Here is a 139,946-nt window from a genome sequence, read left to right as displayed (position 1 = left end):
CGAAACCACAGAGAAGTGGGCGGGACGCCAGAAACCAGTTTCCTAAAGTCTCTCTCTCTGGCGGTGTGCTCCCAGGCTGCATCGCAAATTTCCCCGTGGTGGGAGAAGGAACTACAGGCCCCGCGTAAATGTGGAAAGTCTAGCACCTGTCGTCAAGGAGATCACATTCCAGTGGGGGAGAAGACAGACGGGTGGGTGGATGGATGCCAAGAGAGATGGGCTGGACTGATGGGTAGAGAGAGAGACAGATGGACAGACAGAAAAGTAGGTAGACAGATTGATGGACAGATAAAAAGATAGGCAGGAAGATAAGTAGATGGATAGCTAGTTAGATACAGAGATAGACAGATAGGTAAAGAGACATACAGACAGACAGACAGATAGATGGATGGATGGAGAGATAAGTGGATAGATAAAGAAGCAGATGGATGGATAGATAAGTAGAAAAAATAGATACAGAGACAGATAAGTGGATAGAAAGATAGATAAGTAGATGGATGGATATATAAGAAGAAAAATAAGTAGATACATAGAGACAGACAGATAGATAGATAGATAGATAGATGGACGGATGGACGGACAGACAGACAGATAGATAGATAGATAGATAGATAGATAGATAGATAGATAGATAGATAGATAGATAGATAGATATATGGATGGATGGATGGATGGATAGATAGATGGATGGATGGATAGATGGACGGACGGACGGACAGACAGACAGACAGATAGATAGATAGATAGATAGATGGATGGATGGATGGATGGATAGATAGATAGATAAGTAGATGGATGGATAGATAGATAGATAGATAAGTAGATGGATGGATAGATAGGCAGAAAAATAAGTAGAGACAGACACAGATAAGTGGATGGATAGATAGGTAGAAAATAAGTAGATATAGAAACAGATGGGTGGATGGATAGAAAGATAAGTAAATGATGGATAAATGGGCAGACAGGCAGGTAGAAAGGAATGGAGAGGGAGAGAGAGAGAGACAGAGAGAGAGCACATTCATTTAGGACTTCTGAGTTGCCAGGTACTGTGCTAAGCCCTGGAGATAGAAATACGCATAGATAAATTCCTGTTCCTGGGGAGCTTATACTCTGATAAGTGAAGCCCACACATACTGTGAAACTGAAAACAGGGGAAGGGTTCTCAGTGACTTGGCAGAGAGACTGCAGGAAGAGGTGGGGAACCCTGATTCCCATAACAGTAAGGGGAAAGGCTCATTTCTCAGATACCCACAAACACTATAACTTGAGGCAGGATGTGATAAGTGCCTATCAGGAAGGTACAGACAAAGTTCAGGTGAGAAGAGGTTCTTTACAGCTTGGTGGGGGTCAGAGAGAAGACTTTACAGAGGAAATGGCACCTGAACTGAGCCTTAATAGATGGGACAGATTTCAACAGGTGGAAGTGCGGGGGAGAACCCCGGGAAAGCTGTGAGCAGGGATAAAGAGATGGGAAAACCCCAGGGTGTGTTATAAAAACAGATGTTCCCTCCCTCCTCTGCTCATAAACTGTTATTACTAGGGGCCTTTGGCTATTTATTACAAGGGTCTATGGACTGATTGCAACATTTTCCTTGGGTATTGAGAGGGAGCTAGGCCAAGGGTTGGGCCATCCTTACGTTGTTATATAAGCATAATTTATTACCCTCCCTGCCTTGCTTCTTGCTCTGGACACAGAATGGAATACATAAAGACAGGGGACCGATCAGGTGTTTCTGCTGTGTTAGGGGACAGCAATATACTCTTTTTTCTCATTTATTTAATATTTTACCTTTTCCCAATTTCATGTAAAAACAATTTTTAAACATTCATTTCTTTAAAATTTGAGCTCCACATTCACTCCCTTTCCCCCCGCCCCTCATTAGAAGGCAGGTAATTTGATATAGGTTATACATCTGCAGTCATGCAAAACATATTTCCATATAAAGTGAAAGAAAATATAGATAAAAAACAAACAAGAAAAATGAAGGAAGCTTTAAGAAGTTTACTTCAATCTGCATTTAGACTCCATAAGTTCTTTCTCTGGAGGTGGAAAGCATTTTTCTTCCTAAGTCTTTTGAAGGTGTCTTGGTTAATGGTATTGCTGAGGCTAGCTAAGTCATTCACAGGTGATCGCCATACAGTATTGCAATTACTCTGCACACTGTTCTTTTCGTTTGACTCACTTCACTTTGAATCAGCTCATGTAAGTCTTTCCAGGTGTTTCTGAAAGCATCCTGCTCATCACTTCTAGCACAATAATATTCCATCACACTCATATACCACAACTGGTTCAGCCATTCCCTAATTGATGAACATCCCCTCATTCTTTGCCACCACAAAAGAGCTGCTCTAAGTATTTTGTACACATGGGTCCTTTTCCTTTTTTTGTCTCTTTGGGATACTGACCTTATAGTGATATTTCTGGGTCAAAGGCTACTCACAATTTTATAACTCTTTGGGCATAGTTCCAAATTCTTTCCAGAGTAGCTGAATTGGTTCACAACTCCACCAATATTGCTTTAGTGTCCCAATTTTCCCAAATCTCCTAAAACATTTGTCATTTTCTCTTTCATATTATTCAATCGGATAGTTTTGGAGTGGTATCTCAAAGCTATTTTGTTATTATTTATTACAAATTACATGTAATAATTTCAACATAAGTTTTCTGAAGTCAAAGCTGTTTTAATTTGTCTTTATCTAATCAATAATGACTTACAGTATTTCTTCATATGATTATAGATAGCTTTGATTTCTTCATCTGAAAACTGCCTGTTCATATTTTTTGACCATTCATCAATTAGCAGAATGACTTGTATCTTATAAATTTGAGTCAGTTTGCTATATATTTGAGAAATAAAGCCTTTATCAGTGAAACTTTCTACAAAATTTTTTAGGACTTATGATTATTGTGTATTTCCCTTCATTTTTCCTGTTTATCCTTGTCTCTCTCTCTCTCCTTTCCTGTCCATCCTAAAAAGGGTTTTGCTTCTGACTTCCACCTCCCCCAACCCACCCTCTATTCTTGGCCCCACTCCTCTTCTTGTCCCTTTCTTGTTCTACTTTCCTGTAGGGTAAGATAAATATCTATACTCAGATAAATGTGCATGTTAATTCCTCAGAGCCATTTCTGATGAAGGTAAGGTTCAAATGTTCCCCATCTTCCCTTCCATAGTAAAAGCTCTTTTATGTGAGATAATTTACCCCTTTCTAATTCTCCCTTCCCACCTTTCTCAAGGAATTCCTCTTTTTTGACTCTTATATTTTATTATTTTAGATATCATCCCATCATACTCAACTAACAGCCATGCTCTCTGTTCCCAAGGTGTTGGTGCTCTATTCTCTGAGTCACCTCACTGCCTCACATAACTTCTTTGAAAATGATATTTAGGTTCTTTTTTTATCATGGTTTTCAAGTAGTTTGATAGTTTTTAAATTATATCTCTATCTATTTTCAGATCAGTTTTTTCCCTCAATGAGATATTTCACATTTTCTTTTAGTTTCTCATTCTTTTGATTTTGTGATATTGTGATATTGTTTCTTGGTGTTCCATTGGAGTCATTAGCTTCCATTTGCTCAGCTCTAATTTTAAGGAATTATTTTCTGCAGTGAGCTTTTGTATCTCTTTTTCTTTTGGGCCAATTTAACTTTTTTAGGAGTTCTTTTTCTTTAGTGAATTTTTGTACATATTTTTGCATCGGCCAATTCTGCTTTTTAAGTTTTTAATTCTTAAGTGAATTTTTGTATATCTTCCTCCATCTGTCCAATTCTGTTCTTTTTTTTTTTAAACAAGCCTTATCTTCCGTCTTAGAGTCAATACTGTGTATTGGTTCCAAGGCAGAAGAGTAGTAAGGGCTAGGCAATGGGGGTTAAGTGACTTGCCCCAGCTCATATAGTTAGGAAGTGTCTGAGGCCAGATTTGAAGCCAGGACTTCCTATCACTTGGCCTGGCCCTCAATCCACTGAGCTACCTATGACACCCCCCCCCACCCACACACACATACACTCAATTATGCTTTTAAGGTATTATTTTCTTCATTTTTGTATGTGCCTCCTTTACCAAACTGTGGACTCGTTTTCCATTATTTTCTTGTATCACTCTCATTTCTTTTCCCAATATTCCCTCTACCCCTCTTATTGAACTTTTAAAATCTGCCTTGGAAGCAATACTTAATATTGATTCCCAGACAAAGGTTAGGGTTTAAAAATGATTGCTTGGGGCAGGTGGAAAGGTGTAGAAATATCTGGGAAATGTTTGCCTTTTGAGGCAACCTTCCCACTTATGGATAGCTTATTTGTTGGGAAATTGGTCCAAATAATCCTCAATTTCCCCCTTGGCAACTTCCATCCCATGATTTGTAGTTCTTTTCTTTGGAACCAAATGGAACATGATGTCCTTCAAATTCTTGAAGACACCTATCATGCCCCCCTCGGTCTTCTCTCCTCCATGCCTGACTTCTCCAGTTCGTTCATTCAACACTCAGTAAGCAATATTGAGTGTCCACCATGTATACAAAGTATAGGGCTAGGTTCTTTCAATCATTCCTCACTGGGGATCCTGTTTGACAGGCACCAGCTACAGGCTAGGAGCCTCCAATAGAAACGTTCTAAATGAAAGACCATCTTTCTTTCCAATTGTGACTTTATTTTTGTGGAAACAGAAATACAAAGTCTAGGGATAACAATAATTTAAATAAATTACACTATTCTCCTCTATTCCATACCTCACCCCCCCATTCCCTGTCTTTAGCTTTCCATCCAAAATATGACATAATCGTGCCCAAGAGGAAGCCAATGAAAGACAAACAAAATTCACAGTATAACCTTCTTAATTTACCACAATGTATAGAGTGCTTGGCCTGGAGTCAGGAAGACCCGAGTTCAGATCCATCCTCCAGATACTTACTAGCTGTGTGACCTTGGAGAAGTCATCGAATCTGTTTGCTAATACACTAGAGATAGAAACAGCAAACCACTCTAGTATTGTTGTCAAGAAACTTCAGAGGAAATTTAAAAACAAAACAAAACAAGAAAAAGAAAACCCCACAGGGGTCATGAAGGCTGAGACACCACTGCACTACAATAGCTTAATAAATGCTTATTTTAAAAAATAATAACTTAACCTGTTAAGCTGAGGGCTGAGTTCCAACCATCTGAGGCTCAGTGCTGACAGGTGACCCTTTGGGCTTTCCCCCAGATGCCCAGTTTAACCTGATACATGAATGGCTAAGAAGCATCCTACAACTTTGGTTGAATTTCTGATTGGACCCTATTGGCTTCTCGACCCAGAAACCCAGGTTCTAAAGATTTCCAGAGTTTAGAATATTCCTGGGATTCCAATTGGATAAACATGTCCTTATTGACTAGACCCCAAGACAAGCTTTGTTTTTGTCTTGTAAAGCTCAGATGTGGCCAATGAAGACAGATGTGGCTGTGGGACCATCACTGAGAAAAGAGGAAGGAGGACAGAGGACTGAATGGGGGAGAAGAGAGCATGTGGTAGGAAGGGAGAATATATCCTGGGACTTTGAAGATGAAAAAAATATATATATAAATATATAAAAACACAGCAAGGCATGATGAAGTTGTAGAGAAGTGAAAGATAGTCTTTGAGGACAAAGTCATTTCTAGAACATATTTAGAGATCAGTGACTTCCTGTATGTCCTAAAATACACACATACCCTCCCCCCAAATCCCAGGTGGTCCTTGCCACAGATAATTACAGTTAGGGGGTGAGGGGGAATAAAAAATGAAACTCAGAGGGAAATGTAAAGCCTCACAGAAGCCCTGGTATTCTTTCCCCCTCATAACAGAGTTGCTGGATCTCTTCAAAATCTGAAACCTCATCAGTAGCTGGGCCAGATCTCCTGGCACCCAGTCTAAGGCTCTTTTAGGGAAATGTCTCTCAAAGGGCACAATAGACCCAGTGAAAGCACACGTTCCTTAGCTCTGGGGTTTAATTGTGGCAGGCGGCTTTGCCTGCCCCACCTAGACTTCTCTCTCCAACCAAACCTCTGTGGCTTCATCAGAGAAGGTGAAGTTGGAGAGAACTCTTTCCTAGAGTGAGTTCCACTCATCAACCTGGGACTTTTCAAATAATGACAACTGAAAAGTCAAAGCCCCATATCTGGTCCACATCTGAAAATATAAATAGGAAAAACTGACTCAGTTTCCCTAGGACAGACCAACTGCGAAGAGATAATTCAACCACAAGACCATTTGACATAAATAATTAATAAATACATAGATACACAACATAGGCACATAGCTGCAATACCTCTATAAATACAATTTGTAGTTCAGTAGGTTCTCAGAGTAGAATTACAGCCTTCCAGAGTTGACCATCAAAGTGGGCTGTTATGGGCCATAAAATCTCCATCTCTTTCCTCTCTGCCTTGGCTTGCTGAACCCTTAGGCTTCTGTTCTTTGGGGAAGTCTGAGGATCTGCCTAAGGAAAGGGGTCTAGCACCATAGACAAGCAGCCTTGGAAGAGAAGGAAGAAAAAAAAAGAAGATGGCACCTGGAAGGCTGTGTTCCAAGAAGGAACTCACTGAAAGGAAGCCCATTGGGCTTAAAAAGAATAATTATTATAAAATAACTTATAAACTTTGGGGGTTACAAAGGCCTTTCCTCACTGGGAAGGATTATTGTCCCCAATTTACGGATGGGAAATTTGAGAATCAGAGAGTTTAAGTGACTTTTCCAGGGGAGGCACATAAGTACTAATTATAATTACTATATTATTACATATTATATATAATATACTTAATTGTATATATTACATACAATATATAATTAATATATTACTGTGTACTAATTATATTCATTTAACTCCATGACTATGTCATTAAAAATGTAACTTCCCTGGCCCCAACCCCAGCCCTGTCCTCAGCATCCATCCCGCCAGGCAAGAGAATGAAGGACAGCATAGAAAGTGAGCCAGTAGCTATGAAGAACAAGCCTGTGTTCTCCACTCATCCTTGGGAAGGGCCAACACTGGACTAGCAGGTGCCCAGAGAATGGAGGCTCTTGGGGGACCTCAGATTCAAAGGCCAGGAGAAAGTCCACAATGGACCCAAAGCTGACAGTAGCATCAATAATCAAAAATTGTGGGTCAGGCATATCCCTCTGTCCAGCATTCCAGAGACATCGAGGAGATCCACAGGGAAGAGGGAGAGCTTTCTTGTCTTCGATGGGGTAAAAAAATAAACTGTTTGGGACTCCCTTGGATACCGTCCTTCATCTAGGTTCAGAGGCTCACGGGGTTCAGAACCAGATGAGACCTTGGGGGTCATCTAATTCAATTTTCTTATTTTACAGTTAAGAAAACTGAGGCTTGAAGAATTGACTTGCCCAAGGTCCCACTGGTAGTAGCAGAGCCAAGCTTTCAGTTCAGGTCTCTTGATTCCAAACACAAGGCTCTTTTCACCACTCCAGGCTCCTTCAGGGGTTAAGTGAGCCTGCCAGCTCCAGCTGATCCTTCCTTCTTAGCCAGAGCGGGGCAGGGCACAGGTGCAGCCCACAGGAACATCGATGTACTCTTTTTGGAAAGTGAAGGCCCCTGGAGTTACTTGAGCATCTCCATTCAGAGAGCAGGGCTTGCGGTGGAGGACCATTAATTTCTGATGAAGGAGGACCGAGTTGAATGAAGATGTCTCCTGACCTGATTTCATGTGAATACAACCTTTGCACAGGCATTCTGCAAAGGCCAACTTTTGGGGGTACCGGTTTTCATCCATGTCAATTCTGTAAGTTAAGGAAGTGAATAAGAATTTACTGAGTGCCTACTGTGTGCCAGGGACTCTGTTCATGCTGGGAATACTAAAAGGGTAAAAGACAGTCCCTGCCCTCAAGGAGCTTAGAATCCAATAAACAATGATACCATGTCATGAAGAAAGTACTTAAAGCATTATAGAAATATAAGTGATGGGGGGGGGGGCAACTGGGTGACTCAGTGGATAAAGTGCCAGGCCCAGAGATGGGAGGTCCCTGGTTCAAATCTGACCTCAGACACTTCCTAGCTGTGTGACCCTGGGCAAGTCATTCACCCCCATTTCCTGGCCTTTACTGCTCTTCTGCCTTAGAACCAATAACGAGTATTGATTCTAAGATGAAAGGGAAGGGTTTAAAAAAATAATAAGTGATCATCAAAAAACAAAGTTGGAACATCCCTTAAGTCCATGTCTGTCCTTCATAGCTAAGGTAGTAAAGGGTAGATTGAGGGCAAACAGGAGGAAGGAAAGGGAGGTGGTGAGGATCTCAAAGAGATATTTCATCTACTCCACAATGGTGCCTGGAAGACCCATTTCTCTTCCCCTCTCTGCTGCAGGGATAGCCACAAAGAATACCCCAACAGCTGTTGTGATCATTAATTTTGTCCTCTTCTTTCTCCCTACCCCAATTTAAATGATTCATTATTGGTTACTGAGGGGACTGGAAGAGGCTCAGGAAGAGGACAGGCAGGAGAAAAGCAGGCCATTCCAAGAGGTACTAAAAGCAAATAAGTTACCAAGGCAAAATGGGAGTGGACCTGCCTCTCTCCTTCCACATCTCTTAAATTCCCCCCCTTGGGAGAATTCTTTCCCCTTTCAGGATTACTCTGGATATTCATCTTAATCTGAAATGCAGTGTGTGGTTTTGTGTAAAGAACCCTAGAGGGGGGCAGCTAGGATAGAGAGCCAGCCCAGAGATGGGAGGTGCTGGGTTCAAATTTGGCCTCAGACCCTTCCCAGCTGTGTGACCTTGGGCAAGTCACTTAATCCCCACTGCCTAGCCCTTACTGCTCTTCTGTCTTGGAACCAATACACAGTATTGATTCTAAGACAGAAGGTGAGGTTTTAAAAGAAAAAGAAAAAAAACCACGGTGATGGAGACCTCTGGATTTGAGCCCTGCTCTGTGGTCAGTGAGGCAGCGGATCCCTTCTCTCTGGGTCCCAGGAAACTGAGAGGAGGGGCTTAAATGGCGTCTCCTGTCCTCTGTGCTCCATGCGCTAACAAGCGTGCCTTAGTCCCAAGGCTCCTCGGGCTCTCACGCTTCCAGCTCAAAGGTCACTCTTGCACTCTTGTCTGGGAGTCGGATTTCTCCTATGCAAATGTGGAGAGCAAGGGGCAGCCTGCTTCGAGCCCCCAGCCTAGAGACCTCCGAGGTTCCTTCCCGCCGTGGGGCCGGGACTTACCGGTATCTCCAAGGAGACAGGGATCGCTGTTGGACTTCCTCGTGAGTGTCTTCGAACTGGAGAATTGGGCACTGGGGCTCTTGATGTCTCTGTCCCCCAGCTGGCCTCCCGGCTTCCAGGCTGGGGACTAGGGTAGCGGGCAGGGAACGGGCCGACCGGGCACCTTTGCCTACCAGGTGGAAGGGAAGCTGGCCTTGGGACAGCTCCTCGGGAGCGTAGCAGCGATGGTGAGGGTGCAAAGCCGCTCGGGGAACGTGGAGTTTTGAAGGCAGCCCAGGAGCGTGTCGGGAGAGGCAGGCAGGCAAGAAAAGGAGGAGTATGCAGCTGGCAATCTGCTGGAGACAGGTTTGGGAGAAGGGGAGGGTGAGTGGGACACCCTCTGTGGGACTGAGGACTTGGCTGAGCTTCTGGCAGTCCCTGGGAAGAACTGCCAACTTAGCCAGCGGGGATGTGGAAGCCGTGGGAGCCAGGGTACCGTCAGCCACCGGGAGCCAAGTTCATGCCCCCTTCTCCTAGGACCTGAGAGACTCCCTAGTTTCAGAGTCATATGACCCCCTGGGCCAGGGCTTCTCAGCCTCTTTCCTATGGTGGCCCCCTTTGGCAGTCTGCTTCGCAGAATAAAGTTTTTTAATGCATAGAATAAAACACAGAGGACCAGAAAGGAGCCAATGATATTGAAATAGAGTTCATATTTTTCCCCCTCCAAGTTCTTAGACCCCTCAAATTCTATCCACAGGGTCCCATGGACCAGAATTCCTGCTTGGACCCTTATATGGTGAACTCAGCCAGAGAAATGAACAAGTTTATCCCCGCATCCTTTCCCATATCCGTTTCCCGGTACCCATCTCTCCTTCCCTCAACTCTCTTCCCCAGGTTCAAATTCCCTCAATTTCCTGTCTCCCCAGACATATCTGAACCACCAAGGAGAGCTGAGAAGTGGCAAAACGGAGGCCCCCAAATCCAAGAACAGAACCCGATCCGTTTCAGAGCTGGGAGCAGAGAGGAAGGAGGACTCTTCATTGCAGACTCCAGATCATGTTGTTGCTCCCAGGAAGCCCGGCTTCCACTGCCCCTACCTCTCTCCCTCCCTCCCATCAGTGAGGGCTGGCCCAGCTAGCAGAACATCTCCTCCAGCTTGTGAGTGGCCAAGGTACTACCCACAAGAGCTAGGCACTGATGCTCTTACCATGTTTGGGGACTCCACTGACTAGAGGAGGAAGAGATGGAGGCTTCTTCGTGGTCCTCTCTGGCTTTCCAGCAGGCACCTGTCAAGGGGGCTATTTGGTCCTTTCTGATCTCACCTTTGGCTCTGCTAGCCTCCTTATACTCTGCCACAGAGGGCGGAACTCACCTGCGGAAACTCCAGGGGAAAACACTCCTTTGCTAATTCCCTTCTCTTCCTCCTTTGGGAGGAAGTGCTCTGGGTTCTCTCCTCCCAAGGACAGAGAGCCTTCCCGGAGCGATCAGATTTCAAGTGGCTCTTTAACCTAGAAGGTTTGCAAAGGGCACTAACCTGAGGCTTCTTCTGCAGGCTATTTCCCCCAACTGAACTGCTGCCTACTTTGCCCTCCCCAAATCGATTTCATGCAGTCCTCTCCACAATCCCGTATTCCCCAGTCTCCAATCTAGCCCATCATTCTCCCTCCCCCAATTCATCCTATCTCTCTCTCCTCCACCACCGTCTCCCCCTCCTCTACCCTGTCTCAATCTCCCCATCTCCACTCCAGATCATCTTCCCCTTCTTCACCCCATCTCATCTCCCCCTCCTCCACCTCCATCTCCCCTTCCTCTACCCTATCTCAATCTCCCCCTCCTCCACTCCAGATCATCTCCCCTCCTCTATCCCATCTCCTCCTCCATCTCCATCTCCCCCTCCTCACCCCATCTCATCTCCCTCTCTTTCACCTCCATATCCCTTTAGTTACTCCCTATAAACCCACCATCCCTGACCCTTGGTCTAATATCTCATTCTCCAAATCCCAAATTTATGTCCCACCAGCTGCCCCTTTTAGAAACCCATTCCTCTCCGCCCCCCACCAGCCCCTAAGCTCAGACCCATTTCCCCAATCACCTTTTCCATGGCTCCTTTTTCTCATTCTCATCTTCACAAGCACATCCTCCTTCCCCTTTCCCAAACTTGTGCCTCTCCCTCCCCTAAACTCATCCACTTCTCACAAAGGAGACTTATTGGCAGGCTTGTTGTTATTATTATCGTGTCTGACTCTTCATGTGACCCTATTTGGGGTTTTCTTGGCAGAGATCCTGGAGTGATTTGCCATTTCCTTGTCCAACTCATTTGACAGATGCAGAAATGGAAGCAATTGGGGTGAAGTGACTTGCCCAGGGTCACATAGCTAGTGTCGCAGGGATATTTAACTTCCATCTTCCTTTCTACAGGAAGACTCCAAGGATCCACTGGGCAGGAAAACCAGGAGTTCAGGGCTCACCCTTGGCCTGAGATGCACATCCTAGTGCATCTCATCTACTCCAAGAAGCCCATAAAGCCTTTGAGGGCAGGGCTTACTTTGGGACTCCCACAAAATGGGGTGCTCAGTAAAATACAAATCCATTCCTAGAACCGTCACATATTGAGAGTTGGAAGGGACCTTAGAGACCGTGTCACTATCCAACTCCTTCATTTTATGGAGGAATGGTCCCAGAGCTCAGCTGTCCCAGGTTGGTGGATGCCTGAAATTCTTTCCCTCTTTGTCTCTGCCTCTGGACTTTCCTGTCTTCCTTTGAGTCTCCCTCAGCCTGTCTAGTCCTCCTTAATCTTAATGCCTTTCCTCTGAGATGATCGACACTCTGTCCTGGCTGAATCTTGTTTGCCCATAGCTGTATACATATTGTTTCCTCCATTAGACACTCTAAGTCCTTGAGATCAGAGACTGTATTTTCATTCCTCTTTATGCTCCCAGTGCTCAGCACAGGGCCTGGAATGTAATAGGAGCTTACTAAGCCTTCATTGACTTGACTTGACTGTCCCTTCTTGGATTGAAAGCTTTAATTCCCATCACTGTGGGACAAAGAGCTGAAAGAGTGCTGAGTTTGGAATTAGAGGACCTCAGTTCATACTTCAGCTCTTCTACTTGTGCCCTTGGACAAGTCACTTAATTCCTTATCTGTAAAGGGAGAGGGCTAGACCACAGGATTTCTGAAGACCCCTCTACCTCTGAATCCTCTGATCCTCCATTCCATTGTGTTCCCCTAAGAGTGAGCCACCAAACCCTGTTTGTACCTCCAGGTGAATGAGGGCTCCCATGGTGGGATTTGATAGAGGTAAGAGGGGAGAAAGAAGCAGGTCCCTGAAAGATGGAAGGAAGAGAAATGGGTCTGTGGTGATGAGTAAAGGATAAAAAAGGTGAAATAGGTGGTTATCTGGGGACTTAAGAGGCACAGAGAGGTCATGGAATACTATTGTGCTATGAGGAATAATGAACTGGAGGAATTCCATGTGAACTGGAACGACCTCCAGGAATTGATGCAGAGTGAAAGGAGCAGAAGCAAGAGAACAATGTACACAGAGGCTGATATATTGTGGCACAATCAAATGTAATAGACTTCTCTACTAGCAGCAATGCAATGACCCAGGACAATTCTGAGGGACTTAGGAGAAAGAACACTATCAGCACCCAGAGAAAGAACTATGGGAGCAGAAACACAGAAGAAAAACAACTGCTTAACTACATGGTTCCATGGGGATATGATTGGGGATGTAGACTCTAAATGATCACCCTAGTGCAAATACTAATAATATGGAAATGGGTCTTGATCAATGATACATGTAAAACCCAGTGGAATTGTGTATTGGCTATGGGAGGGGGAGTGGGAGGTGGGGAGGGAAAGAATATGAATCTTGTAAACATGGAAAAATCTTCTAAATTAATTAAATAAAAAAAAGGAAAGAGAAGAGCTTCCCTCACAAAACAGACCTTCCCTCAGCCCCATGGCACAGTGCCTGGATCATTAAGGTACTGCCAGCTCCAATCTTCCTCTTTAAAATTGCAACTGGATTCAACTGTTGCCAATCCATCACCTGCATCATAGCAGTCAGGGATTTCAAGGCTCAGAAGAACAGCATCATGGGAAGAATGTAGAGTCAGAGGACCTGGGTTCAAATTGTGTTTTTTTAAATTACAACCATTGGGCTCTTGGGAAAGTCATAGATTAATAATCTTACCGAGGGATTGAATTGCTTGTCAATTCCAGGAGCAGTAAGGGAAGAAGGGAAGGAGACAACATGAATCATATAATTTTAGAAAACTTATGTGGAAATTTGTTATTAAAATAAAATAAAGAAAAATAAATTAATAATCTGGAGGGGAGGGCAGCTAAATAGCCCAATGGATAGAGTGTCAGGTCTGGAATGGGGAGAACTAGGGTTCAAATATGACCTTAGACACTTCCTAAATGTGTGACCCTGGGCAAGTCATTTAACCTCAGTCACTTAGCCCTTCCCACTCTTCTATCTTTAAACTGATACTAAGACAGAAGGTGAGGGTTTAAAAAAATCTTACTAGGTCTTGTTTATTCACCTGTAAAATGAAGGCAAAGATGGAGATTTGAGATCAAGAGGACAGTGAATGGCAAATAGGGAAAGAATAAAGAGGGAGAGAAAAAAGAGGGAGAAAAGAAAACAAACATTAAAAAAAGACTTTTCTTTGTTATTATCCTCAAAACTTACTCAGTTCTTTTGGTGCCTGGAAACAAGGCCAGTAGTCGGCTCAAAGAACCAGAGGAAACAATTTAGGCTATTTTTGGAAACTAAACACTCTCCCTCCCATGATCTGCAGTCACTAATTATCCATTGTTCAAATGAGCTTGGACTCAAAGGCTATGAACAAACAGTTCTCAAAAGGAGAACTGCAAATAAAATCCTATTAAAGATCATTCCAAAACACTAATAAGAGGAGATGCAAATCAAAACATCTCTACAGTCTTACTTCATACTCAGAAAATTACAAAGGATGACAAACAATGGAACAAACAATGTTCATTCATATCCAGTGTTGGAGGTGCTTCCCAAAGACAGGTCTATTGATTACACTGTTGGCAACACTGGGAATTGGTCCAATCATTCTAGAATAAGGTTGTTTTTTAAAAAGTGACAAGATATCGTCACCTTGGACCCTGAGATCTCACTTCTGGCCACTTGCCCCAAGGAAATCAATGACAGAAACATGTGCCCAAATAGGTAGGGCAGTGCTTTTGGTATTAGCCAAGGGCTGGAAACAAAGGAGGTGCCCATCCATTGGGGAATGGCCTAAAACATGGTGGCACATGAACAGAAAGAGATATTACCATGTTAGACAAAACAATCAATTGGAAGAATTTAGAAAAGTTTAGGAAGACATCTGAATCAATCACTCAAGAATCAATAAGCATTTATCATACTCCTACTGTTTACCAAGCAATATGCCAAATGCTAGGAATATGTTGAAACCCCCCCCCAAAAAAACAAAGAAAAACCTCCTTAAGGAGCTTACATTTTTTAATTGAGGAGGGGGACACAGAAATTTAAATAGCTAGATGTTATTCAGTCATGTCTGACTCTCTCTTTGTGACCTCATTTGGGATTTTCTTGATGAAGAGACTGGAGTGGTTTGCCATTTCCTTCTCCAGGTCATTTGACATATAAAAAAACTGAGGCAAACAGGGTTAAGTGACTTGCCCAAGATCACACAGCTAGAAGAGGCGTCTGAGGTCACATCTGAACCCAGGACCTCCTGACTCCAGGTCTGGCACACTATCCACAGAACTACCTATCTGCCCCTTTGTTATTACTCATTATTTCATCTTTCCTGACTTTATGATTTTCAAATTCTCCTAGAATAGATGCATAGAGCATAACCCAAGCTCCCTCCAGCCCAGAGTTCTGGCTTTGTAGGCTGGGGACCACAGAAGGAAGACAAGACTGTCCAAATTATGGCCAACCTCTACTTCTCATAATGTCATTCATGATTTCAATCATTCATGGTAATTGAAGAATTATTCATGATAAACAGGCAGGAAAGAAATACTAAATAAACAACAGAAATATTTAAATATCCCATAATAAACCATCAATTTCTAGCTACTTTGTTTTTTTGGGGAGAAAGGGTTTACTTTATATATATATATATATATATATATATATATATATATATATATATATATATATATAATTGTCTTGAGAGAAAGGGTACAAATAGTTTAGGCATTTCTTTCCATCTTGTTTTCTAGAATTGCTGTTCTCAAATGGCTGCTTGGATTTTTTTCTTCTTAGCTTCATATAAATATCTTCACATTTCTTCCTATTCCTCATAGTTGTCATTTCTTGTCTGCCAGTTTCTCATTTGTTGCACTTGCCATTTTATGATCTGCTGGTTTGTGACTTTGGCTAAGTCATCTCACTTTTTTTTATTAGATTGGAACTAACAGCTAACTTTAAATAGTGCTTTTAAAAATTGTTAATTAAAAAAAAAAACCTACCTGCTATCTTGGAATCAGTGCTGTGTATTGGTTCCAAGGCAGAAAAATGGTAAGGGCTAGGCATTGTGGATTAAGTGATTTGCCCAGAGTCACACAGTAAGGAAGTATCTGAGATCACATTTGAACCCAGGACTTCCCATTATTTAGCCCTGACTCTCAATCCATTGAGCCACCCAACTGTCCTATATAGTGTTTTAAGGTTTGTGAAGCACTTTGATCTGCACAACAACCCTGAGAGGTAGAAGCTTACTATTCCCATTTTACAGATGAGTTAGAATAGAAGTTAAATTATTTGCCCTAGATCACATAGTTAGTAAGTGTCCAAGGTCAGATATGAGCTCAGTTCTTCTTAATGCCAATTGCTACATTCTATCCACGGCACCATTTAGCTGTTTCATTGATGATTATGCTGGAAAGATTTTGAGCTAGAAGATTTCAAAAGTTCCTTATAGCTCTGAAAGTCTAGGAGCTATTAATAGTTTCAGTTAATAACAAGTTCTGCAAGGCTATAACTCATGGGATGACGTATGACCTTTTCTTCTCCCCATAATAGAATGTTGGGTCAGATCTAGAAAGATGAAAGGATGGTGATAAATGCAAAATCTTAACATGGGCTCAAAAAGTCAACTTCACAAATATAAAACAAGGGTTGGGAGTGGCCAAATTATGGTTTGTGTGAAAATGATCTGTTTGGGGTGGGGGGATGGGGATGGGGGGGTGGTTTGCAGCTAGGTCAGTGGATAGAGAGCCAGGCTTGGAGATGGGAAGTCTTGGATTCAAATGTGACCTCAGACATTTCCTAGTTGTGTGACCTTGGGCAAGTCACGTAACCCCCATAGCCTAGCCCTTACCGTTTTTCTGCTTTAGAAAGTAGTACTGATTAGTTAGTACTGATTCTAAGACAGAATTCTGGTGAGGGTTTTATTAAAAAAGAAAGAAAGAAAGAAGTGATCTGGGTCTTTTTGATTGACTTGAACAAGAAGACAGAAGAAAGAATTGTGAGTTCAGGCTGCTTTAAGAAAAGAAGCACCTGAAGAAGGAAATGTGACAACCCCACTATCCTCCTCTGCCCTGATCAGCCAGTTGAATCTTTTGTTTTTATTTTTAAATTTTATTTATTTATCGATTTAGAAGATTTTTCCATGGTTGCGTGTGGATCTTTTATTTTGGAGAGGGTCCAGAGAAGGTTGGCCAGCCAGAATGGTGGCAGTTCTTGAAATAACGCTACAGAAGGCTATTTGGAAGGACCTGAGGATGGTTAGCTTAAAGAGAAGACACAGGGGGAACTTGACAACTAGCTTTCTGATATTGGAAGGGCTCTCCTCTGGAAGAAGGCTTCCCTTTGAGCAATGGGTGGGAGGTGTCATGGAGGCAGATTTATTCTGGGTGTAAGAAAAAACAATTAGGCTTCCTCCTCAGAGCTGGGTTCTACTGGGTTTTCCATCGCTAGCAAATACTGTGTAGGATCCTTGGTCACGTACAGGTTGGACGAGACGGATGGGCTCGCAGATCCCCTCCAGCTCGGAAGCGCTGATGATTTCAGACTCGAAGGGGAAGTGGAGTGCTCGCTGATTCCAGGATTTGTTGGCCCAGTCACCTCTTCTCCTTCATCTTCCTGCTTAATCATTTCCTTTTAAATGACCTCTTTGTAGAAGAGCTTTCCAGTGAGAGCTGGGAGGTGGTTAAGTGCACTTAGGGCTGTGGAGGAGCTACGCTCACCCAGCTCGATCTCTTTCCCTCTTATAAGCCAATGTTAATCTTCTGAGCACCCTTCTACTGCACAAAATGTTTTTTTTAAAACCTTATCGTCCATCTTGGAACCAATACTCTGTATTGGTTCTAAGGCAGAAGAGTGGTCAGGGCTGGGCAATGGGGGTCAAGTGACTTGCCCAGGGTCACACAGCAGATATTATGATTTTACTTTGAAATGAAAAAAAAAATCATTCTACTGTCTCCATTTTCTTACCTTCCATTTTAGAATCAATTGATTCTAAGGCAGAAGAGCAGCAAGGGCTAGGCAGTGGGGGTTAAGTGACTTGCCTAGGGTTACTCAGCTAGGAAGTGTCTAAAGCCACATTTGAACCCATGACTTCTCATCAGTGGGCCTAGCGCTCAGTCCACTGAGCCACTCTGCTGCCCCCTGCTGCACTCATTTGGATTCCACTCAATCTTGGTATCTCACTAAGAACAAGGCTTTCTTTCATAGCGTCAGGAGAAATCTGCCAAAGATGGATACCAGCAAGGCAAAGAAAGCCACACTCTGAGTTTCTCCTAGACACCAAGTTTAGAGTCTGAGGTGACTTGGTCTATTTCCCATCTCCTAATTTACAGATGAAGAAACTGAGGGGAAGAGAGGACTTTCCTAAAGTCACAGAGGTAGTAAGTAGCAGGATCAGAGTTCAAATTCAGATACTCAACACAGACCTGGAACATTTCCTACCTCTTAGAGAATGTTCATGTTGGAAGGGTCTATGTTAGAATATAGGGTGCTAGAGGACAGCCAGGTGGCTCAGTCAGGTGTAGAGATCCAAAGTCTTAGGTTACTTCCTTGCTGTGTAACCCTGTGCAAATCATTGAACTCTCACCACCTAGCCCTGCCACTCTTCTGCCTTGGAACCAATATGCAGAATTGCTTCTGAGATGGAAAGGAAGGTTAAAAAAAAAAAGGGAACCTAGGTAGTTAGCACTTTAGAGATCCAGACCCCTCCTTTCATAGTTGAGTCAGAAGGGGGAAATGACTTCCCCAAGGCCACATAGGCAGCACGCAATAGAGATGACACGCCAATGAGTCCTTTTCCAGACTCCCTTAAAATCAGCAGACCGCAAGAACTTTAATCAAGAAGGGAAACGAGGCGTGTCTGTTTGAGACTGTGGCTCTAACTTAGCAACACTGACTGGTGTTGGGAACACCACTGGATTCCTAGGAGGGGCTGCCCATAGCCAGAGTCTGGGCTTCCCCTCTTTCCCTCCACCCCCATGATCCTCCCCGGCCCCCGCCTCGTACCCGGGTCACCGGCAGGCACACAGATATTTGGAAATTGGGGAAAGAGCTTCCCATGCCTTTGGCCTGCCGACGTGGCAGAAGAGAGTTTGGGCTCGCCGGGTCTTTGGCTTTCTTTTCTTGGGGGGGGGGGGGTGTTCTTCCGGGTTTTTCGCCCACAGACTGCACCAATACGTCCGAATCATAAAAAGTTCGGGCTGGATCGGCTCTTCGAGATCCAATCCCGTCATTTTATAAAGGAAGAGAGCAAACGCGCCTTTTGCCCAGACACTCGGATTCCCGATTCCCTGTTCTTTTCTCTGCTCGGGGACATGGAACAGCGGGATGGTGCCCCCTTGCATGGGAGGAGGAAGGAGCTCTGGGTACGAAGTGGACCCCAACCCACCAGACACGTCATTTAGCTTCCTCAGCCGCCTTTCCTAATGCTCTGCGTGGTTTTTTAAACCCCTACTTTACGTCTCAGAATCAGTACTGTGGATTGGTTCTAAGGCAGAAGAGGGGTAAGGACTGGGCAATGGGGGTTAAGCGACTTGCCCAGGGTCACACACCTAGAAGCGTCGGAGGCCACATTTGGTTTCCTCAGGTCTTGTAAAGGGAGACCACCATCCTTGGGACCCCTCCGCCGCCGCTCTGTGAGGCTCCCGCGAGATTGCAGTCTAAAGTGAAGAGCAAGAGCGCGCTCCCCTTTAGAGACCCTTTTGCGCTCAGCTCCCTCCGCGGGACTAGCACTTCCTCCCAACTGCGGAGGAGGAGGGATGTGGATGCCCCCAGGCTCATCTCAGCTAGCCTTCCCGGATCGCAGCCCTCTCGGAAAAGATCCCATTACCTCCCGTCGGCCCACGGAGGTCCGGACCCCAAGAGGCAAGGCCGAGAAGACTGTTGGCGGCGGGAAGTGGAAAGGTCGGGGCTAGGCCCGCCTGGACTCCTTGTGGGCAGCAAAAGGGGCAGGCCGGGGAAACTTGGCTCCCAGAAGCCTGCGATGGCTCGCTTGGGAAAATGGGACTCCCCTTGGGCATAAAGGGGCGAGAGCGGGAAGAGAAGGACGGAGAAGAGGGGAGGGAAATTTAAGGGCCGGTGAGGTGTGGTTGTGGGCGCCCAATTTGCAATCGCCATTTTGATTTTATTTATTTATTTAGCTTTAGTTTTATCTTTATTTTAATAACAAATTTCCACATAAGTTTTTCCAAATGTTCGTGATTGGTGTTGTCTCCCTCCCTTCTCCCCCCCTCCAGAGTCCACAAGCAATGGAATTGCCATTTTTAGAGCGTTTTAAGTTTAAAAAGAGCTTTCCATTCCCTGGGGCAGGTGGGGCACATAGGAACTCCATTCTACAGATGGGGAAACTGAGGATCGAAGAGACGAACATTTGAGCGGGACCGGAATTCAGGTCTGGGGCCTCTAAGTTGAGCGGAGGTTGGGGTAGGTATGAGTATGGGTGGAGATGCCCCGTAAACCGGGTGCGGGGCGGGGAGACCAGGGGGTGTGGGACTCCAGGGCCGGGCGAGAGTCACCTGTGGGGCAGCCCCAGGCTGGGGCAAGCGGCAGAAGTCCCAAGTTGGGCAAGACTGGAAAGAGCCTGCGAGCAAAGAGTCGAACCGGCCCGAAGGGCGACCTCGCGGCCCGAAGGGCGGGAAATGAGTGCGGCCCCGGACCCTGGGCAGCCCCAGCCTTCGGAAAACCGAAGCGACTTCCTCCGACGCCCCAGATAGCCAGGGCACGGAGCCAGGGGCCCCGCCTAGAGCGCGCACTGCCCTGCCGGCTCCTCTAGGCGCGAGGCCAGCGCTCCTGTTCCGGGACTGGCACCGGGTGGGTGGAGAGATGATTGGGTGGGGATACCCAGAGAGAGGCGAAGAAAGAGGGAGACAGAGGAAGGGGAGACACAAAGATAATACGAAATGGCCTCAGTAGGGCACCTAGCACTCTGCCCACTCTCTCTGTCACTGAATCTCTCCATCTCCTTTTTTTCCTCCCCTCTCCTCTTCTGTCTCTTTTTCTCAGTCCCCTTCTCTCCTCTCTCTGTCTCTGTCTCCTTCCTTCTCTCCCTCCCTCCCTCTCTCCCCACTTCTCTTCTGTCTGTTTCTTTCTCAGTCCCCTCCTCTCCTCTCTGTCTCCTTCCTTCCTTCCCTCCCTCCCTCTCTCCCCATTTTTCTTCTGTTTCTTTGTCTCAGTCCCCTCCTCTCCTCTCTGTCTCCTTCCTTCCTTCCCTCCCTCCCTCTCTCCCCATTTTTCTTCTGTCTGTTTCTTTGTCTCAGTCCCCTCCTCTCCTCTCTCTGTCTCCTTCCTTCCTTCCCTCCCTCCCTCTCTCCCCACTTTTCTTCTGTCTGTTTCTTTGTCTCAGTCCCCTCCTCTTCTCTCTGTCTCCTTCCCTCCCTCCTTCTCTCCCTCTCTCCCCACTTCTCTTCTGTTTCTTTCTCAGTCCTCTCCTCTCCTCTCTGTCTCCTTCCTTCCCTCCCTCCCTCCCTTCCTCCCCACTTCTCTTCTGTCTCTGTCTCTTTTTCTCCATCACCTCCTCTCTTCTCTCTGTCTCTGTCTGTTTCTCTCCCTCCTCCCCTCCCCCAGGTCCAGGCCTGGCTCTCTATCCACTATGCTACCTAGTCCAGGAAAGTTGATATCCATCATCATTTCTCTTTGATGGAGGAGGAAACTGCAGCTCAGGTCAGTGCTTTGTCCCTGGTCACACAGCTAGAGACAGAGCTGGGGTTTTGAACCCAAGTCTTCTGGATTCCATGGGTAGCATCTATAATTTATCTATAATGCTGAGATGCCTCTCCACAGAGACAAGAGTAGAGCTAAGTGGAAGAGTGGAAGGAGTTGACTTTGGATTCAGAAGATTTGGGTTAGAATTAGGGCTCCGCCATTTACTCCATCTGTGGCCTTGGACAAGCCATCTTCTCCCTTCTTGGGGACTCAGTTTGACTTATTTGCAAAATAAAGGGCTTGGATTAGATCTGTGTTGGGGTATCTAGGGCAAGTGTGCTGGAGGGGGCTGCTCCCTTCCCCCTCTTGCACGGGAGGCTACAAAGACCAAAAACCAAAACAAAACCACCTCAGTTTCTGCCCGAGGTGCTTACAGTCTAAGGGTGGGAGGGAAGTCACAACATATAAATAAGAAAGGAATAGCTACCAAGTAACATACAAGGAGTAAATGGTGATGGTTGGAGGATTCCCGAGGTAGGAGTGGGTCCCCAAGCCAGGCTTTGAAAGAAGCTGGGAGATCTTCTTAGCAGAGGTAAGGAAGGTGCACATTCTGGATGAGGGTGCTGGAGGGTAGGGGGGTAGCCTGCAGATGCAATGTTGGTGGCTGGAGCCCACTACAAGCAGAAGAGAGAGCATGGAAGAAGATTAACACACACTGTCTAGACACATAAATGGGAGCCAGATTGGAAGGTCAGGTCTTAACTCCGGCTGCCTCGCTTGGAAATTATGAGGATGAAATGGAAAATGTAAAGATTTAAGCCTACGATTGTGCCAGTGATGATCTGGCAGAAAACATGGAATGACTCCAAGTCCCAATTGGCCCTCAACCCCCAATGTTGGAACAAGGAATTGGAAACGACAGGCACCCCCTGATTGGGGAATGGCTGAATAAACTGTAGCTCATGTCCTGGGAGAGTAACTGTTTCAAGAGAAGCGATGACAAGGAAGAGTTTGGGAAATGTGGACACACTTATATGAAATGATACAGAATGAGTTTCTAGTGGACCAAGAGCACAATTTATGCGATTTGACTCCAATCATTTAGGAAAATACTGAAATTGGATCAATGCAATAGCTAATCTTGACCTCCATGCCATTTTTCACTCACATCTTCTCTCTAATCACACAACCCAAGCACTGTACTTTTATGGACTCTTTTGTTCTAATGAGATATGGAATATTCCCATTATGAGTGATAAAATGAGGGCAATAATGAGGTTCTCTTTACTCTCACCTCTTCACAGCTTCACTTTCCCATGGCATCCCATCCATGATTCGAATCTTTGACTGGTGTCCCAAAGAAAGCCCAGAACTCCTAAGAGAGTACATGTTTCTCAATCTCGTTCTTTCCTGGGCAATCCTTGAAAGATTTGTCGTCTTCCATTGTTACTATTCTTAATGCATCTCCTTCAAAACTTTTATGCTAGGGGGGCAGTTAATGGCTTTGTTATCATTAAGTATTACGTAAATGTCTGTTTTATTATTAATAATTATAGTAATTATTAATAATGTATTTTTGTTGATCAGACATAATGGGAGGAGAGGCAGCTGGGTGACTCAGTGGATAGACAGCCAGGTTTGGAGGTGGGAGGTCTTAGGTTCAAATCTGGCCTCAAACACTGTAAAATGGTAATTAACCCTTAAACAAGGTTTGTAGAGTAGTAGTTTGCAATAACTGTTTCTCCTTGGCCTAAGGGCAAGATGGTACTGTCAGTCTTGCCTCATCCCCCCAATGCAATATGACTTTCTTTCTTTAAACACAGTATATTTAAGTTTGAGAACTAGGATGGTGCACTGGGAATTTCCCTACTCTTGCACCCTCTATCTGTCCCAGAGCCCTCTGACTTTGCAAAAGGTCTCTTCTCTGTCTTCAGCAAGGCTGAAGTTACACTCACTACCTCTGTGCCTAATTTTGCTCCTATCTGCCTGGCGACCAGTCTAATTCCATCAACAAAAGTCTTTGATGGAATATAGATCTTGTAGCTTGGCAGGATCTAGTAACCGTCTGACTGATCAGATCCCCAAAACGTTCCGGGTGAAGGTTGCAGAGATGTTGTAGCAGGTCAGATTGGGAAAGAGTAAATGTAGTCTATGGGATTCAAAGATGTCTCTAAGAGGCAGGTTTGTTGATTGGGAGTCCAGCAAGAACAGCAGGAACAACAGGATCAATTTGGAGAGCAGAAAGCCCGACTAGAGGGAGAGCTCAGGTTCACACCCCTGCTCTCTCTCCCCTCCTGGCAGTTCATTGTTCCAGCATTCCAAATTCTCCTTCAGCCCACTCTGCCTCTTGTCTTCCATGCAAACCTGTTTTCCTCACTCTGGCATACATCCTTTCTGCATTTCATTATTTTATTCCTTCAACACTTCCTAGCTAGTGTGACCCTGGGCAAGTCACTCAACCTCTACTGCCTAGTCCTTACTGCTCTTTTGCCTCAGAACCAATACTCGGTATTGATCTGTTAAAAATAAAAATTAATCTTGAGGTTTATTACTCGATTTTTGAGCATTTATTAGTAAGGAGAAAGAGGGCTAAAAGGGTTTATAGCCTTTCTACCTTCAGTCAAGGGAGAGGGAAAGTCCATATATGTGGAAAGGACTACTATTATCGGGGACAAACTGGCATAGCACCTGGCACATAGTAGGTACTTCATAAATGTTTATCGACATCTAGTCCAGTCCACTTCCCCAACCGCATTTTATGGAAGAGGTCATTAGTCACTTGGGCAAAGTCCCACAAGTAGCGTGTCCACAGGGGGTTCCCCAAGTCAGAGCCCATGTTCCTTTCACCAGTGTGCCTCTAAGCTCCTCAATCACCCACCAAGTCTTCTCTCCAGACTGCCTCTGGGATCCTAAAACCAAGTTGGAGCTCCAGTTTCTTCATCAATAATCCTTAGAGCCCTCTTCATTATTCTGTGATCCTTTCTAACCCAGGGTACAAGCAGCTCCTGAAATCCCATCTCCCCACCAAGTGGGGGAGGCGTGATGGGCCCCCTCTTTCTTCACCCCCAAATTGCACTTGCCTGTCACACATGTGCTTTTATTATTTCCTTAGGCACACGCTCCGGTCCCTTCTGTATTTTGTTTCTGGCATGCGGCTATATGGATAACTTACATTTACACACTTGTTTATCATCACTTTCTGATCCGTTGGGTCCCTTTGTGCAATGATGGGAGGCAGTGTTGGGCATTCCGATTGACCCCCATTTTACAAAGGAAGCTTCTAAAGCCCAGAGAAGTTTTGCCCAGAGTTAGATCGTAAGTCAAGACACAGAAACAAAACCAGAACTTGGGTCTTTCCCATCTCCATCCTTTGGTTCTTTCCGGTGTACGATGGCAAATAGCAGGGAGCAGGTTTATAGGCCAGGGTGGGTGCTGAATGCTGCCAATAGATTTCTTCTGAGTGCCGTCCGTCCAAAGAGCCACCACCCCCCACGGGGCACGAGCCTCGGCGAGTGGTGGATGGCGGTGGGCGGCACTGTGACGCCTAAGCTCCCGAGGGGTGGGATGGAGGCAGAGCCCCAGCCTCCGCCTTACCATCGCCCATTTGGGAAGTGGATTCCCCTCCTCTCTAGGACGAGGGTGCTGGGCTAAGGGAGCTCTAAGGTTCTGATTCCGAGGATCAAGAAGGGTCTTTGTTCTGGCTCACAGGCTGGCGTTCTGTTGGTCTACAATTACACCAGGACAGCTTCTTTTCCCAAAGCAGAGCAGCTGCAGTTGGAAGAGGAGACCCAGGGACCCCCCTCACAGGCGCTGTGGGGATCCGACGAGAGGCTGAAGCGCTCTTATTCAGTCGATAGCATGTGATTTGAGGCCGTCGCGGCCAACATCTACCTGGACCGTCTTCTACCATGAATTCAATGAGACTGCCGGCTGTGGAAGCCCCCCAGGGACAAAGCCCCTCCTCCTTTTGGACAGTTCCATTTTGATCAAGGCTAAATTTCTCTCTGCAACTTCCACAGAACAAACATTCGGTTTGGCTCCAGAGAACTCAGCCAGCCTTCCGCAAGTTGTGTCTGCGTTGAACGGCCTCAGTTTACCGAGGTGGACAGGAGGGAGCCGTGCACTGGCGTGTCAAGCCTCTTTCATCTGGAGGGAAAAGGTTCTTTGTTCGTCAGGGAGCTCTTGATGGCCTCAGCAGGTGGCGTCCACAGCAAAAGCCATTTAAAAGAGGCCACGCCGAGCTATTGACACGAGAGTACGAGGGCGTCCCGGGGAGATTCGGCGGAGCGAGAGCGGGGGCCGCACCCCACGGCAGTCTGCAAACACGGCCAAGCTGTCTCGGCGTGCTGGTCTTGGCTCTCGGGAAGGATGCCGTGCAAGCAGGCGTACGAGTGGGTCTCAGACAGACTTTTAAGGCATTTCATTCCTATCCCACCCCTTGGGAAACAATCGATCACCTCCTTTCCCCTCTCCATCACTCAAACGCTTACTTGGGCAGTGGGGGACGGCCCTGGCCCTTCTATCAACTCCCGGGGAACGTCGCTGCCTTCTCTGGCGCCTGACTTTCCGTCTAAGGAAAACAGCCCTCGCTAAGTTGATGGTCTGGTTGCTGATGAAAAAGAACCTTCAGATCCATCTAAGGACATGGAGGTACCCCCGAACGTGTAGACGGTTCCGCTTCTTGAGCGCCGACGTTTCTCACCTCTCGTATGAAGCCCATTATTTAGGGGTGTCGATCCCAAGTGGAACCGAAGGGGAGGCTCTGGCTGCAGTGGGGCCACGCTGGGCTGAGCCTCTAGACCACCCGTGACCTGTGACACACTCACACTCGGCCAGTAAACCGAATAAGCCTTCGAGTATCCACACACGCTTTGGGCTTGACTTACAAAACCTGCTCTAGAGCGTAGAGTGTCACTCCTGGACTTGAATTAGGAAAGCAGGGTTCAAACCCCAGCGCAGAGACGTATTAGGCGTGTGACCATAAAGCAAATAAGTTAACCTGAGATGATTTCCTTATCTGGTAAAATGATGAACATAAGGCTGGTACTCCCTACCTCAAGGACTACATAAAATGTGAGTCATCCGATTGGATGAGGAGGTCAAAAATTTAAGAATCCAATCAAGGTGACACACCCATATAAATACAGGAAAAGCAAACCAATTCCCAACTTTCATGTTTAATATTCAAATGATCTTGTCTTGGCCTGTGGGCTGTGCCAAGAGAAATCAGAAAGGGAAAAACGGAAGGCGTGAGCCCGAGCCTGTCCATGTCCCTCTGAATGGGGGCACTGGGCAAATGGGACAGAGCCACAACCAGAGCCAGGAGAGGGCTTCTTGGTGGAAGGCACTTTCCCACAGATGGCCCACCGGGCTCCAGCAGAGGGATGTCCTTGCCTACCCCTGAGCCATCTTCTCTCCTGATGCACAGCCAGGCGTCTGTGGGAAAGGGGCCATTCAGCCCGAAGGGGCATCAGCCACATGCCTACGTATCACAGCGATTCTCGAGACAAGACATCCTCCACCGGCTCTCTTTCCAGGTTGGCAGGGAAAGGCCAAGAGCAGGTTCCTCCTGCAGAAGTCAGTCAGTTTTAACACGAATCACCAAGGGGACAGACGGGTCAGGGAATAAGGGAAGAGGCACCACTCTCAAGGGAACCTATAGGGACCGGGTTTTACTTTTCAATCTGTACAGTGAGGCTTTGATGTAACTGTCTACACCCTCACTGCACCCCATTTGTATTTTCATCGAGAGGACAGGTCCGGAAGGCAAGTGCCATGCAAGTTTAAGCTATGGTTAGAAAAAAAAATCCTTATCTTATGCCTTAGAATCAATAGTATCAGTTCCAAGGCAGAAGAGGGGAAAGGGCTAGGCAATAGGGGTCAAGTGACTTTCCCAGGGTCACCCAGCTAGGAAGTGTCAGAGGCCACATTTGAGCCCAGGACCTCTGGTCTCTGGGCCTGGCTCTCTATCCACTGAGTCACCCAGCTCAAGCTGTTGTTAAACTAGAGCCAACAGAACCTACAACTTCTTTTCCTTAAATCATAAATTTGCTGGTTGCGTGGATGGAGATCCCATCAGTGGTGAGAATGGGAAATGGGAGAAGAGTCACACATGACTGAAAGTGCAGGAAGAACTGTTTATCAAAATATTTTATTTTAGGAGACCCCCTCAAAAAAAAGACCCTCCTCATTAGACAGATGCCCCAACAATACCCTTGCTTTTTTTCTTTCTTTCTTTTTTTTTAATCAACTAAAACAATCTGATGCTTAAAATAAAAGACAGGAAATATTTCCCAATCAGACTTTAGTCAAGAATATATATATATCTATGTCTATATATATATTTTTGATCCCGGGGATGGGGCAAGGGAGGGGAAGATGTTGCCAGTAGTTCACAGAAGTATTCGGTTTTCTTGTTACACAGGAAATAGAAAGGCATTGCTGAAGACACAACACACAGCAAGGCTAACTAGAATACGACTCGTGGCTAGCAAGGAGGGGTGAGGGGAGGAGAAAAGAAAAGGGGGTTTGGGGGAGGCGGAAGAGACAAAGTATCCAATGGGGCTAGATGAGGAGTCCAGGATTTATAATTTACATTGAAAATGTTGCTGCGTGTGCCTCTGCCTGCCTTGGTGCTGGCTTGGTCTGCCTCAGGGGATTCTGCTCTGGGAAGAAAGGGACTGATCCTCAATCTCGCTGGGAAGCAGCTGGGAATCAGAGTCATCTTCATTATATGGGCGGCTTCTTTTCCAGCTGAGAAACTTTTTTTTTCCTTTTTATTTTTAATTTTAAAAAAGAACCGCAGCCAAAATAAGACATTAACTGCACAATCCAAAATGGCTGCGCTTACACTATTTATAAAAACACGTAAGAGTCTATTCGGGCTGGTCCAGGAGCTATACTTTCCCCGGGATTTTGGCCCGCTTCCGAGCAATGGCGTCTTCTACGGCCTTCAGCTGCTTCAAGAGCTCTTCCCGTCTTGACAACGTGCTTGACTTCCCAGACTTGGCCCCAGCTGCGGCTGGGCCCCCATCAGAGGCTTTGCCGGGCACGCTGGTAACTTTGCTTGAACTCTTGGACTGCGGCGATAATTGGCGTTTCCTGGGAAGGAGAGAAAAATAAGAGCAGCTGAGGAGGGCCCAAAGGTGGACACCACCTAAGTGGGCAAACCCCATTGGCCTGGGAAGCTCTACTCTGGACCCCGATTCCTACAGGATGTAAAAGGAAAGAAGAGAATGGGGTCTGGGTGGCTCCTTGAGAGGAGCTGCCTAAAAAGAAGAACCACAGCCAATCTCTGAAGAATTAAAGGGCCAGAAGTGCCTGGGATGCCCAGAGTGATAGAGGTTGGGGCAGGTCTCCTGCCTATGTAGTTGCTGCTCTTCTGACGAGGTGCATTTGGAAACGGACTTCTGAGATCCTCTGTGTGGTGCCCCAATGGCCCGGATCAACTAACTTCCTCACCAGCCCTTACCCTTAGGCAATAGCTGGCCTGCAAAGCTAGGAGAGAAGGGGCCTCCTGCTCTGACTCCCGACAGTACTACAGGCCTCAATGATCTTGGCTCAATGGTGATTGCAACACCATTCAATCAGTCTCTGTTGAAGTCCAATCGAAACTCTTTATTCACTACTTTCTGCACTGAAATCACTTGATTCCAAAATGTTAACTGACATTATTTCCACTGAAAACTAAGTTGAGAATGTGCCCCTATTCAGAACTTCACTCTCAGGCAACAGCTTCTGGCTTCTTCAAGTAGGATGGGAGAGGATCAAGTTTGGAGAAAAAAAGGGTGGAAAAGTATTGAGTTACATTAACAAGGTCAGAAGGTTCTGGGTCGGCGCTCCCTCCGAGTGGGTCTCATCTCTCTAGGTCTCTCCTTCCATGGAGTCCTCAAAGGACTCCAGAATGACAGTTTGATAAACAGTTAACTTTTCTGGCAATAACACTGTATTGGAGGTCCTAGAACCTAAAAGCTTCAAGGGAGACTGATTTTCTGAAAGGAAATCAGTTGACCCAGTATGTTCACTTGCTCGCCTCCACTGAAATGGAGACAGCGTAAAAAGATCCACACTGAACTTAATTGTCCAAAGCACCCAAAGCTCCAACTGGATTTGCCAGGCTGGGCACTTCCCTTCTTATCCCCCTTTTGTTCCCTTTTCTAAGTGCTTTGGGCACATAGTAGGTACTCAAAAATGTTCTGACCATTTGCCAGGCTATTTGTCTATTGATTGCTTATCAGTACCTTTACTAGGAGAGGAAATGGAACTCAAATCAGTTAATCTGACTCTTTGCTACCAGGATTAAGGAAATATGTGGTAGAACGAAGTGTGAAAACAGCTAACATTAGATTTTCAGATTGTCAGTGGATATTATTCATCCTCCTTTCTCTTTGCCTTTGAATACAGATAATAAAGAGCAAATTCCTCTGATGCCTCACTGTTAGCTCCATGCTGGAGAAGGGGAACCCTGGGATATGCTTTCAAGGCTGGCAAGGTATTGGGGGTGAGTCCAGGGATCGACTAGCTACTGACTGAGGATGAAGCTAAGAGATGTGGATCTCCACTTTGGTCATGAAATAACTATATTAAAATACTAAAATTAAATTGAATTTGGGAACTGTTAAGGCACAAAGGTATTGTGCTGTGCCAGCGGGAACAGTGTCTCTGATGAACTGAAGCATTCCCAAGCCAGGACTCTTCTGTGTAGCCAAGGCTCCTTTTCTGCTTTTACAAACCCACAACAGGTGAGGATCTGGCTTCCCTTACAGGAATGGGACCACCACAGATCTTGACTGAGAAAGACAGAAGAGAGCACTCACCTATCTGGTTGAGTCAAAGGCGGTTTAGGATTCTGTCCTCTCTGGCGCTCCTGTTTGGGAGAAGAGATTCTCCCGCCTGGTTTCCTATCCCGAGAACCTGAGATGCAAAGGGAAAAGGACTTTTTGTTTATATTTTTATTCCATGACTTGCCAGGATCCCCTCAGTTAGAATATGACGATTTAGATTGTTATTAACTTCAGAGGCTCTCAGGAGAGGTTTATTACTTCTTTTTCTTTCTTTTCTTTTCAAGAGTGGTAAGGGCTCAACAATTAGGATTAAATAACTTGCCCAGTGACACACAGCTAGGAAGTGCATGAGACTAAATCTGAACCAGGGTCCTCCTGACTCCAGGCCTGATGCTCTATTTGCTGAGCGAAGTCTTAACTCTACCTCAGATCTTAGACTGCTTTCTTCTTCCAGATCTTCAAAGGGGTCTCCCCCCCACCCAGTCATCACATTCTATCTAATGTTCCACTGCTGGGAGCAGCAAGAAGCTGTACAAGGAACAGTTGCTGCCAGAATCACAGACGCTTCCAGTTCCTCCCTCTGCCAGCATTGTTTAGCCATCTCCCTCATTCCATCATTTAAAATTTTTGAGTTTTTTTCACCAATTACATGTAAAAACAATTTCTAATATTTTAAAATGAAATTTGTCCTCAAATCCCATCCTACACCTCCACTCCTGAGATAGTAAGCAATCTCATAAAGATTTCACATATGCAATCATGTTAAACATTAATCCTTCCGTAAAAGGAAATTCAAACAAAAAAATGAAGAAAGTGAAAGAAGCTTGCTTTGGTCTGGATTCAATGACTCCCATCAGTTTTCTCCAGAAGCAGGTGGCATTTTTTATCATGAATCCTTTGGGACTAAATTGGTGAGAACAACTAAGTTATTCAGTTATTCACTGTACAATGTTCTCCTAGTTCTGCTTATTTCACTATGCTTCAGCTCATATAAGTCTTTCCAGGTTTTTCTGAGCTTTTCCTCCTTGTCATTTCTTACAGCATAATAGTATTCCATTACCATCATTTACTATAATTTTACTTTATTATAATTTTCTCAGACATTCTCCAATTGATAGATATCCCCTCCACTTTCCAATTTCTTTGCTGCCACAAAAGGAGCTGCTTCACATTTTTTTGTATTTATAGAACTCACCTCCCATTTTTTATCTCTTTGGGATACAAAGCTAGTAAAGGGATTACTGGATTAACTGGTATGCATTGTTTTATAGACCTTTGAGCATAGGTCCAAATTCTCTCTAGAATGGTCGAATCATATCATAATTCCTCCACAGTTCCTTAATGTATCAATTTTCCCACATTCCGTCCAAAATTTATCATTTTCCTTTTCTGTCATAATAGTCAATTTGATAGGTGTGGGGTGGTACCTCAAGGTGGTTTTCATTTGCATTTCTCTAATTAATAGTGAGTTAGAGCATTAATTACTTTGTCTGAGAACTATCTTTTTTTTTTCTTTGACCATTTATCAATTGGGGAATAACTTATGTATTTGATAAATGAGGCCTTTATTAGAGACACAAATTTCTGCACATTAGGATTACTGTGTATTACTTACTATTCTATTTCTCCCCCCATTTAGTTTTTGACCTTTACCTCCCTCAATTTGTCCTTTTTTCTATCAGTCCTACCTCTCCCTTCCCTCCTACTTTCCGGTACAGTAAGATTATGTATATTCTTCCCTTACCGAGCCAGGTTCACACACTCCCCATCTTACCTCCTCCATTTCCCCCTCTATCATAAAAGCTCTTTCATGTTTTTTTTATGTGCAGTAATTTACTCCATTCTATTTTTCCTTTCCCCTCCTCCCAATGCATTCTTCTTTCTTGTGCATTAATTTTATTTTTTATATCATATCATCATATTCAACTTATACCCTTGGCCTCAATGTATACTCTTTCTAACTACCCTAATAATGACAAAGTTCTTAGGAGTTACAAGAATCACCCCATATAGGTATGTAACTATTTAACCTTACTGAATGTCTTTTGATTTCTCTTTCCTGTTTACCTTTTTATGTTTTTCTTGAGTTTTGTATTTGAGAGCCAAATTTTCCACGTAGCTCTGGTCTTTTCACCAGGAATATTTGAAATTTCTATTTTTCACTGAATATCTATTTTTCCCCCTTAAAGGATTATGATCCACTTTGCTGGGTAAATGATTCTTGGTTGAAGTCCTAGCATCTTTGCCCTCTGGAATATCATGTTCTAAGTCCTCTGAACCTTTAAAGTAGAAGCTGCTAAATCTTGGGTTCCTCTGACTGTGTCTCCATAGTATTTGAATTGGTTTTTTTTTTTTTGGCTACTCTAAATACATTCTCCTTGACCTGTGAATTCTGGAATTAGACCAACATTTCTGGCATTTAACTTTTTGGGATTTTTTTCAGGAGGTGATTGGTTCTAGAACATTAGGGCAGTTTTCCTTGATAATTTCTTGAAAGATGTCACAGTTTTTTTTTTTTAAATCATGGCTTTCAGGTAGTCCAATAATTCTCAGATTACCTCTCCTATATTTATTTTCCAGTTCAATTGTTTTTTCTAGTGAGATATTTCACATTTTTTCTTTTTTATTCTTTTGATTTTGACTGTTTCTTCTTGTCTCCTGGAATCATCAGTTTCCACTTGCTTAATTTTAATTTGTGAGGCATGATTTTCTTAAGTGAGCTATTGTACTTTCTTATCCATTTGGCCAATTTTGCCTTTTTAAAGTTCTCTTTGGTGGATTTTTGTGGCTTTTTTTCAAATCAGCCTATTCTGTTTTTTTAAGATATTGACCCTTGTTAGTATTTTTTGGTGACTCTTTTACAAAGCAGTTGCCTCTTTTTTCATGCTTTTCCTATATCATTCTTTTCCCCCCCAATTTTGTCTTCTACTTCTCTTATTTGATTTTTAAAATTCTTTTTGACCTCCTCCGTTTATTCTTTTTGGACTTGAGAGCAATTCTTACTTTTCTTGGAGGCTTTGGATGCAACAGTACTGACTTTGCTGTCTTCTTCTGAGTTTGTGTTTTGCTTTTCCCTGTCACCAAAATAAACCTTTGAAATCTACTCTATATATTCCATGCATATTCTGATTGTAATCATTTTTACTGGTTGCTAAACATTTTCCTTTCTTTCTTTTGGTCCCTATTTCATATTTTCCTCTTCATCCCAATCCCCAACACACTTTAGACTTCAAAATGTAAACATGTGTCTGTTTTTTTTTTTAAACCCTTACCACCTTCTATCTGAGAATCAATACTGCATATTGGTTTTAAGGCAGAAGAATGATAAAGGGTTAGACAATAGGGGTTAAGTGACTTGCCTACAGCTAGGAAGAGGCTGAGACTTGATTTGAACCCAGGACTTTCGGTCTTTCGGCCTGGCACTCTATCCACTGAACTACCTATCTGACCCACTGTCTTTCATATTTAAACATTTCCCTTAGTTTCTGAAGATCTGGGAGGCTAGAATGTTTCAGTAGACATCAGCTTTCTCTCTCATGAACTACAACTTCCTTTTATCTCAGCCAGAAACAGGGATGGATATTTATAATCTTACCATTAAGTAGTCTACCTTTTTTTTTTAACCTTTACCTTCTGTCTTGTTAGAAGAATGGTAATGGCTAGGCAATGGGGGGTTAAGTGACTTGCCCAGGGTCACAAAACTGGGAAGTATCTGAGGCCACATTTGAATCTAGGACCTCCCATCTCTAGGCCTGGTTCTCAACCCACTGAGCTACCCAGCTGCCCCCAGTATTCTACTTTTTAAACTCTTGAATTGGAACTCTTTCCTTCAAGTAACCTTTTCCCTTCTTGCTGTCCCATTCTTCCCAAACCTATTTTTCCCCTTCACTCTGTCTTCAAGTCAATCAACTCCTCCCTCCCCTTTTCATCTGCCATTCTTGTTCTAGGTCTTACTTTTTAACTCTTACAATCTCAATTTTATAATTAATCAGTCTAACTTGACCCTCTATACTTTGAGGAAGGAGTGTTTGAATCTCTTACCCCTTGTCCTAATGCTACTGTTCATGTCTTGTCAAACTTTGAAAGTATAGATGAAGGAAAAACAAGACATCAACATTATTCTAAAAGACCAAATCCTAGATCAACATCACAAATTTGTTAACCAATCTCAACTGGGGAATCAATGCAGTAAAAAAAAATAATCTTCCTCTTCCCTAATTAATTTTCTCTCATCCCACTCATCACAGTGGCTGTTTCAAATCTCCTTTCTCTCCTCAAAATTTCCTATTGCACCTCTACTTCTTCCTCTCAACTGAGAACCTTGTTTCATACTTACAAAAGAGATGCTTGGAAAAAAAAGTTGTTTTTCTCCCCCTCATCTCACAATCCAGTGACACCATGCCCCACCATTTTCTCTAGGCTCTGATGGTAAAGAAGGGCCTATGTGTTCACTCTCTGTACCAAGGTAAACAAATCTACATAGATATCTGATGCCATTTCATTCTATCTCCTCCAGTAAACTGTCCTCACTATCATTTCTTTGATTTCTTCCTATTTATAGCTTCCTTCACAATTACCTACAAAGATACAAAGTTTTCACCATGCTTAAAAGTTTTCTTAGATCTTTCCTCCCCTTTTCAAACTTCTTGAATAAGTTGTCTACTGTTGGTGCTTCTACTTCCTCTTATCTCACTCCCAAACTCCCTTTTTGGTTTCTGACTTTATCATCCAACTGAAACTGCTCTTTCCTCAATCCTGATCTTCCTTGATCTTTCTGCAGTCTGATCAGCCCTTTCCCCCTATATATTCTTTCCTCTCTGGTAGGGTTTTTGAGACACTGCTCTCTCCTGGTTCTCCTTTCTGCTACTTCTCAATATGCTCTGATGGATCATTATTATTCATGTCATATCCACTAACTCTTTGTGTCTTTCAAGGTCTTTCCAGGACCATCTTCTCTTTCCCTTTTATATTCTCATTTCTCAATTATCATCTATGCAGAAGGTTTCTAAACCTATTTATTAAAGTCAAGTCTCTCTTCTATATTACTAATTGCTTCCTGGAAGTTTTGAACTGAATATTCCATTAGGCATCTTGAATTCAACATGTCCAAATCAGAACTCATTTATCTTTCCCCAAATCCATACCTCTTTTGCTTTTCCCTATAGATACTGAGGATACCACACCGTTGAATCAATTGGGTGTTATTTTTTATCTTCATATTAGCTTTTGTATCTACAATTAGTTGCCAAATCCTGTCTTTTCTATGTCCTCAGAATCTCTTGCCCAGGTCCATTCTCTCCATTCACATGGCCACCACTCTAGTTAGATCATCATCATCTCTTGCCCAGACTACAGCAATAGCCTCTTAATTTGATTAGGGGGCAGTTTCTTTGCTTCAAATTCTTCCCTTCCCCCAATTGTTCTCCATTCAGTGGCCAGTGATTTTCCTAAAGCACAGGTGTGACACCTGCCCCCTCTCCCCCTAATTCTGGGGGTTTCCTATTGCCTCTAGGATAAAATAGACACTTAAAAAAAAAGGCATTTAAAGCTGATTCCAACTTGTTTTTTTCTCTTTCCAATTTTCTTACAAATCACTTCCCTCCACATATTCTATGCCAGTGTATTTGCTGCTCCTTGCATATACATGTTGTTCATCTTCCATTTATCTGCTTTGGCACTATCTTCCATGTCAGGAGGGCACTCTCCCTCCACCTCCACTTCCTTTAAGATGCAACTGAAGCAAAGCCTTCTAAAAGAAGTCTCTTCTGACTTCCTTAACTGCTGGTGTTCTCTTTTCCAAAACTACCTAGTAATAATTTTGCATATATTCTACATAGACTTCAATATAGACACACGGTCTTCCCCATTTGAATGTAAATTCCTTGAAGGCAGGGACTGCTTCACTTTTGTCTTTATACCATAGCTGTTTAACAGTGTTTGACCTCAACTTTCTTTGGACAAACACCCTAACTCCTCCTCCTTCATAATTCTTACTTCCTCTTAGTAGATAGAGGCCTCTGGGCTATCAGTATCTTCTTTTACCTTCTGACTACCTTTTCCACTAGACTCTCCTTCACCACACATACCTAGTTCTTTCTCTTAAAAATAACTCAGGGCCCACCTGAGATCATGTAACAGTTTGTAGTAAATTCAGTTGGCAAGATTGTGTGACTTTCCAGTGGTGCCTGGTAGCACCTACATAAGATTAAAGAAACAAATGAGGGAGGTAATGGCTGAAATTTGGTAGTCTGAATGGCAACAGACAAAAGATTTTAGAAGGGATAGAGAGGAAAGGGAGGAGGAAGAGAAAACAGGTATTTATTAAAAGCCTACAATGTTAGAATCCCACGAGTAGTCACCAACATAAGAATTTCACAGCTCTCTATTTGATCCTCCCAGCAGCACTGTGAGGTAGGTGCTATTATCTTCATTTTATAACTGAAGAGACTGAAACAAAGATTAAATAACTTGTTTAGGGTGACAATTAGTATATTTAAACTCAGTCTTCCTGACACCAGGCCCCACTGTTCTATCCCATCTGCCACATGGATCTAGATAGGACAATTTAGCTAGATGAAATGGACCTCAAAGGAGAAAAGGTCACTGACAGCATCTAAAGGAAGATTAAGAAGGGCCAGTAAAGAACAAAGAATATGCTATACTTCCGCTGGTCCAGAGTGTTAGGAAACATGGGAGGATATATCTAGTATTGAAGAGGATGGTCAGGTATGTAGTCTTGGGGGGGGGAGGGGGGAAGTAGGGAGTCACATTTGCATGAGTACTAGGAGTGTGAGAAGAGATAGAGGATGAAACAAAATGTGTTAATGACAGCATGGGGCAGCCAGAGGCCACCATGGAAGGGAAAGATAAGGAGGTTTAGAATTCATCTGAGGTAGATAAAAGATGAGAAATGAAGGAATGGTTACAGGGGAAGGAGTTGTTTGCCAAGGTAGCCTGGGACTCTTGATCATAGGAAACTGGTAAGCAAATATAGACCGTTTCACTTTTTAATTTGCATCTCTGGTGTCTAACACATACTTTGAAATGCTTATTATTTAACTGAAGAAAGAAGGGAAGAGCTCTAGGATAGGGACTTTCATGCCACCTTCATGGCTTTGCCCAGGTGTTCCTTATAGGTTTCTCCCTGTACCTCTTCTGGCCTCATTCATTTTATCCTTTAGGAAGTTTGTCTTGCTTCCCAAGTTGTTAGTGCTTTTTCGCCCTATAATCATATATATTATTGTTTTTATTTGTAGTTACCTAGCTCCCCCAATTTCTTCCTTCTGTTTCAGTATGTGTGTCCAATGGTGAGGAGAGCCTAAGCAATATTGTTAGATATCTCATAGGGAGGGGGCAGTGCCTCGAGGGAGCAGTAGCAAAGAAAGACCTGTTCTTTAGTCCTTCTTGATGTTTCTCTCTATCTTCAACTGCTACCACACCTTCATTAGCTTCATTCTGGCCTACTATCATTGTAGGATAACTAGGCAATTTGTTGCTGGCTTTTGGTAGAGGGAAGGGCAAAGACTTTCAGCATTTCCTTAAAAAATCAAGACTGGAGACAGATGGGTGGCTCAGTAGATTGAGAACCAGGCCTAGAGAGGGGAGGTCCTAGGTTCAAACCCGACCTCAGGCACTTCCTAACTGTATGACCCTGGGCAAGTCACTTAACCACCATTACCTAGCCCTTATTACTCTTCTGCCTTAGAACCCAATACACAGTATTGATTCTAAGATGGAAGGGTTTAAAAAAAAGACTGAAAGAAATTACACAAAGTTTTTGGGAATGCAAGCTGATGGGTGTAACTTACTATAATAGCTGTTCCAGTCATTATATTCACAAGTAACTTGCCTATAAGACTGGGAGGAAACATATTTTGGAGCTTCATTATAATTCTGGCCCTTACATTTTTGCAGAGTGATAGTGAAAAAGTCAAGTTTGTGCCAAGAACCGACAGTCAGGGCCAGAAAAGAAATTCTCTCCTTGATACTCAAATGACAAAGTAGGAATTTCTTACCTCTATCAGGAGAGAGGTTAGCTCGTTTTGCTGGAGGAGAAGTTTGTCTATCCTTGTCTGATGGTTCATATCTCTTCCGGCTTCCTTTATCAGTTGCCTAAAATGAGAAAGGAAATAAAACCAAAGACTAGAGGAAATCTGAGTAGGGTTAAATTAAAAAAAGAAAAAAAAAGCAGAAAGTTGTCTTACATTCAGGGCAATACTACCTGGCACAACCATTGCCTCCCCAATGGGCTCAAGTCAATTACTGATATTCTGTGGGTCTCTGTTCCCCTATCTTTAAATACACAGGAAAGACTCATAAAACATTCCCCATTTCAAGAAGATATTATATAGAGGACCATATTCTTTTAGTACAAGGACACAAAGCGATTCACTTGATCTAATGAGTACATTGATATGACAGCTATGACTAGCTTTCCAAGTGTGGTCCAGAGCTTCTGGTTTTGGCTTGGGTTTGTGATTTCACTGATGGTGGGAGCTCAAAATGAGGAAAGTTGCTCTACCAGGAGATCAGTAATTGCTCAGCAGTTCAGACAGTGGTGTACAAATGAATTAAATTTACTGACATACAGTAAAGCCTATAGATTTTACATCTTTAAAAATCTCTTAATATGTATTATGTCCTCCTTTTGCAGCAATTCCTTATTTCAAGTATGTGGCATTGAATTCACAAGACCTTGATGTATATACTTTAATTTTGTACCCAAAAAATCCTTTGCTTTTATCACATTGGATATTAAGCATACTTTTAATTAAAAGTTCATTTTTCCAAGCCTCGCTTTAATCACAAGTTTAAGTCACAAGTTTTCAATGGGATTTAAGTAAGGTGAGTTTCTAGAGCACTGACACATGTTTATTTCCTTTTCTTGGACTTATATATTAACTTTTTGTGAACTAGGAGATGGTGGGAGGTCATGTTTTATGGGTTCCATCTCCATTTAGGGATTTCTGCAATTCTGGAACAATTTTGCTCTCCAAAGATCCTAACTTCTAATGGGGAAAAGCCTTCCAGGTCCACTGGAAATAAAAACAACAAAGATATGCCCCCCCAAACATGTTTTTTAGACTGATGAAGATATTCCAACCTTACCTTGTTATCTGAATTTTTTTTTAAATACTTTTGGTATAGCTTTGAATGGAAGAGTGAATTTTATCAGCAAAATCTACATTTCTCAATCTTAAGTACTCCAGCTTTTGTGTTTTGCCCATGACAAGAGGTTTTTCTTCATGGGATGTGTTAAGAGGCTATTTATTTCTAAAATGGTCTTCATGTGTGTTCCTCCAACTTCAAGAGGCCTATACTAGACAAGAAAGGAATCACAACAACCCTTCTAGCTGTCAGATCCCTCTGAAGGTCTTTACCTGTTTTCAGAGTATTAATTAGGCTTTTGTGCATCAATAGTGTCAGTTCTTGGTGGTGTTTTTCATTTCCAGCTTCACTTGGCTTTGAGCTTTAGTTGTAGGCTCGGAAGATCAATGAAAGGTCTGACTTCTTCATATCAATAGTTATTATAAGTTACTGAAGTGTGTGCTTTGATTAAAAGATGAAACTTCTACACATTTCCATTGTTAAAAACCAGACTTACAAACACAACCAAAAAGAGAAATGTGTAAGGTATGACATGAAAAAAAAAAAAACTAAGTAAAAGTGGAGAAAAATAGCTTCATCTAGTCCAGGAAGGGCATTCTGTCAGAGCAGTGTCAGCAGAAGCATACATCTATCACCCTGTTTTTACAAAACGAAAATTTATCCAATCATTCCTAGTCTCAAGTAAACCACACACCACTGTTGTATGAGAAAGTAGCCTTGTTCAGTGACTTGCTGAGGGACATAAAGTCTAGGTCAGAGGGAGAGTCAAAGTCAGATACCAGATCTGAGGAATTGTGCCTAGGAGAGGCAGGAGGGCTCCAAGAGCATTCTTAAGTTTTTGTAGAAGATGCCACCCTTGAGAAGAAGTCTTTAGTATGTATCTCAAATTTCTTTAGTATGTATCTCAATGACTTTTAGGGAGCTTAAGTCTCTCTAATAGTTAATGTGGTAGTATATCCTGTAAACCTCAAAATTTCTCAGACTTATGAATGTTAGGGGTTTCCCCCATTGGGGAATCTTCTACTTAAAAAAATTCCCTAGCAGATGGTGAGAACTCTACTTGAGTGTGGGGGCTCCTAGCTATGGGAGTATCCCTGCTCCACCCTACTAAAGACTGCTTTAGGACAGAAAATGGCTTGCTAAACAATGAAAGTACTTTGATCCATGCTTATGGAAGGGACAGGAAGTTCTTTGAGTCATGACTGTTTTAGAATTGATACAATGGGATACTAAGTACCTATAAAGGTGGGGCAACTTGTAAACTACTTAAACCTAAAAGGGTGATAACTTATTCAGAGGTTTTTTCTTAATGAAATTTGTCGACACAGCAGCATTTTTTCCTGACTTACTAAAGAGATTAAAACTACTCAGCTGTGAATTCAAAATGGGCGGTCCTTTAGAAACATCTACAGTGATTGGTAGATGTAAGGACTTAGGGGAGGTGACAGAGGAGATTTTGCCCTTAAAAATAAGAGCTTGGATCTCATTCAGAAAAAAAATCTCAATTTCTGACTCTCATTCTGAAGGAGAGCTCCTTGAGGAGCTCCTCTGAGGGGCTCTGTCCCTCTGGGGTAGGAGCTCTGGAGGCTCTTGAGAGAGGCCCTTTGAAACAATCTCTGGCTGGAAGACTCTTTGAGGAAGGACGCTGGCCTGGTGTTACTAGAATCCTTGTTTAGTCAGACCTTGTGGTGAGTGTTAAAAAACTGACTGATTTCTCTTTTAAGACTCAGGTCTAGGCCATATTGGCTTGAGGCCCTTCATACTTATTCCTTTCTTACTCTCTCTCTCTTTCTTTGATTACTCATTGTATTGTTAATTAAAATCTCTATAAAACCCAACTGACTTGGGTATTTGAATAATTGGGAATATTTCCCTGGCGACCACCTTATATTTGATTTTAAAACCCAAGACACTGTAGTGAAACATATTTCTGTGGTCAAATTTACTCACCCTCTCTTATATCTATCACAATTTATATCTTCCACTCTTTTAATCACTACAGTTTAAGACCTCAACCATTTTAAATCTCACAATCCACAAGCTACAAAAAGAATTCATGGCCTTGTTTTCATGGACTATTTATTTATTTGATTTCTCACACTTCCCTTGCAGGCAGTATACTTTTCTGGGGAGTCACTGGCCAAATCTACAAATAATTCTCTGGGAATTTCCAAGTCTCACTACCAACATAAAGTCATCCTCTAGGTACAGTCTCCAATTTCCAAAAATGCCAGGAAACAAACCTGTAGCTTGTCTTGGCAAATGGCAGTACCAAAACCAGCACTGACTCTCAATCATCCGCATGAATTTTAAGAGGCCAAGTTAATGGGACCGGAAGCCATTTCCAGCCACCCTGATGGAGCTCCATTTTCCAAACAAAGGAGGATCCATTCCCAGCGAGTAGAACTGTGGTTCTAATTCAGATGGGCTTACTAGGTGAAGTTTCCTGTTGCTGATATTTGTTGAACCAATGTCCTTATAGGTCTTACCTTATTTAATAATGTCAGTTTGATCTCTTTGTGAGCACTGAACCCTCCTTGCTGAGGTTGTGGTGGGAGCACTTGTTGGGGTGGTGGAGGCTGCTGAGATGATTTACTACTGGCTGTAGGTTTTGTGGATTTGGGGGGCTGTGTGGGCGCTTCCCTTTTCCGCTTCTCTTCTTTAACACTATCTTCTTTTTTTGATTTTCCTGTTAAATGACAAATTTTCATAGTCAATCACCTTAGAAATCTCTTATTTTGGGTTATTTTTGGATATAATTAATGGCAGGAAACATACACAATATGCATATGCAAATTAACTGTGAATAGGCAAACAGAAATCTTTCTCTATGTGCTGAATGGTTTCTGAAAGGTAGCAGAAATAATAAATATAGTTTGACTATATAATGGCTACTATGGGTAAACTCTAGCCTAGGCACTGGAGGTGGGTTGAAACTACAAAGATGAATGTTTCATCTCTATTTTGTTATAACTGAAAGGCAACTTGGCATAATAGATTTAGACTCAAAGGTTTGGTTTCAAGTCCTGTCTCTGTCACATCCTGGCAGTGTGATCTTGGATCAGTCACTTAACAGTTCTCATCTTGAGACTATAAGCTTCTAAATAGGTTTGATGTGCACTTGTAGTGGAAGTTTCTACATCAGGTATTTCCCATGATCTCTGAAATGACAGGTCTGGTCCAACCCCTTCCCCTGCCCCTAAACAAACCTTATGAACACATTTATCTTTCTTACAGCCAGAGCAGTGGATTATTCTAAGAGAGGAAGGTCCCTGTCCTCTAGGGGCTTTACTGTCTAGTAGCTGGGTTAAAAAAAAGATGACAGATGCATAATGTGTGAAAGTGGATGTGAGATATATACATAGTACTAGGAGTTCACAGAAAGAAAGATTTAATTCTGGACAAAAGAAGATTGTCTTTCCTTTATCTTTTCACCCACCCAACTACAGTAGCTTATATTTATATTTTTGCCAAAAATAGGCAACAGATATTCTGTAGATATTCTATAATAGATGGATCTAAAAGGCTAAAAAATTATTAAGAAAAAAGGTGATAATAATAAATCAAGATTTACCTTGAAGGTTTTTCCTTCTATTACTGAGAATGAATGACATACAGATCCCAAAATTATTCCGTATTACCCACCTTATGTGAGTGAATTAAACAATGCTCATAAAATGGGAAAGGAGACCCTCACTTAAGGATAGGATGAGATGTCCATGTGGTCTTTCATTTTTGTAGCCAAAGGTAATTAGAAATGTAAACTATGCAAAAATTCATTGTTTTGGAGGAACCATTAGGCATTTACTACCTAAATTTTTGTGACATGATCTTTTTATGAGCTCAAATCACCACTATATTGTTCTAAGTATCTTGTTTTTCTCTCTTCTTTTTTTAAAGTTTTACTGAAGCCTTTTGTTTCTGTATTACAGTTAGGTCCTTGCTAAATACTCCTTCCTCAACTTTGTACCTTTGACTGAGCCTGAGTCACACTCATATTCCTGAATACCTGTAAAGTGTGGCACCTTCTACGGATGTACAATTCTCTCATAAGATGAATCGGTACAGCATAAAAAAACCAGATGTGTTACCTTTCTCTTTCTTCGGCTGGGCAGGGGTGGGAGACCGGGAACTGGCCGAGGAAACGGGACTGGCCAGATCAGCATACATGTCTTCTGAATCAGCACTTCGAACAGAACTGCTACTTGAGGTGGCACTGGAGACAGAGGAGACGCTGCTCACACTCAGGGACCTGCAACATACAAAGAAATCAATGCAACACCAAAGGGACACTGGATTGCAGGACAGTGGGGTAGAAGGGGAAAAGCAGAGGGGAGTGGGTGGGTGAGGTGTAACATAGATGGAGATTGGTTGCTTCCCAATTGACCAACATGGCCAGGACTCCTCCATTCTCAACCCTCCTTGGTTTTACTCACCCCTGCTAGTTGTGCTATACTCTCCCTTTTGTGGCTGAAGCCCTTGAAAGGCCATCTTTAACAGGGGCCTCTATTCCCTCTCTCTTCACTCTCTGCAGCCAGGCTTACTGATCTCTTCATTCCACTGGAACTGTTCTCCCCAAAGTTACTAGCAATCTCATAATTGAACTCCAATAGCCTTTTCTCAATCCTCATTCTTTTCAAGTTCTCTGCAACCTATGATGCTGTGTATCACTCTCACTTCACTGATATTCTCTTCTCTCTAGGTTTTTAGGACACTTCTCTCCTAGTTCTCTCCCTACCTCTCTAACTGCTTTTTTCTGTCTCTTTTGCTGGATCCTCCTCCAGAACATGTCCCCCATTGATGTTCCACAGGGTTCTGTTTGGGATCTTGCGTTTTCTTATCTATGGTGTTCTCAACAGTTCCCATGGATTTAATTATTAACTATATCTGAAGATTCTCAAATCTGTCGGCCTATATTGGCCATTTCAAATTGGACATCTTCACCTATCGAGTGTTTCAAATTGGATTACTCATAGATATCTTAAACTCAACATGCCCCAAAATGGATTCATCAGCTTTCCCCAACCCTCTTCCTAACTTCATATTGGTAGTGAGGGCACCACTATCTCCTCAGTCACCTGGACTCTAGGTGCCACTCCTGACTCCTTTCACTCCCTGCCTCCCCAGTCCAATCTGTTGCCAAGCCCTGTTCATGTCAAATCTGAAAAACCTCTAGTTTTTTTTACCACCATCTTGCTCTTATCACTTCATGCTAGACTACTGTCAGAGCTGGTGTCCCTGCCTAGAACTTTCTCCCTCTACTCCATTCTGCACCCAGCTACCCAAATTCCCTTCCTCAACACATGCTTGACCAAGTCACCTCCCTGTGATTATATTCCAGTGGTTTCCCATCATCTCTTCAATCAAATCCATACTCTTCTGTTTGGCACGAATCTCATACTCTTCCATGCAAAGCTCCTGCTCTCCATTTCTAATGACTCATGGCTCCTTGTTATTCCTTGAATAAGAACTTCTGTCTCTGGACTCTGGGTACTTTCATTAGCTATTCCTCTCTTTTTATCTCATCTTCTGATGACCCTAGCTTCAGGTCCCAGCCTGAATCCTGTCTTGGAGAAGAAGTCTTTGCTCTCTCCCTTATTGCTACTGTCTGCTCTCTGCTAATGGTCTCCATTTTTCTTGTCTGAGGCTATTTCCTATTGTCTCTCTCACTAGAGACAGGGAGCTCCTCCTGGAGAACAAGATCTGTCTTTTGCTTTTCTTTGTATCTCTAGCACTTTAGCATTATGCTGGTTCTAATAAATGTTTATTTTGTGTATAAACTCCAAACATTTATTAGGTGCCTACTAGTTCAATGACATCTCAACAGCATTCCTATTTCCCACTGTTGTTTTCAAAAGGATGTGTGTGCTCAGACTTGTAGGATTCAGAGATAATGGAACGTTCTTTAACTTAAGTAAAAGGATTCCCTGTCCAGTTAACAGAAGGAAATGAGAAAAATCTGTTGTGTTTGCACATGATGTCTACCAATATTTGAATAAAAGAGGCCTTGCTCTGTTAAAATGGAAAGAAATAAAATGAGGAAAGAGAATGGAAAAGCTAGATTAGGGACAGTTCATTTCAAAACATAGTCAATCTGAAGTCAGAATTCTGAATCTCTCTCAACTTTGGAAAAGTTTATTTTGGATATTCCTTATAGATTCCTTAGTGTCTAGACAAAAATAGTTTACAAGTCAAGTTACTTCCCTTTCTCCTGTCCCACTTTCCTTGTCTCTGAAATGATTTGGATTAGATAACCTTTAAAGTCCTTCTCAGCTCTAAATTTTGATGAGAATCAAACCCAATAAACATGGACTTGAAAGGCACAAAAAGGTATTTAAAGGAAATATTAAGCTCTTACAACAGACACAGAAGTTTCCTTTAAAATGGCAGTGGTGGTGTTAAATATTATGTTTTATATTTTTTTCCAGAGAAAATACCTACCTGAATTTCCTAAAGACAGTCAGTAAGTGATATGGGAAAAGGGAAAGAACCAGATTTTAAAAAAAAGAAAGAAAAAAGAAAAAGGAAAAAACTATATGGGTAGGCCAATAAAGAAAAGTTTAGATGAGAAAGCAAGACCTGCCTCACTGTCTGGCACACTGATAATCATTTTTATTTTACAGGTGGTCAAGTCACACATTTCCACTGTGGTTTGATCTTTCCCACCCTATACTCCTTTCAAGATTTTAAAATGCTTTGCAGAACTCCTTTCTATTATATTTCTTCTCTTTCAAGTGTCTCTTCAATGTTCAATTGAGAGTTTCCTTAAAGGACCTAACTAATTCTCAAGGTCTCACATTGCAAGCTATCAACTTTCCACCTGGTAAGACTTTAATAAGAAACTTTCTGGAACTCAACAACATCGTTTCTGATGCCTGCTTCCACCCATCTTTTTACTGGCATTTTCTGGGTTTAGAAAAGATACCAACTCTCCTAGTTCTCTCTTAGATTGGAAGTAATAGATCTGGTGATTTAATCCAAATGTTTCAAGGAGTACAGGACATCAACTCTAGTCTAAATTTTCTAGTTTTACTTCATAAATACAAAAGTATATCCTTCCTGTGCTTGATATATTATATTCACTTGGAATATTACTCATCTCCAGAATGAAGGGAATTATGCCTGTGAAAGTTATTTTTAAAAATCAAGACAATTTCAGAGCTGTTCTTTAACAGTGTAGTAGCCTTTTTCAAACTTACAGGATTTACTAGTAATTGGTCCCAGAATACCTCAAGGAGAAGGAAGCTAACACTTGGCTTAACTTCTTACCGGGACTTCCTGGACCCTGATGGGGAGGGAGAAATAGAGGCAGAAGTTGATCGGGAATGGGACCTAGAGAGAGATCTTGACAATGACCTGGATCGGGAACTAGATCCGCTATAGCTACTGGCACTGCCGCTGATGCTGCCGCTGATGGTCCGCCTGCAACACAATCGGAAATCCTGTTAGAATCAACAACAATGAATCTAGGGCAAAGCAAATTTCCCCTTCATTGTAATGGGGCTACTAACTTAACAATGTCAAACCTTGGTTTAGACAAATAAAGTCTTTCTACATATTAAGTTCAGGGTCCATTAAAACTCCATTTTATGTTCTTTTTTTCTCTTTAAAAACCCTTACTTCCTATCAGTATCAATTCTAAGACAGAAGAGTGGTATGGGCTAGATAATGGGGGTTAAGTGACTTGCCCAGGGTCACACATCTAGGAAGTGTCTGAGGCCAGATCTGAAACCAGGTCCTCTTGATTCCAGGCCTGGTGCTCTATCCACTGTGTTACCTAGCTGCCCCACTCCATTTTCCTTATGGAAAAAAAAAAGAAAAGAAAAAAAGAAAATCTCAGTGATAGCTCATGCCATTTCTGAAGAGATACTGACCATTATCACATGGTCTATCACCACATTAAACTTGTTTCCAAGGAATGAGACAGAAGTTATTAGATGGAAAGAGACCCTATCGGTCCCTACTTTGCTACATGTTCAATTCCACATGTTGAACCTGTGAACATAGAACACTATTTTTAGTTGTAAAAAGCAAGATGACATGGCCTGTCTGGAGACTAAACCTTTAAACCTGGTAATATTAGCACCATGCTCTAAGTAATAATAATAATGATGGATAATGGTGATAAGCTGTATATTCCTTTAAATTTTAGTTTTTAAAGCACTTTTACATACATTATTTAATTTATTCTTCATATCTACTCTGTGATATGGGCAAAGTAGTTATCATCATTTTACAGAAAGACACTGAGGTTGAGTTAAAAAAGCTGACCAAGGTTACAAAACTAGTATGTGGTAAAGTAGACAAATCCAGGGGTCACTTGACTAGAGAGGATTACCAATTTTTCAAAGTACTTTCATTCCTGGGGTGACTAGATAAGACTTATTCAGGAACTTAATTTCCTCTCTATAAACTTGGCTCTGGATTCCTGAATTTACCATCTCTTGGTTTATGTCAGTTTACTTTGGGACTGCTCACCTATACCATTCAGAAATTTCAGTGACCACAAAGAGAGCACAAATGATCTCACCTCCTGGGTGGGGTTCTTGTTTGGCGGTCCTTCCTTCTTGCTTCTCTGTTATCGCCTGGCTTGGTGGGCTCTGGTGCAGGTGTAATGGTTTTGGTGGACTGTGGGGGGGCTGGAGGTGGAGCTGGCTTTTTCAGAGACTTCTCTCTAAGAGGTAAGAGTCCAAATATATCAGCATCAAGGAGATCTTACTATCTGAACAAAATGTCTAAATGTCACAACCAGAGTATTACCAAAAAAAGCACAATTCAAAGTTTCACTTAAATGGCCACATTATATTCTAGTGACACAATGTGTCAATGAACTTTGAAGATATTTCATTCATCACCATTTAAACCCCTTATTTGAGGAGGGAAGAACAGAAGGATTCTAGCATCTCTAGGCTCTAAAAAGTAATATTCCCTAGGATTCAAAAGTCAAATAACACTGATAGTTTCTTGAAGACATGAATGAGAAAGATTTGTTAAAATAATTCCACAAGAGCATGCTGCAATAGATTAGGCTCACAGAATGCTGGGCACCTAGCTGCCATTTTATAGTTGACTTTAAGTATAGGAAAGAGGTCCATGACTTGCCAAAGGCTGTAAAGACAGCCGATGGGTTATCAGAGTTGGTACTAGACTCTCAGACCCAGGTCTTTTCTATTCCACCATGCTGTCTTACAAAAATCAAGGTAGTGTTTACTAATATATGGGTGGTAGAATATGAATTCCAACCATTTGGGAAAAATGAAAGAATTACTTTTAAAAAGGGTCCAAGTTGTCTTAAAACTCTTGACAATACAATCCCACATCTGGGTACAAATTCCCAGGAAATAAAAGACTGACAAACAAAGTGTCAATATATACTAAATCAGGAGATAGTGTTGCCTAATGGACAGACAGAGCTGGCCTCAGAATTGGGTTCATAAAAGGTCTGGGCCTAGGTGAATCACATGCCCTCTCAGGATCCCATGCAGCTACCTAAGAAACAGTTTAGTATGATGTTCTGCATTTGGAACTTACTATAGCTGGTAGCTGTGCTTCAATTATTGGCCTGTAAAATAAGGAGTTGGACTCTGAGGATCCATCTGGCTCTAGTTTGATGACCCTAAGATAAGAGTGCTGACCTGAACTGGGGGAGGGGATTTCCGAAGTCCCTATCGCCAGGAAATCACAGATTAAGTTTAAAATAGAAATGACAGTTCTAAGTAATTCAGAGAATCATGGGAATTATTTGTATGAACAGATGCAAAGTGAAATAAAGAGAATCAAAACACACAATGATTCTAATATGAATGAAAAGAACATGAAAGTCAGGATTTGAGTCACTCACTCAAAAAACCATCATGGTACTGGAGAAGAAATGATCCCAGGAGAGGATTTGTGGGATTGCTAGGCACAGGGACAGGTGCTTCCACCTAATTGCTTTACTTTGTGACAAGGGAAGGCTCAATTCTGCAGGCAAAAGTATCTCTAGAATTGAAAGCAGTAATGGAAAGAAAAGATATCCAATAAAAGTTTTAAAGATTAAAGGTTTACCTGGGGACTGAACCGATAGCCATTTGATAAGGGCATGGTTCTGAAGGCAATATGCTAGAGCAAGAAGTGTATGATCACATGATCCAGAGTACAAACAGAGGGGCTGACATTGGTGAGAAGGGAAATTTTTTCAGAGACAGGAATAAAGGAGAGAAAAGGAGATGATGCCAAAGGTTTCTGAGATGCAGAGAAGATGAGAGGAGGGAGTTCATAGCAAGTGGCCTCTATTTTCTCAGTAAAACATGAGCTGAGAGTATGAGAACAAAGGATGATTGATATTGGAAGCTTGGGGAGGGAAGAGGTTAGAGAGGAGTAAAAAGATTGCTTTGCTACAGTAAGGGTCCTGTTAAGGTTAGATAACAAAACTGTAATGCACCCACAGGCCAGTTGAAAAACTTTCTTTTGCCCTATTTAGCAGCTGGTGAAGAAAAGTAGAGGTGACACATGGAAGGAGTAATCTAAGGTTGGGGCATGGGAAGGCATGAATATATATATGAGACAAAGGTAACAGGGAACTTGAGCAGAAGCCAGTGTGATATTGTATTAATGTAACTATAGGATCAAAATTGTGATGGGTAAAAAGTTAGAGGGATGATGGCCTGGGAAAGAATTAAAGGAGGGAAAGTCTAGAGGTTTCAAGGACAAAGAACAGATTTAGGAAGAATGAGTTATAAGAAAAAGTGAAATTATAGGTCATGATAAAATTTAAAAGAAAAGGGAATTTTGAAATTATTGATCATGATATGTGTGACTACACCATCAATAATCTGTGGCAGAGATAAGTGGTAAAAGGGTTATGAGAGCTCAGGAGATTAAGGAATTGGGAGGTCAAGGCATTTGACAGAAATTCCCTATTATATAGGAAAGAGGTAGAATGGAGAAGATACTGTGAACCAGGCATTGAACACTTTGAGAAGGAGGGAGAATGATTTTGAGCTGGTATATATCACATATTGTGAGACAGGTACTAAACTTCTTGAGAAAGGAGGGATAACAATTGTGGGCCACCAAGACCTGGAGTGGGAGATATATTTAAATAGAATGAACTTAATTGGAGGAGAGATTACTGAATGATAATGGCAGAGGAAGGTTCGGCACATGGTAATAGGGAATAGGTGTATTCCAACACCCTGTTTAAAACCAACGGAAAGGATATGAGCAGCACCAAAGAGAAAGGCTTCTAAAGAGAGGTGGCACCTGAATTAAGTCTTGAAGATAATAATGAAAAAGGAGTAGTTTGGTGGTTTAGATGGAAGATAAAGGAATATTAGGCTATCTGCCTAGCAAGACATACTGTAGTCACAAGGCTTTGAATGCCTAGATCAGAAGTTTACCCCCCCCCCCCCAGAGTGATAGTTACTAATAATATCTAAGAATAATGCATCTGCAAGCTAAATTAGGAAGATTAACATGAAGAATGCATTAGAAAAAGGACAGTCCAGGGGCATAAGAACCATTTAGAAGCCTGTTAAAATAGACTAGGCAAGAAGAAATGAGGGCCCATACCAGAGTGAAAAAATGAGAAAGAGAGGAGAGATGGACAACATATCTAAAGACATGAATAAGGAAGTAATAAAGGAGTCATAAATAAATACTGTGGGATAGGAGGAAAATAAGAATAGAGTGTCATAGAAACCAAGCACTCAGGATACAAAAAGAGAAGTTAGTAATCTAATGGGGGAGCCAATAAGTAAAAAGTTATGTGCAGAAAGCTATAAACAGGATAAAAATGGCTCCCAAAGTTCAGGTCTGATCATGTCACCCCTCTATTCATTAAATTCTAGTGGCTCAAAGCTTACAAGCTACACAGAATGTGCCTGAGGCAATGGAGGCAGGCAATGTGGGCACCTTTGGCCTAGTTTGCAGACATGGAGTAGGGATGCTTAATGTCTTTTTGTGTCACAGATCCCTCTGGCTGTGCAGTGAAATCTACTGACACACTTCTCATATTTTCAATACATAAAACAAAACACATAAGATTATAAAAGAAATGAACTCTACTTAAACACAGTTATCAGCATATTAAAAATAAACCCATGGCTCCTAGTCTAAGAATCTTTGGCTTAGAGAGTTACTAAGAATATTGAGAGGTTAAATAAATTGCTCACGAACATGCAGAAGGTATGACTTGAGCTGAAGTCTTTCTGGTTTCAAGGCTCTCTAACAACTAAGCTGTACTACTTTTCTAATGATTAGTAATTAACTAATTCATAGTTGATATATCAGTCTGATCATTTTCATTTCACAGGTAATTTCTCTGAGTTTTAGCTTTGTTCAAGTAATTTGCTTAAAGTAAATAAAACATAGCTGGGAATTGCCAAGATCTAGTTATAGTAAAAACAATCTAAACTTGGTATAAAATAAAACATGACAAATTTATGGTCCTAAATATGTTAGTCTACAGGCAAGAATGCCTTCCCTGGATAACTGAACTTGCCTCCTGACACTTGCAGCAAAAATGAAAAAAATATGATGTATAATGGCTCAAACCTTTCAGATGGCTTTAAACACTGAGTGCCTTTATCTTAAATGTACAAATCCACATTTCTATAAAAAATAAGAAGCCAAAATATTTTATTTCATTTAGGAGAAACTAGAAAAAAGTAAGATTCTTTCCAATGCTTGCTTTGACTTTTTTTTTTTTAAACCCTCACCTTCCGTCTTGGAGTCAATACTGTGTATTGGCTCCAAGGCAGAAGAGTGGTAAGGGCTAAGCAATGGGGGTCAAGTGACTTGCCCAGGGTCACACAGCTGGGAAGTGTCTGAGGTCAAATTTGAACCTAGGACCTCCCGTCTCTAGGCCTAGCTCTCAATCCACTGAGCCACCCAGCTGCCCCCTTCCTTTGACTTTTTATAGCAGCAGCAGCAACTAATATTTCTATATCACTTTAGACTAGACAAAGTATTTGAGAGCTATATAGGAGTAGGGAATTCATTACTAACTAATCTTTTGAAGCAACTGAAATGGGAGATTAGAGAAATTCTCTTAAGAAAAGCCTATTGGAGGGAGGTGGTAGATGAGTAGTTCAGTGGATTGAGAGCCAGGTCCAGAGAGGGGAGATCCTAGTTTCTAATATGGCCTCAGAAACTTTCTAGCTGTGGGCAAGCCACTTAACCCCCATTGACTAGCTCTGATTTACAAATACTCTGCCTTGGAACCAATACACAGTACCAATACATTGGCACAGGTTTTAAAAAAAGAAAAAGAAAAAAATCTATTTGCCAACTTAGAGGGTACAAAATTATTTAAACTGTTAGAAAAACAAAAGATTTACTTTCTTATTTTCAAGAAACTGGTCATTTGACATTTATTTTCTTGTTTATTCTGTCACCTGATGTTCTGCCATCAGTCACAAATATTTAACAGAACTCTAACAGAACTCTATTTTATAAGATTTTCATTCTTAATTTTTCTCCATAATCTGACACATTAAAAAAAAGACAAATTATTGGGAAAATGAGAAGAAAACTGCTAAGAGCTTTCTCAAATAAGGACACATTTAAATTCCTCCAAACTCACCCTTTTCCAGCAGGTGGGGCAGGCTCTCCTTTAGTTTTTATAGAAGGTTTATGTGGGGACGGTGTTGGTGATGGAGAAGGGGAAGATGAAAAAGACCGAGACCTGGGAAGTAAACAATATTGGAATGGCTGTCAGGAGCAAATATGGCATAAGTAAATACAATGCAAAAGCACAATTGTTAAAAAGTTACCATGCTTGAGAAAGTTACCATCTTGAAGAATATAAGACCATATGAGGAGTTAACATTTTGCTGAAGTATTTAGGCTAGACTTAGAGAGGCACACTAATTATTATTAGTAGTTAGAAATTTCATGAGTCATCTCCCACACTGTAATTTACTTTTGTTTTCAGCTTTTTTTCTTTAATATCCCCTAAAATTGTGGTGGAAAAACTGCAAGGAATATATAAAAGATAAAAATTGGTTAATAATATTTGATGGAATGCAAATACTTAGCTTTATGGTAGTAGTTATAACACAAACATCTACAAGCACTTAACATCAATAAATACAATAAAAACAGATGAAAATGGAAGAAGCAAGGAGATACAAAGTAGAAGAGTGAAGAATTAGGTACTTAAAAATGGAAGTCCTTTTTGACTAAATTTTCCTTTACTTTTCCCATTTAAGATCTGTTTTGAGTTTAAATCTCTTGCATCTTTCCCTTCCTCTGACTTCCCACAACAAATGCATTTGTTTGGGCCCTTATCTCTTCTGGACTAATTTACTATTCTATGCCTCCATTCCATTCCTTACAACACTGAAACAAGTAATCTTAATGTATTATTCTGATCACATCTCTCCTCAAAAACATTCAATGGCACCACAGAGTTTACTGAATAAACTACTGCTTTTAAGGCCTGGCTCAATTTAGCTCCCAGCCTTTCCCCATAATCCCCATATTTATGTACTCTATATTCTAGACAAATTAGATTCCTTTGAATCCTGGCTTCTATACATAAATGGTAATCAACTTGGATCTTGAAATCAACTAGTTCAAGGTTCTCATTTCACAGATAAAGTCATGGAAGCCTAGAGAAGGAAGTAATTTACCCATGGTCACAAAGGTATTAAGTGACTGAACAGGGATTTGAACTTAGCTCATCTGACACTTAAATCTAGTGTTTTTCTTCCACAGCACTACATTGCCTGCCTCTTGTTTCCTTCCGAACTCTCCTTATCCTCTGGCTAGTTAGTCTAATTTATTTTTTTCTTCAAGGTTCAAGTCTGATTCCTACCTTTTTAAACCCTTACCTTCTGTCTTAGATCAGTTCTAAGGCAAAAGAGTAGTAAGGGCTAGGCAATGGGAGTTGAATGACTTGCCATTGGTCACATAGCTAGGAAGTATTTTGAAGCCAAATTTGAACCCAGGGTCTCCAGTTTCCAGGCTAGCACTCTATCAACACTGTACTACCTAGCTGCCCCTGGTTCCTACCTTTTTCATTGAAGCCTCCCTTGACTGGCCACTCTCTGAGACAAAGTGACCTCTCTTTCATACTCATCTCGCTCTCCCAAGCACCATGTGGCTGTGACTTTTCCCTAAGGCAGAGACAGTTATATGTAGCACAGTGGGAAAAACTCCTTTTGGAGACCAAGAGCTTGGGGTCAAACCCCACAGTTGCCATTTGTTCCTTCTGTGATAGGGAGAAGTAATTTCTTATCCTTAGTCCACAGTTTCCTTCCCTATAATCCTTATGTCTATGCTGTATCTGTGTATCTAGTACTTATGCATCCCTACAGAACTATTTCTTGAATGAATGGATACAAATTTGGTATCAGGTTTGGAGGGATACACATGGCTGAAAAGAGATGCAATTGAGGCTGGGAGAACAATTTATCTCATAGGACAGCCATGGGAATGAAGTGGTTTCTGTGAGAGATCATCTGACTGGAGTGAAAATCCTAGACTGGTGAAGGGGTTAGGGGAGTTCTGGAAGTGTGAGAAAGCCTTGAAAACTAAGATGAAGTATTTAGAATTGTTGAGTCAGAGAACAGGGAAGAGGATCATAGGCAGAGCTGAAAGGAGCTTTAAGAGTCATTCACAATCCATTGCCCACTACTGGGACATCTCTAAAGAAGGGGTCACAGAGGCAGTAAGGGGCAAAGATGGAATTTGAATGTAAATCTTATGCCTCTAAATTCATCACCTTTCCCACCATGCCATGCCTTCAGTAAAGAAGGGACATAAGAAAAACAGTGTTAGAAGATTATTTTAGCTTGTGGAGAGAGTAGAAACAGGGAAAGGATTTGGAAAATGAGTAGTTTCAGAAAAATGACAAACTTTTTTGACAAGATAAGTTTCATATATTAGTGGATTTTTCATCTAGAAATATCCTATAGGCAAAGGGAGAAATCAGAATAAAGAAAGGGTGAAATGGGTAGTTAAACTGAAGATGTACTATAGGTCTCAGAGTCACTCAAAAGTCACTTCCTAAACTGGGGACAATACAAATGAGGGATTACTAAAGATACTAAATATTCTAAAGGTATTAATTAAAACAAAACAATCATAGCAAATAAATGATTCAGGGGACATGTTGTCAATGAAACAAATGACTTGTGTGTTTATATTGTTTTTTTTCCTATTTAAAACTGTCATGCAAAGATTTAAATATTTTCTGTTATTTTCAGAAGCTGAACATTAAGGAACATTATATGCCAATTATTACTATCCATCCATCTAAACCAATAAATATAATTTTTTAAAAAGGAAGTCGTCAAGAAACTTAATGATTCAATTCCATAACATTCTATTCATTGGACACTTTCATTTATTTATTTGCTCACCAATTAATTAATTAATTAATTTTTCTGTCCATCCATCCATCCATCCATCCATCCATCCATCCATCCATCCATCCATTTAATTGTTAATAAAAACCCTTACCTTCTGTCTTAGAATCAATACTGTGTATTGGTTCCAAGGCAGAAGAGTGGTAAGGGCTAGGCAATGGGGGTCAAGTGACTTGCCCAGGATCACAGAGCTGGGAAGTGTCTGAGACCAGATTTGAACCCAGGACCTCCTGTCTCTAGGCCTGGATCTCAATCCACTGAGACACCCAGCTGCCCCCTCATTGGACACTTTTATATAGTGAAAAATACTTATAAAAAATGATTCAATAGGGTAAAGACTCAATATTTCTCATACAGAGTAGGAAGGGCCAAATGAGTGAATTACAAGATGTTATCACATTTCAATATAAAATTATTACTTCTGTCTTTTGCTAACAATTTAATGTCTAAATCATAGGACTTATTTAGTTTACAAATAAGATTAGTTCTGGCATAGAAGTTTGAGTAGTTATATTTGAAATTGATTAAAACCGAATTCAGAAGCTAGGCTAAAAGCTTCCAAATTATGTACTTCCAATTTTGTCATCCTACAAAATGTAATCTGGCTGAAGGAAAAGGGAAGCTCAACTATTCTTCTGCTTTAAACTATCATCTGCATATGATTACTTTAATGTATTTTTCTAGCTTTACCTCTCATTAACAACAGAATTAAATCCTTCCATTTCTTCTATCAGGTCTTCAAGGCCACCTATTAAATCTAATTTCTTAAAGAAATCATCCTCAGCATAAAGTGTGTTTGTTTTTATCACTGTCTTTGCATGTGTCAATAAGCCAACTCATTATCAATCCGTCACAGATTTTCCTATTATTCTTGAGGAAAATTTCCTGGCTTAAAGTATTTCCTGTGTTAACTATAACCTCATTATACATTCTTTATGCACTGTGTCTATGCTCATCAGTAATATTCATTTGTACTTTTTAGTACATTTCAACATTTTTAGTAAATGTTTGAGGTTCAGGAGTGGGTAAGCCACTCAGAATATATAGGGTTCTCTTGGCTCCATCAACTATTAGTGGGGTGATCTTAGAACTAGCCACTTTTCTGAGCCTGAGGTTTTTCCTTTTGTAAACTTGGGAGATGGATATTTGCTATGTTTACCTTGCAGAGTGGTTGGGACAATCAAATGAGAATACCATGCAAGTGCTATAAAAATGATATAGTAATATACAGATGGAAAACGTTATTCTAACATGCTAGATAATCTAGAAAGATCTTTTAAAAGTCTTTTCCTATATAAGAATATTGTGCTCACTTCAAGATCCATGAGGACACAGGCCATACTTTCTAATTCTTGGACCCGCTTGCTCAACCCAAGTACCTAGAAGAGCATCCAGCTCATAGCAAGTGTTAAAAAAGTTTGATAAGTGTAAATAACTGTTATAACTTTTTATTTATACTTATTATTTCTCTGTGCAAAGTAATATTAAAGGAAGAAAGTCTGCTACAACTTTCTTATTCCACAACCGCCTTAGGAATTGTGTAGCAACCAGAATTGAAATGGTTAAAAGGCTTTACTACAAGCATAATGTCCAGTGATAAAGTTCCCAAAGAAACAATAGAGTAAAGGAAAGTAATCATCCTTCCAAAAGCTAATGTTAAATTGTTTTCTATAAACTATCTAATGTGCTTTAGCTGAGAGTAAAATATTGTAGTTAGTTAAGTATAAGGCAATGTTTCTCATTGCTTACCTAGATCATGGAACCCTAATGAAATCGGTCTACTTCCCAGTCCAGAATAGAACGTAAATGTGAAATTGTCTTGCAGAAGCTGCATGATGCTACGGTAGCTCAATCCCATCCATGCAATGCAGAGGGAAAAGGGCTGGGTTTCTAGTCAGAAGACCATTGTTCAATTTCTATCTCTGACACTTGCTACTATGTAATCTAGGGTAAGTTATTTAAATTCTCCAGGCCTTAGGTTCCTCAGCTATAAAGGAAGGAGTTGGACTAAATGGCCCCAGAGAGTACTTTCTAACTCTAAATCAATGATCATAAGATGCCCTTCCTACTGTTAGTCAATCTTTTCCAAACAGTGACCTGGATAGACTGTGATTAGTTACATAAATACAGAAGAAAAGGAGAGTTGTGCTGAGTACAGAAACATAAACAATCTATGTAAGCAACATGTTAGATAATTTAAGAATCTTTAGGAGATACTGTGAAAGAAGGTTAATAAAATTGCTGCTCTGTGTACATGTAAGGATGCAGTGGGGGGGAGGGGGGTTGAGACTGAAATGGATGGATCTGTAAAGGGCTAAAGTAGCTAGAAAAGCAAAAAAAAAAAGGGAAGTATTAAGTAGAAAGACAATTAGAAAAGTATGGAGCTTTAAATATTTGATGAATATAGTTAATTTAAGTTCTATTCAATTTTGACTTATAAGCAAATGAACACAAAGCTAAGTAAAATTCTTAACAGAATCTGATAGTTTTCAAAACCCAAACTCAAGAGATCCAAAGGAGGGAATTGTCTTAACTTTTTCCAAACTTTAGTAACTATAGGTTACATTTTGGTGGCTGACGAAGACCAGAACCTGAACAACTTGTTCTATGTATGTGCTAGGCCAGTTCATTCAATGAATAGTTCTTGTTTTTTTTTATTGGCATCACTCAATTCCAGCATGCTTGGAAAATATAGATATTTCTAGACCAATGTCTTATGTTTCCATTTCTATTTCATTTATCAAAACAATAATAATTACATTCTATTCCACTTGGTCTTTGGGCATATTAATGACTTTTAAAATATAGCATTTAACATTTATTTTATAGTTATCACAAATCATTTCAAAGCAATCAAACATTTAGCAGAAGAATATAGCCTACCTACCTGAGACAAGGAGACAGAGACCCTCCATGGAGAGCAAACTACCTTGACCGGAATTTAGGAACTATTAAAGAGGTACCCTGGTTGACTGCCTCTGTTGCAAGGGTACATGGGGAAAGAGGTCCCCAAACTGTAAGTAACCAAGGCCCCAACTGAAAACTGTATAAAAATAAAGTCGTTCAACACAAAGTCCACAGATTGCCATTGACCCGCTTCCATCTCTTTTTCCAGAAGAGCAGGGAGGCAGTAACGCTGGAGAGCACTGGCCAAAGAAAGTATACCTGGATCTGCTGCCTGAGAATGAGCTGTGTCTAGAAGACCGACTAGAATAGGAGCTGTAGGATGAGGACCTGGACCGGGATCGTGAGGAGCCAGAACCAGAGTATGATGATGAACGAGATGATGACCTGATTAAAGAAGGGGAGGAAAAGTCATTTCATCAACTTAAGAATATTTTGTTACTTAACTTTGTTAACTTTCAGTTTTGAACAATATTGTGTTCTCCCCACAAAATTTATACCCCTTCTCCCATTTTATGGACACAACTCAGTCAAATCTATTTTTCATTATACATTAAGTCCTCTAATCCATCTCCCCTTCTACACTCCTCAGCCCAAACAAAAATCTAGGCCCTAAAAATTTTAAATGCATTCTCATGGAAAGCATTTAATATTATCATTCTGTAACACACTGATTCCCAACAGCTATTAAAGTCTAGCCTTAAAGGGGCAGGAGGGCCCATTGATTTTTGGTAGCCTTGCAAGAGAGATTTTATGTGACTATTACTAACACAACTTATGGAAAACTAGTACCACTGATCCTAACCTTCCCTTTTCTCCATGAGACCACCTCAAATGTTCTTTGCAATTTTTGTGCCTTTGGGAGTTAATTTTCACCTTTTAGATCCTCTATTTTCACTGGGAAACAACTTCACATAAGTTTCATTCACATTAAAAACTAGTCCAAAATGAAAACATAGCTGCTGTTAATGACAATAAACCAAACTACCTAATGAAGATAATGGAGGAATAACAGTCTTGTACTCTAAGCTGCCCTTTCTCTCCAAGTGCTCTTTTTACCTGGAGGAATTGGATGCAGATGCTGACGAGGCAGACGTTTTTCGACGCCTCCGTGCACGGCTCGGAGAAACGGACACGCCAAGTTTCTTCTTAGGGGACTTAGATCGCCGCCAAGGATCCTTCCATTCATCTGCTCTTTTAACTTGTGGGCCAGCTGATGTGGTTTCCTTCTTTGGTGGTTCAGGCTGACGGCTGAAAATATACACACATACCAATTTTAATGAAAGTGTCTATCATATGAGACTGATGTTCCAAAGCAGGGGGGAAAGTTACAAGAGTATTCTACCTCATAATTGTCATCTACCTCCTTTATCACCTAGCTTTGTGGTGAGAGGTCAACTTGTAAATAAAAGGCAAAAAGAAGCAACGAGGCACTTCCTCTTGGAGAAAATTATCTTTTAAAGGGAGATTCATTCACAACATTGAGTAAAGTAGTACAAGATTCCCTAACTCTTCTAACCCATCACAACAAAGGTCTGTCTATAAATTAAAAAATTCAGCCCTGCAAATATTAAAATGTAGAGCATGACTTTAAAGAGATCAATTTTACTGTTTTAGTAAGCAGTAAACTAATCAAATCATAAAACCAAAGAAATCCTAAGAAAAAGAATTAAGAAAGCAACTAGGAACCATAATGATTTATAAATAACCACGAACATAGGAAGTAAGATTCAAGGGTTATGGGTGATAGGGAGAAAGATAGTCTATAAGGCCTTGAATATAAACTAATCTACATGAGTAATGTTGATTATCAATTAAATGAGCTTGGTGGACAATGGCTTGTCAAACTGAACATAGTGAAAAATAATTTATTGAAAGCAAATCTCGGATGTGAGACTCCTGGAAAGAACTGCTCTCCAAGTGAATATCCTTACAAATGGATCCAGCTGACTAAAATGGTTCTTATAATTAAAGACATGATTTTGGCACAATATTTGAGGAAGGGCAGATGCCCAGAAGTTATGACTTGTTTTTGTTTAGACTCCATGATATAAATATATTCTGACAGACCTAGGTAGTATCATGTGCTAATGATAATAGTTTTGGATTTCATAAAGCTAATCATTACAGGTCCTGAGAAAGAAGTTCTAAGATAATCATTTATAGAATATTATAACAGATGAAGTTAAATCAGTAGAAAAAATAACTGGAAGAGAACATGAATGCTAGTGTTCCATCTTTTGCTTTTGGGATATATTCTTTTGTTAATAGCAGTGATAGGATTTGCTTAATTAGTCAACAAGTGTTTGTTCAATACTTGCTAGATACTTATTAGCACTATGCCTGTAATCTGGGGATACAAAACTTTAGGTGTAACAGCTCAATTAACCCGAGAACACATTACCACTAAAATTAGGATTAAAATTTCTCTAATCTCAGTTGAAGTCCCTGAACCATTGCTACATAACCATGTCCTACTGTATTAAAGTAAAACGGGAAGGAAATGAAAAACCAGATAATTCCATTCTGAGAAGGGCCATTAAAAAGATGCCTTTTCACCTTTTTTTACTTCTGAGATTGTCATCTTAGTTTAAACAGGAAGTTTGTGTTGCTTAATCAGGATTTGCCTTAATCATTACAGCATTTCAGCTCTGCTAAAATACTAATTTTAGTATTAAAATAACAAATAGAGGAGAGAAAAGATGGAATTAGAGAATTAAGAGGGGTTCTGTGCTCTGAACTTGGTCATAAAATTTAAAACTATGCTGTGAAAGGAGGGAAGGCAAATAAAGAAAGATATGGCTTGTCTCCATGTCCAAAAAGACTATTTTAGATTGTAGACAGACTGGTTAATCTAGGCTGTCCACAATCCTTTAGAGTCAACATTTTTTCTATGTAAGAACTTCCCACCTACTCTATAGATAAAATTATTTTGGAATCCAAATGAATTGGATGCTTCAACAAAAGCAATATTGAGCCTAGAAGGTACTTGTCTTCTTTTCACACAGTTGCATTACAGGAAATTCTAGCTATTATCCAAACATTCTTTCCAATGACATGAGAATTGGGACTACTCTGATGACAAGCAAGTGAAGAGGTAGTACTGGGTTTTTTATAGGCAGAGAAAGATTGCCAAAAAAGGCTGACTACAGGTATCTCTTTGATATCCCTTCCACATCTCCAGGATTAGGAGCACAGTACCCTTACAATGTGGAAAATTCATGTAAAATTCTTTGGCCTTCCTTTTGTACCAGAGAAGTGATTTTTTCTCTTATGGAGCATTTAAAGTAAAAGAAATTATGTATATTTGTGGCATTAAAAGATAAAATATGTTGATATTACACAATACCATACATATATTTTATGCACTTCCATGTTTCTAAACTTTTTCTGTGTCATCTGCTGATCTTCATGTGTCATTTACAGCTTCTGCAAAATTCTCCCAAATTCCCATTTGGGAATTTGATTTCTTATGTTGACCCGCAATATGTCAAAATATACTATCAATAAGAGAAAAGCTTCAGTATAGGCAACGTTTTATTTATAATCTTTGTTCTTTATACCACTTCTTGATGATTATCCATACAAGAAATGAATATAATACTATACTCCACTTGCTTTGTTCTTTTCTTCAATTTGGGTAATATAGAAGATTGTTTTTGTCCACTTGAAGAGTTTTCTTCATTTACCTTACACTTAGTGGAAAAAATATACTTGATAAATCTTTTATGTACCCTCACAAATTAATCAGTGACTATCAAGGAAATACTTAATGCTTAATTTGAATGAATAAATATAAAAGCATTTATTAGGGGCAGTTAAGGAGAGACTTTCTAGCTGTATGTCCCTAGGCAAGTAGCTCATATTATTACTCTTCTGCCTTGAAACACATATTCAGCATTGAAGCTGACAGAAGGTAAGCATTTAAAAATAAATAAAAGCATTTATTAACTGTTTTATTAATGCCAAATGCTATAATCATTTGGGATACAAAAAGAAAAAAGGAGACAATGTGGTTTAATGATCAAATTGGAGGAGACAACATATATGAAAGACTTACGGTGCTAAGGGTACTAGGACAGAACAGAGGGTAAAGCTTAAGGAATTTTAGTTCAGAGTCAGGACTCACTGGAAGATTTGTAATTGGTGACCCTAAAATCATTCAAATAATGTGAATAGCAATGTTCAACCATGCTCATATTTTCTTCTGGGTAGGGTGCCCGATGAGGTCAGGGTATCCCTGACCGGGGATTTCCTTCCTTGTATGGGAAGGCAAAAGGGAAAGGAAATTTTATGAAGGAGAAATATGTATAATAAAGATGATAAAAAGGCAAACAAAAATACAGGATAAGTAAATATAAAGAAATAAAAATAAATAAAATAAGGTATAGCATTATATATTAAGATCCATGGATGTGAGGAAATCCACAAACTGTAGGGTTGAGACACATAATTGAGGATATTTGGGTGAAAGTCAAAAGAGGGAAAATGAAAGTGATTTTGCCACTGTAGAATACTGAAAAAGTAAACAGATAAAAAGTTAATGAAATACAGAGTCATTCCATAACAGAAATGGAGGATTTTAATCAACCAGAACTCCTCTCTTCAAAAGGCAAAGTAGCTAATCTTGAATTGTCTTAATTTCATTTTCCAAAAGGTAGAGGAATCATCAAGGGGAAATTATATTCTGGAACTGATTCTCAAAAATAGGAAGGAACTGGTTTCTGAGATGGATGGAAATTATGGGGACCTAAGTGGTGTGCATTCCATTTTAGAGTTTGTGATAAAGAAGAAACCTACACGGTCTGATATGAATCCAAGATTTTAGGAGAGCAGATTTCAAATGGTTCAGTGGAAAGGTAGGTTCTTTTAGTCTAAAATGCTTTAGAAGTCAATCTAGGAATGATGAGATACTGAAAAATAGAATTCTAAAGATACAAAGGGAAGTAATACCATTGAAATAGATTAAAAAGGATTTGTTTGGTGAGATTAGTGTAAATGCACATGGAACTAATCAACCAATATTTTAAAAAATAAATGTAAAGAAGCTGTAAGCAATGCCAGATAACAGAAGATGGCCTGGTTCTGTAAAAATAGTGCTAGGGATATGAAAGCTCAAGAGTGAGCTACGGATAATACAAAGCATTTTGTTTTTTTCTTAGTTATATTGGGGGGAGGAGGATGAGGATAAAAGAAGGGATAGCATCTTTACTTAGAATGGATGAGATAACTGATAAATAGAATTCTTATTTTGTTTCTGTTTTCTCTGAAGAGAACACTGGTAATCAAAAAACTGAAAATCAAAAAACTTGATAGCAAAGTTAAGAGATTGTAAGAAGTATACCTAGGTTACTTGATGACTTCAATTCATCTGGTCCAGGTGAAGTACATACTTGGGTCTTAAAAGACTTGGCAGACACATGATCACTGAGCAACTCATAGTGATGTCTGAAAGATCATGGAAAACAGAAGGGAACCACAAGACTAGAGAATAACAAATGTTGCTCCCAATTTTCAATAAAAGGAAGAGAATAGAGTCAAGAGTCTACAAACTACAGGACAGTGAACTTGATTTTGGTTCCCAGAAAAATTCACGTTTGTTAAAAACAAAATGTTTTAAAAAACAAAACCCACACAAATCAGACTAACCTAATTTCCTTTTTTGAAAGGACAACTAAACTAGAAGATGAGGTGAACAATGTGGCCATAAATTTACCTTGATTTTAGCAAAGCTTGTGTTATGTTATTGTGGTGGAGAATATGGAGAGATATGGAATCAACAATAACATAATTAGATATATCCTGAATTGCTGGACCTAAAGAGTAGTTGTTAAAGAGTTATGTCAACATAAAGAACATATCAGGAGGTCTCTAGTGTAGTACACCAAGGATCTGTATTTGTCTAGTGCTATTTAACATTTTAACGTCTTGTCTAAAGGCACAAGTAGTATGCACATCAAATTTACAAATGACACTGGTTGGGATAGCTAACACAATGGATAAAAGAATCAAGACATCAAAGGATCTTGATAGGCTACAGTTGGTAGGTGGAATCTAATAAGATGCAATTTGATGGGGATAAATGTAAACTTCTTGTTGCTGGGAAAAATAAACAACAAATCTAAGAAGACACAGATAGAGAACAGTCATTCCCAAAAAGGATCTGGGGTTTTAGTGTGCTTAACATGTATCATCAGTGAGATACAGTAGCCAAAAGAACTAATTTGATGTTTTAGCTGAATTAAAAGGGATGGCTTCTAGAACAGGGAGTGATGATCTCATGGTATTTGCCCTGCTTAAGATCTCATCAGGAGTATTATGTTCAGTCTTGTTGGTCAGTCAATAGTCAACAAACATTTATTTAGATTTTACCATATGCTTGAAACTGTGATAGGTATACAAAGAAAGGCAAAAATATAGTCTTTGCCTTCAAGGAGCTCATAGTCTAAGAAAGTTGATGTCATGTTAAATAGTTGTACATATAAGACATACACATGTAAATGGGAAGTGATATCAAAAGAAAGGCACTAGTGCCTAGTTCTGTTACTAATCTGGGCACTGGGTTTAAGAAAGACACTGATAATGTCCAGAGGCGGCTTATGACAGTGAAGGGCTCTGAGACATGAGGATCAGTTCAAAGAAGTGGGCATGGTTAGCCTGCAGAAAAGATTCAAAGAGGACATGGTAATTTTTTTTTGGTATCTAAAGGCTGTCATACTGGAGGAAAAGATTAGATTTGTTCTGTTTAGCCAGGAGTGTTGAAGTTGCAAAAAAGTAAATTTAGACTTGATTCTAAGAAAAGACTTCCTAACATTTAAAACTATACCAGAATGGGGACTGTCTTAAGACATGGTAGGTTCCTGTACTTTCTCTCTAAGCTTCTTTCAAATTATATCCAAGTTCAATTTATTTGCTTATCTGTGTATTTAATGGTGGATGAAGGTTGCCCCCAATTCCTAATTATCTATTTCCTTTTCAGTTCTTTTTTTTACCTGGAAAACTATCTTCTACATCATTTTCTCATTCTTGCTGTTTTAAAACCTGGCTCTAAAATCACATCCTCTAGCAAATTTTCCATGAATAGTTTATATGTGTAGATTATCTTAGTTTCTGTATACTTAATAATTATACTCTACATCTTTTGGTAATTCTTCAAAAGCAGAATTTCATTCATGTTTCTTAGGGTGCTGAGTAAAGTTCTACATGCATTGGGATATCATATAAATTCAAGATACATATCCTATACAACTCCTATAACAAAGTTCAAACATACCATAAGTTGTTAGTTCAAAATGAATTTAACAACTGTCACATATCAAAAGTTTTAATAAACTAGAAGGGTCAAAACTTTACATTTGTAAGGTATTTCTAAAATGAAAAAGATGTCTTACAATATTTATAGAAACCCTTTTCTGGTAGGAGCAAAGAAGTGAAGATAATGTAGATGCCCATATTATTCTGGTAAGAAATGATGAATATGAGGATTAGAAAGGTATGGAAAAATTTATATGAACTGATACAAGGAGAATTAAGAAGAACTAGGAAAATAATATGAATGTAAACAATGAATGAACAATGTAAACAGAACAATAAAACTATAATTGAATGCTGTAAAATGATAATCACTAAACTTGTCTTCAAAGAAATGAGAAGACACCTTCCTTTCTTTGCAAAGAACTGTATGTAACACTTCAGATAATGTCAGACTTTTTGCTATATTGGTTATTTTGCTGAATTGTTTTGGTTTCTTTCTTTTATCTTTTATTATAAAAAGTTCAGAGATCTCATAAGGGAATGGAGAAGGGATATATTGGAAAATGCAAGTTATGTAAAAACAAAAAATATCAATAAAACTTAAAGTTTTTTTAAAAAAAGATAGTTGAAAAGGGAAGCAATTTTCTATAAATAACCGATCACCACTTGTCTTTTTCACTTTGCTGCTTGCTTGTTCATATTTTCAAGAAGTTCAATGGTCAGGATATAGAATGATCCTTAATAGCAAGAATACCTTCAAAAGATGTTATTTCATCCTTGTGGGTACTTTCTACTCATATAGATCACTTCTTTAGGCCTTACTAGATGGTTTTCATGAATTAGCATGAATGTTTTTCTAATGATAAAATTTAATAGTGATAGACCTTATTTGGCTTGGTACTGTAATGTCATTGGTGAAAGAAACTCATTCCAGAACAGATCCAATTTTAGAGCCTTAAGAGAGATTTGTGAAGATTGGATTTGGCCATCTCCTGATTGTAACAAGGTACTTAGCTCTTCCTTGATTGTGAAGATAAAATTGTAGTCCCCTGTTTATTTTTAGATCTTAATCCCTAAAGTGTTAACTCAGTATTTAAGTAGATATACCTATTTTAACTACATTTAGGGGAGGTGACACAAGGTCTTTAAATAGAGGAAACAGAGGCACATAAGGATTAATCGACAGATCAAGATCATTCAGTCACTCGGAGTTGGACTGGAAGAAGACACTCGGAATTGGAGCAAAGAGAGACACTTGAGGAGAGACTGGAAGACAGTCACTCAGACTTGGAGTGAATTTCACTTGGCTATGGAATTCGATCTCTGGAGAAACTCGTACAGCAGACCTCAGACTGCTTTCTTTTTAGACGGTCACCGTGGTGAGTGGTGAGTGAAAAGGCCCACTGTCTTGAGACTCCTTTCCCCTGGCTGGTGCCTGAGAATTTCTACCTGGCTCAGAGGAAGCCAGAGCGCGCCCGCATGTGTGTCTGTCTATCTCTGTGTCTCTCTCCCCCTTAATATCTTCCCTCTATTGTAAATAAACTACCATAAATTCCATTTACTTTGGTAATTCAGTTTGGGATTTAGATATTAAATCCCTGGTGACCACAAATTAATTACTCAGTCCAACCAATAATTTTAACAGATGCTTGTGGTGACTGAGAGGATGACTGATTTGGCCACTGTCACATAGTCAATGTCTCAGAGTTAGGTTGAATGGGTCTTTCTGAATGGGAGGATAACTCTCACACTGATCTCTGTGATAAACATAACAAAACAATAATCACAACGATGAAGAGTTTTAAAAATATTTTCTTAGTTTTAATTTGGGTGTTTAACTTGTACATGTAGAGTTGGTTATCTTCACCAAAAGTGAGAAAGAAAACAACCTTTATCTTTTGAAAGGAAAAAAATTGAATCTAGGGAACTACCAGGTAAGAAACCTAAGTCTACCAAAGGTAGCATAGCACCTTTTTTTTTGCAACAGTCTTAGAGATTTGCCTAGAGAACTAAAATGTTAAATGAATTTACCAAAGGTTAAATAGTCAGTACATTAGATACATTAGAAGTGGGGCTGGACATATCACTGCTGGGTTTGAACCCCAAAGAGACAATAAGGAAAAAGACAAAAATATAGCCATGCTCTTTGTGGTGGCAGAAAATTGGAAGATGAGGGAGTGTCCCTCAAATGGGGAATGGCTGAACAAATTGTGGTATCTGATGGTGATGGAATACTATTGTGCTCAAAGGGATAATGAACTGGAGGAATTTTGTGGGAACTGGAAAGAACTCCAGGAATTGATGCAGAGTAAAAGGAGCAAAATCAGGAGAATGCTGTACACAGAGACTGATATACTGTGGTGCAATCAAATGTAATGGACTTCTCTACTAGCAGCAATGCAATTATCAAAGACAATTTGGAGGGACTTATAAGAAAGAATACTATCCGCATGCAGAGAAAGAACTGTGGGAGCAGAAACACAGAAGGAAAACATATGATTGATCACATGGTTTGATGGGGATATGATACTGGATACTGACTTGAAATGATCATTCTATTGCAAATATAATATAGAAATAGGTTTTGAACAATGACACATGTAAAACCTAGTGGATTTGCTCATTGTTTCTGGGGGGGGGGAGGATGGGAGTGAAGGAACACGAATCATATAACCATGGAAAAATATTCTAAATTAACTAATTAAACAAAAATTTTTTTTAAAAGTGGGGCTAGAATCCAAGTCTTCCTGGCTTCTAGGCTAGTTCTGTAACTTGGAGTAGACAATTCTTATCGTTTTTCATTTTCCTTAGGCCCAGTCTAAATTTGCCCCATTGTAACTTCTACCTATTTTTCTAAGTTCTAAGTTCTACTGGTGCCAAATAGAACAAATATACTCCACCCTTAAGTTTTTTTCCTGGCCAAGTATCTCTATTTTTGAATCCTTTCTTTCTGTGTCATGATTTCAGGATTCTCTTCACTATCCTAGCTGGCCTTCTCTGGACTCCCCAAAACATGATAATCAATTTAATAGGCTTTTGTTGAGTTTACTATGAGCCAGATTTTGGGGTACAAAGACAAAAACCAAGTATGCCCTATCTTCAAAGAGCTTATATGCTACTAGCTAGAAGTACATATACATATGTGTGTGTGTGTATATATATATATATATATATATATATATATATATATATATATATATATATATATATTAAAATATATATGTAAAATATATAAAATAAATAAAAGGTAAATTAGATTGAGGAAGAACACTAACAGGAAAGGAAGGAGATCAGGAAAGGCTTTTTGGAAGAAGTGCTATCTGTATATATTGTATTCTGAAGGAAACTAGAGATTATATGAGGTAGAGGTGATGAGGGAGAATGTTATGGGTCCAGGGGTCAGCTTGTGCTTGGGAGATTGGATATGGCATATGGAAGACCTTAAGTATTGAAGTTTGGCAAGAATGTTGTGTGAGAAAAGTAAGATCCTAGAAGTAGAGCCGCAAAGATCTCAGAGGTCAACTAATTCACTTTTCAAGTACTTTTCCCTTCCATTCTCATTTTAAAAATGAGGCCCAGGAAGGCCAAGCCACTTGTCCCAAGTTACCCAGGTAGTGTCATAATTGATTTATGAATGAAAGTAGTGCTTGTTCCATATACAATAAGCAATGTGTAGTTGATTTAAAAAGATAGGTTGGAAACTGATTATGAAGGGATTTAAATGTTAGACAGAATTTGCATTTTTAAAAGTACCAGAGGTTTTTTCTTTTGTTTGATAGCTTTGGAATTTGGCAATTACATTCCTGGGAGTTGTCCTTTGGGGGTTTAGTGTAGAAGGTGTTCTGTGAGCTCTGTCAGTGGCTGTATTGCCCCCTTGTTCTAGAATCTCTGGGCAATTTTCTTTGATTATATCTTGTATCACCATGTCCAGTTTGGTGTTTATTTCTGGCTTTTCTGGGAGTCCAATTATTAAATTTTCTCTTCTCCCTCTATTTTCCAGATCTATCACCTTGTCGGTGAGATATTTTATGTTCTCTTCTAATTTCTTGGTGTTTTGGCTTTGCTTTATTAGTTCTTGCTTTAAAGCCTGGTTTTCTTTTACAGTTTGGTCAAACTGGTTTTGTAGATGCATGAATTTCTTTTGCATTATTTCCCACTTTTCCTCCCAGAGGGCTTCCATCTTTTTGGTCATTTCTGATTCAAATTCTTCATGGGTTTGTGGAGAGTTTCTATTTCCTTTGGAAGATTTTGGAGAATTTTCTTGTATATCTTCTTCTATCTGCTCTGTATTTTGTATTTTGGCTCCATAGAATGTGTCCAAAGTCGCCCCTTTCTTCTTATTTTTCTTGGTATTTTGGGGCTTCTGTGCTTCTGTGGAGTTTGTCATCTCTGAATGTGGAGGATTAGCTTTTCTTATCTCTGTCTGGTGATCAGAGGCTTTAGTCCTGGGCAGATGGTTCTATGAGCTTTCCCTGGGTTAAACTGAATATGCCTCACTGGAACTGGAACGGAAGGGTCGGACCACGAGGCCACACTCTCCCCCCGGCTCGCTTTCCGGAAGTTGCCTTCAGAATCGCTGGCCACGAGGCTGTTTTGTCGGCCTGCGGGGGGGATGGGCTGCAGCTTTCCCAAGCTCTGAGGGCAAGGACTTTCACTGAGACTTGGATAGCAGGATCCAGCCCATGAGGCTGTCTTGCCCGCCCTGAGGGTTGCTGTTGTTTAGACCAGCTCTCTGCAGCGGAAGCCCCAGGCAGTAACTTTCACTGGGACTCGGGTAGAAGGCCCTGAGGGTTCTGCTCTCTGAGCCCGGCTGGGCTGCGGCTTCCGGGAGCCTTGGACTCTGCGCTCCTACCCCTGAGGTCCGAGTGATCTCGGGTTCTGGCTTTTGAGGGGAGCCGTACCTTTTGAACCGGGTCCAGGTCCAGGAGGAGGGTTCCCAGGGTCTGTGCTGTTGATCGTTTTGAATTTCGGCGCCTTAGGAGCTTATAGTTTGAGATCGGTCGGGAAGGGTTTTCCGGAGATCTGAGCTTTAGCTTTCTCTAAGCCGCCATCTTAACCGGAAGTCCTTTGAATGAAAGTAGTGCTTGTTCCATATACAATAAGCAATGTGTAGTTGATTTAAAAAGATAGGTTGGAAACTGACTATGAAGGGATTTAAATGTTAGACAGAATTTGCATTTTTAAAAGTACCAGAGGTACAGAGATTCTTGAAACTGGAAATGATCTAGGTAGGCTTATACTTTAAGATGACAAAATTTCCATTTCTTTGGAGTTTATATTGAGTCTAGAGGCAATGTGATAATGGGGTTGAACTAGGTGGTGATTCTACAGGTCTAGAAGAAGGGGTGAGATATAAGAAATGGTGTGGAGGTAGAACTGATCAGACTTAGCTGACTGCTTAAGAAAGGAGTTGTGATGAAGAAGAATTAAGATCAAAAGACAAAATACCAAAGATGACACTGAGTGTACTGAAAAGAAATAGAGAAATTAGGTAGGGAGAGGAGATATGGGGGGAGAAAATCGTGAAGTTCTATTTTAAACATTTTGAGCATAAGATGCCTATGGGAAATTCAAGTGGTGATATAGGAATGGGGCTCAGAAGAGTTGAGATTTGTATAGTTGTGAGTCATTTGTATTGAGATAAACTGAACCTATGGGAGCTATGTACTCACCAACCTCAAGTGATTACATAGAGAAGGGTCCAGGGCAGAACCCCAAGGAATACCCACTCCCCAAAAAAGGTGAGGAGAAGGGGACTGTTGGAAAATATCAGAATAGGGTGTGAAGCTTCCTCACTCTCTTAATACTCCACAGAATCAATGCTAAAAGTGGTAAAAACAGACAGAAGTTCAGAGTGAAGCTGAACAGCCAGGGAGAACTCTGGAGGAAGGTTCTTGACTTTCCTGGCCTCAGACCCAGCACTATAGGCCCTGGGACAAGAGCAGAGCCAATAGAGTGAACTCAACAAGGTAGCCCCTGGGGGCAGGATTGACTACCTCATCTTGTTTGCTAAGCCTCTGATGCTAGGCAGCAGAGGGCCCTAGGAATAGCTATGTTTGCTGTGGCCTTGGTTCCAGAGACCCCAACTGACCCATAGAGGCTATAGCACCATGCCATAAAGGCAGGAACCCAAACCTCTCTGCTAATAAAGGAGGGGGTACAGATTAGACACCTGCTCTTTTACAGGCTGCATTAGTAAGAGAGGAGTGAGGAAGGAGTGCACTCAGGTGAGTGTGTTTGCTGAGGGACAGGATGTCAGCTGGGGTAACTCTCAGGAGAGTAGAGTCCCTGGCTGCTGTTATAGGGGGAAAACTATGTGCCTGCGGTTAGAATGGCAGAACTGCCCATGGGCTCTGGTTGGAATACCCGAGGTCAATCATGGACCAGCATTTGAGCAACTGGGATTACATCTGACCTTGGACTATAAAAACTGGATTAACTAACTAGGACCCAAGAAAACACACAAAAAATTCTGAGACCTGAGGTAACATATCCCCAAAAACATATTTGAGACTCCAGCCAAAAGTTGATAATTAAATCTATTGGCTTGGCAATTAAAAGTTTTAAAAATAAAAAAAAATGAGCAAGCAAAGGAGAAATTACCCAATTATTGATAGCTATTATGGGAACAGAGAAAGCCTCAGTTTAAACTTAGAGGAGAGTGAAGTGAAAATAACTACTTCAAAAACAGTAAAGAAATAAAAGAAATGGACAAAAGCTCAAAAGAGCTTTTGTAAGAGTTTCAAAAAGATCTCAAAAACCAAATGAGTGAGGATGAAGAAAAATTAGGAAAAACAACATAAAAGCAATGCAAGAAAATAAAGAAAATTATGAAAGATCACCAAAAATAGAAAGAGATCCAGAAATTCACAGAAGAAAATAATGTATTAAGAACTAGAATTGGACATGGAGAAGCTAATGATTTCCCAAGATGAGAAGAAATAACAAAGCAAAATCGAAGATTAAAATAATAAGAGTATATGAAACATCTTATCACAAAAACACTGATCTAGAAAATAGATCAAGAAGAGACAATCTAAGAACAGCTGGACTCTTGTATAGTTTTGATAAAAAAAAAAGTTTAGACACCATACTCCAAGAAATCAAGGAAAACTACCGCAAAATTCTAGACTCAGAGGTTTAAATAGAAATGGAAAGAATCTATTGATCACTACCTCAAAGAAACTCAAAGATGAAAATGCACAGCAACATCATATGTTAAGTTCTGTAGCTCTCAGGATAAAAAAAAAGTACTACAAGCAATAAGAAAAAAGAAATTTAAATACTGTGGAATTACAGCCAGAATAATATAATTTAGCAGTCACAACATAGGACATGGAACATAGTATTTCACTGAGCAAAAGACCTAGACTTATAATCAAAGTAAACATCCAGTAAAGATAAGCATAATTATAAAAGGTAAAAAAAAAATAGATACTTAACATTAAACAAATTAAAGGAGTTTCTTTTTTATTCTTGGGGAAAAACCCAGAACTCAGCAGAAAAAGTGATCTATGAGAGACACACAAAGGTAATAAAAGACTAATCATAAACAACCCAAAAGGACAAAGTATTTGTTTTCTGTATGGGAAAATGTCATTTATGGCCCCTGAGAATGGCATCATTTTGATGGAGTATGCATGAATAGAAGACTCAAGGTCAAGGTGAATGTAATGGATGAGCTGAAATGGTAGTGCAATAGATCAGGAGGTAGGATGGAATGGTGATCCAATATGAAAGAAGAATGAATGAAGGAACTGCCAGGGAGAAAGGGAGGACAGGGTGGAGAGCTTATAGTGCTAGAGCACAACTCTCATTTGGGATAGAGAGAACAACATGCACAATTTAGAAAGGTAAAAATCTTCTTAATATACAGAGAAACTGGAGGGAAGGAGGATGAGATAAAAGAGGGACTTGGAGTTTCCTTGGAGCACTGATAGATTAAGGGAGGGAAGGGTGGGCTAAGAAAAAGAAGGGCAAAGGGATAAGTAAAGGAAGGGAAGAGAGAGATACCTAGAGGGGAGACATATCAAGAGGTAGGGGGTTAAGTGAAGGGATAAGGGAGGGACTCCAAGGACACAAATGCAACAATCGGGAGAAATGGCTGAATAGATTGTGATATCTGAAATATAAGTAAGGGAAATATATGAAGAGATGTAAAGAAGAAAAGAGAATAGGAACCATACTATAATTACATTTTTTAAATGTCATACAATCAAGAGAAAAAATATCAAAGTAAAACAAATCCAAAGAGAACTCAAAAAGCAGGGGTTGTTTATATTAGCACACATACATAATTTACACATTTAAAAACAAATGATAACCAATGTGGACTTTGGAGTTTTATACATAATTACTAAATGCATTTATTTAAATGTTTTTTTGGTTGTGGTGGCTAGCTATATAATTTTTTAAATTGGGAAAAGAATAAGGTATGCTACCAATAGTTTTGATTCCCAAATGAATCATTTGATAATTACATATATGATGAATGAAAAATATTATATCTCATTGTTCATCAAGTAAAGAAGCAATGTTCAATTATAAAAGAGAAGTTGTTTTAGGCCTCAATTTCATGAAGACCCAGAAGGTCGGTCTCAACCCCAAACGGTAACTTGAGGGAATAAAAAAGCCAAGAGATAAATAAAAGATTCCAAAGAGATATGTTTCATCAGGTTTTTTTTTTTTTAAGCCACTACTGCTCACTACTTTGATGTCATTTTTTCTTCTCTTATTTACTGCTTTGATCAAGAATTCTGAGGTCTTTCAGTTGTTTTTCTTTGTAAATCTTTATTGTTCACTTTGTAGATCAGAGTTCTGAGGTCTTTCAGAATTATTTTTCTTTATATAATTATTGTTTTTATTGTGCTAATTATTTTCCTGGTCCTGTTCACTCTGTATCAATTCATAAAAGCCTGTCCTTGTTTCTCTAAATCTGTTCTATTTATCTTTCTTTCCTTTCCTTTCCTTGTTTTTTCTAAATCTTCCCTCTTTCTCCTTAAATCCTTCCCTCTATATTAATTAAAATTATCATAAATCTCCAGACTGACTTGGGCATTTTATTTGGGATTTTTCCCTGGCGACCAATTAATTTAGATTTTAAGTCATAACCCTAAAATTATCTTTACAGTCCTAAGAAATAGAAGGGTGGATCAACGCAATAGATTAGGGGCAAATGACCTCAGCAATCTAGTATCTGATAAACCCAAAGATCCTTGCTTTTGGGATAAGAACTCACTATTTGACAAAAACTGGTGGGAAAGTTGGAAAACAGTATGGCAAAAATTAGGCTTAGATTAATATCTCACACCCTATATCAAGACAAAGTCAAAATGGGTAAATGATTTAAACATAGAGTAATATTATAAGTAAATTAGAGGAACATAGAATAGTTTGCCTATCAGAGCTATAGAGAAGGGAAGAATTTATAAGCAAACATGAGACAGAGAACACTGCAAAATATAAAATGAGTAATTTTGATTATATTAAAGTAAAAAGGTTTTGTACAAACAAGACCAATGCAACCAAGATTAGAAGGGAAAGAACAAAGGGAAAAACAAGAGAAACAATTTTTACAACAAATTTCTCTGATAAAAGGTCTCATTTCTCAAATATGTGAAGAACAAGTCAGATTTATAAAAATCCAAGTCATTCCCCAAATGCTAAATGGTCAAAGGATATGAATAGGCAGTTTTCAGAAGAAGAAATTAAAGCTATCAATAATCATATGAAAAAATGTTCTAAATTCCTCTTGATTAGAGAAATGCAAATTAAAACAACTCAGGTACTACCTCACAACTATCTGACTGGCCAATATGACAGTAAAGGAAAATGATAAATGTTGGAGGGAATGTGGCAAAATTGGGACACCAAAGCATTGCTGGTGGAATTGTACACTGATCTAAATATTTTAGAGGGTAATTTGAAATTATGCCCAAAGGGCTATATAGGAATGCATACCTTTTGATACAGCAATACCACTATTAGGTCTGTATCCCAAAGAGATTTTTTAAAATGGGAAAAGACCTGTTTGTACAAAAATATTTATAGCTGCACTTTTTGTGGTGACAAAGAACTGGAAACTAAAGGGATGTCCCTCAAATGGGAAATGGCTGAACAAACTGTGGTATATGATGGTGATGGAATACTATTGTGCTATAAGGAATGATGAATAGGATGATTTCAGAAAGAACTGGAAAGATCTACATGAGCTGATGCAGAATGAAATAAGCAGAACCAAGAAAACATTATACATAGTAACTGCACTATTGTGGAAAGGTCAAATTGCTGCTAACAGCAATACAATGATCCAGGATAATTCTGAGGGACTTATGACAAAAAATGCTATCCACCTCTAGAGAAAGAACTGTTGGAGTGGGAATGCCGATAAAAGCATGATTTATCACCTGTTTATTTAGGCAAATGTTTTGGAATTTTGGTTTTAGAAGATTATTCACTTACAAAAATGAATAATATGGAAATATTTTGTATAATATATGTAAAACCCAGATTGAATTGCCTGTCAGCTCTGGAAGGAGGGAGGGAAGAAAGGAAGAAGACAATATGGATCATATAACTTGGGAAAACTTATGTGGGAATTTGTTATTATAAAAAATAGTCTTCAGATATAAGGAAAAAGGTTAGATGAGAGATATGGGGATATACTATTCTACTAGAAAGGAAACAAAAACTATAAATACTGTTCTTATGAGACTTATTTCACCAAAAAGTGAAGTCTGATTTGAAAACCAAGAAGCAGATATATAAGGGACAGAAAAACAAGAAGTAAACTAAGAATAAGACTGGAAGCTCTTTGAGGGAAAGAAATAACCACTATTCATTTTTGTGCCTTCCAAAGTGTGACATGCTTATAAGGGCCCTGGTTTTCATGAAAGGGCCTGTGTTTGAATCCTGACTTTGCTATACTATTTAGTACTAAAGTGAATGACTTTGGTCAATTTACTCTTCCTTTTGGGCTCCAGTTCTCTCATTTGTTTCTACTGCTACACTTGCACACATACACACAGAAATTGTAAAAATAAGAGGATTAGGACTAGATGATCCAGTGACTACTATGTGTCAAGCACTGTACTAAGCTCCGGGGATACAAAAAGAGGAGAAAAAGACAGTCCCTGCCCTTAAAGAGCTTACAATTTAATGGGGGAAACAAGATGCAAACAAATATATACAAAGCAAACTCTCTACAGGATAAAGAGGAAATAATTACCAAAAGGAAGGCACTGGAATGAGATTTTATTTGGTACTTGAAGGAAGCCAGTAAGTAGAGATGAGAAATTCCATCAAAGGGAATAGCCAGAGAAAATGCACAAAGAGAAGAAATAGTGTCTTGTTTTGTGGAAAGGCCAGGAATACAATTAGGATGTGACAAAGCCAGAAAGTTAAGGGGGCTAGGTTATGAGGGACCCTGAATGCCAAATAAGAGCATTTTGTATTTGATCCTGAAGGCAGTAGTTTCTGGAGTTTATTGAGAAGGGAGTTGCCATCATTATCATAACTGTGCTTTAAGAAAATCATTTTAGCGGCTAAATGGAGGACAGATGGGAGTGGTGAACAGATTTGAGGCAGACAGACCCACAAGCAAGCCTCTACAGTAATTTAGGCATGAAGTAATGAGACTTCTCCCAGCTTTACACACCATGGACTAAATTCACCTAGAGCAGAGTAGTTTAGCTCCATGAAGAGCAGAGATAAGGAGCATGAGAAATGTTTGAAAACCTTCTAGTTGAAAAGGACCTCAAGGTCATTTACTCAAAACCCTATGTAAGCCTGAATTAAATCTATTATGTCCTTGATAGACGATACCCAACAAATGCTTGAATTAAGAATTAAAAAACCAGTGACATATTTCTTAAAACAGATGTGCACAAATCTACAAATCTGAGAAACTTGTCCTCTATATATTTATAAGGCTAGCCAAAGTCTCTGTTGAACCAAGCTATTATTGATGATTCAATGGGTACAAAGGAGGCTCTTGAAAACTGGAGCAATACAAATGGCTCTTCACATTTATAAAAGGGAAAAAAGTATAACTAAATAGTAGATGCCTTTTAGTTTAATGTATCTAAAACCTGGAGCCAAAGTTGAATAATGAATCGGTGATTTTATGAGGAATTTATCTAGAATAAATTCTGGTATACATTAATGACTTTTGTTTCTGGACTATACAATATTTGGCAAAGTAGCAAAAGGATCAACTTAAATTACTTTGCATATCAGAAATACTGTTTTTGTCTTTTCTGTATGAAAGCTGTTTTCAAGTTACTGTATCAGTGTCAAGGTACAGCATAATGAACTTACAGAGATAATTAACAGTCCTTGAGAATTATAGCAGAGCAGGTGGAAAATGTAAATCTATACACCAGTTTGAGTCAATCCTTTATTAGGTGAGGGAACAGATAAGGAATGCCACTTGCTACTAAGTCACTATGGAAAGAACATTAATCTAACTGGAAGGGCAGCAACTAGATCTTGTTCTTTAGTTTGCCAATCTTAAAGGAAGAAGATGCTACTTTTAAATAAAGCTCACAAAGAAAAATCTCTAATGAAAAAATCAAGTTAGGAAATGACATCTGCCATGAGCTACGATGAAAGGTGCTTGTAAATCTGACAGAGAAAACACAACAGCCTTCCTATAGGCAAATATTTTCAGAAGCTCTTTGACCTTCCTCTGGCAGAAAGCAGTGGGTATTTAAAAAAAGAAAAAAAAGACACTTTTAAAAGATTTGTAATACCTCTTTCTTTCAAAGAGCTCAAGGCAAAAAACAATGCTACAAAAAAGTACATTAGTACATAAGTACTTTGCAAAAGCCATAAAATTTTAAATGAGAAGATCCCTGAAATTTAAATAAAAGAAAAACAGATTTTTGCCAGGATTTCAGACCATTTTAATGTTATGTGGGCAGTTCCCTATATTTTGGAATAATCTGTTGAATTGATTTTACTATGAAAGAACAAAAGAATGCCATATTAAAAACAAAGACTGGGGTGGGGGGAGTTTGATTTTAAGCAATCTCTCATCACTCTGGTCATTTAGAGAAAAATGAATGTAATTAAATGAAGAAATAGAGTGGGAGGTCAGGGACATTCCACTTATTGCACAAGCCTTAGTTCATTTACTGTATCCATGGAGTCATGTATAAAACCCATTATTCTTGAACTGGTATGTTTATTCAATAAAAAAAAAAATAAAGAAAATACACCATATGACTATAATGAGGATTACTACTAGTTAGCCTTTAGCTCATTTACTATTTAAGGATTCTAGGCACAATAACAAATCAAGTGACAACATTCAAAATCTATTCAATTCCATAAGTAAAATAACAAATGGAATAGAAGGGTAGTTGACAAAGTTACAATATAGGAAAGCTTTTAAAAAAAATGAGGAAAAGCCTCTTTCCAAGGAATCTAAAGAAAAAGGAGCTCAAGATTTGAAAACAACTTGTGTAATAAAACATTTTTTGCAGAAAAGATGGGAATTTTTGCCCAAATGGAGTGGTAACAGAATTTAGCTATTTTCCCTATTTTATAGCTAGGTTAAATTCAGGTAGATTAAAACACAGGTTTTATGAATTTCAAATCTAGTACTCTATCCACTATATCAGCTGTTCTCAAAATGTGATCCAGAGATCATTGGGGGTTTCTATGCCCCTTTTTGGGGATCTTTTGCTTTTCCTTCTATTGTCCCTTTATCTACCAGTTAAAATCTCATGTTCTTCAGGGAGCCTTTTCTAATCTCTTAATTTATACTGCTTTTTCTCTGTTTATTATTATCCACATTTACTGTATATAGCTTGTTTGTACATAAATGTTTACATGTTGTTTCCCTTAAAAATAGACTGTGAGCTCTTTCAGGGCAAGGGCTGTCTTTTGTCTTTCTCTGTATCCTTAGAGCTAGCACAGTGCCTGGGGCAACATAGCAGGCACTTAATTTACTGACTGATTTTAATACAGTAAATATCAATAGATATAATTCACACAAACAAAAACTCTTGGGGGGGGAGGAGAATCTCTTATAATTTTTAAGCACATAAAGGGGCCCTGAAAACATAAAATTTGAGATCCCCTTGCACTATACCATGTGACTTCTAAGAATTTAGGAATTCTATTTTGACTTTTAAAGCAATTCAGAGTATACTAGACTAGCCAATTATAAAGGTTGCTAGGGTTCAAATGCTTGGGATTTAAAAAGTCAAAGTCACAACTTGATAAACATGCATAAGTAAATAGCCAATACCATGAAATATATCTTTCCTAGTCATTTTGAGGAATTTTGCTGAAGAGAAGCTTCCTCTTTTATCCTCTTGCAAGCCACCAAAACCCAAAAGAAAAGTTAAGGTTTAAGAAGACAGTAAAAAATAATAGGTAGGTCTGGCAACACATAATACTTACAACTGAAATTTACATAGCACACTTTACCTGCAACATCTTATTTGAATGTCAAAATAACCCAAATATGGCAGGTACTACAATGTCTATTTGATAGAAAAAGAAACTAAGGTTCAGAAAAGAGATTAGCCCATGTTCACACATCCAATAAGTGTTCAAAGTGGAATCAAATACACATCTTCTTGATTCCAAATACAATGTTCTATCCATTATATCATGCTGTTTCTCAGGAGAAAAGTATACTCTTTACTTGCTTTGAATTTTAAAGCATAAAATAATAATAATAATAAAGACTAATTTGGCTACAAGGCAGAATTATTATGAAGGTAAGATATAAACAAACATGATCAAATCTAGAAAATTCAAAGTAAAATTGTACAGTAAAACCCTAGGCTCTAACATCAAGGTAACACCAAACAAATCAACATACAACACAGTTTTTTGAACCCTGTTAAATCTCCAGAATATAGAAAAAAATCTGCGGTTAGATAAGTTCTGTCCTAGGTTAAGAATGATATAGATATGGGGATGCAAAAAAGGTCAGAAAATATATAGTAAAAATAAAAACATAGGCCAAATTAAGAGTCAAAATGAATCATTTGGTGGAAAGGTGAGACTAACATTTTGTACCATAAATCTCAATAATTCCAGTGAGATAATATCCTTAAATGTAACATCATAAACTATGGAGAAAATGGAACAATATCTCCACTGGAGAAGAAAGATAAATTTTTTTTGATGGATAAGTAGAAGTAACCAATAGGGATAAGAGCTGTGTTTAAAATTTCTGTAAAATACAAATAGAATTAAAAAAACTCAATGAACTGGGAATAGGGTAGAAATTTGAAACCAACACATTACAGAAAATATGAAAGATTAAAAACTTGTCATTTGAACACAACTACAAAACACTTTTCACACAATTAAAACTATATCTAAATAATTGGAAAAACATTAATTGCTCATGGGTAGAACAAGGTAACATAATAAAAATGACAATCCTACTCAAACTAATTTACTTATTTAGTGACATACCCATCAAACTACCAAGAAACTTTAGGAAAAAAAACTATAACGAAGTTCATTTGGAAGAACAAAAGATCAAGAATATCAAGGGAAATAGTGAAAAAAATGTGAAGGTAAGTGGCCTAGCAGTACCAGACCTCAAACTATACTATAAAGCAGTAGTCATCAAAACAATTTGATACTGGCTAAGAGACAGAAGGGAGGATCAGTAGAATAGACTTGGGGTAAGTGACCTCAGCAAGACTGTCTATGACAAACCCAAAGACCCTAGCTTTTGGGGCAAAAATCCACTATTTGACAAAAACTGCTGGGAAATTTGGAAAACAGTATTGGAGAGATTAGGTTTAGATCAACATCTCACACCCTACACCAAGATAAATTTGGAATGGGTGAATGACAAATATAAAGGAGGGAACTTCAGTAAATTAGGTAAACATAGAATAGTATACTTGTCAGATCTTTGGAAAAGGAAAGACTTTAAGACCAAGCAAGAGTTAGAAAAAAAATAAAAAAATGTAAAATAACATAAAATTAAAAAGGTTTTGTACAAACAAAACCAATGCAACCAAAATTAGAAGGGAAGCAACAAATTAGGAAACAATCTTCATAACAAACACCTCTGACAAAGGTCTAATTACTCAAATTTATAAAGAGCTAAATCAACTGTACAAAAAAATCAAGCCATTCTCCAATTGATAAGTGGGCAAGGGACATGAACAGGCAATTTTCAGTCAAAAAAATCCAAACTATTAATAAGCACATGAAAAAGTGTTCTAAATCTCTTATAATCAGAGAGATGCAAATCAAAACAACTCTGAGGTATCACCTCATACCTAGCAGATTGACTAACATGACAGAAACAGAAAGTAATGAATGCCGGTGGGGATGTGGCAAAGTTGGGACATTAATGCATTGCTGGTGGAGTTGTGAATTGATCCAACCATTCTGTAGGACAATTTGGAACTATGCCCAGAGGGTGCTAAAATACTATCTGCCTTTTGATCCAGCCATAGCACTTCTGGGTTTGTACCCCAAAGAGATCATAAGGAAAAAAGACTTGTACAAGAATATTCATAGCTGCACTCTTTGTGGTGGCAAAAAATTGGAAAATGAGGGGATGCCCTTCAATTGGGGAATGGCTGAACAAATTGTGGTATATGTTGGTGATGGAATACTATTGTGCTCAAAGGAATAATGACCTGGAGGAATTCCATGTGAACTGGAACCACCTCCAGGAATTGATGCAGAGTGAAAGGAGCAGAACCAGGAGAACAATGTACACAGAGGCTGATACACTGTGGTACAATTGAATGTAATGGACTTCTCTACTAGCAGCAATGCAATGATCAAAGACAATTTGGAGGGACTTATGATAAACAACACTATCTACATTCAGAGGAAGAACTGTGGGAATAGAAACACAAAAGAAAAACAACGGTTCGATCACAAGGGTCAATGGGGTTATGAATGGGAATAAAGACTCTAAATGATCACCCTAGTGTAAATATTAATGGTATAGAAATGGGTCTTGATCAATGACACATGTAAAACCCAGAGGAATTGCACATCAGCTACAGGAGAGGGGTTGGAGGAGGGTAGGGAAAAAACATGAATCTTGTAACCATGGAAAAATATTCTAAATTAATTAAATAAAAATTCCAAAAACAAAAAAACACTTGTCATTCTAAAACGTATGAGGAACTGTTAAAACTGAGTGGAAATTTTCAGTCTAAAATGGATAGAAATGACAAAGGATAAGAATAATTTCTGAAAGAAGAAATAAAATTTTAATAATCCCTTGAAATATGCCCAACCTCACTAATAATTAATAAAACTCTGAGGTACACCCTCACATTCATAAAAAATAATTAAAAGAAACAAAACTCAAATGAGGGATTGTGGGATTGTGGATAAGTAGGTTCATGTATTCCTTGCTGTTAGAACTACAAACTTTCGAAATCTTTTGGGAGGGTAATCTAGCAGTATACACAGTATATGTTACAAAAATTAACATACTCAACAATCAAACAAGTATTTTTTAAGTATTTACTATGTGTCAGGCATCAGATTATTCTCAGGGGATGCAAAGACAATAACATAATCCTTGATCTCAAAAAACTTATATTTAATGGAGGGAATACACGTACATGTTATGTAGAGAAAATGGCATAGAGTGCCAATTACTTGAAAGAAGCAACATTTTTGGTATTACTTCTCTTGTGACATCAATAGTCTGCAGGTGTGCTGACACTACAGTGGCTCAATGTCTGATTTTGACCAAATGAAATTGATTTGAATTTGCTTCTTTGCCTTTAGTTAGTTTTATCAGCTCAGTATTGCATTTCATTGCTCTCTTTGGTTTATGTTTTTAATTCAATAGTTTTTAATAACAGATTATTTAAAGAACTTATGCAAAAGTTGTAGTTCTTAAAAGCACACTTCAATAACTGTTAGATAGTGAAGTAACAACTAGCACAAGGAAGTCAAGTTTTTCCTAGATCATTACTGCCCTGAAGCTCAAAACCAAGTGAGGCTGAAAATGGAAATCACCAAGAACCAAAACTGTTGATACAAAAAAACCTAATTGATTCACTGAAAACAGGTAAAGACTTTCAGAGAGACCTGGCAGCTGGGAGGGCTGTTACTGATTCCTCTATTGTCTAATAGAGGCTTCATGGAGCTGGAGAAACAATATAATTTAAAAAAAGAATAATTAAAAATAGATTAAAAAATAATTAAAAAAAAGAATAATTTAAGAACAAATAGCTGCCACTGTAAGAAAAAAACCTTGTTATAGGCAAAACAAGACAAAAGCTAGAGTACTCAAGATTGAGAAACGGTAAATTTTACTGATGAATTTTAATTTTACTTTTTCATTTAATGCTTTGCCAAAACCATTTTCAAAAGGTGTCTAGATGAGGAGATAATACAGAGACATCTTCATATAAAACTTCCTCTCCAAAATGACTTATTTTTAATTTTCACTAGGTCTAGAAGTCTTGTCCCTGCTGAGGGAATATTATATTATGGTATATATTCATCCAAGAGATAGAAAATGCCTTGAACTGAGGTGATTTAAACTTCATAATCAAAGTCAGACTTAGAAAAATGAACTGTTTATAGAAGATATGCTTAATATTCTATATGGTAAATGTGTTTCATGATGAATAACTAAAGAACACATTTAAAAATCTTGTGAACTCAATGCTAAATCAGGTGAAATAAACGAATGTTGCAAAAAGAGGCCAGGATATATATGAAAACATTTTTTAAAGAAGTGAAAAATTATGATTCACTGCATGTCAATACATTTACTTTATCTGCCTTAATGTATACACTAATGTATATAGGTGTGTTATATGCAAAACAGATACACGGTAACTGGGGGAGAAGACACACTATTGTCTTCCAGATGAAAGGTCTCATGAAGAAAGTAAAACTTGAGTTTAGGAATGTAGGGATTCTAAGAGGGAGAGGTGAGAAGGGAGTACATTCTAGACACCAGTGACAGTCAATGCAAAGGGTATATAAATGGAAGATGGGAGTGTCTTGTCTCAAGATAAGTTAGCAAACATTTATTAGGTAGCTATTTTGTGCCAGGCAAGAAGACCAGTTTGGTTATAAAATTGAGTTCAGGATTGGGAAGATACACTAAATCTGTAAAGCAGAGGCCAGATTGTGAAGAACACTGAAGAGTAAACAAATGAGTCTATGTTTGTAACTAGGAGGTAGCAAGAATCCAATGGAGTTTATCAAGAGTGAAAGGGTGGCATCTGCATTTTGGGAAAAACATTTTGGTAGGGCAGCCAGGAATCTAGAGAAAGGAAGTCCTAGTTTTAAATCTGGCCTCAGATACTTCCTAGCTATATGACCCTGGGCAAGTCACTTAACTCCCACTGCTTAGCCCAGTGATAGTGAACTTTTTAGAGACCAAGTACCCAAACTGCAAACTGTGTGAAGAGGGGGAAGGGAGCAGTTGCAACCCTCTGGCTTTCCTTCTAGTAGCAAACTCTGGGCAATGGCAAACATGCCCCCTGCCCCACCCCCAGCATGCACACCATAGGTTCTCCAACATGGGCCTAACCCTTACTGCTCTTCTGTCTTAGAACTAATTTAGTATTGATTCCAAGTCAGAAAGTTAAACAAAACCAAACACTTTGGAGTGGAGAATAGTTTAGAGTGAGGAAAGGTTTCAGGCACAGGGGAATAATAAGGAGGCCATTTCAATAGTTCAGGCTACAGACAAACTAGGATGGTAGCTACATGGGTGGAGATGTAACATGTTATGGATGTAGAAAGTGATTTGATATGTGGAGTGATAATAAGGAGTGGAGGACTACATTAAAGCCAGGGAACTCTGTGCTTGGATACTTTTGCCAAATAACAAATAGTGTAAATTATAATATAAAGAAATATAGAAAGATTTATGAAGTATACACAAAATAAAACAAGGCAGAATAAAAACAAACAAGGATCTTGACTAATATATAGAGATAAAAGTTGTTACTTTATGTGTTGATGTTAAATTTAAAATGAAAATAGGGTTGTATTAATGTTCAATAAAATGAAACGTTAAAAAAAGTTGGAGGTAAATACTGGGTTAGATGAGAAAATTCTCAAAAGAAATTCTCAAAGTGGAAGTAGAAACAGAATATGAACTTACCATGTATATCCTAGAGTAGATCAATTAGAGAAGGGAAAAAGAATAACAAGGTGTAGAAGGAAGAAAGTAAGAATAAATATTTCACATGGGGAAGGCAGGTGGCACAGTAGATAGTGTTGGGCTTTGATTTAGGAAGATTCCTTTTCCTGAGTTAAAACCTGACCTCAGATACTTACTAGCTGTGTGATCCTGGGTAAGTCAATTAACCCTGTTTACCTCAGATTCTTCAACTATAAAATAAAATGGAGAAGGAAATGACATGCACCCTAGTATCTTTTCCAAGAAAATCCCAAAAGATATCATGAAGAGTAAGACATGACTGAAATGACTGAACAAAAAACATTCTAAGTAGAGAGGCTATATCAAAACTAAAAGAAAAAAACAAAACAAAACAAAACACAAGGGGTGGAATTAAAGCAAATATTTTGGGGAGAGGAATTTTTAAAGCTTTTTAAATCTTGGACCTCTCTGGCAGTCTGTCAAAACCTATGGATCTCTTCCTAAAATTATCTCGGTAGAGAGGTTTTAAAATACATAAACTAAAATACAAAGGATCACAAACCAGAATGAAATAAAGTTATCAAAATATTTTAAAAAACAAATTAATGAATCCCAGGTTAAGAACCCTTGGTTTAGAGGAACACTTACCAACTTTTCCCTACAGTAAGACTTCTTTAGTAATACTCCTGATTTCTTATCTCAAGGATTGGTGATTTTAGTGACCTGGGTACTCTTCCACTTATTATAAGATTTCTAATCATTTAAGTGCTTTTCAAGAATTGCTGAGGTCAAAAATTTCACTACCTCCATATAAACTTGTGGTCAGCTTTTCTAAACTTAACTTAGGCTGATCCTAGGACAGGAGACAAGGTAGTACAGTCCTAGGTTCAGATTTTCTTTCTATCCATCCTCTACTTGAAGGTTAACTCCAATGCTAATGGAGTTAATGTTTGGAGAAAACGTTTCAAAGCTAAGGAGTGGATTATGTATTTATATTTTGTGTGTGTTACTTTAGCTGTATTTCAGGAGGTAACCTTCTTGGGATTAAAAGACTACTTTAAAAGTCTATATGAAAGTCAAAAATAAAGAGACTAGGGAAGACTATTAAGTATTATCATCTATTTGGTTTAAAGCCAACTGTAATTTTAAAAGTAATATTTGCAGTACATGTTTAACATGTCACAATATACTATTTATCCTTTTAATGTCTGGCAACGAAGAATGGATAAGTTCAGGATAGTACTAGGAAATGCTAGGATTTTTGGAGATTCTGAGATGCCACCATAGGAAATACTTGGATAAAGCTGGGTAACAGATGCTAATTGGTATCTGACAAAATCCTTATACTTAATTTGAGAATCTTTTCTGAGGGATATATAATACAATTGTCTTTGTAGGTAAATGAAATGTGAAAAAAATCTTTAATCATAGTAGCAAGCAAAATTCCTAAATGGCAGAGAACTTTGAGAAGTTTCACTTATACTGAAAGGGTGATTAGAAATACATGTTTGCAATAGAAATGTATACCATAAACAGAGTATAGAAATTCAAAGTTTCATAAATGACACTCTTTTTCTGTTTTTATTTTTTGTATACTGAAATATTTATATTTCTTCATCATAAAATAAATTTCATAATTAAAAAAACTTATTGTTATAAACCTAGATGGCCAACAGAAACAGCAGCATACTTTTGGGAATGATGGTCTAGCTGAAACACTTGCCCTTCAAAAATAAGGAGGTTGGGGAGGTGGCTCAGTGGATAGAATGTTAGACCTGGAGAAAGGGAGTTCTGGGTTCAAATTTGACTTCAGACACTTCTAAGCTGTATGATTCTGGGAAAATCACTTAATCCCTACTGCCTAACCCTCACTGTTCCTCTGCCTTGCTTTGTGTTGATTCTAAGACAGAAAGTAAGGGTTTAAAAAGGGGAGAGGAGTTTCAGCTAAATTAATGGATCCTGAGATTTAAAAGCCTTTTAGCAGAAAAGAGATTTGACTTAGGTACATGGAACAATCTTATCAATAATCAGTGCTAAGAGAATGCTATGGATAATTAGCAAAAACACAGACTATGGATCCCAGGTTATAGGTTTAGGGCAGAAGAGCCATTAGTGATTAAACAGTTCTACCCCATCATTTTGTAGATGAGTTCCAGAAATTTTAACTGATCTTAATCAAGGTCACACGACACTAATTTTTGACAGAGCCAGAACTAGAATTTCCAGTTCAGGTTATTTTTTATTAAGTTTGCTTCCTTAATTCTGAAAATCATGATGTATTTTTAAAATCCCATAATACTACTGATACTTCTGAGAGGTATGGAGACACAACTGAAAAGTAACTGATTCAGGACTTGGAGATTCTGTAATTAAACCATCCACCCATGTATCATGCTAATTTCATTAGGACATGTAATATTAAAATTCATGCTCTTGGTAAATTAAAAAAAGAAGCTGGTTCCCTCTGCCTTTTACATAATTCTATTTCCATTCTTCTCTCCAAAGTAATAAAGAATTCTTTAAAAAATATTTTAAAATATGAATATAATAGAATGCATAATGCTAATAGAAGTTAAAAATCTTTCTGGTTTGGAAAGCCAAATTGGAAATGCCACATTTTTAAGGGGAGGGAACATGATTAAAAAAAAAGTTTCTAATAACAAACTAAAGGTAGAAACATAGCTATTAAACTCACAGGCCTTCCAAGTTACTTTTTCATAGGACACATATAAGTAAAATTTAACCTAGCTCCTAAGTTATCACAAATAATGAAATCTAACTTAAAGAAACTTTTATTATTTATGAAAATGTCAACCAAAAAAACCAAAAGGTGATTTCTTTTATTACAAAAGGTTTTTGTTCCCTTAAGTTAAGGGAGCTCCCCTAAAATATTCATGATATGATTTAATTTAAATATAGAAAATGTCTTGAGTAAAATGAGGTATACAAATATTAGTAAACCTCAAAATCATGGTTTGTGAAAATACCAACTGATTTTAAGATGATTTCTCATAAAGTTCAAACCCATAGTGGTGTGAGAAAGCACTCTGAACATTTGCAGAATTCACCCACAATTCAAAGGCTGAACATTTATTAGCTTTTGACTTGGACCAAGAAAAAAAAGAAATAAGGGTTGAACATATATCAAGTTTATTCTTCTGTCCCTGTGCCCAATACTTTGGCACAACAACACCTAAGCAAATTTGGACAAAATATCAGTTGGTGTCTGTCAACTCACAATGAATTAGGTGAGCTATTTTTATCTTTAGGAGGAGGTGATGAGAAAATTTTGAATAGACTAGAGAGAAAGACTATAGAGCAAGGGTTGTATGAGTCAAGATTTCAATCCATACCTCATCTGACTCCCAGAATCTATAATTAGCTGTCTCAATAGCTGGCAAAAGGGTCACTGAATTAAAGGGAGTGATCACATTTTGGAAGAGAAGTACTAAAAGAAGATTACAACATGATGGATAAGGTAAGCCACAAATAAAGAAGCTAGAGGTTTGCCAATGGGAGCCTAGTCTTTTAAAGATCACCTATCATCAATAACTTACTGGAAGAAACCCCCAAATGAAAATCTGTAAGAACATCATGGACAAATTTAGAACTTTAAGGTCAAAGAAGAAATATACTATAGTCATAGAAAAAGAATTTAAGTACTGAGGAATCACAATCAAAATCTCACAAGATTTAGCAGTTACCATTATGAAGGAGCAAAGAAATACAGAACACAATATTTCAAAGGCAAAATCTTATAACTAAGAATAACTTGCCCAGCAAAATAGAACATAATCCTGCAGGGGAAAAATGGCTCCTTAATGAAAAAGAACTTCCAAGGATTCCTGTTAAAAGACTACAGCTGAGTCAAAACTTTGAAATACAAATACTGGAGTACAAAGAATACAAGTGATCAATAAGGATGAAGTGTTTGCATTCTGAGGAGAAAAATGATAACAGCATCCTGAGACCTGTATTGTCCTCTGGGATCACAGAGGAGTCCAATAAGATGCTTGTATCTGGGGAGTAATTTGTGTTATTTTGTGATGATCTTGTAAAAAAGAAAGTGTTGGTGAGGGGAAGCATATAATAAAGAAAAGGGAAGAATGACAGAGATGAACTTATTTTCTCACTTGTATAATTGGAAATGTTACCCTAAAAACATTTCCCAGGAGCCCACTGACTTCCTGTTGTTAAGTACTTCCTGTAGACAGGGGATATTAACTAGTGGGATTGTTGGTCCTGGGCCTCTTTGTTTCCTGTCGTGACCATGGGGGGTGGTAAGAGGGCATTCTGAACAGGCTGATTTGCCATGGGCATGTGGTTTTATTTTGTTACCTTTTTGTTTCTTTACTTCTAATGATCATTAATAAATCTCCTGAAATATAATATTTTTATTATTTTAGATAAATTTTAATTTTTACAATGATGGCAACCAGAAGTTGGAGAAAGAATTCTCAATTTTTTAAAGATATCCTAGATAAAATTTTTAAGCCACGTTTCTCTTAGCCCCTCCATCCCCCCACCCCTGAACTCTGAGAGAACTCCCAACTCTCTTCCAAGCTGCTGCCCTGCTTCTGCCAGCTTGTTTGTTTTCCCCACTTTTTTCCAGTCACCCTTCCTACCAGCCCAGTTGCTGGTAGAGAAGAGATAAGCCACTTCTTATGCTCATCTGCTTGAGACAGCGTTCCTCACTCCTGCCTCTGATGCTTGCTCCTGCTCTTGCACTTCCTCGTGATCCTCTTGCTCTAGCCCCAGCTCCAGTCCTGGTCCCAACTGCTGTTGCTGGTCCTGCTGGGCTGGGCTTCATCTCCCTACAAACCCTTGCCATTTGGGCCTTCCCGGTCTCTAAGATTCATCCAATTTGGGATTCCTCCACACCATGTTCAGCCAGGAATTCTCCCTCATTGTGACAAAAGGAATCTAAATGGATAGGGAAGGAATTTTTAAAGAGTCTGGAGGTGACATTTTTTAAGTCTTTTCAGACTCCATTGTTTTATAAAAGTCTCTGTATCTTATTGTATTTTTTTGATTGTTTTAAGATTTATTTTTGTTTTAAGTTCATATATTAATCTGATCAATACTATTCTGTTACACCGAATCATTTTAATTTACTGTGTTTTAGCTATTAGATATATTCTGTTATTTCCCCTCATAACTATACTGAACAAAAGCCCATAAACAGCTTTTTCTTCCATTTTGCTTTTATTAGTTGTCACATAGATGATGGATGGACTCCGTCAACCTGGTTAACAACCTTTGGAAAATTTAATGAGCTAAATATCTCAAATTCATCTTACAGGGTGTTCAGACATGATTAAAAAATGTTTTTTCAGTAGCTCTGACTGATCATCTTGCCTGCCTCTGAGTTATTTGTAACAAGAGGTAAAGGGTTATCCATTTAGTAGCTGAAGTGAAGTGCAATTATAATCCCCATCTCCACATTTGTAAGGTATGAGACTTATCACAGTTTCATACCAGAGGAGCTGGGAAGTTGTTCCTAGGGTGTGGTCCCCTGGATGGCTTCCAAGAGGGAGCATCTCCCATTTGTAACTCTTCAGCTTACTCTACCACTCCATCAGAATGATCTATATTCTTGGTGGCATTTTTAGACCCAATATCAATAGTACAGAGGTTTGTTTCTTTTCTAGACTCCTCTGTCACATTTTGTAATGATGGCAAATAATAGATTTTTAAAAAAATATCTCAACCAAGGTTGTAATATTTGCTACCCCTGAAAAACTTGTAACAAGCATCCATTAGCTTCTAAGGTTTTTTTTTTTTTTAATGTCATACTGCAGACTCATGTGAAATATGATAGTGGGCTTGTATGCTATTGTAATTTAATGAGCTATTATAACTTTGGTGATTTTGATACTTTTTTGAAATGTACATTATCTATTGTACTAATAGCTTTATAAAAAAAAAACTTCATAAAAATCATTTGCATTCACACAGTGGTTCATGGCCAAGTTAAAGAGGAAATGGATCTCACTTTTTGAGTGAGAAACCTTTCTATTCTACCTTTTCTTAGCTGACAGTGTGTCAATGACTGTAAGCTATATATTTTTGATTTTTAAAACTTTTTTATTATTGTTTTGCTTGCATATAGTATGAGTTTTATTTTTTTCTCTCCTTTTTGTATTTGAAGCACATGTCATCAGTAATGAGATTTTCTTTAACTTTTTTGATCTTGATATAAGTTTAAAATACATTTGTCCTAATGTCAATGCATACCCAAAAAGCTTTAGACTATAAAAATGATGCCACTGATTGTTTAAAAATCATGGGACTTTGCATAATGATTCTGTCTGATTTCAGGAGAAGGGAATACAAAAAGAGCCATAATTAGAATGTCTTCTTTTTTCATTTTTTCCTCCCAGAATCCTTAGTCTCCATCAAGACTCAGATCAGCAATAACCTTTTATGAAGCCTTTCTTTATCCTCATAATAGTTTCTAGTATCTTTCTCACGCAAAATAATTTTACATCTATTCTATATATACATATAGGTATATGTGTATATGCGTGAATGTGTATATATGTGTGTATGTATGTATGTATGAATGTATGTTCTGTCACCAATAACCATTTAATTTTTTTTAGGGGCCTGGTCTATTTCACCTGTCTTTGTATTCCAGTATCTGTAATAGTACAGTAGATGCTTAATGTAGTTGATTTCACAAAAAATGTTTAAAATGGCCAAAAGAAGTCACTACAAATCTTTCTATAATAAAGTGGACCTGATTGAAAGTGCTTTAAGTCTCAATTTAAGCCTCAATTCAGTAATTTTTCCTACAAATTCTTTTATTCAGCCTTTATGCATCTTTTTAAAAGATGATAGAACAAGATTTAGTTCTCAGAAGATATACATACTAGGAATTTTAAAAGAAAATGTTTATTTACAATCAAATATAACAAACTTATTTTTCCTAAAAACTATTAGGATTCTTTGCTCATAGCATTTTTTCCTTCTTCTTTCTTCTGCTCTTTCTCTTAGCATTTCTTCACAGTCCTCTTTCTCTTAGCATTTCTCTACAGTCCTACTAGTTCTTGGTTCAATTCTATTACATGCTATAAGTTCTATATTTACGTTATTAAAGCTTGTAGAAAGCAGGCCTCAATTCTGTATAGTGAAACTGGGTTCATCAGGCCTATCACTCCTCATTTCTGTCACTAGATAGTGGTCCTATTTGTGAAATGCTCTCCTTTTAATAATTTTGTGAGGCAGGAAGTATATTTTTCTCATTTTTCATAAGAGGAAATTCAAGGGCAAAGGCATTCTGACCATAAGTATACCCAACAAGAATCTAAAAGTGGGATGTGTGAATCTAGGTCTCATTCCAAATCTAGGACTGACATTTTAGAGTTTAGAGCAGGAGCTCCCAAACTATTCCTCACAAACTATGTTTTTAGTTCCCAAAGTCTTATCACCAGATAAAAAGAGGATAATGACAATAATAGTTTTAGAAAGGAAAAGAAAGACTATAGATAGCTATAAAGTCAGGAAAAGCTTCAAGGGTGACAAATTTCAATATTTGTTGGGGAATTCTATGGTCTAAACTAAGTCTTAGATATTATTACAATAAGTTCCATTGAGACCTACATATAACTTCTCCCTCAGGAAGTGACATGAATATTACCTTTACTATTACGTAATTACAAGTTATTACATGATCACATCTTTGAGCTTTAACACATCATAAGAGTATCTTTAGGTAGCATTTTTAGAGTTCACAAGTGTTTTAAAAATAGTAACAAAAAAACTCAGACAAATATATTAACTTTTAAAATCTATTATTTGATGCATAGCCTGTATTCCAATTCAAGTAAGCAAGTAAAGGATCATAGACTCATATTGGAAGGGATATCATAAGTCCTAGAGGACTAAATAGGAAAGTAATTGTCAGGCTATTATGGTCCTTGTATATGAAATCACATATAAACAGCACAAAAACTTAAAGAAAAGGGGTCTAGAAAAAAAAACCCCAACTTTATAGATTTTCTGGTTAGAAGTATTTTAGCCAAAAAAAAAGAAAGAAAGAAAAAAAAGAAATGTGAAATTACTCTTAGTTTAAAGATTCCCACTTAAAAAACAAAACAAAATGTAAAGGTAGTGCATTTTAATCTCCTATAACACTTTGTGGCCAAAAAAGCTAAAATGTTATTTGTCTCATAGAACACAGAAAAGAAATGAGTAACTGTCTCAATCAGAACATCAAATCTCCTGAGGAGGTGGCAAGTATTTCCATACCTCATCTGCCCTTACACCCAAAGTACATGGGAAATCTCCTACCTTGGTGGTTGAGGGGATCTAGGTTTTGGTTTTTCCTTTTCTTTTTCTCGCTCTTTTTCTCTGTCCCGGTCTCTGTGCTGCCTGTCTTTTTCATCTCTCTTGGCTCGTTCTCGTTCCCACTCCTCTTTCCTTCGTTGGCGTTCTTTGTCCCGTTCTCTTTCTCTTTCTCGCTCTCTTTCCCTTTGCCGCCGTTCCCTTTCTCGGTCTCTCTCACGTTCCCGTTCCCGTTCTCTCTGTCTATTTTCTCTCTCTCGCTCCCTTTCCCTCTCCTGAGTTAAAAAATATGTAAAACACAACTATTTAAACACATTTACTCTTACTTGATTATGAAAGAAACAAAGTTTATGGTTTCAAATGGTAATTAAATTTCAAAGTTTCATCTAAGTAACAATGAAGTAATTGCTGGGTACAATGTTAGGGAATAGATTAAACACTAAACCAGAGTAACATAACTAAAGCTTCAATACCAAATTCAATCCAATAAATGATTCTATCTAGCCCTCTGGAACAGTATCAGAAAACTATATTGGGACTTTTCTCTATTCTTATTCTGAAATGTTTAAGCCTATCAGCCTATCACAGGCTAAGAACTATGATGAAGGGTTCCCTCACTTTTAAGCCCAAATCACTGCATATGTGAATGGAAGTAGCTTTATATTGCTTTATAGTGACATCTTGCCCTAGAGTATGTACTTCCTTATTTTGGCCCTATATTTTTTCACAACTGAGAGGAAGCTTTGTGGCTAGTACTCTTAAGAAGGTTCTTATGGTCTCTAAAACATGGACTTTGTCCCCATTGCAGAAGAGTACCTAACCTCTGTACCTGGGACAAGAACAAAGCTGACCAACAAGTTTCTCCCGGAAAGTAAGGAAAGTCTCTTTGGCATATGATGACCCTCCCTTCCCCCCTTTTTAAACCCTTACCTTCCATCTTAGAATCAATACCATGTATTGGTTCCAAGGTAGAAGAGTGGTAAGGACTAGGCAATAGGGGTCAAGTGACTTGCCCAGTGTCACACAGCTAGGAAGTGTCTGAAGCCAGATTTGAACCTAGGACTTCCCATCTCTAGGCCTGGCTGGCTCTCAATCCACTGAGCCACCCAGCTGCCCTCATGCATGATGTCCCCTTCTGATGTGGTCATCAGGCCAAATTAAAATGACTTTTATTATATGTTCTAAATTTTGTTTTAAAAGCCCACTATTTTGTTATAATGTCTCATAAGTCACACTGGTGATAATATATTTGATAATGGCAATGGTTTCTAGCTAAAATAACTCCATCATGATTCAAGATGATGGCTAAATTACGAATAACTTGCAAATACCTGGTGATGAACTAGTTTTTATAAATGCAGAACTGATAGGAAAAATCCATCTGAACTAGCTGAATTTAAATTTTATGGATTTTTAAATATAAGAAATGTAGCTTTAAATACTCTTACTCCAGGGAAAAAACTATTCACAACTGGGATCTAGAAACTAACTATACTGAGATGAGAATGAATAACTAATATATCTATAGTATTTAATATTCTGTGGTAAACATACAAATTTAGAACTGGAAAGTTCTAAATGAATTTTAAGTAGAAATCCTGCCCATTCATTTTAGCTGTGATAATTTGTACATCTTGCCAACAAAATTCAAGCAAATCTTATACAAAAAAGCTGGTAATTACAGTGAAAAAGAAAAAACTCATACAAAAAAGTTGAAGTCTGATTGTCATACTTACTCGGTAATTATGATATGGTTCAGTTTCTGTGTATTGCACTCTGAAGTTCTCATACTGCCCACCACGCCAAAACCGTTCTATTTCATAATCATAATAAGGATCAGAATAAGGTTCAAGTCTGAAAAAAAAAAGTATTAAAAGTAAATTCTACTTGTATAATATAAGAAAAATCTACATGCAACATTATAAATAAACAAATATTTACTAAGAACCTATGTGCCTAATTGATTACAAACCCAGTATACCTACAGTCTAACTGGAGAGATGAGAAACAGACATTCAAAATAATCAGATAATAAAGTCTAGAATATAATGCTGAGTTTCAATATGGATGATAAAGACTACAGCTAGAAAATGGATCAACATAACTTGGTTATCAAGGAATGTTACTTCTTTTTCTTTTGAATCCTTACTTTCTAACCTAGTAACAATTCTAAGAAGAGGGGGGAAAAAGATAGGCAGACCATTAGGGTTAAATGACTTATCTAGGGACACACAACTAGGAAATGTCTGAGGACAGATTTGAACCAAGTTCCCACCCTGATTCCAGGCCAGGATGCCATTCAGCTGCCTCAAGGAAGTAGAATTTGAGATAAGTCATGACATAGAGTAGAATCTTAAAAAAAATTTCCATGTATTTATCTACTTGTTTTTTATTTTTTAGTTTTCAGCTCCAAATTATCTCCCTCCCCCTAGACTCTCCTCTACCCTTTGAGAAAGTAAACAACATGATACCCATTATATACGCAAAGTCATGCAAAACTTTTAAAAACTTTTTTTAACATTTGTTTTAAAATTTTTAGTTAATTGAATGGGATCTTAAAGGATCTCTGATCCCAGTAATTTTGATTTCCCTTTATAACTGGGGATGGGGAAGGAGAAATGAGAAATGGGGAAAGAAAAGAAAATAACCTATCTCCTACTGCTCGGGAAATAAGTTGTTAAACATAACTTTGAAGATCCTTCTCCCTACTATTTCATAAAGTAGGGGCAAACAATCTATAGCATACATTTTCTATAAAATGTATCAGGAAAAATTCCAAAATAATAGCTTTTTTATTAGCAAAATGCTTCATCTATGTAGTTCTTTAAAACTCTGCCAGTTTGACTTTGGGGTTATTCCTTTTTAGTAGTTCTGATTACACTTTATCTGGTGAAGGTAATAGCTTACCACTCTCTTTTGAGAGCAAAAGGAGATCTAGACAACACTTTCTTTTATTCGTTCAACAGAGTACCTAAGAACCTACTCTGTAACAAGGCATAAATAAAGAGTTTCACTTCCATCTTTGTCTCCGCCATTAAAAAGGCAAAAATAGGATGTTGGTAATGGCACTGAGTTTTCTTTGAATATAGACTATTAAGGGATATTCAGGTCATATTTGCATGTATTATCATCCAGTTCAAAATACATATAAAAGAAATCAAAAGTCAATTAAAGTTATAGGGCTGAATCCTAGACAAATATCTATCAGTTCTAGTCCTAAGTTTTTATTTTTATCTAAATTCATGAACATGATTCATGTGGATAGCAAGATGAGTTTCACCATGACCAAAGGTAAAAAGTGGCTAACTATAACTGTGATATGCTCACAGGTCAATGTGGATAGTTAAAAGCATTTTAGTTTATGCTTAGTAAGTAGAATAAATGATGCTCTTGGTTATTAGAAACCTGGCTTTAAGGAGTTTTTATGGCTGAAAGGTGATACAAATAATAAACTTACCTTGTAAACCCACTAGACTCCAGAAACAGCTTTTTGCTGCCAAAAGCATGCACCCATAATCAAAGTTTCTAGCAACATGGTGAGGAAAAACAAAGGCAGCAGTGTGGGTTGGCAGTGGAATCTGTAACCCAACCTCAGAGTCAAGGCTCACTGTACCTTCTGTGTTTTTATGTCAAGCTCTATAGATTTCCTATTTCCTGATGTAGGGCTGAGGGAAGCAAAAAGGAGCAAGACTTGAAACTACTATAAGAAACTCTCTAATGCTTTGGGAACAGCAGACAACTTGCCAAGGGGACCCAAAGCCCCAATAATTACTTAACAAAATCCAAAAAAAAAAAAAGCCAAATGCTAATATAAATCCAGAAGTTGTTTCAAAGATGCCAACCACATTACATTGAAACAAAGTTAATATGCTCCAAGCCACCACAATGTATCTCCTCTTGCTCACGTTTTGAGAAAGAAGAGAAACAACTCCTTTTCCACATAACTACCTAAAACTTCTGAAACTAACAGAAAGACATATTGGCATTTCCCTCCCACAAATGACTAGAGAAAAAAATGGTGCCACTTCTTACGCTGTATCTCTGACATCTCTAGTAATCCGATAATTCCATTCTCTGAAAAATTCATTTTCTTTGTCAAATTCCCGTTCATCTTCTCCAATGGTCACTGTAAACCTTTTTTCTTCAAAATCAGGTTCCTGTTCTTTTCGAATGGTTGCCTTTTTTAATACCTACCATTGCAAGAATAAAACAACATATAAATCACTTATAAACAAAATACTATCACAATAACTGAGGAGAAGGGGGAAGGGGAAAAATAAGTAGTCACCTGTGTATTCTGGTTTGGCATTTAGCACTCCCAGAGACTCTAAATGGGAAGGATGCTAAAATTAACACAGCAGTCAGGCAGAAGCTGCATGATGGTGGAGATACGTTTAAAAAATGATGCCTCTAGCTTTGCGGGGGAAAAAAAATCAAAGCACAGAAAAGTATCCAACAAAATCACAAATCTCTGGGACTCAGTTTTTTTCATTTGTAAAATGAGGGGTTTAGAGTAGATCTTAAAAGACCTTTCCAGTCCTATATCCAATGATTCTAAATGCTATTGGTTTTTAGAATAGAATAAGCAAATCAAGTTCTTCATTAAACCACTGGAATTGCAGTCAGCTTTCAAGCCAAACTCATCAAAGATAGTCACAGATTTAACTCACATCCCAACAGGCAGAGATCCTATCATTATCACAAATAGTTTTGGGGTTGAGCCAAGAGACCAAAAATATTTAAGTAGCCAAAAGCATGAAGATAAAAAAAAGAGGTAGAATGGAAGACAAATAGTTCATCAAAAAAAAAAAAAGAGTTAAGGCCTAACTATTCAAAGTAATTGCTAAGTGTCAACATCATTATTAAGGTCACTCAAGATTTTAAATGGCGAGGGGGGAAGGAATAGGGGTGAGAAGGAAAAATGCGTTGACTAATTTGATCATCATTGAGTTTTTCCAGAGGACACACTAAAGACAATGGGATAACATTTTATCTATACAGAAATTGTGAAGAATGGAAATGGAGTAAGGCTATATCCATAAACTTTTTAGGTCAAGTATACTTTGTGGAATTTTCTATATTAAGGAATTTGATTTAAAGATAGATTAAGTTTTCTAATATAGTATACTTGTAAAATGCACCTGACAATGACTGGATTTGGTTTTAATACTGACCAAATATAAAATCAATAACTTATTTATATAATGCTGTTTAAATTTACCAAGCACTTTTTTTACAACCTTATGAGACATTCTGTCATGGTTTCCACTTTATAGATGAGGAAACTGAGGTATAGACATAGATACAGTGCTTGTTCATTGTTAGTGGTACAGCTGATGTTACAGTGCTTGTTCATTGTTAGTGGTACAGCTGATGTTAGAACTGGGACTCAGATCTTTTGATTTAAAAACAATCATTATTGCTACTATATCGTGTTGCCTTTAAAATAATAAGTAGATCTTCTAGTCTCCACTTCAACGCAGGCTATAATATGTCCTTCCCAGGAGATGGGCTCATGTGACCTAACGAAGTCTATAAACTTAGAGATGTACTATTCATGAATGTCTTTCTTTTAAAAAAGTAAAATAAAGTTAAGGATATAATTAAGACTATAGTATTTAGAACTGGGAAGATGCTTCAAGATCATCTAGTACAACCCCATATTTTATAGATGGGTAAACTGAGGCCTAAAGAGGGGAGGGAAGTGACAAACAAGTAGTAAGCAGCAGAAGCAGGATTCGAACCCAGGTCCTCTGACTCCAAATTCGGATAGCATGAGTCCACAGAAGTGTGAAAATAATTCCCAGTGGCTTTACTGTGTTTCATTTCATTCTCTCTGGATCAGATAAATGCTAATAATGAATTTTAGGCAATGAAGACTGTATTTTTCTTTTTCAGGTTTTCTGCTGTCCTTTTACCTCCTTTGCATGCCGGAGTCCTCTCTCCCAGGCACTCTCTGTTGGGGGTTCTGGAGGTGGTGGAGGCAGAATTTCATCAACAACTGGTCCACCCTATTAAAAGATTAGCCCCAAAATTAAACTTTTACTGGATTTTAGGAAGTGGAAATGACAAATATAACCTCAAAACTTCCAAGTTTCATTACAGCAACCTAGATAAATCAGACATTGTTGAGGATCACTGACTACATGTAGAAAACATACATTTGAAAAACATAATTATCTGAAGCTGCAAAGATGTCTTCCTACAACTAAAGAAGTCATCAGATTTAAGTTTAAAGACACTAACAAATATCAGAATTTCTTATTAAGCCAGTATCAGAACATTTTAACTATGAAATTTGACCCCCCCTCCCTCCCCACCAACCCCAAATCTATAAAGCTTTAATGAAAAGAGAAATTCATACCCAAGGATTGGCAGGCATCAATGGATGAGGTCCAACAGGTGGTGCACCATTGGGTGGAAAAGGGTCTGGTTTTGTGATCAAAGAATAGTTTCCTTTGTCATTCACTCCAGGATGGATAAATCTACAATTCATTCCCCATGTACAGTGACCTATAAAAATATAAAATCTGGTAAGAATTTGTCCATGGCTATTTTTAAAAATCCTATTACTAACAGATCTACATAGGATAAAGAAATTCAAGATATAGTATTTCACAAAATTTAAAGACACAGACAATAATATTTCTTTCTTTTTAAAGTATAACAGTTGGAGCAGAAACTGATTTTCCTGCAAAGAATTACAGATACTACTATGAATTTTCAACTGAAACAGCACAATTAGCTCAGACATCTGTCTTTTTTAAAAAACAAGTTTTAAGTTCTTATAAACTAGCTCTTAATCACCTATTTGGTCTGAAAGAGGAAAAATATTCATTAAATAAATGGCTAAGAATTGTTATACAAGGACTGGATTACATGTGTAAAAAATTGAGTACATGAACAATACTTTAGATATTATACTTTTAATATGGGAAGTCAGGAGGCAACAAGAACTTATTAAGTGCTAGGCACTATGCTAAGCTGCTATGGGCAGTAGAGAGAAGAGGGAAAAAAATAAAACACACATACCCTTGCCAAAGGGAAATCAAGCAGAAAAGGATATACGGATCCACTTATATGGAATAATATGGAATAAAGGTACCCTATCTCTCCTACTTCAGCACAATTCTAGGCATATCTGATCTATGACCATCAGCTTCTGCAAGTTATAAGAAGGATAACAAGAATAAAGATGGCCCTGAAGCAGAAAAGCAATATGATTTGTGTAAGTGGCTTGTAATAGTAAAAACTAGTACAGGAGTTAAAAAAAGGAAAATACGACTTTATCTGTGAGTCAGAAACAAAAAAATCAAGGAAGTATAATGTAAACTTCCACTCTGGTGAAAAAGAGTCAAACTTCTCTACAAATAGAGACAGACTATATATAGTAAAAAGTGGCCAGACCTGGGTCACACTGTAGCACTGATCTTATCACTCTAGACTTCTTAAACAGTAAATAGCATAGATCCTATCTAAGAATTATTTTTAAATAACATAAAAAAATTAGAAACTTAAGCAGTTTACTTTTTAAAAAGATAGAGAAAAAAAAACCAACCAAACCCTACCAGTATTTTAAATAACTACAACACTGCAACACTTCTTATGATAATAGTATGTGACATAATTCCCTATCAATCTAATATTTTCAAATGCGTAAAAATGTAAACTAGAATTTTAACCAGTTTTTCTTTGGTTCTTTGATGCACCTGCACTTAATTCGGGTAACTCTTGTCTCCATTTCCCACTTTTCCTCCATTAAGCCTGAGTGAGCAAGAGTTGATTTTTATAAAACATCAAGTAAAAAATCAAAACAATCATAGAAGTTGCTAAAATAAAACTACATATTTTCATATGTCCTGTTGTTTAGTTTTATTTGATGGTAAACCAGATAATATGATATAAATAAGCATATAATTCTAAGTTTTTCCCAACAATTTCCCCTTCAGTTTCCATTCTTTCAATGTTTTAACAGGAAGATACTTTAGTATTCAGAGATTCTGAAATTTTTAAGAGTGCATAGGGTGAAGCTTAAGAAATAAATAAATTCTAAGCCTATACTTTTATATAACCAATGTATGCTTTAAACACAAAGAAGGAAGAAAAACTAAACCAGCAATGATGGAAACAAAAGAGAACCAATACAATGAACGAGATTGGTCCATATTCTATAAGGAGAACGAATTAGAAGCCTAAAATATGAAAATAGGAGTTTTAAAAAATAATGTTCAGGGGGTACCTGAGTGGCTCAGTGGACTGAAAGTCAGGCCTAGAGATGGGAGATACTAGGTTCAAATCTGGCCTCAAGACACTTCCCAGCTGTGTGACCCTGGGCAAGTCACTTAACCCCCCATTGCCTAGCCCTTACCACTCTTCTGCTTTGGAGACACAATACACAGTATTGACTCTAAAACAGAAGATAAGGGTTAAAAAAAAATGTTCATATATACTTTCTTTCCCCTGAATTTAAAATGCCAATGAAGTGAAGTTGAGATATGTATAAAATATTAAGCATTGTGTAAATATTTACAAGCCATTTTCCATGGCTATTTTATTAACCTTTATTTCCAATAGTAATTTACAAAACTAAATAATTACTTCATAGAACTACACTAACTAGTTTGATCAGAAACTGCAGAATTTAGTTGAGTAACTAGGCAAGTAAGATAAGGTAAATGGACTTGATGATCTCTGAAGTTCCTTTTGGCCCTTTATGTCATGATCCCATATGATTCTTGTGAATGCTTCATTATTTTGTTTGAATATATAGAAAAACTTCACATGTATTTTTAGGAAATGAAGTTTTCTAGATGACTGAACTCATTCTTTTTAAGAAATAAGTTTCAGATATTTATCTTTCTAAAACACATTATACACTTCCTAGCCTTCTTAAACTGAGTGCATATATTGAATATAATTATTTTCTCAATAACTCAGGCCATCATTATAAATATCAATTATTGTTTTGTGTTATAATACCTTTAGAAACTATTGAGTTGCATAGGATTATTCTATCTCTCTACATTAAGTAGTCCCAGACTTCTAAATGCTTTAATATGGATATCCTAAAGCTGACACAGGATGCTATTTCTTCCTAAATGAGTTGCTATTCACCTACCTTAGCTTACACACAATTTTCTGATCTGATGTGTAAGGATTTCTCAATAATTATTGACTCCTCACTCAATGGCAATTTTCTCTTATTTATTCGTATGATGGATAGTTGATCCTGCCAGGAAATAAGACTACCATAACAGCTAGAGGGCAGGGGATAATACTATACCAAAAATGAATAGGATACAGTTTTTTTTTTTTTAACCCGTACCTTCTCTCTTAGAATCAATATTGTGAATTAGTTCAGACAGAAGAGTGGTAAGGGGTAGGCAATGGGGGTTAAGTGACTTGGACTTGCAGAGGGTAATACAGCTGGGAAGTGTTTGAAGGTAGATTTTAACCCAGGACCTCTGTCTGGCTCTCAATCCACTAAGCCACCAATATGCCCCTACAGTATTATTTTAAGCCAATTAGCTGCTCAGTACAGAATTTTGTATTGGACAAAGAGGAAAGGAAGAATATATATCCTATGGATTAAACCTCTGCATGAAGTTATTTTAAAGTTTAAGTCGTGGGGGCAGCTAGGTGGCTCAGTAGATTGAGAGAGAAGCCTGGAGACAGGAGATTCTGGGTTTGAATTTGGACGCATATTTTTCCTAGTTCTGTGCCCCTGGGCAAGTAAGTCATTTAACCTCAATTGCCTAAGCCTTACCACTCTTCTCCCTTGGAAGTGATACTGAATATTGATTCTAAGAGAGAAGGCAAAGGTTTAAAAAGAAGAGACTGGTCAATGAGAAGTCTTTTCAGAGGAAAGAGCAAAGAATTGAAATTTTAGAACTGAAAAGGAGTTTAGACACCTTCTAGTTCTATTATCTGTTGATTCTAAAGTTTTCTTTGGAACAATTTTCTTATTAAAAATTCTCAAGTAGGACTAGCTGGGTGGCTCAGTGAATTGAGAGCCAGACCCATAGATGGGAGGTCCTGGGTTCAAATCTGACCCCAGACACATCCCAGCTGTGTGACCCTGGGCAAGTCACTTAATCGCCATTGCCTACCCCTTACTGCTCTTCTGCCACAGAACCAACACATAGTATTGATTCTAAGATGGAAGGTAAGAGTTTTTAAAAAATTCTTAAGTTACACACATGCTATTATAGCCCATTTCAAGTCCTCCACATGTCAGAGAATGATTAAGTTAAATCATGACATGATCATTTGATTTGGAGATAACAATTAGATCAAAATCAAACTGCTATTTACAATTAGGTAAATCTGAACTTGGATCTTAGGAACAGAGGATAGAGATAAGAATGTCTGGAATTAACCAATGCAAAAGAAGAGGGCCAAGACAGTAGACCGAAATGAGTGGAAGAGAAAAACATAAAACCACAAACTTAGTAGGGAAAAATAAATAACATCATAGCAGAGAAAACAAAGGAACAAGATATGCCAAGCCTGCTAAACAAATTCATTTCAAATTCACACTTCACATTTGAGTTTCTCAATCACGAATGAAAAGCCTATCCATATTAAAAATAAAATGAAAAAAAACAAACCACACACAACCAAAAATGACATACACAAATCCAAACCAAAAGTTTCTTCCCATATAGTATCTTAAAGCAAATTTCAAGGTAAAAATAAAAGATAAAAAGAAGAAAACAGGTATTAGTCCAGATTTTAAAGATTAAGATCTTATCAAACTTCCACCTGATGTTCCACCTAGAGTCATACTGTTCAATTCATAGAGAAGAGATATCACCGTTTCTTTCTGAGGGCTGCTCCACTTGGAAATCCATGCCGAGAATGTTTCTGTTGCATCCTGTTGAAAGGGGGAACCCACCTTACAGAGGTGGGACATGATCAAAGAGAGTACCTTAAGAATCTGGCCTTGTAAAGGGGGCCTTATTCACCTTTCCTTATGAAAAGCAATTTTTTTAAATAAAAAATTTTCAAATAAGGTCCTGGGGCTATAATCACTTATATAGTCAATTGTATAGTGATTACTATATAATTACTCATTGTACAATCACTTATATTGTCAATGATCATTCAAGATCTCATGGGGAGTGGGGTGTAGTATCAAGACACAAAAGAATATAAAAAGCATCATAGCATGGACCCCTGACGATATCATATATTAAGGTTCCAGTGCATTCAACACTGTCCTATTCTCAATAAAGACTAAACATCACCTTTAATTCCTTGGGGATGCAGTAGGCTTTACAAATAGTATTATCAAGTCATCTGAGTTCATATACAATTACCTTTCATGAAGAATCGGCAGGTGGGACGAGGCCTCACCTTCCTATCACTAGGATCCTTCACTTCTCCTTCTTCCAGATCATCATCCTGAAATAGAAAAAAAGATAAAGTAGTAGGAATCCCAATAACAAAAGTCCCTTCATGAAAAAGCAGGGAGAGAGGAACCTGACAACAAAGTGCCACTGTCACTAAGCTAAATATGTAAAAACCAGTGCTGTAAACCTTGGCTATTTTCTTTTTAGTAATCATGGGTCAGAAGCAGGCTGGCCAAGAGTCAGGAAGACTTATTTCTGACACATACCAGCTGTGTGACTATGGACAAATCATTTAATCTTTCAGGGGCCCAAGGAACTCTCAAAGAACTACTGACATTAACAGACAAGTTGTACTGTACTAGTAAGAGTTTCTGATATTCACTTGAGAATGCCAGTTTCAGATTTTAAAAATATCCATCTTAGCCCCACCTTCCATGGGTAATTTAAATGTGTAAGGGATGAGAAATTTTGGCCTCAGGCAAACGACTAGCAAGTTTTTGTATTTTATAATTACTTTTCCACTTAAGGTTTGCACAGCACTTTTCTCACAACTCTGGGGTAGACAGTACAAGTATCATTATTACTATGAGTTTAATTGGTAATGGTACACATTTAAAAGCATAAACATTTTATACTGTTTGATTCTTAATTACATAACAGTATGCTGTGGCATATTACTAATGAGAACCTGAGAGTGACAAGCAGAGTAAAAGCCATTATCCATAACACGTATGAGAGGAAAAGGAGGCTAGCCCTTTATAAGGAGAATGAAAATTAGATAGAAGCATAAATCACCTGGAAAATGCCTTTTACATGTTAATAGCATGAGATAATATTTGTAAAGTGTCTGGCATATACAGGTACTTAGTAAATGCTTGTTCCTTTGGACCCTAACACCTCCCTCCCCCAAAGTTAGGCAGATCTTCTATGGAGGATTTATGGAAAGACTAAACAAGATAGAAGAATAATTTGGGATGAGAGAATCTGGATGAACTGTTATTTGTTATCAGTGAAAATATCTACGCTGATGAGAACATGTCCCATCAAAGTTCTAAAATAGAAACAGCTGTACTTTTCATCTATCTTGAAAATAAGACATTCCCTACTCCATTAAGAGAACTTATGTCAAGTAAATAATATTAATGTCATTAATTACTCTTGTACAGAATTATTTTTCTATTCAGTAAAAGATCTATGATTTGATAATTTTTTATATTTTCTAAGAGCTAATTTTAAGTACAAGGCAATTTTGAGAAGATTATGAAAACCTTATTTCAACCATTCAAATGAAAGATTTCTAAGAATAATCTTCCATTTAATTTTTAAGGAAACATCAAGTTCATACTGTGTCACAGCAATTTAAAGCCTATTCCTCCTCCCATTTTCCATTTAACTCTTTTAAAAAAAGATTCCTTCCCAAGACTTCCCAAAACCCTGGTAGAGTCATCTAATATCAAAATCAATCTAACTGAAAATGATTCAGCAATGAGGACAAAAAATGTTGAAAAATTCTCAATAGCTTCCTTTCAAGGACTGTAACAAAGTCAATTCACTAAAAGTATAAAAGTTAAATCTCAAAAGTAGATTCCATTTTTCCCTTTGTTCCTATGTGAGAAACTCCTTTAGAAAGGATCATAGCCATTTCCACTCTTCCTGTTAGGCTTAGGTCAAGCATAGAAAATAAAATTATAGACAGTTGGAAGGCATAGTAGTTAGGCCTGGAGTCAAGAAGACCCAAGTTCAAAGGTAGCTTCAAATGCTTATTAGCTGTGTGCTCCATGGACAAGTCATTCTGTTTGCCTCAGTTTCCTCAATTGTAAAATGGAGATCATATTAGCATCTACCTCATAGGATTATTGTGAGAATCAAGATATTTGTAAAAACATTCAGCAGAGTGCCTCTTGGCACATGCAGGATTTCTGTATATACAAATATGTATATCTAGTCATACAAATATATATAGAGACAAAAATTATTATAATTTTATTGGACTACATATAGATGATATTATGATTGGACAATAATTTCCAGAAATGAGTGTATGACAAATACTATTAATATCATTAAGAAGTAAACTGAAAATTCTAATGAGATTAAAAAATGCAATATAACTTGTTAAATTTTCAGATAAGTAATTCAACCTCAGTACTCTTCTAAATTGTAGACGATTAAAGAATATTGTCATTTTCTATCAATATAAGTCTTACAATGCACTGTGCAGGTGGAAAATTTGCCACACCTGAGCTACATTCCCAGCATCCTTTTAAGTTATGTCATTTTACATACAGAGGCTTGGGAGATAAATTTGGCTGAGACCGCTATGGAGTTCTTTTTGGTAAAGCATGGCAGGTGGGGGTATCTCTGGCTCTGAGCTCTGCTCACTTGGTTGAATTAATCTCTTTCTTACTCATTTTATTATTATTAAATCCTATATAATAAATACTTTGAGTATTCATTTTTAATCTCACAACACTTAAAACACTAGGAAAAGGGACACATACATCAAAAGTCAATTATTGAATTAGTTAAGGGCTGATTTATCTAATTTATAGAATATTCAAGTTCTGGCTTTCAAGTAAACACCAGTTTCTCAAATCGTGGTAATTACTACTAGGCATTAGACTTACAGGGCAATAAGTCCAAAAAAAGGCAGGGAAAAGAGAACAGAGTCAATCTTGCCTTCTTCAGACATAATCTATTATAAAGGATGCTATTAATGAATATTTCAGCAAATAAAACCATATGCAATTTTGACTTGAAAAAAGAATTTAAAAGTAATATAAAACATTCCCTGAAGATAATGAATCAACCTGTGTCCAAAAGAACAACAAAATTTTGGCATCATCAAGAATAGCATAGATACAAAATACTTTTCTGTTCTTACACAAAATCATCGGACAACTATGAACTTCTGATAACAAAGATGACAGAGAACTTTTGATAACTAACATGAATGGAAGGATATTTAATAGTGGTGTAAGGAGAGACTAAAAAAAAAGAGCCTCTTCAGTTCTGAAAAACAAAAAACTAAAAAAATGATGTGATTAAAGGCCACAAAATCATAAATAAAATAGTGAAGGTGAAAATGGGCTTGTTCCTGAAATTCTGGAATATTAAGATAAAGATGGCCCTGAGAAACATTTCACATGTGGCCTCATTCACTCACAAGTAGGTGGTCCTGGGAAAGTTATCTTAACCTCACTGTACAGCCTCTCTGCCTCAGTTTCCCTGCAAGTGTGTGTGGGGGTAATAATAGTACCTAACTCAACTCATAGGGTTGTTTTGAGGATGAAATGAGACAACATGGACAAAGTATTTTACGAACCTTAAAGCACTACATAAATGTTAGTTATGGAAACTAAGTGAAAAGCTTAGGACAACTATAAAGTTGTAATTCACAAAGCAAACTACAAATTTGTAAAACTCTTAATCTGATTTGAAAATACAGAATATATTTTAAAAGGTTTAGTTAAATTCAGATAACTGAACTATAAAGAAAGTAGGGCCATTGGAAATCCAGAAAATTCTGAAAGAGTTGATGGAAAAAAATTCGATGATTTCAAGCCACATTATGTCCTATGGCATCTCAAAAAAAAGAAAGGATGGCCTGGTTGGACCAAGGTCCTCAAATTATTAATTTAAAAACAGTCTAATCCCTTTGTCCTGCAATCAAAATAATCCAAGTGTTTGCTATAAATAATTATTTTAAAAAACTTGTAAAAATAACTTCATCTCAGATGATGGTAGATAATTTGTTTTGTTTTCTTCTTCTAAACCCTTATCTTCTGTCTTGGTTTTTTCTAAGAGAGAAATGGGGCAAGGGCCAGGCAAATGGAGCTAAGTGATTTGTCCAGGGTCACACAGGTAGGAAGTGTCTGAGGCCAGATTTGAACCTAGGTCCTTGTAACTCCAGGCCTGGTACTCTATCTATGTGCTACCTAGTTGTCCCTCATAGTTATATTTGAAACTAAAGAAAAAATTTATCATGACAAAATATAACTGATACAAAGTTTTAGTTAAAAAATGCTGGTCCAAGTAAAACATGTTCAAGGAGATTAATATACGAATCAAGGAAAATCAAGCAGACTACAAAAGTGATGGGAAAGAGGAAAGAGGGATAAGCTTACCTGCTACAATAACCTATAATTTAAAAGCTGGATGTATATATCATGCTAACAGAAAAAATCCTCGAGAATTGAAAAAAATGATCAATCCAAGTCACTTTCTAGAGTTAACACAGCTAAGAAACAATTGTAGTTGTATTGGATGCTGAGATGAAGAAAACAATTAAGTAACAAGATCTCCTTTGGTAATGAAACCTTTTGCCTATTCTATTCACACACACACAAAAATAATAATTAAATGAGATGACTGCTAACTAAACCAACCAAACCTTACTGGATGCTTTTAAGTATGCTCTGATTTCTTTTTAAAAATAACTCAAGGGGGCAAGTCATTGTAATGCTTCAGGTGAGAGGTGATTATGGCCTGAACGACAGTGGTCATCATTTAAATAGACAGAAGGGGGTAAATACAAGAAATGTTGTGAAGGTATATATGACAATATTTGGATATGTGGGCAAGAATTTGAGAATATCACCAAGGTAGGAGACTTGGGTAATCAGAGGGGCAGTGGCACTACAAGGGAATAAGAATTTATTAAAGCTTTTACTGTGTGCCAGGCACTGTATTAAGTGCTTTACAAATATTATTTCATCTTATCCTCACAACAACTCTGGGAGTTTGATGCTATTATTAACCCCATTTCAGAGTTGAGAAAACTAAAGCAGACAGAGGTTAAATGACTTGCCCAGAGTGACAAAGTATGAAGTATCTGAATTCAGATTTGGCTTCAAGTGTTCCTGGCTCCAAGCTCACTATACTGTTTCTAGTTGCCTCTACTATGACTAGAAATTGAAGAGTGGGTTAAGGTAGGAGAAAACACAATGTGTTGTTTTGTACTACTTAAGATTCTTACAGGACATTCAGTTTGAAATGTAGAATTGGAATGGACATAAAGAACTTGTGAGTTTTCTGCACAGAGATGACAATTAAAAACATGAAAGATGATGAGGTCACCAAGGGGGAGATTTCAGAGAGAAGAACAACAAGGACAGAGGTTTGGGGGTACACCCATAAGTAGGATGTGTGATGAAGATGCTGATCCTGACTAGTCAAGAGGTAGGGGAAACAAGAGATCAGTGCTATAAAAACCTAGATAGGAGAGTAGTTAGGAGTAGGTCAAGAGAGTAAAATGGTATGGAGAGGTCAAAAAAGATAACTAAGAAAAGGCCATTAGATGTGGCCATTTAGCGATTATTGATGATTTTATAATTGAGTTATTTCAATGCAGGAAAGCCAAGTAGAAAATGTTTGGAGACTGAGAGAAAAAGAAATCGAAGCACCAATTCTAATAGCTTTTTCTAGGAGTTTAGCGGCAAAAGGGAAGGAAAATATGACAAGAGTTTAAGAGAATGAAAGGATCTAATGTAGATGGGTTTGTTTTGTTTTTCTTCAAGGATGAAGGACACTTGGGAGCATTTATAGGTAGCAGGAAAGGAAATAAGACAGGGAAAGATTGATAATTAGAAAAAGGGAATGAAGAATTATGTGATAATCTTCTGGAAAACACAAGAGGGGATGAAAGCAAGAAGTTGGCCTTGGTGACTCAAGGGACCATATTTCATCAAAGACTAGAGTAAATAAGAAACAAACGGGAATTAATGATATAGGAGATTATGAGACAGTAGAAAAGGAGCCACTGGGGGCAGCTGGGTAGCTCAGTGGATTGAGAGTCAGGCCTAGAGATGGGAGGTCCTAGGTTCAAATCTGGTCTCAGACACTTCCTAGCTGTGTGACCTTGGGCAAGTCACTTGACCCCCACTGCCTAGCCCTTACCACTCTTTTGCCTTGGAGACAATACACAGTATTGACTCTAAAACAGAAGGTAGGGGTTTAAAAAAAAAAAGAAAAGGAGCCACTAATGAATGGCCTTCATTGCTGATATTCTCAACTATAAGCACTGGGAGAGAAGGTGATGGAGAGAAGAGAGGTTTTGGAATAGCTACCTTGAAAATTGTGATACAAATTCAAGTAATGAGAAGTAAAATGAGGGCCCAGTTGAGATTAGCTTGCAAATTTGTATACCCAGTAAGCAGTACTGAGTGATTTCCTTCAGCTACCCGGTGAATGCATGGTGGGAGTAATCCAGGATCAATATGTGGGAAGGCATAAGTAGTGGCAGGACAAGGAAACAAAGAGTTTGGAAGTAGATTACACAGAGTTGTAATGGGAAAGGAGGAAAATGTAGCAAATACAGGGATTATAGCCTCAGAAAGTACATAAGGACAGGAATAAAGCAAAGAAAGACCTTGAAAGAGAGGTGATTATAATTGGATAAAGGAATGCTTTAGTTTTGATCAAGGAAGTAGCATACTTGTGGATGATTATGAAAGCAAGAGTGTGATAATCTCTGTATGGGTTTGAGGTGGACTGTTAGATAAGAGTTGAGGAGCTTGAGCTCTTAGGAGGTTAGTGTTTAAAGGAATATCAACATATATTGCCAAAGTCCTTTATTATAAAGGCAATAAATTGGGGTTGAGAGAAACTGAGTCAGGTGTGGAATTCCTTGAGAAAGAAGAGTATGACTTGTATAATATAACTGCTACCAGGATCCAGACTGGGTGATAACAGTTGGATAGAGTAGACTTCAAAGGAAGAGAAAGTACTGAGTGGAAATAGCAGGAGAATCTAAAAATTGGGAGAAAGGACATTCTAACTTTCCCTGCTAGACTAGTGTTCCTTAGGGTCTAAAAGAAGAAGCAAGTGTTTCTGGAAAAGAGGGCTGGATCCTCTGCTTCTAGAGCAAGTGCTTTCTCAATACATCATGAGGCTTTCTGGTTTCAGAGAAACTCTCCCTCTCCCTTCAAGGCCTTCCCAGAACACAGCAGCATTCTGTTATTTGAAAGTGAAATCCATTGGGAGAGGCTCTTGAGACAAGAATACAAATGGTAGGACAATTAACTTTCCTTATCCAGGTTAAGACCAATAGAAACAAACCAAAATAAGCAGTAATCATCAAAACTACTTGGTCCTCATTAAAAAGCAGAATATATGATAGATAATCCAAAACCAACACTTTAATTAACTTTAATCTCTTTCCATTAGAAGTCTTTAGCCAAATCCAACAAGCAATAAATTAAATTTGAGTTTCAAGGCATATTCCTTCCCATTTTTACTATATAGAAAAAGTGGTAATAATCATTGAAGTTTACTAAGCAAGGCACTACGAACAAAACTGACCCATGGTCATTTATTTTCAATTCACTTATACAACCTAATAAACACCAAGACATGCTTATGATTAGCCAACTGCCTAGTCTAGGCACAACCTTTATAATATTTCCTGGACCAATTGTTTTGCAATGGTATCATTAGCACACCATATTCCTATGATTCATTATATCAAACTCTATAAAAATCACAAAACCTAGCTAAGCATCTCTTTATAATGTCCTGTGAAACTATTTCCCCCATATCTTTTTGCCTATTGTCATGTTTTCAGATAATCAATTAATGACATTAGACAGTAGGGTAATGAGTATACATACAAAAACTTATGCTGAGTGGAAATCTTGTTTGTTTCCTTGGGAGAAGACAGATAGGATAAAAACTTTAGTTAAATTTATGTTAGTTTTCAAGGCTATTACTTACATCAATCTCTCCATCATCTATTTCTCCATCATCTTCCTCTTTTTTTTTCTCCTTAAGAGATTCCAGGTGCTCTTTTTCCTCCCCATTTTTACCACTGGATTTCTCTTCTTCCTCTGGAGTACCTTCTCCTTTCTCATCCTCATCTTCTCCACCAGCCTTCTCGGTCTCCTCCTCTTGAGCAGTAGTTGTTGGTTCCTCAGGAACCTCCTCATCATAATCTAATTCATGCTCATCTAGTTCTCTAGTGACTGAAGAGGCTTCATCTCTAAGATCATTTGTCCTGTTGTCTTCTTCTTCTTCCTCCTCCTCCTCCTCTTCCTGACATGGGGAGTTCTTAAGATCTTTGCTCTGCTCATTATTATCAGAGTCCTGAGACTTTGTTTCACTTAATCGGTCCTCCTCATCTGAATGATTCTCTTCTTCACCCTGACTCAGTGCCCTTGCTGCATCTTCCTCTTCTTCCTCCAAATCAGTGCCCCTCCCACCCTCTCCGTCCAACTCCCGATCAGATCCACTTTCTTTCAGAATGTCATCATCTGAGAGCTCTTGTTGTTCTTCCTCTGGAGATCCAGGATCTCGATCAGGGCTCTCACACACATCCATCAGTATCTTCTGGTCTACAAAAGAAAGAGAAATATATACATTTACCAAATTCAACACAAACTGGAAAACAAATCTCATTTCTTAGCTCTCCTGACCTGAAGGGGAAGAAAGGGGCATGTCTCCCCTTTACTTGGCTTTAATCCTGAACAGATATTCTCCACAATCTTCTTACTCTCCAGACTACTGATGCTATATGCTCCCTAGGTTCAAATATTTAGAGCTGAAAGAGACCTCAGAACTCATCTAGTCTAACCCTTTACAGAGAAGGGGACTGAGATCAGCCCAGAGATTAAATGACTCGCCAAAGGCTATAGAGTAAGTGGCAGAGCCAGGATTGAAACTCAATTCTTTTGGCACCAAATCTAGCAATTTTACTACTGTACCGTTCCAAGAGAAAACATTCAATTAAATTCTTTAAAATCATATAGATCCAATTAAGAATTGTATATTAATGTGATATTTATAAACCACTTTAGAGATTTTTAGCAGTAACAATTCAAGTGAAATGTCAAATGGGTAAGATCCTCTGTATCCCCAGCATGCTTTCTCCCTTATTCTCTACCTTCCCCTAAATACAAATGCAATTTAAGGCAATATTTCAATGTTACGATTTTGACATAGGATGTTTATTTTCAATTGTAGCAATAGGGGGGAAAAACACCTCAATAAGACCTTTGCCGCAGGAAACAATGTGATTTTATGTAATATGTTGCTTCCAAAATTAAAGGTGGTCTCCATATGGTACCCACTGATACCTGTACATGGCACCAGACTGTAAACCATAAACCTACCTTTTGCTTTAGAGTTAACCTTAGGGGCCTAAAGCAGAATAATTGTAGATAGTTCTTTAGCAACTCTCAGCATGCATTTCAAAGGGTGTCCACGTTGGTACCTGTCACTTTTCATGTATAGGTACTGTGTTAACATCCACCCAGATCAGAATACCTATTAAAAATAAGTTAGGATAACAGGTAGTAGGCACTAGTGGTCCATTTTATGACCTGGGACAACTCAATCCACTGGGATGGATTTATTTGTATCAATGTACACTCCAAAAGTAGAAGAGCTCTTGTCGTACAAAAGATGACCATAGAAGCAAAGATTTAGAATGCTATGAACTAAAGTATTACTAGTCTAGCCTTCAAGGCCAATATAAAGGGAGATCAAAATTAGGTATAATATTTAAGGCCATTTTGTATTGTCAGGACGTTTAGTGGACATTGTCACATCTACAACAGGTCCTCCCCACCAAAATTGTGACTCATGACTTTGATATAAGCTGCCAATGGGTATATTCACCTGTAGAGAAGAACTTCTGGTAGAAAATTCTCCATATTACGAGAGCTGTGCTTACATGATGCTGACAGTCTCATTCTGCTCTATTCAGAAGATATTCAAGTCTATTTTTACTACTCCAGATTTAATTATAAAGTGCACACATGCTGGTATCCCACTCAGATGCTTTAGGAGGGTACTTTGTTCTTCCTTCTCCTGTATTTAAATGCAGGGCAAGATGGCTGACATTTACTAATTTCATTCTGCATGTTGGTGGCAGAAAAAACACTGAGCAGTTTTCATGCAGTCCTCTGAAATCTACAGGGATGTACACACTGGCTACATTCACAGCATCACAGGATTTAGAGCTGAAAGAAACTTTAGAGATTATCTAATCCAACCCCCTCAATTACAGATGAAGACCATGAGGGTAGGAGATGGGAAACAGCTTGCCCAAAAGTCACATGGCATATTCAGGGACAGGATATTCCACCCCCTCCCCACACCATCCCCCAATTTTAAATTCACTTCTAAACCCAGGTCTTTTTTACTCTAAATTCAATGCAGTTCAATACAACACAATGCAGCTAATCTCATACCCTGGTAGACTTCTATCTCAGTCTTTCCCTAAATAGCAATGCCTGAAAACTCATTTCAGGCCATGCCCTCCATGGCATACCACCCTCTTCTAGCATAGCCTCACACAAATTGTCCCACTTCTTGATGTTTGTCTCTGTCACAATCTTAATAATGAAATTGGATAGTAATATCACAAGTACACTATTATCTTGGTGAGCTAGGGCAAAAAAAAGTACCCTGAATTAAAGCCTACTTGTCATCCAGTGCTTACTGGTTTGGGAAGAAAGTCTCTGGGCTCACTCTTTTAAAAGTAAAACATGTTTAAACGTCTATAGAAGCAGAGTAAAAGCTCAGAAATACATTCCTCCAAAGAGCTAGTCACAATTCTCTGACAATTATTGTTTTAACAAATGAAAAAAATTCTCTGTAAAGGACAAGCCATGTCAATTTACTTTAAGATGTGTTTACTTAGAAGCTGTGATTTCATATGTGTAGCAAATCCAGTAGAATAAATTCCCTCCATCAATGAAGTTACGCAACTCTGTAACTTAAGAGGCTGACAGTTGCTTAGAGGCAATGGGGTTAATGGTCACACAGTTAGTATGTGTCAGAAACAGTACTTGAACCCAAGTCTTCCTGATTTCAAGGCCAGCCTTCTCTTCCCTGCCTTGTTTGCAGAAAGTGACCAGCCAGCCAGAATGCAAAGAAAGAAAACAGACAAAGTTAAGAGTAACAGACATATATAAGCCATTAACAGAATATATGGGACACATTCTCTCACCCATCTGATTTGAGAGTGACCCCATCTCCTCCTACAGTCTCTTCAATACTATTGTAGAAAGAGAATGGAATGAGAAACTTGTCTTGGAATGGGAAAGGAAAGATGAGAAAACAGAATTTTTTTCTTTTTGCAAAGCTATACTATTTGAACCTCATGCTTAAAGTTGCTCTAAAAGCAAGTAAATAAATGGGGGGGGGGGTGACCCTCTTTGCCAGGGAGAACAAGAATGTTGGTCTTTCTGCTTATACTTCTCACTTCCTCTCCCTAAGTCAAGTGGGAACAGGGGTTGACACTGCCAAAAGCTCAGCACCATTATTATTAGCAAAGTGAAAGTCTCATTCTTCTAGTCTTGATGATTGGATAATATTAAAGTACTATATGAAGAGTCACTTTTGCACTGGCTGTTGGTTACACAGTAAAAGAGCCTTTTATACTCCACCTGATGAATTTAGATAATCTTCCAAAGAATGTCTTCTCTATACTACTACTTCCCAAGAAATGAAGATGCCAGATTTCATGGACTACCTACAAAAGCAAATTTATCTATAAAATTAAGTTCCAATTAAAACTATAGCTAAAAACCATGCTCCAGATGAGCTGTAGATATCTCCTGCATATGTGTGCTAAGCACAGACTCAAAGTTGGATTTTAGAGGTTCCTATCTGGTCCAACACTCATCTGGTCTAATCTTTAGTTATTAATCTAATTATGACATGACATACCCATTCAAAGATCTTACATTCCAAGCACTATTATAGTCTACTTCTAGCCCCTCACACATATAATTTATTATAAAGCATGCTAACCTGGCTTAAATTTAATTAGGTCAAGATCCAATTGCATTTCACATTTATGTAAAAATCAATTTATGATGTTAAATGAGAAAATGTAGAAATGAGGGCCTTTCTGACTGAATCAGTTTTAACCAATCCAGGAAAAGAGCTTCTAAGTAAACAGAAGAAAATTCACTTTAAATTTGCTGTCCTCCCTATATGGAAGGAACATTCTAGGTATTTCCCAACTTATAAACACTAGACTTTGAATAATCTTTACTGATAAGAACAGTCATTGCCATCAATCCCTATTTGCTCTTTTCTGTACTAGGCTGTGGGTACCAACAAAGCTCTGATCCAGAATGGCCCTCCACAATGTGTTCCTGCTGCTACATCTCATTCCCTACAATTGTACACATTTCAGAGAGTCTCCAAAAGCTCAGGGAATCTTTCATGTATTTTGTTCTGTCATGTCATACATTAAAGAAGTTTTGGGGGCTGTCCTAGAAACCTAAATGTCATTTATAAAGACTTTCTATGGAAAATGCTGTAAAGTTCCAAATAGTCGAACTCCAAATGATTTTGTGGCACACCCCATTTCTAAGTTGGGGAATGACTGTACTAATGGCAGGAGGACATTTTCTTTGGATTATATTCTTCCAATGCTGTTTGATTCATCAAGAAATCTGCATTAAGTGCTTACTATATGTCATATCTGTTTGCTCTCAAAGAATTTATTTAATATCAAAAAGAGATATGTGTACACACACACACACACACACACACACACACACACACGCACACACGCACACACGCAGGCATGCGCCTTATTGTGGAATTCCCCTTATTCAATAATATTTTTTCCAAAATAAGTATAAGAATTTACTTGAAGTCCATGGAATAGTGATGGCCAATAGAAGGACCAAACATGTGACCTTGGCCTTAGATTATGAAATGATAGGCTTGTTTGTGATTTGAACCTGGTATTAATGGTACCAGGCAAAAGAATAATAAAAATACAGATGTGACCAACTAAAATCAAGCTCTGATTCCACAGGAACTGTTGCCTCAGTTTTTATTCTTGTGACATTATCTCAGATTATAAAACTTTGGAAGATCTCTTCTAATCTATACTTGAACATGAATTCCCTTTCCAACATGAATCATCCAGTTTTTTTTTTTTAAAACTCAGAATCCACTTAAAATGTACAAGCTATCCCTTCCAGCTTTGTATTATTTTCAAATTTAATAAGCACTCTATCCATATCTTCAAATTTATTAATTAAAATGTCAAACACCACAAAGCTAAGGTAAGTAACAAATAGACCTAGACATAAATATATTTTTAAAAAATTACAAAAATTAAGTACTTGCTAGATTTGTGTTCCCTTCTAAATTCAATTTTTTTAAAAAAGAAATTATTCAAAAGAACTTCCTAATTCCATTTCCTATATTCTTCAGGGCCAAAACCAAGCTTTCATATGCTCATAAGAATGTTTCAGAGCAAGGGCAGCTAGGCAGTACCGTGGACAGAGTGTCAGGGCTGGAGTCAGGAGGGCTTGGGTTCAAATATGACCTTTGACACTCCCTAGCTGTGTGACCCTGGGTGAGTCCTTTTTTAATTAATCCTGATTACCTATCCTTTGCCCCTCTCCTGTCTTAGAATTGATTCTAAGTTAGAAGGTAACAGTTGTTTAAAAAAGAAGAATTTCCAAGAGCAATAAAAGCACTAAATACACTAAGTACATCCACTATTCTAGGAGGAAGTCTTTACTTCCCAGGCAGTCAGTCTTGCCCTCCCTTGTAAGACAAGCAAAAGTTAAACCTCTGGTGATATAATAACTAAGTGTATTTTTTGTTGTTGTCCCCCCCCCCCCCCAAGTGTCTTTTATAAGTATAAATGGCTTTACTCTGAGGTCTTACTTTTCAACACAATAGCAATAAATTTGAAAGCCATTATAGCATAAAAGATAAATAATATTTAGTATAAGAGAATGAATACTGGTTCTAGAGTAAGTTTCTAGGTTCGTATTTCATTACTGCTGCTTATTACCTTGATAAAATCTTGGCCAAGTCACATAACTTCCCTGGGTTCCAGTCTCCTCAACTACAAAATGAGGGAGATGGCCTACCTTGCCTCTGAGGTCCTTTCTAGCACTAGTTCTAGAACTCTATGAATCTATAGGCATCTGAAAGAAACATCAGACTAAGCACACAAATATGGTTTAGTAGCCCAGGACTAAAGGTCAGAAGATATAGGTTCTTCAATCTGTCACTGACTATTTATATGACTGATTCAGTTGCTAAAAAAGATATTGACAATTACCACCACCTTATAGCTAAATAGAGCTTTTGCAATTTTCAGGTCTTGGTTTGGATATTTAAGGATTTACATATGACATGATATATAACTTTGAAGTGATAAAAACTGATTTTAAGAAGCAAAATTTTGAGATTCATGATTTCAACAATGTGAATACTCCCTCCAAAAGTCTAAAATAAGTGCATACCTAAATAGACTATTTTAATGAGTTATTGGGGCCAAATAAATTCATCACTATGTTAAGGTTCTATTGATACAACCTCAATGAGCAAGGCTGGTCTTCAAACAAGTTCCACTGCCAGACCCCTAACTCAAAATTTTTGTTAGGATCTACCAGAACTTTGTGCTCAGCTGGTACAACATTCAAGAACACAATATTACCTCCACACCATTATAAAGCAACTAGAGAAATTATTTGGCTTAGTTTTAATATGTAAAATAAATAAATATATAGTTACCCTGCAAGGTTACATGTTTATTCCAACAAATACTACTAATTTGTAAGCCAAAAGAAAATTTTAGTCAGTTTTATTCAAACTGTTTTAAAAACTTCTTTTCAGAGTTACATTAGTCTTTTCAAATATAGTTGATAGTGGCAAATCTCTGTCCTCTGGGGAACAATTTGAGTTTAGAAAGAGTAAAAAGCAACCTCCAGGCAAGTTTAATAAATAACGAAGATATCAAACTTGGTAATAATATTTTTTCGGTCAAAAGGCAAGTACTATTATAAATTAATTACCTTGCTAGTCTTCTGTAGCTTGTAAAGGGGTTTTGAAAGGCCTCTTTAAAATCTTTTCTCCAATAACAGCATCATTGGAATAAGTATATATAGTTACCCAAGGTGATTTGTTTGAAGGTCAACATTCATTTAGCTGTATGAGTTCTTATATGCTTTTTCTGGTTTTGTTTTGAAAGCATTGCTACTTTACACTCATAACTTCTAGAGCTCACAAATGAGAGATGAATGCTCCCAGAAGGAAACTTAATATTGTTGGTGACAGGGTATCTTTTATGAACAACCTTTAAATTTAACTATGAGCCTCATGGATCCATGGGCCCCTAATGAATCTTAGGGCAGTCACTCATACTTTAACAATCAAGAAATACTGAAATGTGAGGCAGTGAGGTGGCTCAGTGGATAGAAAGCCAGGCCTAGAGATGGGAGGTCTTCAGTTCAAAGATAGCCTTAGACACTTCCTGACTGTGTGACACTGGGTAAGTTACTTAACCCTAATTGCCTAAATCATTATTGTTCATCTGCCTTGAAAGCAATACACAGTATTGATTCTAAGACAGAAGGTAAGGGTTAAAAAAATTACTGAAATGTGGCAAAGTCAAAACTTACTCTGCTCATGGTCAAGGCTTTTCTGTATCCTTTCTGAGGTGGCAATACCATTTCTCTATGGTTACAGATTACCACCTAAAGACTTGGGTCACATCTCAACCCCAGGAAACTGCTTAGCAGTTATCAACAACTTAAAGGAGAAAGGTGTCCTGGCCTTGGTGGAGCTGACTCAATGAATGGTCAATACTCTCTGAGGAGAGTCCCTAATCTTGGAGAGGGGTGCCCTCAATTTCCTTGCCAAGGAAAGATATGAAAGAGCAAAATCACAGAAAAGGAATTACTTAGAAGGTTTGGTAGGATGGAAGGAGAACCAATGATACGGGGCAGCTAGGTGGCTCAGTGTATTGAGAGCCAGACCTAGATACAAGAGGTCCCGGGTTCAATTCTGTCCTCAGACACTTTCTAGCTGTGTGACCCTGGGCAAGTCACTTAACTCCCATTGCTTAGCCCCTACCACTCTTCTGCCTTGGAACTCATGCACAGATTCTAAGACAGAAGATAAGGGTTTATAAAAAAGAAAGAACCCTTGTCACAAAATGACATTATGTACAAAACGAGATTCCTTTCTTCTTTTAGAAGGAAAATGTAAAATTCTCCTAAGTTAGCACAGTTCCAGACACACAGTAAACACTTAAAAGCACAACTCAATTGGACAATGGATTTAGAGACTTCAATTGACTTCTCAGAAGCCTCAGTTTTCTTATCTGTAAAAAGGAAATAACATTTGCACCATTGGCTTAAGAGTTAGAAAAGGCGAGTTCTTTGTAAACTTTACTGGAATAATTTTAAAGGTTTATGTAATAAACTTCGCTCTCCACAATAAAGCACCGTTGACAAACGTATGTAGCCAAGTTTAAGTTTTAGTGTTAGCTCTGCTGCTGGGAAAATATGCGCAGGAGCTGTAATCTTCACACTTTCCCTGCCATTGCTACAGTTACCTCAAGCCAATCAATAACCCTCCCGGTTTTGTTTCCATCTTCCTAATCAAACAGACGTGAATTTACGTTGTTTTTTCCTACTAATAGGAGCAAGTGCGGCTTGGAGCAGAGCCAAAGGCACATGAGAGCGAGGAAAAGCCGCAAATTCTGGGTCCCCTGCACCCCGAAGTTTCTCATGCCACAACTTTCCCCTCACGAAAGCCTTCGCAGAACGGGGTTGCGGGCCTTTGTGGTCGGCCGGCCCGGGTCACGTAAATCTCGGGCCCAGGATTTGTGACAGGCGCAGGGAGACCCCCACGGCCGGCCGGCCCGCCCCGAGCACAGCCCCAGGAAGGAAGCCCTATGGCCCGGGCTTCGGGGGCGCAGCCCCCCGCGCGCGCCGCTCCCCCACGGAGCCCGGCGCTGAACCCAGCCCCTCCCCCCCACGCCCCACGCGCGCACGCGCACAGCCTCTCGCGCGCGCCGGGGGAGCCACGAGCCCCGAAGTGCTTGAGCCCCTCCCCCCTCCCCGCCTCCGAGGCCCCAGCGCGCGGCCTGGCCTCTCCTCCAGGGCCGCCGCCTCCGGCCGGCCCCCGCCGCGGCCTCCAGCCCAGGCCGGGCCTGCGCAGCCGCCGCCGCCGCCCAGCCTCCGGCGCCCGCTCCTCACCTCACCTCAGCGCGAGGGCGGCCGCGGCGGACAGGAGGGGAACGGGGCGGGGGAGGGGGGGACGGCGGCGCGGAGAGGCGTCTTCCCGGTCCTTCCGCTCCTCACAGACCTTGGCTGCTTCTGCTCCGGCTCCGACTCCGGCTCCGGCTTCGGCTTCGGCTTCGGGGCGACGCGGGCGGAACAAACGGGCTCCACTACCCGCGGGGGCCGGCCATTGTGCGACGTCATCAGGCCGCGACCGCCTCTCTCCAGAGAGCGGGCTTCCCTCCTCCCTCCTTCTCTCTGGCCCGGGCCAGGCCGCTCCGCCCCCTCCTCTCGCCGCGCCGCGCCCTGCCATGCGTACCGTGCGCGTCGTACGTGCCTTGCTTAAAGAGACAGGCGTTGCTTCCAGCGTGAGACCTTTCTGAGAAGGGAAGACGGGAGATAGGAGAAAGGGGAAGGATGGAGGAAGAGAAAAGGGGGCGTTCCGGTTTATCAATCCTTCGACCAATAAGAGTTTATTACGTGCCTACTGGAGTTAGTTTACTGGGACTGCTCACGGGAGAGACGAAGTAAAAAAACGAAACAGTTTCTACCCTCAGAGTGCTTAACGTTCTAACAAGCATGTATGAAGGCAAACACATGAAGAAGATACAATATAGCTTTGGGGTTGGTGGAGGAGGGGCAGACTTCGAGCTGCGGGGGGAGACTTGAAAAGAATCTATTTTTGAAAAACATAGCACTTGAGCTGAATCCAGAAAGGAACGAGAGGATTCTAGGAGGTGGAGGAGGAGAAAGAGGTGACAGCCTGTGCAAAATCATAGAAAATGGAAGGTGGAGTGTCAAACATGTCTATGGTCGGGGGCAGTAACAGCCAGTAAGCCATCACAGAGTCCCATTCTTGGAAGGGGAATGTTTAAGAAGACTGGAAAGAGATGATGGAGTCAGACCATCAAAAGCCAAACAGGAGTTTGTAGTTGATTCAACAAGCAACAACAGTGCCTGGCACATAGTTGATATTTAATAAATATTTGTTAACAACTGGGCTGCCAGATGGTGCAGTATATAGAGTCTGGAAGACTCATTTTCCTGAGTTCAAATCTGGCCTCAGACACTTATTAGCTGTGTGACCCTGGGCAAGTCCCTTAACCCTGTTTGCCTCCATTTCCTCATCTGTCAAATGATCTGGAAGAGAAGAAGGCAAACCACTCCAGTATCTGCCAAGGAAATCCCAAGTGGGTTACAAAAAGTCAGACACAATTGAACAACAAGCAAAAATGTTTATTAAATGAAAATGGGAGATTATTAAGACAGAGTTGGAGGTGCCAGTGCTAACAGTCAAAATTGTCCTTTAGGAAGAATTGCTTTGAGAAGCTTGAGATAAACCAATTATGAGAATATCTAGGTGAGAGTTGAAGAGGGCCTAAAAAAGGATGGTGACTGAGAGCAAATAAGGAAGGAAGGAAATAAGCATCATTTGATCCTTACAACCACTCTGGGAGATAGGACTATTATTATTATTCCCATTTTACAGATGAGGATGAGACCAAGGTTAAGTGACTTGCCAGGTCCCTTACTGAATCTCACTCTGACAGCAGATTTAAACATCTCTTCCTTACTCTATGCCCAGGTCTCTCTATCGCCTGGGACAACTAGGTGCCTCAGGTGAAAAAACATTGCATATAAAATCTTGGTGACTAAAAGGATAATGGTGTCCTAAACAGAAGTAGAGAAATTCTGGAAAGGAATTTAAGAAATAAATATAAGTTCAGTTTGGGATATACTGGGTTTGGTTGCAGGAAATTGGATGGGCCTAGAACTCTGGAGAGAGACAAGTGCTGGATATATCAACTTGGGAGTCATTTACACAGGGATCATTGATCTCACTGGATCAAAAGCAGTCACTAAGTAAGAGAATGGAGACATGGGGCAAAGAGTTAGGGGTAAACTCATAGGAGTGTGATGTTAATGAAGATTCATCCAAAGAGAGGGGAAAGCAAGAGGTTTGGGGCTGGTAGTAAGAGAGCCAAGAGAAAACTGTTAGGGAAAAATAAAAAGAGGAAGCAGTATCTGGATGGAGAGGTAGGTCAATTGTCTAAAGGCGCCTAATTGGAAGAAATAAACCCTTCTTTGAACACCTTGATAATTCAGCAAACCTTCATTGTGAGCCTAAGGTTTTGTATCTAGTAAGCATTTAAGTGTTGTGTTCTGGATTCTCAGATAAAAGTGAAACAAACTTAAAGAGTCTTACATTCTATTGGGTAATCAATAAATATTTACTTAGCACTGAGATTGGAGATATATAGAGAGGCAAAAGATGGTCAACACCCTCAAAGAAGGTACAGTCTAATGGGAGATAACATAAATATACATAAGGCAAACAATATACAAGATAAATAAGAAATAACAGATAAAGCACTAGAATTAAGGAGTTGGGATGGGTTTCAGTAAAAGAAGGTCTATAGTTGGAGCAGATGAGAGGGAGAGAAAGAGTTCTAGATATGGAGGATAGCCAGAGAAAATTCCTGGAGCCAGATTCTTCAAGGAATAGCCAGGAGGCCAGTGTCACTAGATAGAAGAGTACATGTTGGGGGAAAGGTGTAAAAAGTCTATAAAAGTGGGAGGTTAGGTTATGTAGGACATTGAATGTCAATGAATGCATTTTATATTTGCTCCTGGAGGTGATAGGGAGGTACTAGAAGACAACATGCCTACAGAAAACTATGTATAATATGCACAAATTGAAAAGTGGTTGTGAGAAGGAGGCAGCTAGATGTCAAAATGTATAGAGTTCTGAAGTCAAGTGGACTCATTTTCCCAAGTTAAAATCTGACATTAGACACTATTCACATAGCTAGTCACATAACCTTATTTGCCTCAGTTTCCTCATCTGTCAAATGAGCTAGAGGAGGACATGGCAAACCGCACCAGTCTCTTTGCCAAGAAAACCCCAAATGGAGTCACAAAGAATGGAACATGCCTGAGACAAAAGTAAAGTGAGGTTTCATTTGGAAGTTGGCTCTTGAGAGATTGAATTATATTGGAAAGAACACTGGATTTGGAGACAGGGAAGCTATCATTCAGATCTTGTCTGTCACTACCATAGTGACTTTAAGCCAATTGCATCCTCTCTGGTCCTCAGTTTCCTGATTTATAAAATGAAGTGACTGGAATAAATGGCCTCTAAGGTCTGAAATCTGTGACTCTACTGAGAATACTTCCCCATTGTCAACTTCATTTATCTTTTTGTTCTCCATTTGGGTGAAACTGTGAAGTTTAGTTTCTTTTCCCTCTAATTATCTGCTCCAAAAAAAAAAAACAGGGACTACCTGTCATCACCCAATTCAGTCCCTGAACACAGCAAGAACCTGATAGAGGTTATTGAGCTTCCTTTAAGGCACTATTCTTTGATGTCCCTAGGACTATTATAATAATAACAGCTAATATTGGCATAGTGGGTTATGCTTTACGAAACATTTACAACAGAAAATAAACCCCTTGAGGCCCCAAATATTCATTTTTGCATTTGTATCCCAAGCTCAAAACACAATATCTTGCTAATAGAATTAAGTTTAATAAATTCTTGTTTTATTGAGGGAGAGGGAGAGGGAAAAGAGAAAATGAAAAAGAATGAAAAAAGAAAAGAAAACAAAAGGAAAAAGAATGAAAAAGAATAGAATAAAAAACAAGAGGAAGAAGAGAAAGGGAGAATGAGACTTATTGGAGTGATGGAATTACAAATGACAGAAAAATAAAGGAGAAAAACTTTGGATCCCACCAACTCCTGAGCCCTGAAGCAACAGACCTCCAGTTGCCTTGTGGGCAATTTCTAAACATCTTGCAATTCCTTCAGTTTTACTTGTCTACACAAGACCCAAATCACCACTTTAGTGGTGTTCTCACATCTGTATTCCATTCTCGGCTCACAGACTTAAAGTAACACCCTTAAGTTTCCCATCCACAGCCCAGCTCACTGGAGGCAGAGGTCTCAGCTTCTGTAGTCCCAGTTCAGGGCATGCTGTGTCTTAGCTGTTCTGGGCCAGTGGATCTTAGAACAATTCTTCACAGTTTGAAGACAAACTTTCCCTGGAAAAGATAAGCACACAAGTGTGTATAATTTTATGTTTTTGATACTGTTTTACACACATTCATTTCACAGTTTATTCCTTCTACACCTCCCATCTCTAAGAAGTTTTTAAAAATGGAAATAGAAAAACAACAACCATGTTCAGCAGAACTAATCAGCACATCAACCTGAGCATAACAGTATATGTAATATTCTGGACCTATAGTGCCCCACTTCTGCAAAGAAAGATTGGGCAGCCCTCTCCTCTTGGAGGTGGAGCCAAACTTGGTGTTTATATTTATAGAGCATTGTTTCCCTTTTTAAAAAAAGAAATTTCCATTCAGGTTGCTATGTTCATTTTGTATATTGTTTTCCTGTTTCTGTGTTTGTTTTTCTCTGAATCAGTCCATCTAAGTTTTCTTGAGCTTTTCTGAATTATTCTCATATTCATTGTTTCTCTGAGTGTAGTAATACTCTCTTCTATTCATGCATTACAATTTGCTTAGCTTCCCTCAACCCCATGGACCCCACTCATTTTAAAAGGTTTCTTTTATACCAATTAAGCTGTTTCTAAAATGATGGAGCATAGAAATTGCTCAATATTTAGTTAAACAATTATTAAGTGCCTACTATACACAAAAGACTGATAATCCAAAGATGTAACTCTAAGCAATCTATTTTCTAGGAACTTAATGTCTTGGGATTGGGTGCCTTGAAGGAAATAAAGGACTCAGAATCAGAAATTGAGAAAGCAATGTGTGAATTCCAGACATAAAAATAATGACTGAAACAGGGAATGGAATGTTGGATTCAGGGAATAGCTAATATAGTTCATTTTGGTTGGAATATGGCCTACAAGAAGTCTCCTTAGCAAGGGAGTTGCATGGTCATCCTCAAGACTAGACTTTAGGAAGAGTCCTTTGGCAACCAGTCAGAAGATGGATCAGGAAAGCGAGAGTCTAGCCTTAGATTAAGTAGGAAGCTAAAAGCCTGAACGATGGTAGTTGCTATGTGAATAAATGGTAAAGAAGGAGAAGAATTTGACAGATGTATAGATATTTCAGGACTTGAAAACTCATTAGATAGGGAAGGGGATGTGACCATATGAGTGAGAAGGAACAAATAGTCTAGGATAACTGAGATTACTATCCTAGGGGAGTGGGGGAGAAGGGAAGGTAATATCCTCAATAGAAAGAAGGAAATTTTCAGGAGGAATAAGTTCAAATAGACTTATAATAGGGCTTTGCATATAGTGGGCACAGAATAAATTATTGAGTGATAAGTGATCTTTAAATGTAGCTGGTAGAGCATAAGACTTAGAGTCAGTTATGGTTCAAAAGCTACCTCAGATATTACTAGCTGCATGGCAGTAGGTAAATCACTTATCTTTTCTTGGCCTCAGTTCCTTATGTATAAACTGGGGAGGATGGGGAGGGTGTTAGAGATCTCATAACATTCTGGCCAGCGTTGGAATAAGTCTCTTGGGCTCATCTATAAAATGGGGATAATCATAATTCTTGAGATGAAGCTTCATCTGGCAGGTCAAGAAGAACTAAATTTCTAAGATTTCTTCCAATTACAAATCTGATCCTCTGTTCCTGCCAAAGCATTGGCAATGTCATTGTGAAGGTGAAGAAGGTGCCTTTTCAAAAAAACAAACAAATTATGGAATCAACTTAATGATGGTTTCTGAGAGCAAATGACAATTCTATTATGATGACTTTAGGAAGATCATGAAGAAATTCATTATCAGTTCTGAATGAATGAAGGAAGAATGAAGTGATTTCTAAATTGAGAACTGAGTAGTATCCACTTCCTTGAGATCAATTTCTTTACCTATAAAATTAGAGCATTGGACAAGGTGGTCTCTTTGGGTCCTTTCTAGCTCTAGATCTTAAAATATTAAGACCTCCATTTAGTATATTTTGTTAAATGAAATTTCCCATGTAAGTGAATTTTTTATATAGTTGAGGATTATCTCTTTAGGTCCTAATTTTCCCCACCCCCAATTATCCATATTTTAATTTAAATTTTGAAAGTGATGTGAGGCAATGTGGCTTAAAGGATAGAGAGTTGGCTTAAGAGAAAGAAATCTGGAAGGGGAGGGAAAGTGCATGAATCATGTAACCATGGGAAAATGCTTTAATACAAAATTTTAAAAATTTTTAAAAAGAGAAAGAAACCTGGAAAATAGAAAATAGGCATAGACCATTAATTCACAATATTCACCAAGATAAGCTCCAAATGGGCACTTGATTTAGACAAAAAGAGTAATATAAGCATATTAGGGGAGCATGGAAAAGTTTACCTGCCAGATTTTTAGATAAGGGAACACCAAACGAGACAGAGAAGATGGATCACAAGAGGTAAAGTGGCCAATTTTGATCACAATAAATTTAAAAGCTTTTACATAAACAAAACCACTGCAGTCAAAATTAGAAGGAAAGCAGTAAATTAGGTGGAAAAGTTTACAGCAAGTTTCTCTGTTAAAGGACTTATTTCTCGAATATTAAGGGAACTAAGCCAAATTTGTAAAAAAATAAGAACCATTCTCCAATGGATAAATAGTCAAAGGATATGTACAGATAGTTTTCAGAAGAAAAAAAATCCATGTTATCAATAGTCATATAAAATGCTCTAAATTACTAATCATCAGAGAAACACAAATCAAAATAACTATCAGATTAGCTAAAATGACAGAAAAGGAAAACAACATACTGGAGGGTATGTGGAAAAGCAGGGACACTAATGCACTATTGGTGGAGATACAAACTTAACCAACCATTCTGGAGAACAATTTGTAACTATACCTAAAAGGCTATAAACCTATATATGCACTTTGACCTAGCAATACCACTACTAGACCTGTATCCAAAAGAGATCAAATAAAAAGGACTCACATGTACAAAAATACTTATGAAGGTGCTTTTTTGTGGTGGCAGAGTTAGAAACTGAGGGATACCTATCAATTGGGGAATGGCTAAACAAACTGTTGTATATATTTGTAATGGATTGCTATTGTGCTGTAAGAAATGTTAAAGAAATGGTTTCAGATAAACCTGGGAAGATTTACATGAAGTGATGTAAAGTGAAGTGAGCAGAACTATGAGAACATTGTACACAGTAACCGCAATATTGTAACAAGGGTCAACTGTGAAAGACTTAGCTTCTCTGATCAAGAATCTGCAACAATTCCAAAGAACTCCTAATGAAAAGACTATCCACTTCCAGTGAGACATGATGGATTTTTTTGTGAGAAATAAAGCCTATTTAAAAAATTTTCTTTTTCTTGCTTCTCCCTGCCCCAACAAGGCTAATGTGGGGAAATATATTTTGCATGACATCATATGTATAATAGGTATCATAGTTCTTATGTTTTCAATGGGTTCAAATCCTTTGACACTTCCTAGCTATGTGACCCTTGGCAAGTCACTTAAACCCCATTGCATAGCCCTTTCTTTTCTTCTGCCTTAGAACCAATACACAGTAGTGATTCTAAGATGGAAGGTAAGAGTTTTAAAAAAAATTGTTGGGATGACTAGAAAGCAGTTTGGCAAAAACTAGGTATAGACCAATATCTTACGCCATTCATTAAGGTAAGATCAAAATGGATAGATGATCTAGACACAAAAGGGAATATCCAAAGTAAATTAAAACAGGGAACATATTACCTACCAGAATTGTGGGTAGGAGTAGAATTTATGAGCCAGCAAGAGGAGAGCATTGTGAAATGTAAAGTAGATAATTTTGAGAAATTTCAATAAATTGAAAAGATTTTGTACAAATCAAACAAGTGGTGCCAAGATTAGAAGGAAAGCAGAAAATTGTGTGTGGAGGGGATTTTATAGACAGTTTCTTAAACTTTGTCAAATTTGTAAGAATAAGAGTCATCCCTTACTTAATAAATGGGCAAAAGATATGAACAGACAATTTTCAGATGAAGAAATCAAAGCCATATACATGAAAAAATGTTCTAGATCACTACTGATTAGAGAAATGCAAGCCAAAATATTTCTGAGACATCATTTCACATCCATCAGACTGATTAAAGGGGATGTGGAAAAATAGGGCCACTAATACACTGTTGGTAAAACTGTGAACTGATTGTATAATGGACTTTTGGGAAATTCTAAGGGACTTCTGGGGGATGAAGTCCAAAGGCTCAAAATCTCCATTTATACACATACATTGGTTTTGTTCTCTTTTCCTCTTATCCACAAATTATTGCAATTTTAAAGTTATGTTTCCATGATCCTTTTGGGGAAACTGGTTTCCCCAATAGGATCATGGGGGGGGGGGGAAGGGGGGGATGATATGTAGAAACGGAGATTTTGAGCCTTTGGACTTCATCCCCCAGAAGTCCCTTAGAATTTCCCAAAATTCCATTTTTCCTGTGTCCCCACGTTTTGTGTGATTGTATTTAAGTGGCTGTAACCCCTCCCTCATCCTCTTTTGAACCTGTGATCAGGCTGGAGTCAGGCAGCTCTTTTGTTTTAGTTATTAATAAAACTTTATAAAATATAGTACTTAATTATTGATTATTAATTTCAAAACCCACATAATCCAACCATTTTGGAGAGCAATTTGGAATGACTCCCAGAGAGTTATAAAATTCTGCATACTCTAAGATCCAGTAATATTATTGGTGTGTAGTATACATTTGTGAGGGAATACGACTGTGCCATAAGAAGTGATTAATAGGCTAGTTAAAAAAAAACTTGAAAAGAACTACATGGGATAATGAACAGTGAAATGAGTAGAATCAGGAGAACATTGTACTCAGCTACAGAATTAATACTGGAAGAATATATTATGAATGTTACCTCCAGAGAGTGAACTGAAAGGTGAAAACATGAAAACCTTAATTGGTATGAACATATTGGTCAATGGCGTCTCTGTTACAGGATGGATGGGGAGGGGCTGGGAGACTTGTGAATAGGATTCATTATGCAGATATAAAGAAAAGTAAGCTAAACACATATAAGATTTGTGATTTAACTTACGTATAATTTTCTTTTTTGTATATGGAAATGCTTGTTTTATTTGGTTTTGTAAAATTTTGAAAGAAAATAAATAGGAGAATGGGAATGAAAGAGAGGCCAGTCTATTAGAGGAGATGTGATAGAAAGATCTTTTGAGTGAGCAGAGAGTTTAGAGGCAGATAAGTGGCTTGGTGGATAGGGAATCAGGCCTGGAGACAGGAGGTCCTGGGTTTGAATCTAGCCTTAGACCCTTCCTGTCTGTGTGACCCCAGCTAGTTCCTTAACCCTAATTGCCCAGTTCTTACTACTTTTCTGTCTTCAAATCAATACTTAGTATCAATTCTAAGACAGAAGGTAAGGGTTTTAAAAAAAAAAGTAAACAAGGGTTTAGTTTTATAAGAGCTTTGAAGTGGTCTTTCTAAGGCCACTTCATTATGTAAGACCAGAATGAAGGAGAAAGGAGACAAAGGCACCTGATGGATAAGGAGATGAGGAAAAGGGAAGAAGAGGAAATTCATGGTGTATGGCCTCATTTTTTTCCTGTAAAATACGAGGCATTCTTTCAGCTGAGAGAATTGGGGAGGAGACAGCCTAGGAAATTTGGGAAGCTGAAAATATTTAGAAGAACCACTGTGGACAGTGAGAGAGTGAGTTGATAAGGAGGGGAGGGAGAAGTGTAGCAGGATTGCTGAGCAGTGGCAAGGATCCAATTAGGGTTGTGCAACATAATTTGTAGCAGATCCACTTAGAATTCAAAGCTCTACTGACAGTGCTGATAAATATTTATTGAACTTAACTGAATCAGGATAAAATTTTCCTCCCTTTAGTTCCTATTATTAATTTAATTCTGCCTTCTGGGCCAAGTTGAATATGTCCAGTCACTCTGCATGCCAGTCCTTCAAATATTTAAAAGCAGTATTTCCATTCCCAATCACAGTCTTCTTTGGTCCAGTCTAAACATCTCTAGTTCAGTTCCCTTCACAAATTCTCCTGTCATATAGTTCCAAGCCTTCTTACTCTCCTTATCCCTCCTCTAGATAAGTTCCAGCTTGTCAGTGCCCTTCAGTAAAAAAAATGATTAAATGCCTACCATGTGACAGGTCAATCAGAGCTGGATACAATACTCCTGATGTGGTTGGACTGGAGTAGAGAGTGTTTCTTCTTGTTATTTGCCCTATATAGTCAATTGAAGCAACCGAAGGGGGCAGTTATGTGACTCAGTGTATAGAGTGCTGGGCTCAGGAAGATGAGTTTAAATTTGTCCTTGAACACTGACTATATGACCCTGGGCAAGACACTTAACTTCTGTTTGTCTTAATCCACTGGAGAAGGAAATGGCAAAGCACCCCAGTATCTTCATGAAGAATACCCCATGAGTGGTATTGGCATGCTATGGTTCATGGGATCACAAAGAATCAGACACAACTAAATGATTGAACAAAATGATTGAATAGACTTAGCTCTAGCTGCCATGTCATACTTGTGAGTTTGAATGTCACAAAAACCTTTCAGTCATATAAACTTTTGCCTAGCTGGGTCTCCCCAATCCTGAACTCAGACAATTTTTTTTCATCCCCAGAGTATCTCCATTAAATTTCATCATATTAGATTCAACCTATTGTTTCTCCCATAAAATTATTTCTGGATGTCACTTCTGCTAGCCAAAAAATAAATGAGCTCTCCCTCTCGTATCATTCACAAATCTGACAATTATGTCATCTATGCCTTCATCTGAAAATGATAATTAAAATGTTGGCTACAACAAGACCCAGAACACAGCCTTGATTTCCCCCCCTCACAACTGGTTGGTTAGATAACACTTAATTACAAAGTGATTTTAGGAGATTTGATGCTTTAAAAAATATACTCCCAATACAATTCATGTTGGTAGTTTTTTCCTTCTCCCTTATTCTAAGAGTTACAAAACAATCTTTTAAATGCCTTATGTGACACCAAGAACTATGGTTGACCATCCTGGTCTGCATTATGGCACCTTTCATGAGGACTTTCTAGTACAATGGAGCCAGATGTTTTGGTTTGGTCAAAGGAGTACTGGTTATGGGGTACCCTCCTCCTTTTTATGGAGAGGAAACAAGCCTAGAGAAATTTACTGACTTACTCAAGACCTACTTAATGAGGGAGTTGAGACTCAAGTCTGATGCTAAAATAACAGTTACAGATCTCAATAGAGATGCCAGCATAGATTTACTCAATTCATAGTATATTCAGTCAAATGTAATTGGGAGTGTCTCGCCACACCCTGAAATACCCAGGGGATTTTATTTACCTGAGGAGGAAGGAATATATGAAAAGTTCCTTTGAACCAGGGGGTGAAGAAAAACTCTAAGGCTCCTGAGTCCTCACAGTTTAGTCTATTCTAGGACAGTGTTGCAAGGCCAAGGTAAAGGGATCCAGCTTTGTGAATGATAGGAAGCTCACCTCAGCAGCTAAAATATTAATAATAAACATTATGTTATATAATACTTTAGGATTTATACAGTAGGGGCAATTAGGCAACACAATGAATAGAGTGCCAGTTGGGAGGATCTGGGTTCAAATATCACCTCAGACATTTTTTTTTTGCTGTGTGATATAAGGAATTTAATTTAGGGTTTGACTAAATATATGAGAATTCTAAGTTAATATGTGGTTGCTTGATTTAAAAATATTATAACTTAAGTCAAAATGATCTTTAATGGCTTTTATTTACAAAGAGGTAGAAAGAGTGAAAGTAGAGAAATAAAAAAAGAGGGTAGAGAAGATGTTATATTGCTCTTGTTCGAGGCTCAGCCCAGCAGGGCTTATTAGTCCTCTACCAGAGAACCTGGAGTTCCACTCAAATGACCTCCTCCAAGAGGGGAAGGCCTCTCTGGAACTAATCTCTCTCCAGAAGCCAAGAAAGGAAAGCCAACTACTCACTCACCCAAGAGCCAGACTGAGAGCCAAGGTCCCAAGTCAAAGCCAGTGTCCAAGTTGCAGCTCCAAGTACAGTCCCAATCAAAGATCCTCCAAATAGAAGATTCAAGCTGAAGATCCCCAGCCAAAGACTTTCAGGACTTTTTATAGTCACCTCCTGTCCCTTCCCCTCTTCACAGGGGCCAATCACAGCTTCCAAATTGCCTGGCACTGCCCAAAGGGCAGTGTCTGTGGAATTCACCTCTCATCCTCTGAAGGTGTCAACTCTTATCATAGGATTCATAAGTTTTTGATTGATTGGGTTAACAAGGTAGAGCTCTCCAAGTAACTGGCTTGTGAATTGTATTACTTGATAACAAAGTGTTAAGTAGGTGTTAAGTAAGTGTTAACTCAAAATAGACAAAGAGAATAAAGAATTACAGTGACTGGGTAAATCACTTAACCCCAATTGCCTAGCCTTTGCCATTCTTGTGTCTTAGAATCTTAGATTGATTCTAAAACAGAAGACAAGGGTTTAAAAAAACCCAAGCAGAAGAATTTATATTTGTTCCTAGAAAGGGAGCCCTTGTATTTATGTAGGTAGCACTTCCAGAACTGTGCTTTAGGAAAATCACTTTGGAATCTATGTAGATGATGGGTTGGAGTGGTTTGATGCTTGAAGCATGGAGATCAATTATGAGATTACTAATCAGTTAGTCAACAAGCCTATTATATGTCAGGCATTATGCTAAATTCTTGGAATATTAAGAAATGTAGAAAATAGTATCTGTTCACAGGAGTAGTCCTCAAGGAGCTCATGGTCTGATAGGAAAGACAACAGGCAAATAACTACATACAAACAAGGTAGGTACAAGATAAATTGGAGATAATCAATAGAGAAGAGGCATAGCATTGAGGTAGAGAGTGGTCAGAAATGTTTGTTATTGAATTTTGATGTAATTTTATTTAGAAATTAGAAGTCAGAAAAGCCAAGAGTGAGAGATAAGAGAGGAAGAGAATTCTAGGCATGAGTGACAGCTAGTTAAAGGTCTAGAATCTGAAAATGGATTGCTTTGTTCAAAGAAGAGCTAGAATGTTGGTGTAACTGGATCACAGAATACATGAAAGTGAATAAAGTATAAAAAGACTAGAAAGGGTGTGTGTGTGTATGTGTGTGTGTGTGTGTGTGTGTGTGTGTGAGTGTGTGTGTGAGAGAGAGAGAGAGAGAGAGAGAGAGAGAGAGAGAGAGAGAGAGAGAGAGAGAGAGAAGGTTATGAATGACTTTGAATGCCATGGGATTTTATATTTGATCCTGAAAGTAACTGGGGACCACTGAAAATTTCATGAATTGAATAGAGATATAGTCTGACCTGTGCTTTAAGGAAGGTCACTTTGATAACTGAATGGATGATGGACTTGAGTGGGGGACGGACTTGAAGTAGGGGATCAACCAGCAGACTATTGGAGTGGTCTAGGTGTGAGGTGATAAGATTGTGTACCTGGGAAGTTGTATCAGAGGAGGGAAGGCCTTATATAGGAGAGATTTCATAAAGATAAAATTAACCAAGACTTGACAACCGATTGGATATTGTAAAATTGAGATTTGAACTCTGGACTCCATTCCCCAGGAGTCCTTGCTAGCTCCCAGAATGCCCTCTAATCTCACCGAATTCTCACCTGGGAGGAGAGCAAAATTTTATTTAAAGAGTCTTCCACATAGGCGGGCTCTCTGTCTCTTTTTGGACTTCCGTTTTGGGGCAGATGTGGCTCTTTCCATAATGTAGGTGAGGTCTTGTCTAGGCCTCTGGCCTAGGCACGTGTTTTTTCTTACTTGTATATTCTTAAATTCTCAATCCTTAATAAACCTCTAAAAATATATATACTCCTTGCAGAGAGAAACTAATTTCTACCTGCCTCAGTCTCCCCTAAATTTTAATCTTTACAATATAGATGAGTAAGAATCAAGTGAGAAGTCAAAAATAACACCTAGACTTTGAGCCTGGATGACTGGAAAGAATAGAAAAGTTCAGAAGAAGGAAGGTTTTAATGGCAAAGATAACAAGTTGATAACAAGTACCTGTTGAAGTTTAAGATATCTGTCAGACATCTAGTTAAAGATATCTAGTTGGAAGTTGGAGTTATCAGGTTGGAGGATAAGGATGAATAATTGGATTTTAATATAATAAGCATCAAGATGATAATTGAAACCATGGGAACTGATAAGATCACCACATGAAATAATATAAAAGGAGAAGATAATAAGGTCTAGGTCAGAGCTCTGGGGATATCCACCATAAGTATGTATGACCTGAAGGAAGATCTAGCAAAAAAGACTAAGGAGCAGTCATATAGAGTAAGTTAGAATAGAGTATTGTCAGAAAAACCTACAAAAAAGACAGTATCAAGGAAAAGAATGTGATTGGCAGTGTCAAAGGCTGCAGAGAGGCCAAGATGAATGAGGACTGAGAAAAGACCATTAGAGATCATTGGTAACTTTGGAAAGAGCAGTTTCAATTAAGTGATGAGGATGAAAGCCAGATTATAGAGAGTGAAGAAGATAGTGAGGACAAGGGAAATGGAGGCATCTATTGTAGACAGCCTTCTCAAAGAGTTTAGCAATAAAAAAGAAGAGAGATATTTGAGAATAGTTAGTGGTGATAAATGGATCAAGTAAGGGTTTTTGTAGCATGGAGAAATCATAGTCATGTTTGTAAGCAATAAGGAATAGCCAGGAAGAGACTGAAGATTGGTAAGAGGATAATAGAGTGGGGCAATCTAGTGGAGAAGATGGAATGGTATGGATCACCTTACATTTAGAGGAGTTTGCCTGGCAAAGAGAAGGGCAACTTCTTCATGTGAGACAGAAGATTTGCTGTTCTTCAAAGAGGACCAATGACACACAAGTCTTGACTTGAGCATGCATTGGATTTAAGTGAGGCAGAGGCACACAAGTCATTAGCCTCACTCTCTTCTGATGTTATCAAAGTTCAGTGGTAAGACAAAAGTCAAAATGCCTGGTGATGGCCTGGAATGCAGTGGATGTCTTCCAGTAGAAGAATGAAAGAGATCTCTTCTCTGTGCAAATGACTTCCAAGTTTGTATTTTCATTCACAGGAAGTCACTGAGTGATGTGACATCAGGAGAAAGGAAAAAGAGGGCTCTTGGCAAATAGACTCTCTTTTTTAGTAAATAATGAGGGAGAGTTTTCCACTGATAGAGTAGGGGGAAAGAAAACTATATGTTTGAAAAGATAAAAATATTTGTAAAAGACTATGGTGAGATAGTGAATCAATTAGGAAGGTGGAAAAGAATTGCCTTGCTACAGTGAGATATTATGTAATATAAATTTATAGTGGACCCAACCAGGTTAGGTTTGTGATTTCCTTTAGTTCTGGTTGCCAAATCTGTTTGCCAAAGTAAGATCAGTGATAGTATAAAAGGTCAAGGATTCAAAGAAAGAAGGACCAAATAGTGTTGAATACATTAACCAAGAGGTCATGAGGAATTGGTCATGACTGAAGTGATTAAATAACACCTCTCTTTCTGTCTCTCTCTCTGTCTCTCTCTGTCTCTCTCTCTCTCTGTGTCTCTCTCTCTGTCTCTGTCTCTCTGTCTCTCTGTCTCTCTCTCTCAGCCAGGGAGGGTGTATAATCAGTAGTTAATCAGGTCTTATCAAGAGGCAGAAGAATGAACAAAGATTTAAGATGATAATAAGTGTATAACCTATGGAACAAGTATTCCAGAGAACACAATGAAAGGGTAAGTAGCTTTAGAGTAGGACATAGTGAGGTAGGAGTGTGGGGTGGAGATGGGAGGGAAGCTTGGTTGAGGGAAATGAGAATAATAAGAAAAGCAGTAGGGGATGGAAAATGGGTTTGAATAATGATTGGGAAGAGGTTCAGAATCAGTTGTGGAAAGGAAATAGATGTGAAAGATGGTATAGAGGCAGAATCCATAAAATTTGGTAAATGAATGGATATGTGGAATAAGTAAGAGTGAGGAGTTGATGATAATACTGATTGAGAACTGGGATATCCAGAAGGATGATGGTGCCCCTGAGAGTAATGGGGAAATCCAGAAGAGGGATGGTTTTTTGGAGCAAAATTATGAATACTGTTTTGGATCATGCTGGATTTGAGATGACTAAAGTACATTAAATTTGAAATGTCCAACAGTTTGAAATGTTCAATAGAAAGTTGGTAATATTATTATCTCTATGCAGATGATTCTCAGATCAATATTATCTAGCCCTGGTCTTCTTCTAGAACAACAATCTCACAAGTAAATAGAAGATCAGTTGGAATACAAAAGGAGACATAAGAAGTAAAAACCATGACACACTCTCAAGTGGAAAGAAAAAGAAATAGAGAATATGGCTTTATGTAGATTTTTTAAAATCCCCAAACAGTAAATGAAACCTAACTTACGTGAAATATGAGAGAAATAGAATAAGAACTCAGGTTTTCTGATTCTCTTTCCTATTCTCTGTTGCCTCTTAACTAATCAACCCAATTCAATAAATTCTTTCATCTGTTATATCCTTACTGAAGGAAGGCCTCATCTTCATTCTGTCCTGTGTTAAACTCTAGGAAACACATGTGGCTAAAACATAAGGGAAGGAATTTGCAGAGTGAGTTGGAAAGCTGAAGGATACATATGGTAGACAATTAAGAGAGAATTGTATTCTACAACTAAAAAGCAAAAAGAGAGAGAGAAATGATAAAATGTTTGAGTTGGAAGTGACTTTAGAGGCTATCTAATTTAGCATTAACCAAAAAGGAATCTCCCTTATAATGATAATTATTATTGTTTTAATTAATATCATTATATATTGCTGTGAGGTTTGCAAAATACTTTTTATATATTATCGCATTTGACCCTTAATATAGCCTACACTTGATCATTCAAGCTTTGCTCAAAGAATCCATCAGCAAATATTTAAGTGCCTATTATGTGTCTGGCTTTCATTAAGGGCTGGGGATATAAATTCAATGAATGAAAGAATTCTTGCATTCAAAGAGTTCATATCCTAAAGGGGGTGACAATCTGCATATACAGAGATATAAGTATATGTAGAATAGCCTAAAGAGAATAAATAAAAATAAATATTCACAAGCAAGAAAATAACTTCATATACATATTATAAGAATATAAATCTGACCCTGTTGTGAAGGATGGATTGAAAGCTGTAAGGGTTGAAGGTACACAGAATCAGTCCATCCATTAATAAGCATTTATTTATTTTAAACCCTTACTTTCTGTTTTAGAATCAGTACAGATTATTGGTTCCACGGCAGAAGAGCAGCAAGGACTGGACAATTGGGATTAAGAGATTTGTCCAGGGTCACACAGGTAGGATGTGTCTGAGGTTGTATTTGAACCCAAGACCTCCCATCTCCAGGTCTGACTTACTATCCACTGAGCCACCTAGTTATCCCAATCAATAAGCATTTAGTAAATTTAACTATGTGTCAGGAACTGTGCTAAGCTCTGGGGATACAAAGAAAGGCAGAGGTAAGATGCTATAACAGGAAAAATTTCTAATTATATATAATTATTTTCAACAATGAGAACAAGTATAAATCCCTTTGTAGCTCCTTGACCATCTTCTATTTT

General features: G+C 38.6%; 2 protein-coding genes across 17 annotated transcripts; both read right to left on the bottom strand.

Moving 5' to 3' along the window:
• Positions 1 to 6,839: 6,839 nt before the first annotated feature.
• Positions 6,840 to 12,437, bottom strand: IL17C (interleukin 17C). The gene is made up of 4 exons (XM_056818541.1): positions 12,346 to 12,437; positions 10,527 to 10,662; positions 9,176 to 9,510; positions 6,840 to 7,745 (listed from the first exon to the last, which is right to left on the bottom strand). The coding sequence occupies exons 1-4, from the start codon at positions 12,435 to 12,437 to the stop codon at positions 7,487 to 7,489; spliced, it is 822 nt and encodes a 273-aa protein (XP_056674519.1). The 3' UTR covers positions 6,840 to 7,486.
• Positions 12,438 to 27,416: 14,979 nt separating this feature from the next.
• ZC3H18 (zinc finger CCCH-type containing 18) lies at positions 27,417 to 122,656 on the bottom strand. 16 transcript variants are annotated; one of them, XM_056810705.1, is made up of 20 exons: positions 122,518 to 122,654; positions 115,048 to 115,239; positions 113,146 to 113,762; positions 105,400 to 105,484; positions 104,895 to 104,975; positions 100,443 to 100,591; positions 99,997 to 100,089; positions 98,111 to 98,268; positions 95,815 to 95,932; positions 94,085 to 94,353; positions 59,497 to 59,688; positions 58,699 to 58,824; positions 52,743 to 52,844; positions 47,706 to 47,849; positions 46,445 to 46,597; positions 43,267 to 43,427; positions 41,665 to 41,864; positions 38,083 to 38,179; positions 30,101 to 30,197; positions 27,417 to 28,385 (listed from the first exon to the last, which is right to left on the bottom strand). In XM_056810705.1, exons 3-20 carry the CDS (start codon positions 113,746 to 113,748, stop codon positions 28,181 to 28,183), a joined length of 3,033 nt encoding a protein of 1,010 aa, XP_056666683.1. In that variant the 5' UTR covers positions 113,749 to 113,762; positions 115,048 to 115,239; positions 122,518 to 122,654; the 3' UTR covers positions 27,417 to 28,180. The 16 variants fall into 16 exon arrangements, with proteins under 16 accessions (XP_056666683.1, XP_007477353.1, XP_007477359.1 ...); XM_007477291.3 differs by lacking the exon at positions 115,048 to 115,239 and having other exon boundaries at positions 122,518 to 122,656; XM_007477297.3 differs by lacking the exon at positions 115,048 to 115,239 and having other exon boundaries at positions 46,532 to 46,597; positions 122,518 to 122,656.
• Between the last annotated feature and the right edge of the window lie 17,290 nt (positions 122,657 to 139,946).

Source organism: Monodelphis domestica, chromosome 1, assembly GCF_027887165.1.
Source record: "Monodelphis domestica isolate mMonDom1 chromosome 1, mMonDom1.pri, whole genome shotgun sequence".
Lineage (NCBI taxonomy): Eukaryota > Metazoa > Chordata > Mammalia > Didelphimorphia > Didelphidae > Monodelphis > Monodelphis domestica.
The sequence above is the reverse complement of the archived record's forward strand: the minus strand, read 5'-3'. Positions and strand labels throughout refer to the sequence as shown.

What these genes read in the sequence shown, in the direction of transcription:
- ZC3H18 (XM_007477291.3), bottom strand. Translation starts at nt 113,748, where the DNA reads ATGGATGTGTGTGAGAGCCCTGATCGAGATCCTGGATCTCCAGAGGAA. An exon ending in TAGATGATGGAGAGATTGAT is followed by an intron (nt 105,485 to 113,145) that starts GTAAGTAATAGC and finishes TTTCTATTTCAG; the next exon opens with GATGATGATCTGGAAGAAGG. An exon ending in ACAAGAACCCCACCCAGGAG is followed by an intron (nt 46,598 to 47,705) that starts GTGAGATCATTT and finishes ATTGTGTTGCAG; the next exon opens with GCGGACCATCAGCGGCAGCA.
- IL17C (XM_056818541.1), bottom strand. Translation starts at nt 12,437, where the DNA reads ATGGGAGCCCTCATTCACCTGGAGGTACAAACAGGGTTTGGTGGCTCA. An exon ending in TTCCCCTGGAGTTTCCGCAG is followed by an intron (nt 9,511 to 10,526) that starts GTGAGTTCCGCC and finishes ACCTGTCTCCAG; the next exon opens with CAGATTGCCAGCTGCATACT. An exon ending in CTGTCTCCTTGGAGATACCG is followed by an intron (nt 7,746 to 9,175) that starts GTAAGTCCCGGC and finishes CTTAACTTACAG; the next exon opens with AATTGACATGGATGAAAACC.